General features: G+C 43.4%; 9 protein-coding genes and 1 long non-coding RNA gene across 28 annotated transcripts in view; 6 read left to right on the top strand and 4 right to left on the bottom strand.

Moving 5' to 3' along the window:
- The window catches only part of bhlha15 (basic helix-loop-helix family, member a15), a 12,964-nt gene extending 7,323 nt beyond the window's left edge, over positions 1 to 5,641 (bottom strand). Inside the window, exon 1 of the mRNA XM_077000268.1 lies at positions 5,506 to 5,641. The gene's annotated coding sequence lies outside the window, so the exon portion shown is untranslated. The remainder of the gene's footprint in view (positions 1 to 5,505) is intronic.
- A 3,246-nt stretch (positions 5,642 to 8,887) lies between these two features.
- On the top strand, positions 8,888 to 11,045 carry LOC143510661 (parvalbumin-2). The gene is made up of 5 exons (XM_077000265.1): positions 8,888 to 8,970; positions 9,565 to 9,634; positions 9,863 to 9,995; positions 10,135 to 10,244; positions 10,755 to 11,045. Exons 2-5 carry the CDS (start codon positions 9,574 to 9,576, stop codon positions 10,778 to 10,780), a joined length of 330 nt encoding a protein of 109 aa, XP_076856380.1. The 5' UTR covers positions 8,888 to 8,970; positions 9,565 to 9,573; the 3' UTR covers positions 10,781 to 11,045.
- A 2,392-nt stretch (positions 11,046 to 13,437) lies between these two features.
- Positions 13,438 to 15,843, top strand: LOC143510660 (parvalbumin alpha-like). Its single transcript, XM_077000264.1, has 6 exons — positions 13,438 to 13,581; positions 14,101 to 14,166; positions 14,551 to 14,683; positions 14,816 to 14,925; positions 15,422 to 15,479; positions 15,566 to 15,843. Exons 1-5 carry the CDS (start codon positions 13,455 to 13,457, stop codon positions 15,445 to 15,447), a joined length of 462 nt encoding a protein of 153 aa, XP_076856379.1. The 5' UTR covers positions 13,438 to 13,454; the 3' UTR covers positions 15,448 to 15,479; positions 15,566 to 15,843.
- A 1,511-nt stretch (positions 15,844 to 17,354) lies between these two features.
- On the top strand, positions 17,355 to 20,633 carry pvalb9 (parvalbumin 9). Its single transcript, XM_076998592.1, has 5 exons — positions 17,355 to 17,612; positions 18,165 to 18,232; positions 18,618 to 18,750; positions 19,240 to 19,349; positions 20,368 to 20,633. The coding sequence occupies exons 2-5, from the start codon at positions 18,172 to 18,174 to the stop codon at positions 20,391 to 20,393; spliced, it is 330 nt and encodes a 109-aa protein (XP_076854707.1). The 5' UTR covers positions 17,355 to 17,612; positions 18,165 to 18,171; the 3' UTR covers positions 20,394 to 20,633.
- Positions 20,634 to 41,264: 20,631 nt separating this feature from the next.
- Positions 41,265 to 51,387, top strand: ccz1 (CCZ1 vacuolar protein trafficking and biogenesis associated). Its single transcript, XM_077000263.1, has 17 exons — positions 41,265 to 41,423; positions 42,129 to 42,204; positions 42,307 to 42,403; positions 42,725 to 42,822; positions 43,044 to 43,137; positions 43,277 to 43,357; positions 43,506 to 43,553; positions 43,657 to 43,740; positions 45,552 to 45,727; positions 46,175 to 46,256; positions 46,410 to 46,471; positions 47,341 to 47,452; positions 48,788 to 48,821; positions 48,947 to 49,064; positions 49,841 to 49,999; positions 50,115 to 50,242; positions 50,441 to 51,387. Exons 2-17 carry the CDS (start codon positions 42,191 to 42,193, stop codon positions 50,494 to 50,496), a joined length of 1,443 nt encoding a protein of 480 aa, XP_076856378.1. The 5' UTR covers positions 41,265 to 41,423; positions 42,129 to 42,190; the 3' UTR covers positions 50,497 to 51,387.
- Positions 51,388 to 52,262: 875 nt separating this feature from the next.
- On the top strand, positions 52,263 to 59,129 carry dlgap5 (discs, large (Drosophila) homolog-associated protein 5). 9 transcript variants are annotated; one of them, XM_077000258.1, is made up of 19 exons: positions 52,263 to 52,396; positions 53,472 to 53,698; positions 53,798 to 53,976; positions 54,058 to 54,120; positions 54,210 to 54,240; positions 54,502 to 54,573; positions 54,774 to 54,851; positions 54,935 to 54,969; positions 55,083 to 55,270; positions 55,379 to 55,630; positions 55,764 to 55,852; positions 55,952 to 56,112; positions 56,236 to 56,337; positions 56,463 to 56,700; positions 56,842 to 57,586; positions 58,196 to 58,244; positions 58,355 to 58,529; positions 58,630 to 58,673; positions 58,876 to 59,129. In XM_077000258.1, the coding sequence occupies exons 1-19, from the start codon at positions 52,338 to 52,340 to the stop codon at positions 58,972 to 58,974; spliced, it is 2,886 nt and encodes a 961-aa protein (XP_076856373.1). In that variant the 5' UTR covers positions 52,263 to 52,337; the 3' UTR covers positions 58,975 to 59,129. The 9 variants fall into 9 exon arrangements, with proteins under 9 accessions (XP_076856373.1, XP_076856372.1, XP_076856371.1 ...); XM_077000257.1 differs by having other exon boundaries at positions 55,080 to 55,270; XM_077000256.1 differs by having other exon boundaries at positions 54,932 to 54,969.
- Positions 58,750 to 64,239, bottom strand: rsph10b (radial spoke head 10 homolog B). Of its 2 annotated transcripts, XM_077000260.1 has the most exons (20): positions 63,942 to 64,239; positions 63,793 to 63,868; positions 63,647 to 63,715; positions 63,339 to 63,512; positions 63,176 to 63,261; positions 62,928 to 63,048; positions 62,657 to 62,833; positions 62,423 to 62,567; positions 62,190 to 62,317; positions 61,841 to 62,030; positions 61,567 to 61,675; positions 61,404 to 61,483; positions 60,979 to 61,127; positions 60,785 to 60,892; positions 60,496 to 60,669; positions 60,304 to 60,366; positions 60,172 to 60,232; positions 59,931 to 60,065; positions 59,486 to 59,660; positions 58,750 to 59,292 (listed from the first exon to the last, which is right to left on the bottom strand). In XM_077000260.1, the coding sequence occupies exons 1-20, from the start codon at positions 64,187 to 64,189 to the stop codon at positions 59,175 to 59,177; spliced, it is 2,586 nt and encodes an 861-aa protein (XP_076856375.1). In that variant the 5' UTR covers positions 64,190 to 64,239; the 3' UTR covers positions 58,750 to 59,174. The 2 variants fall into 2 exon arrangements, with proteins under 2 accessions (XP_076856375.1, XP_076856377.1); XM_077000262.1 differs by lacking the exons at positions 58,750 to 59,292; positions 60,172 to 60,232 and having other exon boundaries at positions 59,524 to 59,660.
- Positions 64,240 to 64,333: 94 nt separating this feature from the next.
- On the bottom strand, positions 64,334 to 70,034 carry pms2 (PMS1 homolog 2, mismatch repair system component). Its single transcript, XM_077000246.1, has 15 exons — positions 69,200 to 70,034; positions 68,805 to 68,944; positions 68,620 to 68,706; positions 68,430 to 68,532; positions 68,142 to 68,325; positions 67,864 to 68,031; positions 67,337 to 67,434; positions 66,982 to 67,081; positions 66,804 to 66,888; positions 66,532 to 66,684; positions 65,579 to 66,431; positions 65,298 to 65,465; positions 65,107 to 65,207; positions 64,855 to 65,024; positions 64,334 to 64,752 (listed from the first exon to the last, which is right to left on the bottom strand). Exons 1-15 carry the CDS (start codon positions 69,211 to 69,213, stop codon positions 64,609 to 64,611), a joined length of 2,568 nt encoding a protein of 855 aa, XP_076856361.1. The 5' UTR covers positions 69,214 to 70,034; the 3' UTR covers positions 64,334 to 64,608.
- Positions 70,035 to 70,169: 135 nt separating this feature from the next.
- Positions 70,170 to 77,923, top strand: eif2ak1 (eukaryotic translation initiation factor 2-alpha kinase 1). Of its 3 annotated transcripts, XM_077000249.1 has the most exons (16): positions 70,390 to 70,485; positions 70,892 to 70,992; positions 71,172 to 71,339; positions 71,554 to 71,690; positions 71,769 to 71,812; positions 71,932 to 72,031; positions 72,136 to 72,216; positions 72,301 to 72,397; positions 73,984 to 74,041; positions 74,124 to 74,493; positions 74,590 to 74,701; positions 74,801 to 74,907; positions 76,214 to 76,340; positions 76,519 to 76,598; positions 76,790 to 77,023; positions 77,698 to 77,923. In XM_077000249.1, the coding sequence occupies exons 2-16, from the start codon at positions 70,938 to 70,940 to the stop codon at positions 77,815 to 77,817; spliced, it is 1,890 nt and encodes a 629-aa protein (XP_076856364.1). In that variant the 5' UTR covers positions 70,390 to 70,485; positions 70,892 to 70,937; the 3' UTR covers positions 77,818 to 77,923. The 3 variants fall into 3 exon arrangements, with proteins under 3 accessions (XP_076856362.1, XP_076856364.1, XP_076856363.1); XM_077000247.1 differs by lacking the exon at positions 70,892 to 70,992 and having other exon boundaries at positions 70,170 to 70,485; XM_077000248.1 differs by lacking the exon at positions 70,390 to 70,485 and having other exon boundaries at positions 70,834 to 70,992.
- Positions 77,924 to 89,838: 11,915 nt separating this feature from the next.
- On the bottom strand, positions 89,839 to 112,255 carry LOC143510654 (uncharacterized). Of its 8 annotated transcripts, none has more exons than XR_013130045.1 (3): positions 111,133 to 112,255; positions 107,185 to 110,630; positions 89,839 to 90,674 (listed from the first exon to the last, which is right to left on the bottom strand). It is a non-coding gene; the product is annotated as an uncharacterized LOC143510654 (long non-coding RNA). The 8 variants fall into 8 exon arrangements; XR_013130049.1 differs by lacking the exon at positions 89,839 to 90,674 and having other exon boundaries at positions 107,012 to 107,751; positions 107,824 to 110,630; XR_013130047.1 differs by lacking the exon at positions 89,839 to 90,674 and having other exon boundaries at positions 107,012 to 107,903; positions 107,984 to 110,630.
- Between the last annotated feature and the right edge of the window lie 7,482 nt (positions 112,256 to 119,737).

Raw genomic sequence — 119,737 nt, 5'->3', positions numbered from 1 at the left:
AACTGCACATGTCTAACATTTATACACATTAGAATAAATCTTCACAGTATGATAAGCCTGACTGTCATTTGTTTTTGATCATTATCATTCCACATCTACTGTCTGTCGGGCCCTTGGGTAAATGAGAATGGAGACTAATTCTTAATGAGATAACAAGTCATACCATCTCCACTGACCTATGAGAGCTGCGTTTGCTTCACGAAGTTCACAACAAATGTTTCCCGCTGCACATCCTTGGAAGTGAATCTCAGAACTCCCACACGCCCCAAGCAGACATGCTGTGAGCAACTGCAGCAATCCCAGGAGGCTTTGCGCAAAATGGCGTGACGGCGGGCGAGGCGCTGAAGGGCCCCACCACGACAGTGAATTCGAATCGCTCAGCTACAAAAAGAGGGGAAGCCTCACTAATTTCTTTGTGCTTGTTCTGATGTCTCTATCAAACGATACATTACATGCCTTGGGAAAAAAGCAGAAAGGAAAAAAAAACATGTAGACAGGATGAGAACTATTACAGTGTCTCTTTACACGGGAAGGGCGGAATCATCATATCGCTCCAGCAGATGACACCTAACGATCCGTGAGCGCTGTGTAACTGGATGCCATCTGGCTTATTCCGAGCATGCAAAATAGAGCCAGTGGTGCAGCAAGTCCAGAGCTATGCCGTCCCCTCAACCCCACTCGTCCACTGCCCCTCTGCATTCTGGGTAAGGGACAAAAACGAGACGTCCGCCTCGACCGCCGACACCTTTTTTGGAAACGGCACGAGGGTGCCCTGCACTGCAGTACCGTATTGAGGGCTTGAAGTGGCTTTTGTAAACACAAATATATTTGCCTTCTTTTTCCACACTTAGTACATTTATTACATTTAACACCAATAGCTAAAACCTTTCTAAAAAGGCTCTGTTTACTTGATTTCATTTTTCATTCAATTCGCAATTAAGAGCAACTACTATCAAGTATTTATAAAATGTCAACAGTGAATCTGATCTCAGGGCAGGGCAGCGAATGTGTCTGTGAGCCGGCCGCCTGCCTTTGATGTGCGGCCTCAAACCCCACATGCGCTGGGTGGGAAAGGAGTGCAGGCTGAGCTGGCGCTGGCTCTGCCAATGAACTCCTCAACAGTCTAAATAAGGGGGCTGGCTGTGTCGTAAAACCACCAGGCAAGGCTGCGTCGCTCTGCATGCTCCTCCCCCTCTCCCGGGCACCATGGATCAGGAGACACCCGGCTGGATGTTCATGGTGATAAGAACCGGTTTGACTTTGAGTCATCAGTGATGGCTGATCTTTAAATCTTCAGAGGTTTTTAAGTTTAAGGAACAACAGTGTCTCCCAGACGGAGGCTAGATGGCAGAAGTCCAGCAATGTGGACACTGGTAACTTCATGCCTTTGTACCCACACAAATAAATGTACATTAGTGAGACGGTACTTCATTGACTTAGGTCATGAAGTGTAAAAATGTGTGTAAACAGAAAGAAAAATCTCTTCATACTACCTCAGGAGCATTTTATGTTGGAGAACAAACAAATGGTGTGCACTGAGAACCCTGCAAACCTTGAGAGAGAGAACTACCATGGGAAAGACGGTCCTGGAGAGGATCACCTAGATTAAAGTGTTGACTGCCCACCAGTGGTGGTGTACTGTGGTGATTCCCTCATAATCTTGTACACACTTGTCCTGAAGTGAACACATTCTCTAACACATACACTATACACACCCACACATAAATTAGAGCCTTCCACATGAACGGGTGTGTGTGCTTATCAGTAATTTCCACGCCTGTTCAACAATAAACAATAAGCAACAATCAGCACAACCTGAAACAACACAGCAGAGACACTCATTAGAGAGACGTGCCATTGACATCGACACACATGGAGCGCCTGGCGTGACTAGCTGACACACAGCAGCCTGTTAACCCAGAACTCAGAGGCCCTCCTGTATGGGAAACCACCATGTTCTGGAATTCATTACAAATAAAGCACACAGGATGAATTTAATGAATGGAACTGAATGGAGGAGAGCTCACTTGTGGTTATACTACTTAACTATATTGTTACACATCCATAACTATATTGTTCCAAATCCTGGCAGGTTCTCAGTGGGCATATGATACATACCAGTGTATCATGTAGACTGCACCACTGGTTCCACTAAGGTGAGTACCAGGGCAGCAGGTTCTGAGGATCACAGAAATCACAGGCAGAGAGGCTTTTCACCTCCAAACGGCTAACGTCTTATTTACACCACGCTTAACCTGCAGCACATCGTATGCCACATTTTCCGAAGCCGTCCATGTCTCGCAGTGATGGAGAGTGTGCTACACTCCACCAGTGCATTGCATTACCACAGCGCAAAAATGAGAAAAGTGGGGTCAAGCACTTGCGGTCAAAAGATTCCTGTTATTGTGCTCCAAGCGTGGACGAGGCTTTTCTGAGGATTTCTTGGTCAGCACATGAGGGCAATGCTCATGGCCCTCACATGGTGGCAGCACTTTCTATCACAGGACCCGCAAAGCTCTGTGAGTAGACCTTAAATGGACAAGAATGTTTGATAGATTTCCCTATATGCTGTGTCACTGTAATTTAAAAATAAAGAGCTCAGTCAGGTTGCCTGCCTTAGCACAGCAGTTAGGAATCAGTTTACCTGTATTTATGGTTCAGAAGATTCTGAAGAGCTTTCACATACACTCCCCCTCAAACACACTCCCCCACAAAACCACACAGAGACACACACCCACACAGACACACAGCCATACCCACACACACACACACACACACACACACACACACACACACACACACACACACACACACACACACACACACACTCACACATACCCACACACAGTAACATACCCACACACAGACATACCCTAATGTAGACGCTCACACACTCAAGGATCCAAATGCGTTACTCTGTGAAGAAACAAGTGAGCATACAACTTTATTTTTATTAAATGTTTCTTTTTAATGCATTAAAAATAATTTAAAAAACGTGATATGCCAAATGAGGTCACATGGCATTTTTCCAGAGATGGTGCTACTCTTCTCTCCCCTAGTACAGTGACACCTGTCAACCTGCCTCTCAGATTAATGCATCCTTGGAGATTGTGGTGAGCTGAGTGGCAGGCTGCATGCTGGGATGTTGTGGAGGGGCAGGCCGATGACCTTTGCCCTGTTCTGTGTGAGTGGGCCAGCTGTGAGGCCTGTGCTTCCTCTCCTCCACTGTGTTTACGGAAGGGCTGAGTTCACACGGTCATTAAAGAACAGCCGTTCACCACAAGCCTGGCCCACATCTCACTCACATGCGCAGAGACAGAGCCAAACAAGAGCCACACACTCACGCACTCACGCACACATGCACACATACACACACACACACACACACACACACACACACACACACACACACACACACACACATGCACACACTCACACATGCAAACGCATACACTCATACTGTTTGATGGGAAAGGAGGCGGTGGCAAAGTTGATCTATGATTGATGACTTCATGAACCTTCATGAGCAGAAACATCAAAACAGGGGCGACAGTAATGCAGATTCCGAAGTGACCCGGTGTGACCCGGTGCCAAGTCTGGAGGACTAATGACCCAGTGCATCCAGCCCTCGATGTGATGCTACCACGGCCATAAAACCAGAGACAGACCAGCGGCTGCTCAGGGAAACCCCAGGGAGAGAGATGGAGGAACAGTAGCTTCAGTCTCAGCCAACTGGCACCGACACTGGTGTCCTGCTCCAGTTGCAGCCTCTGTATTTCAGTCCAAAGTGGACTGCGTCAGGTGGGCAGGTTAGTACGCCTGCAGCACCATTAGTATTGCTATTTAATACCCCGCATGCCAAAATTACAGTCATGATTTCAATTAGTCAGAGTTCAGATCTCTTAACAAACTCAAATCCTGTTGACAAGCACAGTGCTCTTATCCTCATATTCAAAACCCAGCTGACTTTAAAAAAAAGGACCCCATTCTGGCTTATATTTCTACTAAAATACTTAAGGATGTTCAGTATACATACCAAATACTTCCATGACTCCTCGAGTTATTGGGTTTATCTGGTGCTTATTTCTCAACCAGTCATAAGGGAAAAGGCCTCTTTTGGAGGCCAGCATGAAGGAGGACGAACTGCTCACAAGGCAGTCCTCTCTATTTTCTGCTTGTGTGATGCGTCCTAGACACCTGCTGGCAGACTGCGTTGCAGAGGTCCAGGAGACGCAATCCACCGGTCTGAGCCGGCCACCTCCGGCCAACCGTGCCATGGATAACAAGAGCGTCTGGGTGACATTACGCAATTGGTCACAGCGTGGAGGAGCACGACTCTCTGGCCCTCTGCCACTGCCACAGGGCCATGAGGGCCCAGTCAATGGGGAGAGGCTTGGCAAGGCCTCCCATGCAGGAAGGAAGAACGCGGCTGGGCTCCTGGTGTGCGATGGCTGGGTTTGGGGTGACAATGAGTGAGTCTGAGGCTGCACCTCTGTATTACGTTAGCAGGGGAGAATGACTGTCTGAACAGCTCCTGAACAATTGCGGCTCTCTTATTAGATTGATGGCTAGTGACACCAATCCAACGAGAGTCACTCCGGGGCAGCGAGACGTTGGACATAAATGCCCTGGCCATGCGAATGCACAAACATCGAAGGTTGAGCAAGACATATCGTTTGGGGGGTGCCGTCTTGGCTAAACCCGAGAGTCTCTCAGGCATGTCTTCCTCACAGCTGGTCAGATAGAAATAGATGCAGGTGTAACTGAGCCCCGGGGACAGGCGAGACAACACGCTTACTGGCCCCAGCAGCAGAGTGGAGCTCTTCCTAATGAGCACGACTCTCTGCGCTAGAGATTCATTCCGTAAACAATAAAGTGGACACGTTTCAGCCTAAAGACCTGATGACAATGTCAGTGACTAATCAAACGCGAGTAAGAATGCCCCGAAGTGCACATGGTGCAGATCCATCAAGAGAAGCTTAGCAGATGGGCTGCTAAAGGTCTTCACACATGTCACTGAGAGCCCGGGAACATTTGCATTCAAAAATAGAACACAGAATGTTCTTGACATGCAATAAACATGTTGGAATTAGAAGATACAGTTATTACAACAGATTGCTCACTTAGCAGTTAATTAATCACCACTTAATATTTTTGATCACTGCAGTCCAAATGAATAAAGTAGCTACATTCACTATATATAGTGGTTGTAAACTTCAAACACTGTCGAGAAAGTACAGAGCCATTACATTTTAGCATAACTAACAGACTTAATATTACAAATCTTGCTGAACTAAAACGTTCATCGGCCTTGACCAAAATGAGACCTAAGCCCACACCAAAAAATCATATTCAGTGATGACTCACCACTGGTCTACCGGTCCACCTTGAGGCTTAAAGCATGCTGGGAAACCATATTTTAATGGCCCAAGGTTAGCCTACTGTACCACAGTCCTGTGCCATATTTCAATCAAATAAAGAGATTTTTTGAATTTGAAAACTCACCGTAATACACGGGCAAGTTGAATAAACCCATTAGACACTCGCATTCAATTGAAGGTCTCTGACGTTTGAGAACTCTGATCACCAGAAAGCATCTGCCTATAACAAGCACATGAAGTGGAGCCTGCAGCCCAAAGCAGCAGACGTGCGGTGGATTGTGTGTGAGAGATTATGGGCTCCAGCCCCCGCCAGATCCCTGTCACACCGGAAATCTAGCCTTCCTGCAAACAACCGAGTGAATATTGGAAGGGGACAAGGCCACAAGGGCAGGTAGCAGGCGGAGAGGATGTTTGTGTCGCTGCTGTGGCCCCCGGCTGCCAGCACACGCCAGCACACAGACGTCCATCCTGAGGAAAAGAACCTGAACAGGAAACTGAGCCCACGTCAGTGCAGTCTCAACCTGCTGCTCATGCACGTGTGTGCATATACATACATGTGCACACACACACACACACACACACGCACACACACACACACACACACACACACACACACATATGTGCAGTATGTTCAGAGTACAGATGTACATAGTGATGAGCACACCTACCTTAGGCACAAAGCCGCCAAGACCAGCAGTGCTGGGAGGAGGAGAAGATAAACAATAAGTGACCTGTGGAGCCTGCTGATCTTTGGAGCTTGCTCCTCCATCTCAATACACCACCAGTACGTGTTCAGGTGGCGTTTCATTTAAAATATGCTGAAGTGTAGAGCAAAAACACAATGTAACAGTCATAAACACTAACTCCCTATTTCTCTTCTCACCTTCTCCATCAGTGCTGACGTTATGTACTCAGGTTGTTGGTTCAGCACTGCAGTTTCTGTTTCAGCGCTGATTGATTGAAGAGTCTGTATGGTCTGCGCCCTGGCTCAAGCTCTCTGAGTCCACTTCCTGCCCCACCAGCATCCTCTCTGTGTGTGATCAGGACTGTAGATTTGTTGGCTAAGGGATAGTCCAGCATAGCACTGTACCCACCACAGCGCACAGCCCATCACACCACACACCAGCACATCGCCCAGAGACCATCCCATACCTCATTTTCCATCACTCTTATATTGCCTTGGCTTTGCATACATAACCATCTAATTTCCTGGTCAAGGCCTGACACCATTCAATGTTCCCTATATTGCATGTCCCCTTGTCTGTTTTTATACCCGCCTGTGACAGTCCTGTGGAGAGTACTCATACGGCATGCATTAGGCCCATTGGCTAGAGAAGATTTGGATCCTTTTGGCCACCATCACTAACCATAAAAATCAACCAAACCTAAAGATGACAAAAAGTCTCACCATGCCTAACAGTCACACACTTTCAGTTCCAGTCACTCTTTTCCATATTTCAGTTAATCATCACCACCCATGGTTGAAGAACACTAAAGCAGATGTGACTCCATCACTACCTGCCAAGTCCCGGTTCTCCTGCTTTCCTACATCCATTACCTGGGATGTCAATAACAGAAGAAAGAAAACCAAGAGTATTCAGATTCAGATTCAGAAAACTTTATTCATCCCCGGAGGGCAATTGAGGCAATTGAGTACCACTCCTAATCCACTCTGTCCTCCTGACAGGCTCTCTGCACCTGCCATCTCTGCTCCACAAAGACTCGTCAGATCCTGACTGGATGGTAATGTTGGCCTTCTGCGTCCAAGCACGCAGCCCTATAGCCCCTGTTCTGTCTGTGCCACCAGCAATGCGCCCTGCTCACTGCCGGCAGCTGCGCTCCCCAGCGTCTCCTCAGCAGCAGCTCCCCCCTCATGACGCCGTCCCTGGTCCAGCTCGAGTGCCGAGGGCCCAGGGGAGGTCTACACCGCCTGTCCCTGCGACCCGGAAGGGGTCCCATGCTGTTCCTGTCCCTGCGACCCGGAAGGGGAAGGGGTCCCTTGCTGTTCCTGTCCCTGCGACCCGGAAGAGGTCTTCACCGCCTGTTCCCGCAACCCCAAATTGTCTTCACCGGCTGTCCCCACGTCCTGCCAGAGGACTGCTCTTGTCCCCGCGGCCCGCCATCAGCCTGCTCCAATCCCTGCGGCCCAACAACGGACTTCTCCTATCTTCACAATCTGCCTGGAGTCCCCAGAGTCGTGACCCATTTTGACCCTGTCCATGTGTCTCATCCCCATATCTTCAATGTTGGCAAGTTCTAGTCTTCCCCAGTGTCCCGTGACCCGCAGCCCTGTACCGTCACCTGGCATCGTGTCCCCGCCTGTCTCCTTACCTGTATGTGTATCTCCCCTCTGTTGTGCCCCTGGTCCCACGTCCCGCCTCTCATACCTTGTTTCCTGGCTCCTCTGTCCCTGAGGGTTCTCCCAGTCCTGTGCCTCCGTTCTATCCTGTTTGGTCCTACCCTGTGTCCACCATCCCTGCCCCTCGCCGCACCCCCTGGATCCCCACTGTGTCCTAGTGCCTTGTTTTCCCCTGGTCTGTCTTCCCTCGTGTCGGTCATTGCATGCCCCAAAGTGGGGGGGGGGGGGGGGGGGGGGGGGGATAATTTGGTTGACTATTCAGTTTTATTTAATAAACTCAACTCTCCAGCAATTGTGTCTCGCCTGCCTAGTCTATATCTTTACACCTGTGATTACACAATGTCAGAGTTGTGCATGGTTTAAACTTCCATGAAGTAATGATTTAACAAAACAAGGATGTTGAATTGAAAAGTATGTGATGTTTTGCTATATCAAGAAATCAAAGATTTGTATAATCAGAACAGGCATAAAAATATCTTTCTTTTTAGTGGGAAAGCAAAGATCTCTGAAATAGAAGCATACTAATCTGGTAAACTATTTTTGTTTATTATCTAACTACAGCTAACATCCCGTGATCATTTTTCCCTGACCTTGGAAGTAGACATCAGTGAGTGAATCAAAACACACACCAAGCAGAGTTGATTACACTGCAACAAATGTTACATATCACATCTCACATCATTCAGACAGATCAATTATTTGTCACCGAATAGTAACAAAGACTGAAAGAGAACATACTTACTACTGAAATATACAGAATCTAATTTCCCGAAGATTGATATATTAAATCCATATGCATATATATGGATGAGCAATTTTTTTCTCAGCTTAACAACTTAAGGCTACTTTATCAAATGATGTGACGCTGTTGCTCTCTGCCAGACCGTGACTGCCTTGGTTCACCATCTTACATATTGCAGCTACAGAAAAAACATAGTTGAGAAAGCAAGAAAACAACCCTGGAAGAATCACATGGCACACCATACATGTGCTGATAGCATGCTAAAGAACACCCTAGATGCCCTCTTGTATTTCGCATAAGGACTTAGAGCTTCCCCATTTTGAAAGGATATTAATAGAGCAATATGACTAGTAGACACATTTTTGCAAAACTATACCCATCCTAAGCATATGGTGTCCATTACAGCTATTGGAACCAGGGTATATATGTAGGAGAAGGGTCTCTTGCTAGAACCATCACACATCTGTTGTACCGTTGCCAACACAGAGGTGAGTTTGAAGAGAGGCTGAATCTCTACCGGCCAACACTTCAGCACTGATGTGCTTCTGGGGCTGTGCTTTCTTGATCACTTTGGAATACATTAAAGAGGAAGAGAAGTCAAAGGAGGATCCAAGCTGATCTACCCGTTTTTCCTGCAGGATTGAGAATATGAACAGCATTTCAGTTACAGGCTCCATACCAAGGATTTTCTTCACACAGAGGATGAGCTCTCGATGATGTGTTGTTTACTAGTCTAAGTTTTGTTATGTTTGCATTCTAAAGCTATATCATGAGATTTAGGATGACGGAGTTAAGTAGCTTATACAGAGGCAGTTAAATGTTCATGGAGATGTAGATACACACCGGTGCTTGGTGATTTTGTTCATATTATTCCTCTTGTTTTTGCATTTTGTTTAGCAGTTGTAAGATTGTGAGATTCAAAGTGGTGCCTCTTGAAAATAACTTCAATAGCACAAATCATTTCTGTAGTTAGTCCAAATTATTAAGCTTACAATGGTTGTGCAGATATTGCTTTAAAACATCAAGCCTAAGCATTTATTTTAATGTGAAATTAAAATTCATTGGTTATCATTGACTTACAGTCATTTAAAATGGCATTCGCTGGAATTCTCAAGGATGAAGATGTGGCCGCAGCCCTGAAGGATTGTTCTGGTAAGTTTCAGCACTCATTCAGTACCTTTGTAGAGATCTGTTGATTCTTTTGATTCTTGTATCATACAAACTAGCAAGCAGTATTCCAAATGTTTGATATTAGAATTTAAGTTCAAAATTTTTATTATATTAGTCTACAAATTCATCATATTGGTAAACCATTGGTGACAATAAAAAGAATGGGGAAAACATTTTTAAAACTTACAGTACAAATTTCTCAATGTTTAGCTGCTGATTCCTTCAACTACAAGACCTTCTTCGCCAAGGTCGGCCTGGCCTCCAAATCTGCTGATGATGTCAAGAAGGCCTTCTTCGTCATTGACCAGGACAAGAGTGGCTTCATTGAGGAGGATGAACTGAAGTAAAAATCTAAGATTCCCAATTAGTTCTCTGCTTTTCCTGAAGTTTCTTACTGTAGCCATTGACGGTTCAGAGCTTTTATTCAGAGCAATTGACAATACTCATCCTCCACGTCTCTCTGCACCCCCTGTCTTTGCCAGGCTGTTCCTGCAGAACTTCTCCGCTGGTGCCAGGGCTCTGACTGATGCTGAGACCAAGGCCTTCCTTGCAGCTGGCGACAGTGATGGCGACGGCAAAATTGGAGTTGATGGTATGGCATTCCTCAAACAGCACTGGAAGATTTATAGTTGAGGAAATCCTAGCAGAGTTTGTAAGCTCAAAATAATTCATCAGGGCAAAGTATTTTTAATATGTATGCAGTTTAATCAGTGTCAAGATTGTTTAATCTTAACATAATGAAGAATACCTATAACAAGATAAATAAATGGGGACATCTCCACTCCAAAACTGATAGCAACATGAAATAATAAAGCCATTTAAAAAATTATGTTTGACAGGAAGCAGTCACAATGACAACTTTTACAAAATTGCTGATGCATTCATTGGGGTCATATTTTAGTTGTAGAATATTTAATAAATTGATAAAAATATTTTGCACATGTTTAGATCTACCCAGAACTGACCAAATAATAATTATTGAATCGCAAGCAATGTTGAAATTTATGTGTTAAAGTTTAAAAACATAAATATAAAACAAATACTTTACTTTTTATACATGCAGTTCAACAGCCATTTTTTTCTGTTTTTGTCTATTTCACAGAGTTCGCTTCCCTTGTGAAGGCTTAAACACTCATGGACCCTATTTCTTTGGAAATAGGTCTCTACTTTTGTAGATTCCTTGGCTCCAATAGTTTAATTGATTTTTTTATATTTATTTATAATTACCCACCACTCCACACCATAAAGAACATTCACTGTTCAATGCTTTCAAAAATCTATTTATTGTTCATGTGGTTAGGTTTTGTAACTATGTAACAGACCTAACTTCTACAATCATCTCATATATTTTGCACTTTGGAAATAGAAATAAATCTGCATTTGGTGTACAATTTCTCCTTTGTTGAATAATTAACTAATTTTGCATGCAGGGACAGCTTGACAACAAATTTTATACAATTATGAAACATATAACACATATCTCCACAACATTACTTAAAGTCTTCTTTCAGTAAAGTGGCAGGACATAAGGGACACCTTGTGGGCATTTTAATTTGGGACAAACTGCGTAACTGAACCAGACAGACAGAAAACCGTTACAGTGACGTTAGGTCCAAGAGGCTCTGGGATCCAGTGGTCTTTTGGCAGTAGCTGATCGAGGGCTTCCAGGTCTGGGGCAGTGGTAGAGGGCGGAGGACCAGGAATGTCCTGATGTTTCAGCACTAGGGATCCACAGAGGATTCCTGAGCTGAGCTCAATATGTGCCATGCTCCTCAGCAGCCACTGAGGCCCAGCACTGAGCACTGGCATCGGTTACACATGGCTAAAATTATACAAGAAGGATCGGTAACACCGGGCACATATGTACTACATACATATGGCCTGTGTTGCTATACTAGGCAAGTCCTACCAGTCTTCTGAGTATTAATTTTACAAGCACAGTGCGCAAAATTTTCTGTCCATGCATTATTTTCTAAAAACAGCACTAATAGTGCAACACCCTGATCGTTTACAAAACTAATTTGGATGTACACGCGTCTTGGATAGTGATCCTGGCAAAGAGGTCCCTACTGTTGCACCTCACTTTGAGCTGAACAAAATTCAACTTAAAATCAGAAAGGTGTGGTTCCTACTGCATGCTCATGTCCTATAATTATCTAGAAAGAGCAAACCCTTCCAATTTCTTCTGTCTCAGCCCAAAATCTGCAGTCTTGCTGGACCTGCAGCTGATTCCAAGCCCAAGGTGTAGCTACTGGTGTGTGTGCATGTGTGTGTGTGTGTGGGGGGGGTTGAAGTTTGACAGCAGAAGAAATAAGTGAAGGGCTGCCCTTAGAGAGGGACTCTAGCAAACACACCCCTCCCTTTAGCTGACTGGGATTTTTCTGAAACAAAAGCTCAGAGCAAGAACAATACTGCCACCTGCAGCTGTACTGCCACTGGTATGCAGACTGCTCAGGAAGTAGCATGCTCATCTGCATACAGGTGTTTGTCTCTGTGATTTAAGATCTGAGCAGATCTTCAAAATCATCACTGCCACGTGCTGCACTATATAACCAAATATTGTATATTTTCTTCCCTCTCTTTCTCTCCCTCTCTTTATCTCTCTCTCTCTCTCTCTCTCTCTCTCTCTCTCACACACACACACACACACACATGCATGCATGCAAGGGCATAGACTGAAGTCCTTGATTGCTGTTTCTTGAATTAAGTGTGCTTGTTCTAATGTAAACAGTTACACTCAGTTTGTGCTTGAACAATTTAATCATGAAGTGGGCACTTGCATTCACATCCTCCAAACACTGGCCACAGTAACACACTGGCGGAGTTGGCGTAATAAAGGTGGACAGTCTAAAAATACAAACCTCCATTTCCCACCAAAATATATAAAATCCAAATTTCAGATACATTACTACTGAGTGGTGTTTCTTCCATCATAACGGTCTAATTATGCCTTAATCAAACGAGTGCAGAGAAACATTCTCACGCATTATGAAATCATTAGTAACGTTGTGTTTTAAATGAGAAATAATGTTTTAAATGAGATTTCAGAATTTTTGTTAGAATTTCAGTCTAAGTTTTAAAAGAGAAGTCTTTGTTCATTTCTCATTCAAAAATTCCAGAGAATAAAATCTGGTCTAGCTATCATAACAAATGTATACAGTTACCTAAGCATAGCTGGACTTCCATGACATATTTTAAAACAACTCCTGTAGCAGAGTAAGGAATGCTGTAATGGTAATCCGGTCGTTTGGTTTCTTTCAAAGCTGTAAACTATTTTACTACTTAAATAAATCAAATCTCTCTGAAAATGCACATGCAACTTCTTATGGATCTAGAATAGTACATAAACTACATTTAATACATAATGACTGACAGAATTGTTTGCCCACTATGAATCTCAATTTATTCTTATTTTTGATAAACATACATTTTAAATAAACTTGTTTTTATTTTAAGTCATAGGGCAAGCAATCGTAAAAACTATTTATATAAAATATTTCTACAACTTTCCTATTCAAATTCATAATCAGCCGAGCTACAGGTCCAGTACAGTGTCTATGAGTTCCCTACTCTCAAAAGCAGGTTACCTTCAGCGTCTTCGGAACTCACATAGCCAAAGTGTGCAGTTCAGTGGCTGTTCCAACCGTATCAGCACCGTGTATTATTAGCCCACGCGGGATATTAAGGACTTTTACATATACGTACATTTTAAGCATCTTCATTTATATGCCTATAAATAGAACAGCCTGACTACTGGATATATTTTTTAACCAACTGCTTTGCATGCGGTGTCCGTTACATTATGCCTCATATTTCGGTTGAGCTGAGAGAGGTATATATAAGCTTGAAGCCACGGACCAGTGATCACTGCAGTTGCCAGTTTCATCTCACAGAATCCACCTACCCCCTAACACCACAGACAACCAGAGGTGAGTGTCTCTACAACTGAGGCAACATTAAAAAGAAACGATTTTAGAGTTTACGGGAAGAGCGAACGGCAAGCGCACTCAAGCTTCAAAGATCTAAATCTCCTTTTGTTTTGGATATAACCGATGGAACTATCCATGAAGTGAAGTCTACCGGCCATGGGAATTGCGGATAGGCCTATAGGATTGGATGTGACGTCATTTTACAAAATGCTGGGATAATGATCTTGATCTTGAAGTGCGAGTGAAGTTTTGGGTTTCATTGAGTGAAAGCGAATGATTTCTCGTAACGCTTACATTGGCATGTTCAGTAACGCAAGAATAACATCTTAAATGAACGGCAACATAAGTATGCAACACAAGGCGGTAATGTTAAAGATAAAATGCTATGTAACAAAACTTACATAGTACAGTTCATCTTGGGGATGTAGCAACATACGCTTACGGTTATTATGCTTGATGTATCACAATTGTAGTTCTAGTTTAACTAATCTCTTTTCAATCATTTTGATTCCTTTTAAGCCAAAATGGCATTTACAGGTATTCTGAATGATGCTGACATCACTGCAGCCCTCCAGGCTTGCCAAGGTACAGTCACAAACTGCCACCCCCTTTGAAACAGAGAAAGAGACAAGAGATTAAACTCTTGATAGTAGTGGAACCATGGAGAACGCTGTAACTTTCATACAGAATCTCTGCTTGGTTGCTCCTAGAATAAACCTACAATTCAACAAAATCAACAATGATAACAGTAAGAAACGATAAGCTAAAGAACCTAAAACAAGAAATACTCCAGATCGAAATCTAAGTCTCATCTAAATCTCTTAATTTTCAGCTCTTACATCTTCGCGGTTCAGCTGACATAGTTTAAGCAAAGATATACTGCATTAGTACACAGCATGCTGTGAATACAATTAAAGCCACGATGAGAATAATAATCATAACAAATTCCCTGTGCTTTTTCTCTACCAGCTGCTGACTCCTTCAAGCACAAGGAATTCTTCACCAAGGTCGGCCTTGCCTCCAAGTCTGCTGATGATGTCAAGAAGGCCTTCGCCGTCATTGACCAGGACAAGAGTGGCTTCATTGAGGAGGATGAACTGAAGTAAGAAACAAGGGCATTTGCACTTAGCGTCTTCCTGGGGGGGGGGGGGGGGGGGGGGGGGGGGGGTTCATAGGTGAAAATAAGCATCTTGACAATACTCATCCTCCTCTCTGCGCCCCCTGTCTTTGCCAGGCTGTTCCTGCAGAACTTCTCCGCTACTGCCAGGGCTCTGACTGATGCTGAGACCAAGGCCTTTCTTGCAGCTGGCGACAGTGACGGTGATGGCAAAATTGGAGTTGATGGTATGGCATTCCTCAAACAGCACTGGAAGATTTATAGTTGAGGAAATCCTAACAGAGGATTGTAAGTTAGAAAAAATCCTCTACCATTTTGCTGAAGGAACAGTTAGTACCAAAACGTATCTGTATCCACCAGAACATAGTTACAGAAAGTTTGTTTAGAATTCTGTTGTTCAAAACACTGCTGTTCAGAACACTTGCTCAGAACACTGTTGTTCAGAACACTTGCTCAGAACACTGTTGTTCAGAACACTTGCTCAGAACTCTGTTGTTCAAAACATTTGCTCAGAACTCTGTTGTTCAAAACATTTGCTCAGAACTCTGTTGTTCAAAACATTTGCTCAGAACTCTGTTGTTCAAAACATTTGCTCAGAACACTGTTGTTCAAAACACTTGCTCAGAACACTTATTCAGAACACTGTTGTTCAGAACACTGTTGTTCAGAACACTTGCTCAGAACAAGACATTAATTTTCTGTTGCTTGTTTTTCCTTCTGCAGAGTTCGCTGCCCTTGTGAAGGCTTAAGTGCCCACTCGCCGTTGTGTTTGGAGTTGATGGTGAGACATTCTCTCCCTTCAGAATTACTGGTTTCCATACCACATTCTTGCTACTCTAGCCTCACTTTTTTTCTTTGCATTTTCAGAGTTTGCTGCTGTGGTACCAGGTTAAATGACAACTGACCAGAACCTCTTGCTGGAAAGGAACAAACAATGCCTGAAACCTCATCTCAGTCAAGCTGATTTTTCTACCCACGAGTTTGACGTGTCTGCACATCGTCCGCTCCCAAGTTGCCCTGTCCAGAACGACTGCAAATGTTACATGGTTGTTTTTCATGTCATAAACATGGATTTGGGGTACTGTACAGTCTGTGATGCACTTTTTGGGAAACGATGGTGAGGAATGAATAAATGTTCTTTTTCATTTTGGTGTCACCTTGTTTTTGTTGTTTTTTGTTTGTTTGTTTTTTAATAGTCAGTTTGAGTATCAGTTGCTTCCTTTAATTCAGAGAACTCACTGTATTGCTGTCATTGTGATGAATCATTGATGATAATTTAAAACCGTGCCAAGGTACATAAAATATCCATGTAACGAGGCCCTACCTAACAAATATGGTTCACACACCTGAAACTTAAGACTGATAGTTTAGCCATGCGGAAAAAAAGATGTGCAAACAATCTATGAAGTCTAATGAGTTTCAAAAAATGCAGTGCCTTAGGTTACCACTAGGTGGTGTTTCAGCATACCATACCATTCCACAACCTGCAGAAAGCCAGAAAAATCAGTTGAGCTGAAACAATTTCCAAATGCTCAGAAAAAAAGTCATTTCCTAATAAAATTTCCTTTTTTCTTTATTGTGACTAGTCATAGTCAGTCTACAACAAAATGCAGTTTCTGTCCACAAATTAGTGGATGTAAAGAGATAGTACACTGCACTGTAATACTACCATTAAGATCCGTGACATTAGAGTCTGTTGGTAAGTCGGTCGGCTGGCTCCAGTGTCAAGTCTCTTTTTCCCTGTGACAGTACACAAGTTAGGTGCATCATGTCAAACTGAGGTTATAGGTCAAGAGCACCTTCATGCATAACCTATTTTTTGTATGGTACTCACACATATGAAACGAGTACAAGATTAAAGGTGTTAAAACTTATGTTGCTTTGGTTTTGCAATACATTTCCATAGGGTTTGCATACCAAATATTAAAGCTACAGTATGCAAACCCTATGAAAGGGTAAGATACACAAGTGTCTCACAACCATTCATTCATTCCTATTAATACATCCTGTCTGTAACCTTTTTAGAAGTACAAAATAAATAAACTACATCCACAGAAGTAGGTCAGAGACTTCCTCAATGAAATAAAGCAGTGATTTGCATTTAAAACTAGGTGTCTTCCCAAATGCACATTTTTCATCCAAGTCTGTCAAAAATATGTAATTCAATACCCGGGGTAGAATTACTTGACAGCCACAGAGTTCATTGGCATTTGACTGGATTTTGATACCTAAAAGCAATGTTTCTATCACTTGATACACTGATATTAAACACCAAGGCATTGTTGTCAATGTTGAATGAACCTTTATACATTTCATCCAGGAGCGGAAACAAATGGACACAGAGGCAATTATGCAAATATGTGGCACAAGTATGTATTTAGTTTGCATCTGATACCATAGATTTTCACAATTCAAATGATGATTAATTGGATATAATCTGGCAATTAATTTAAAACGTCAGTTCAGTCCATGCTGTTGCTGCTGTTGCCTTGTGGTTGCTGCCTTGTGATTATTTGATGCATTTTGAGAATTGTTTTGAAAAAGTGCATGTGCGTGTTAATGTGTGTGTGGTGTGCATGTGTGTGTTGCAGGGGGGCACAGAGAGAGGGAGAAAGATGTGTGTGCATTAAAGAGAGTGAGAGTGAGATTACTTAGTAGTGCAGTATTCAGCTGTGTACCGGTATGTGTATATGTTTTTCCTCACAGCGTGGTGGACGAGCGGATATATACAGTAAAAAGGTTAATTAGCTAGGTAAGAAATTCAAGTAGAACCTTGCAGCAAGAATTTGATCCACAGACAGGTAACCTTATCATCGTACATTGTCTGTGTCATCAGCCGATATATAAGTTCACATTGAGCTGACAGCCACCGCAAAGCCTTACTGTTCCTGTGGACAATCGGAGAACTCCTGCGGTGAGTAGCATGCCAGTTTCACCTCAGATTAAGAGAAGGACTGAGTTTAGCCTCAGGTTAAGAGAAGGACTAGTTTAGCCTCAGGTTAAGAGAAGGACTAGTTTAGCCTCAGGTTAAGAGAAGGACTAGTTTCACCTCAGGTTAAGAGAAGGACTGAGTTTAGCCTCAGGTTAAGAGAAGGACTAGTTTAGCCTCAGATCTGCACTTGGGGTTGTGCTGAAGCTGGGCTGGATGGAGTGTGCCCCCATGTTTTCAGACTTTGCGAACTCAGCTGAGAGTAACTGCTGTAAATCAATATTTTATGACAGTATCAGAAAGGTTATCATAGAAATACTAGACATTCTCGAAATGTTTTGCATATTTAATTACTAATAGATAGCAATTTCATTAAATGTAAATTAATCTTCACTTAAAGGTGCTTTCATTGTTTTATTTGGGAATGCTTATCATAGTTTAATTTCTTTTCTTTTTTTTCATTATTTCTTGAGAAACACATAGCTGCCTTTCCATCCTACAGCAGTGGAAGTAATTTATCATATTGTCCCTTGACAGGATTAATATGTCACTCTGTGGTGTACTCTCTGCCGATGCTATCGAAAATGCCGTCAAAGACTGTCAAGGTATGCACACGCTCAGCAGGGGTAATTGATGGATTTGTGAGTAATTCAAATGAATTAAACAAGAAGTTGAAACAAGACCCGTGTGCATTGTGTCGACGCCTACAATGAGTGGAACTACATGCGGTGACACAATTAACACTGAACTTCAAAGAAAAGATGTGGTGAAAGCTCTGGCTTGAGGAGCTGTCATTATGTTCTCTCAGGGCTTTGTGTGCGTGCGTGTGCATGTGTGTGCGTGTGTGTGTGTGTGTGTGTGTGTGTGTGTGTGGTACGTGAGTGGGTATCTGCTGGTATAATGGGTATATGTCTATATGGTGGTGTGTGTACACCCTCTATGTGGTTTGCGGGTCTGGAGTTTCATCCGTCTCTCTCATTCCTCCCACAGCCCCAGAGTCTTTTAGTTGCAAGAAGTTTTTCCAGCTCTGTGGCCTGAGCCAGAAAAGCCCCAAGGAAGTGAAGGATGTGTTCCGCATCTTAGATGACGACCACAGTGGGTTTATTGAAGAGGCAGAACTTAAGTATGTCACAGCTAATTATTTTTGAAGCTTTTCTGAATTATGTAAGCCAAGAGTCCCAGAGAAACAACAGACATATTATGCAAAAGGATTTAAGAGCTTTTGCTGTTAGGTCATGAGTAAACATAATTTTTGTTTTTAAAAGCATTTTTTTTTTACTATACCTTTTTCTGATATAATCCATGAACATAGCCTTTTTCCCCACCCTAAGCAGTTTTTATGCATTATGTAATACTGTGAGCGGACCTTGAGCCACAAGTGTGAGAAAGGACACACAAAGCAGCCATTCTGAGGCTGACTAGAGTTTCAGCTCTGCTGAAGTTTTTTGTGACCGTGTGATGAAATGAAAAAGGTTAATAAAAAAGCTAATTCAGTAGACTGAACACAACAAGAGCATGGGATGAAATTCAAACAATCTAAAAGTACACTGTGTGTGTTGAATACACTATACACTGATCACTAATCACTAATCCAATTTCTGGTGTGCCTCAGGTTTTTCCTGCAGCGGTTTGTCCCAGGAGCGCGTGTTCTGACGGAGAAGGAGACCAAAACCTTCCTCTCTGCTGCTGATGATGACAACGATGGCAAAATCGGAATAGAAGGTATAAACGTATCTATATAATAATACAATAACATTTTATTCAGAATTGGCCTTTTATTGATTTTGTTACTTTTCTTCATTATACTAATGTTTCAGACATACTTGAAATATTTAAGTGCTGCTGACACCTGAATTAGAAGAAATGTGTTGTGCACCAGAGCTCTTACTTAGCATCAGGTGACCAATGCAATGACCAGGTGCAATGCTATAGCTGACACTATCTGATTTCCCATTGAACCTGCCAATCATGGGATTATTCGGCATTCACTGTACTAAACAGCAACTGGGCCTTCACATGTGCTCCAGCCCATTAGGCATATGAGAATGTTTGTGCATGCTTACAGATTATGCAGATTAAGATATTAAGATTTTTAATGATATTTTATAAGGAGCTGTTTAAGACATTTGAAGGTGTTTTGCCCATGTGTGCAAACATGTTAAAATGACAAATAACTTAAAAGTCCATGCTTCTTTTTGCTTGCAGTAAAGCCAAATAGAGCAGCTACAAAATGAGCAAATATGGTTTTAAAAATAATTTTCATAAATGAATTGCTCTTGCTTGCTGAGCAATTTCATCACTGCTCAGCAAAATGTCAAAATGGACTTTTAGTTCTACTGCACTCGCTGACACTATTTGAGCAAATTAAAGCCAATTGTATTTTATAAAACAGCCTGCAGTGTGCATACAGAAAAAGATTAACAATAGTGCTTCCTACTCCCCAGTGGTAATAGTATCAAATATTGTTTGCTTGCTTCATGCAGTTTAGATAATAATACACTTTTTTGTGTTCATAGAAACATTGGACATGGCATTCTATCATGTTATTTTTGCACCAGTACTACTCAGAAGAACAGGCAACTTTCTTAGGAGCAATAAATTTTTTTAAATCATGACCAATATGTATTTTATTTTTTAACAGCAACTAACAGGATCCTGTAAAACAGCTGATATTTTGATGTCCCATTGTCAAACACTGTAATATTGTACATGCTGTCATGGTTTTCCGTTGCTTCTGCAGAGTTCCAGACGTTGGTCCTGTCCTAAGAGGACGACCCTTTCTCAGGCTTCTACGTGCAGTCATGTCCACTGGGATCTCACCCGCACTGCTGCTTTTGAATCACTGGCATCTGCACGAAGCTAATTTTTAGTTACATGTTAGATAAACTGAATTTAGATTTGATTTTGGTTGGATTTCCTCAATGTTACCCCCCCCTCCCCTTGATCAAGGACAGCACTGATCACGGACATAAATAAAGACACTATAATTGCAGCCTTTGGTGCCTTGTCTTCACACTGCTATCCAGTGCATTAATGTGCAGCTCTCAGAAGACTCTGTTATGAATTGTAGTGAAGTATAAGCAGATTCACACACAAAAAACATTATCAACTTTGTGTATCATTATGTATCTCATTCAATTATAAAGGACATTTTACCATAGCATTTGTCAATGGATTAGCAAAACGTTTTTCCAAATATCAAGAAAAATTGTAGTTGTAGTTTAGATTATGTGACAAACACTTGATTAAAAAAAATAATTAAAGTTTACCTTTACATTTACAACCTTACATACAAGATAATTCAGCGAGTTTAGATAACTCCACCTATAAATATTCTCCATACAGCAAAAACATTTTTTTTTTAACCTAGAATTTATGTAGGTAGCCTAACGTTGTCAGCACCTTTGGTTCATGGGTAAGATCTGGTATAGAGGTAGGAGCAATCACCACAAACATGGGCAGACTAAGTGAACCAGTTTGTCTTTATTAAAGCCTTAAAGTGTAAGAATGGGTTTAAACAAGATAAGCTCCTTATCCACCCAGATAAGCCCAGGGAGCTTACTCCCAGTGAAGCCGTACCAGTGATGGCTTAGTTACCTTGAAAAAGTAACAAGATTTCCGATTACCGATTACTCCATTAAAAAGTAACTTACTTACGTTACTCATTACTTGATTTCTTGAAGTAACTACGTTAGATTACAAGTTGTTACATCCAGCAGCAAACTTACAGGTTTGCCAATACTCATTTTATTGGAAGTGCATTTTTAACGGTAACAATGTATCTCCTGACATGTGTCACGTTACGGTTCCTGAACCCTCCCTTTGGGGCGTGTGTTAACGTTGTCTGCGTCTATTTGTCTGCGTCAGTGTATCTCCGTGGGTGCGGGTGTGTCTTATAATTATCCGTCTCACCTGTGGCTCGTCTCATCATCACGTGGAGTTGATGTGGTCTGTCTATTTAATGTGCATTCGCGCAGTGTCTTGTGCTCGTCGTTGTCTAAAGTCTACACGTTGCGGTGTTTGTTACTTGTTCTTCGTGCGCTATAGGCACTATATGTAATAAAATAAAAGTGACGTCTGTCAATTCAGAGGGATCCGTGTCTCATCCTTCGCTAAGCTCACAGCGTCACAGAACGATGAGCCGACAAGAGACACCAAACCATGCCAGGCTACACCACCCGGCCAAAGAAGGGCAAGAAGCCCAGCAAGCGACGTCATGCCTGCCCAGCACCGCAAGACCACAGTGACCCCTGAGATGATGCAGCAGGACCCTGTCTGTGCGCTCATGCTGCGTCAGGCTCAGGAAACCTCCACCACGGAGATGGCGGAGTATTACCGCGAGACCGCGGAAAGAATGTGGCGAGAGCGACACCCCTCTCCTTCCCGGGACCACTCACCTCTATGGGTAGGTGCTGTAGAGATCTGCGCCACCGAGAAAACCCCGCAGGGCGAGTTCTCAGAAGAGGGCTCGGAAGGCGAGGATGAGGAAGAGGAAGACCAGGCTCACTCAGTTTGTTCCGCCCCCACCGTATACTACGGTGAGGTGAAGAGGGAGAAGAGGAGGCTTATTCCCCCTCCATATGTTCCGAACCCATCATAGACTACGGTGGGGAGGAAGAGCACTACCCTCCATCAGTGTGTTCCGATCCCACCGTAGACTACGGTGACGAGGAGGAAGAGGGGTCCTACACCGAGGAGGAGGAGGGCTCCTACACGGAGGAGGAGACGCCACCCCCTTCGGAGCTCTCTGCCGGGATGGTGAAGAGGAGGAGGAGTGCAGAGGCGGGCTCATCCCCCGAGCGCTCCCAAGTTAGCGAAATGGACTGTTCCCGGGGTGGCAGCTTGGGGCAGCCCATGAGCTGGAACCGTGGCAGTAAGGAGGCGATGGAGGAAGAAGGCACTCCCACTGCCGGGTCCAGAGGGAGATCGCAGGGCGAAGATGGACTCCCGTATGGCACACCGAGGGGAGAGACCAGTCGCGCTGCACCTGGCGCGTCTGCCAGCCGCGCTGCGCCCGGTGGAGGGTTTGCAGCGAGGGCAGGAGGAGCACCGCCCACTGCAGCGCCTGCAGCACCAGCAGCTCCCGCTCTCTCTCCCCTCATCGCTCTCCTCATGGCACGTATCTTGGCGCCTGTTGCATGTGTGTCTGTCCCTGTGTTCGTATGTATTCCCGTATGTCTGCCTAATCTCCTTTTCCCTTTTGTGCCTCTATGTGTTAATGTTCCTGTTTGTGTGTTTGTAAACGTCCCGTTAAATGTGTCTAACGTGTTTTCCCCAGTCTTCCCAGGGAGGGTGTTCTAGGCTGTTCGTGGCGGACTCTCCACCGAGGGCGGTCATCTCCCAGACGCAGGACTGGGCGCTTCGGATCCGTCCATAGACGTGGGTTCGGGGCACTCGGTCCTGTTGGCACCCCGGGACGGGTAGTGCCCTTGGTGGGGGCATCTGTCACGTTACGGTTCCCGAACCCTCCCTTTGGGGCGTGTGTTAACGTTGTCTGCGTCTATTCGTCTGCGTCAGTGTATCTCCGTGGGTGCGGGTGTGTCTTATAATTATCCGTCTCACCTGTGGCTAGTCTCGTCATCACGTGGGGTTGATGTGGTCTGTCTATTTAATGTGCGTTCGTGCAGTGTCTTGTGCTCGTCGTTGTCTAAAGTCTACACGTTGCTGTGTTTGTTACTTGTTCTTCGTGCGCTATATGTAAGTAAAATAAGTGACGTCTGTCAATTCAGAGGGATCCGTGTCTCATCCTTCGCTACGCTCGCAGCGTCACAACATGGCGTTTGTGTCGCTGCGCGGTATTATTTGTAAACATATTTGTAAATGTAATACAAGCGAACAATTCAGTCAGATAGGTATTTGTTGTTAAACGAAATACAGTTACAATTTCAAGTACTTTAGCCAAATTTCCAGTACTTTTCAAACCTGGAATCAGAATCAGAATCAGAATCAGGTTTATTGGCCAAGTGTGTTCGCACACACAAGGAATTTGTTTCCGGCTGTTCGTGTCTCCCGTGTGCTAACAGTTCACAGATATTTTACATATAATTTACAATACACAATAAACAAGATTATACATGGTATATGTAGTCTAAGGACATAACATAACAGTGTGCTTTAAAGTGGTCACATAACAATGTAAAAACAGTATATATAATAACTAATGTAACAAGCAGTGCAAACATGAATAATCATGAATGATCATGGATAAGGTGCAATAGTGCAGTGGTTTTAGAATAAGAGTGCTAATGGTTGTTTATGGTGTATAGGGTCTGGGTGATGGGTGTCTGGTGATCAGTTGTTGATGAAGGTGATGGCCTGTGGGTAGAAGCTGTTCTTGTGTCTGACAGTCTTAGTGGACAGCGTTCTGTAGCGTCTGCCAGATCGGAGGAGCTGAAACATGTGGTGACCTGGATGTGAGGAGTCTGTGATGATTTTCTCTGCCCGTTTCCTGGTTCTTGAGCAGTACAAGTCCTGGATGGAGGGCAGAGAAGCACCGATGACCTTCTCAGCAGTCCGCACTGTTCTCTGCAGTCTGTTCCTATCCTGCTTTGTGGCTGCTCCAAACCACACTGTGATGGACGTGCACAGGATGGACTCAATGACTGCAGAGTAGAACTGGATCAGCAGCTCCTGAGGTAGATCTAACTTCCTCAGCTGGCGTAGGAAGTACATCCTCTGCTGGGCCTTTTTAAGGATAGAGGTGATGTTGGGCTCCCACTTCAGGTCATGTGAGATGGTGGTGCCCAGGAACCTGAAGGTCTCTACAGTAGACACGGGGCTGTTGAAGATAGTGAGGAGCAGCAGTGTTGGGGGGTGTCTCCTGAAGTCCACTCTCATCTCTACAGTCTTGAGTGTGTTCAGCTCCAGGTTGTTCTGACTGCACCAGTACATCAGTCGTTCGACTTCCTGTCTGTATGCAGACTCGTCGTTGTCCTGAATGAGTCCGATGACTGTAGTGTCGTCAGCAAACTTCAGAAGTTTAACAGACGGGTCGTTAGATGTGCAGTCATTGGTGTAGAGAGAGAAGAGAAGTGGGGAGAGCACACATCCCTGAGGAGCACCAGTGCTGGTAGTCTGTGTGGAGGACATGACTTTTCCCAGCTGCACCTGCTGTTTCCTGTCTGTCAGGAAGCTGGTGATCCACTAACACATGGCAGGAGAGACATTGAGCTGGGAGAGCTTGGTGGACAGAATGCCTGGGATGATGGTATTGAACGCCGAGCTGAAATCAAGAAACAGAATTCTTGCGTACGCCCCTGAGCAGTCCAGGTGTTGCAGGATGAAATGCAGACCCATGTTAATTGCATCATCCACTGACCTGTTTGCCCGGTAGGCAAACTGCAGGGGGTCCAGCAGGTGTCCTGTGACATCTTTCAGGTGGGCCAGCACCAGTCGTTCAAAGGACTTCATGACCACAGACGTAAGAGCAACGGGCCTGTAGTCATTCAGTCCTGTGATGGAGGGTTTCTTGGGGACTGGGATGATGGTGGAGTGTTTGAAGCAGGAGGGAACTTCACACAGCTCCAACGATCTATTGAATATCATTGTGAAGATTGGAGCCAATTGTTCAGCACAGATCTTAAGGCAGGAAGGTGAGACACCATCTGGGCCAGGTGCCTTCCTGGTCTTTTGTTTCTGAAACAGTCGGCTCACGTCAGCCTCACATATTGTGAGTACAGCTTGAGTGGTGGTGGGGGGGAGAGATGGAGTATGTATTGTAGGTGGTGGGGTGAATGTAGATGGTGCTGTAGGGGTGTGAAGAGGTGTGAATATGTTCTGCTCAAACCTGCAATAGAAACTGTTAAGGTCGTCAGCCAGGCTTTTGTTTGCGTCTGCAGGGGGGGATGGTCTTCTGTAGTTGGTAATGTGTTGAAGGCCTCTCCACACTGATCCTGGGTCGTTGGCTGAAAGCTGTTTTCTCAGCTTTCCAGAATAGCATTTTTTGGCCACTCTGATCTCCCTGGTCAGTATGTTTCTTGCCTTCTTGTACAGAGCTCTGTCCCCACTTCTGTAAGCCTCTGCCTTAGCCTGACGAAGATGGCTGAGCTTGGTTGTAAACCATGGCTTGTTGTTGCTGAATGTGCGGTAGGTTTTTGTTGGAACACACAGTTCTTCACAAAAACTAATATAGGATGTGACAGTGTCAGTCATTTCATCCAGATTGTCCGTAGCAGTTTCAAAAACACTCCAGTTCGTGCAGTCAAAGCAGTCTTGAAGGTCTTGCTTAGCCTCCCTGGTCCACTTCTTCACTGTTTTCACAACAGGCTTTACAGATTTGAGTTTCTGCCTGTAGGTAGGAATAAGGTGAACCAGACAGTGATCCGAGTGTCCCAGAGCTGCATGGGGCACGGAGCGATAGGCATTTTTCAGAACAGTGTAGCAGTGATCCAGTGTGTTATTATCCCTGGTGGGGCAATTAACATGTTGTTTGTATTTTGGGAGTTCGTGGTTAAGTTTTGCTCTGTTAAAGTCTCCAAGTATGATGAACAATGAATCTGGGTGATTTAATTCCAATCCATTTATTTGCCCTGCCAGGTTTTGCAGTGCGTCGCTCACGCTTGCTTGGGGAGGAATGTAAACGCCGACGAGAATGAATGAAGAAAACTCCCGCGGTGAATAAAAAGGTTTGCAGTTAATAAACAGAGTCTCTAAGTTGGAGCTGCAGTGTATGTTCAGCACCGAGACATCTGAACACCATCTGTCGTTGATATAGAAACATATTCCGCCGCCTCTCGTTTTCCCCGTCAGCTCCGTTATGCGGTCTGCGCGGTGAAGATGAAAGCCGGGCAGATGTAGCGCGCTATCCGGGATGGACTCGTTGAGCCAGGTCTCAGTGAAGCAGAGAGCAGCCGAGCGGGTGAAACATTTGTAGGTCTTGTTGAGGAGAAGCAGTTCGTCCATTTTGTTGGCCAGAGAGCGGAGATTCGCTAGATGAATGGCCGGGAGAGCAGTTCTGAATCCCCGCTGACGGAGCTTCACGTCCGCGCCGGCTCGCGTCCCCCGCCTGCGTCTCCGACGCACTCTCCACAGAGCTGCCGCACCTCCGACTATTAACTCCAGAAAACTTTCCGAGTTATCGAGAACTGGTGAAAAATTTCCAGAAGTGGAATGTCCAATGCTCAGCAGTTGATCTCTGGTGTAGACAAGTGGGTTTGGGCTGCATAAAGCACACAAAACAGACAAAAACACACACAAAACTAGAGAGTGCTGTGACGAGGCAGCCACCCGCGGCGCCATCTTGAGATCTGTATCTCATATAATATATATATTGAATATGTTGAATATAATGCAACATTACAATTCGCCAGGTAAATGTTAATAAATGTTTTTGAGGGGTATTTCTTTACACTACCATACATCGTTACGAAGAACACTATGGAGTCAAAATAGGACCTAATGTTTTGAGAATCAAAAAACAGAATCCATAACCAATGGCATGGGTGGGCGAGGCTTAACTCCATCAGCCAATGACTGTGTAAATCCCGCCCACCCGTAAAAACATGTCCAAAAGTCAAAAGCGAGAAACTTCTGGAGGCGTGAGGGAGACCGAGAGAAGCGCGAACGAGAAAAGGCGCAACGAAAACAGATTCTTCAAGAATATTAAACTCAAAATAGACTATTGAAAACACAAATATTGTGTTTATGTAGTGGTATGGCCAGAACCAAGAAGTAACTCTGACTACGCCACCCCCGGGGGTATGAGCCACCGAGGGAAAGTGAATTTGTTAACACCAATTTCCTTAAATTGATCCCAATTACCAGGGTTTCCACACCATTCAGGTTGTTGCAATTAGACAGAGACAGGGTCAGAATAGAAATGTTTATTTTCAATAATCAATTTTATAAACTATTTAAAAATCACAGTTCGCAACCACACACCTCCTCACTCACACATCGGGTATGGTCATAGTAGACCAACAGAACATAACTACAAAGACTATAAACTAACACTAACTCAACCAGGCAGGGAGGGGCTTACCGAAGGGATGACCGTCGCCACTAAAGTGGATCAGCCGAACCGCAGGAAGAATATGCTGGCTTCGCACCCCAGTGACCCTACCCTACCCAAAGGGTGAACTTGCGAGCGCAACACCCACCACCACCGGCAGCGGCTTCCCTACGGTTTGTCCCTGCTCCTGCCAAAAGAACAAAAGAAATAATCATTGGCCTTGTCCACCACCCTCCCCAAGGAATGGCCGGGCACCCCAGGCCAGTAGCACGACAATCCCCAAAGCACAGTGATCACACACCCAATAAGTTGCACACTTGACTCACTCCTACATCCCAGAGGGCACTGCACACATCACACCCCCCACAAGGGCACCACAACACCCCAACCACCCCCCAGGGGGAACCCAAGGCCTCAAAGAACATAAAGCAAACAAAAACAAAATAATTAACCACTGCACACACAAGGAAATAAACAAACCCAAAAACCGAACTAATAGAAATCAACAAAAAAATATCCGCTTACACACCCACGCACGCACCCACACACACACACTAGTCCTAATTAATGTCCCCACTCTATCATCCGCGAGGACGACACTCGGTCCCTGCTCGCGGCAATACCGCTGATTAACAGGGCCAGCACCACGTGCGCATGTACTATTATAAAACCTAAAATCCAATAACGCAGTAGCAACACACAATAACAGAACAGCGTAAAACTAGCAGAACAGCAGCCGGAGCGAAGCCCAGCACGGCGAAGCTTGTTGTAGGCCCGGTAGAGAGAGAGAGAGGGAAGATGGAAACACCCGGTAACCTATAAACAAATAGATATAATCAGATTAGCCATCCCTTCAATGGTTACTGCTCATAGTAGCGACGATATTAAAACACTACTTACCCACAGTCTAGTAGTACTAGACGCCAGGCCCGAGTACTAATCTCGGAAGAAACAGTCACGAGATATAGAGCCTACATGGAAGGAGGAAACATTAGCCACGACACTAAGAATGTAACGTTAGCGAGTGCGTGACTGAGCAATCACCTGCCAAACCACAGGGAGACCGCAGCTAGATAACCCACTGTAGTGGATTACAAGCGCGTAAGCGCCAAACACAATAACGTTGAGAAGCCACTGTAGAAAGCAAGCCGCCGAGTGAATCCACCTGGACACAATATCACCGCTAACATTAGCCACCGATGACTAACTTACACTCCGATGCCAGAGAAAACAATTTACTTACCTCCAGAAAAGTGTAATTTAAACGAGCCCAACACAGCCTCAGCGGAAGTTGCCCACAGATAACAAACAGCAAACTAATGCCGATGACCGGACAGAACGGCATAGGGCAGCCAGAACGTGCATCTGGCAGTGTCGGCGCCCTGAATTTAAAGCCCAGCCCTACGTAGGATGCCCGAGCAGCGTGATGACGCAACCCATGACGCGGCGTGGCTGCAGCACCCGTAGTGGTGCCGAGGCACCACTACAATCTACCCCCCACATCTTTTATCGTCACCCCGACGATACAACATATATACCACCACGTCCAAAAATGAGTTGCCTTAAACGTCTGGAATTGCCCCCCGGGGCAACCGATAAGGATTGGAATGTTGCCCTGCAGTGGCCCGGGTAGTACGACGCGACGGTTCCTGCACCCGACCCGGACTGCAACCTAGCGGCTGAATGGACGATGGGCCCACCGCAGAACTATTAGAAGGGGCATCCTGAATGCTCAGACCCAACCCTTCGTCACCCCGTGGGGCATGACCTAAAGGTAGGGGAGACTCAGCTGGAATGTATGGGTCAACCTCACCTACCGGCTCCCCCAGGAGGATATCTTCCTCGCTTGACAACTCCCCTTGGTCCGTAGAAGTTGGTTTACCTGGTTGAATCAACCCCTGAGGGTTGTCCAGGGCATAGGGCCCCACCAGCCCTTTCAGCATGCTGCGATGCACATGCCTCACTTTCGTGGGGTCACCAACAGGGGCGATGGCATACACGGCCCCCGTCTCCAAAGGAACCCGCACCACCACATGTACCACGGAGCTCCACTGGTCTTGGATTTTGTTGCGACCCCTCACACCACGATCGCGTACATACACCAGCTGTCCTACTGCTAAAGCCGGGCTCCGCACTCGTGCGTCGTGTTTGTCCTTACGGTACTCCGCTGCTGCGGCCAGACGTTCCCTCGCACCATCAAACACCACTTGAAGCCGGGTCTGGTGTTCCTGTATCCAATCGCACACGGTCCCCGGCACCGACGGCCGGACCCGCCCTAGCAGAAAATCCACTGGCAACTGCGGTTCCTGCCCAAACATCAAGAAGTGTGGCGATTCTCCTGTGGACTGATGCGGGGTGGTGTTATAACAAAAGAGTACATGTGGCAGGCAAGTGACCCAGTCATGCTTACGAGAGGCCGGCAGAGTGCGCAGCAGATTGTGCAACGTACGGTTAAACCGTTCGCATTGCCCATTCCCAGCTGGATGGTACGGGGTGGTCCGCGACTTCCGAATCCCATACATACTGCACAGTTGCTGGATCAGTATGCCCTCAAAACAACGCCCCTGGTCGGAGTGAAGCCGACTAGGGATACCGAACCTATAAAACCACTCGGTAATCAAGACCTGGGCAACAGTTGGAGCCCGCTGATACCGGGTGGGGACTGCTATGGAGTACTTACTAAAAACATCAGTAATCACCAAGACGTTCTCCACCCCCCCGGTCGTAGGCTCCAGAACTGTGAAATCAATAGCAACGGTTTCGTTAGGCCGAGATGCCAACAGATGTCCCATGTACGTGGCGGCCGGCGGGGCCGTCTCTTTGGCTACCTGACATCTAGGGCACTCCTCACACCACTGGCGCACCTCTGCAGACATTCGTGGCCAATAGCACCGCTGCCGGACCAACTCAAGGGTACGGTTGGCCCCTTGGTGGCCATGCTGTTGGTGAAGTTCTTTCAAAACCTCTGCCCGCAACTCAGCTGGTAGGATCAGCTGACGGCACTCCTCACGACCACTGGGGTGCCAAACACGTCGATAAAGCACACCTTTATGTTCAATCAACCGATCCCACTGGCGCAACAGGAGAAGCGCCAAGGGTGAAAGGGTCCCCCTTTCTTCACGAGTGGGCCGCCTTCCTTCCTTCCAGAAGACCAGAACTGACTGAATGATGGGGTCACTGGCCTGTAACGCACACAAATCTGGGGAAGAATGAGATGGCAATACAGAGACCACCAACTGAGAAGCGGTGATGCGATCTTCACTAGCGGCTACCTGTTGCAGCGCCCTAGGGACCGCAATGCCCAAGGCCAGATCACCTACACCCTCCCCCTCAGGTTGGTATTGCCGCGAAAGGGCGTCGGCATTACGGTTGGACCTCCCCGATCGGTACCTCAGTTCGAAATCGAACGATGCTAGCTGCGCAGCCCATCGATGTTCCACGGCCCCTAGCTTTGCCGAGGTGAGATGGCTCAATGGGTTATTGTCGGTGTAAACCAAACACTTCTGTCCCATTAGGTACTCCCTGAACTTCTCTGTAATTGCCCATTTCAGGGCAAGAAACTCCAGCTTCATTGAGCTATAATTGCTCATGTTTCTCTCTGTTGGTCTTAAGGTCCTACTGGCGTATGCCACAGGCCGAACCTTACCTTCCACCTCCTGAGAGAGTACTGCACCCAAGCCACTATAGCTTGCATCTACTTCCAGGATGAAGGGTCGGCTGAAGTCTGCATACGCCAGCACTGGCGCAGTGACCAGCTTGTTTTTAAGCCCTTCAAAGCTGGCTTCACACTCCTCCGACCAGGCCTCCTGAAATGGCTGCCCCACGGCCCGTCGGGATCGGCTCCCACTTAATGCTGCTACCAGACGATGCAATGGCGCTGCCCATTTTGCAAAGCCTTCGACAAACCGGCAAAAACTGGCAAAGCCAAGGAATGAACGTAGCTCAGACACATTGGTGGGTCGCCGCCATTTGGAAACTGCTTCCACCTTGCCAGGTTCAGTAGAGACCCCCTGCTGGGAAATCACATGCCCCAAGTAACAAACCTCTGGTTTGAAGAACGCACACTTCCCTAGCTTGGCCTTCAGTCCCTCGGCCTGTAACCGGGTCAAGACCATCTCCAAACGTTGTAAATGTTGCGCTACCGTGGACGAAAAGATCACAATATCGTCAAGATACAGAAGGACAGATTGACACTGCTGGTCACCGAACATTCGTTGCATCAATCTTTGGAACGTGCTTGGCACATTACAAAGACCAAATGGCATTCTGTTCCATTCGAACAGCCCAAACGGTGTACAAAAGGCCGTCTTGGCCCGGTCACCCTCAGACACCGGAACTTGATTGTACCCGCTGGCTAGATCCATGGTGGAAAACCAGCGGGATCCAGCCAACATGTCCAACGTCTCCTCAATCCGAGGGAGAGGGAAAGCATCCTTCCGAGTCCTCGCATTTAACAGGCGGTAATCCACACAAAGCCGTAAGCTTCCATCCTTTTTCCTTACGAGAACCAAAGGAGAAGCAAAGGGGCTACTGCTCTCTCTGATGACCCTCGCCTGGAGAAGCTGATTGATATGAGTTTTTACAGCCTCATAGTCAGAGGGGGCAATGCGGCGATATCTCTGCCGAACCGGAGTCTGATCTAGCAGTGGGATCTCATGAGAAATTAGGGTAGTACAACCCAGGTCTCCCTCATGGGCGGAGAAAACTGAAGAATACTTCACAAGCAATGCACGAACCTCTGCCTGCTCCTCGGCCGATAGAGGTGACAAATCCACGGCCCCTATTCGTTCTTCCACTGACAGGGCAGGAGAGGGAGAACTCGGGTTCGCAGTAACCGAATGAACCTCCACCACATCCCGTGGCAAACTAACAATGGACACCGTGCTCAGCAGTCCAAGCCTGGTACGGGGATAAAGCACAACATCCGTACAACCAACGTTAACTACGGGGACCTGCACTGACTCACGCATCACTTGCACAAGGGCTGGAGAAATCAACAGCCCCCCTGGCAACCCCTGGTCAGTGGGCTCAAAAAGCGTGCCATGTTCGGAATAATACTCTGGGCAAGTAGCCGAGATCAACTTCATGGTCCCCCCTGGAACCCGCCACGGCCGTCGACCCCCAACCTTCACGGCACCACTGGTCCTGAGCATAGGCTGGGCTTCAGCCTGATGGCAGTGCTGCAGTGCCCTCACCACCGGCTGTGGGGCTGCGGACACAGATGGGAGATCAAACAGCGTAGGACCATGTTGTCCAAACAGTTCCTGATAACATTTACTGATCACATTCATGCCAAGAACCCCTGGGACCTTATTGGCCAGGCCCCCGGGGGGGTCACGAACAACCAGAACCCCACAATCACGCATACTTTTGCCACAGAGCTCGACATCCAGCTCCAAATAGCCCAAATATGGAATCTCTAGGCCGTTGGCAGCTCGAAGTTGTAACCAATGACATGATTGTAAACGCTCCTGCCCCTGAGGTTCAAACTGGGCCGAAAAGAAACTTTCGGTAAGGGTCGATACCATGGACCCGGTGTCAATAAGGCATGGGACCTGAACCCCACCCATCCAAACAAGCAAATGTGGACAGTTGGAAAGTAAGGCGTTGGTAACGGTGAGGGGATCGGGCACAGTACCTGAGCCAAGAAAAGCCCCCTCCGGACTGTGACTCTTCAGTCCAGCGGGCATCAGTTTTCCGACGGTGGGTTCAGGTGAGGAGGCCGACGCTCCAGAGGCCGAGGGCCCCTAGTAGAGGGGGCTGGCCAGGGCCCGACCACTCGCTCCCCGTCGCAGTCCCCAGCATAATGGCCTGGCTGACGGCAACGTCTACAGATGATGGGCCCCTCCCGGGGAGACCGAGTACGCCTCTGTGGCTCCCCCTGAACAGCCGTCCCATAACCAAAACTCTGAAGCTGAGCTTGTTGTTGTTGCACCATTTCCATAAGCTTTGCCATGTCCGCCTGTAATTTCTCCAAGTCAGACCTTGTCGGGGGCCCACCACGAGAATCACTACTCACGGCGCAAGATGTACCGAGAACCCCAAACACTCGATCACTGGTAGGTAACGAGAAACTACGCGGCCGTGGGGGCTCAGCGGAGCCCTCCCGTTCCCAACGAATGGCTTCCTTACGGACCTCGATCAGCGTGGCCAACGGTTTAGCCCGGATAAAACTTTTAAAATCACGGCGCAGAGCACCCTCACTTACCTGTTCTACAAACTGATCACGCAAAAGAACCTCGGCATTAAGAATCCCCTCTGGCGCACTCCGCCGCACTTTATCCATTAAGGTCATTAAAGCAATCGAAAACTCAAGTAGTGACTCCCCCTCTTGTTGTTTTCTAGAGAAAAATGCCTCCTGCAAGGCAACATATGACTGTGGACAACCATAGAGCTCCTGCAAGATATCAAAGATCTTATCCGGATTTTCTTTTTCCTCCCTTGACCTATACCGAATCTCTTCCCGTGCCTCGCCCTCCAAGTGGTCAAAGAGAAAATAGGCTCCGTCAATATTAGAAAGGCGACGAGCCCGCATGCAGGCCTCCGCTTCCTCCTTCCACGCCTCAATACTTATGCCTGTATCTCCCCGAAACAATGGGCACTTCTTTTCCCTAGGGACAAAGACTAAGCGTTCGGTAGTAGGTACGGTCACGACACTAGAGCTGGCTATACTCGCACTTGGGGCTTGGTCTGAATGACCCGACTTTAAGCGCTCGTTTTCTGCTCTCAACTGGGCCAACTGGTCCCTAAGCTGTTGCGTTTCTTCAGACATGTTGTACAGAACACCAAACCAAGTGTTAGTGTTTGAAACTCACAACAAATAACTGGACTCAAGAGGAACTGCAATCTCCCAGCACCGGCTGCTGTTCTGCTACTAAAATGAAATGAAACACACGCTGCTCCCTCTACAGTACCTGTTCATTTACACATTCATCCACATACACTCCTACGTCAACCATATAACCAGTTTATATTACAAAATTGAAACAGATCTAAACAAAACCAATGTCTCTGCTTTCATGCGTATCCTGCCGACTATAGGCCAAATGTAGTGGTATGGCCAGAACCAAGAAGTAACTCTGACTACGCCACCCCCGGGGGTATGAGCCACCGAGGGAAAGTGAATTTGTTAACACCAATTTCCTTAAATTGATCCCAATTACCAGGGTTTCCACACCATTCAGGTTGTTGCAATTAGACAGAGACAGGGTCAGAATAGAAATGTTTATTTTCAATAATCAATTTTATAAACTATTTAAAAATCACAGTTCGCAACCACACACCTCCTCACTCACACATCGGGTATGGTCATAGTAGACCAACAGAACATAACTACAAAGACTATAAACTAACACTAACTCAACCAGGCAGGGAGGGGCTTACCGAAGGGATGACCGTCGCCACTAAAGTGGATCAGCCGAACCGCAGGAAGAATATGCTGGCTTCGCACCCCAGTGACCCTACCCTACCCAAAGGGTGAACTCGCGAGCGCAACACCCACCACCACCGGCAGCGGCTTCCCTACGGTTTGTCCCTGCTCCTGCCAAAAGAACAAAAGAAATAATCATTGGCCTTGTCCACCACCCTCCCCAAGGAATGGCCGGGCGCCCCAGGCCAGTAGCACGACAATCCCCAAAGCACAGTGATCACACACCCAATAAGTTGCACACTTGACTCACTCCTACATCCCAGAGGGCACTGCACACATCACACCCCCCACAAGGGCACCACAACACCCCAACCACCCCCCAGGGGGAACCCAAGGCCTCAAAGAACATAAAGCAAACAAAAACAAAATAATTAACCACTGCACACACAAGGAAATAAACAAACCCAAAAACCGAACTAATCGAAATCAACAAAAAAATACCCGCTTACACACCCACGCACGCACCCACACACACACACACACACTAGTCCTAATTAATGTCCCCACTCTATCATCCGCGAGGACGACACTCGGCCCCTGCTCGCGGCAATACCGCTGATTAACAGGGCCAGCACCACGTGCGCATGTACTATTATAAAACCTAAAATCCAATAACGCAGTAGCAACACACAATAACAGAACAGCGTAAAACTAGCAGAACAGCAGCCGGAGCGAAGCCCAGCACGGCGAAGCTTGTTGTAGGCCCGGTAGAGAGAGAGAGAGGGAAGATGGAAACACCCGGTAACCTATAAACAAATAGATATAATCAGATTAGCCATCCCTTCAATGGTTACTGCTCATAGTAGCGACGATATTAAAACACTACTTACCCACAGTCTAGTAGTACTAGACGCCAGGCCCGAGTACTAATCTCGGAAGAAACAGTCACGAGATATAGAGCCTACATGGAAGGAGGAAACATTAGCCACGACACTAAGAATGTAACGTTAGCGAGTGCGTGACTGAGCAATCACCTGCCAAACCACAGGGAGACCGCAGCTAGATAACCCACTGTAGTGGATTACAAGCGCGTAAGCGCCAAACACAATAACGTTGAGAAGCCACTGTAGAAAGCTAGCCGCCGAGTGAATCCACCTGGACACAATATCACCGCTAACATTAGCCACCGATGACTAACTTACACTCCGATGCCAGAGAAAACAATTTACTTACCTCCAGAAAAGTGTAATTTAAACGAGCCCAACACAGCCTCAGCGGAAGTTGCCCACAGATAACAAACAGCAAACTAATGCCGATGACCGGACAGAACGGCATAGGGCAGCCAGAACGTGCATCTGGCAGTGTCGGCGCCCTGAATTTAAAGCCCAGCCCTACGTAGGATGCCCGAGCAGCGTGATGACGCAACCCATGACGCGGCGTGGCTGCAGCACCCGTAGTGGTGCCGAGGCACCACTACATTTACAAACCAGCTTTTTTAACTCTCAATATTAACGACAGTTTTCTCAATTACAAAACGTAATTTTTTGGTTATGGATTCTGTTTTTTGATTCTCAAAACATTAGGTCCTATTTTGACGCCATAAACACATGTCAAGCCTGCCTCAGGCAGTGCTTCAACGAATCCAACAAATCCATCCTGTAGGTGTAGGACCCATCTCTAAGGTTGGAGGTGCCAAGTATTTTTGAGAAAACTAAAGATCAGTCTGTGTGCAGCCAGAGACAACCCGTCCACTCCTATGGATGGCAGCCAGAAATGGCAGCCACATAGACTTTCACTCTGGATGATGAGTTTCCTTCATCAAAAATGTCCTGGTGAAACCTTAACACCACTGGGATACCACAGCATGTTGGTGATACCCCAAATTCTTGCATCAGCTAGAGAACAATATTCGTCGGTTATCTACAGATGTCTTGTGGACCGTTTACTTTCTCAACAGAATTTTACACTGCAGGTCTCTGTGACAAGGAGTCCCTGTAGAAGTAAGTAAAGTAGATTGAACTATGCACTGGCCGGCCAGTACTTACAGATATTTACACAAACATGGTGGAATTTTTATCAGGAGAGAATCAGGCCAAAAAAAAAAAACAGACGAAACTCGCACTAAAACAAAACACCTAACACCTAAGACAGAAGATAACACCTAACACCTGTCTAAAACTGCCCAAAGAAAGAAACAAACACAGGTATGGAAACATGGAAATAACACAGACTTAATAAAAATGGCAGCCCCTCCCTGGCACCAATATACAAGACCCAAAACACTATGCAAATATACAGTACAATGGCAGCAAGACTTTTGAGTGGGAAAATACTGTTATATACTGGTCCAGAAACAAATCACATAAGCACAATACCAATCCACAGAGCACTATTGTCTTCCTCTCCTTTCTCCTCAGCCTCAGGATGGGGCATTTTATAGGACATCTGGCTAGCCTGTAGATCTGGCGAGGAACAGAGCGGAGTCCTAAGGGTGAAGGGAAAATCTGGTCCATGACTGGCAAAGGCATATACAGTCATAATAAATGGTTTTAGCAGGCCCAGTTGCAGAATATGGGCAGCAGCTCTAAGTATTCCCTTCGTACGCAAGAGCTGGCTGAAGGGGATGTGGTCACCCAAGCTGAATTGTGACACCAGGGTTAAAATAGCCACTATGCACTCTAGTGACATGGCTGCAGTTGTGAACTGAAAATCCAGAACCAATGAACTGCATGATCTGGCTTGGAGTGGGTGAGCTCCTCTCCAGGTTGATGCTCAACCTCAAGCTCCTGATATGGAACTGCAGCACACTGATGTTTGCAAGAGCATGCTCTTGTGTTGGCGATCACACAAGCCACTTGTCCAAATAGAGTAAACTTTCAAGACTCAGAGGGGACAGAGACACTTGCATGCATCTGGAGAAAATTCTTGAAGTTGGAGACAAGGCAATCAGAAGGACTTTGAACTGAAACAGAACCTGAATTGGAAAGCAAATCTTAGGAAATTGTGATTGGTCTGTACAATGAGGGTGTGAAAATAAGCATCTGGTAAATCAAAAGTCATGAACCATTCATTTGGAGTTAACAGTTTAATCTTGAATGGGAAACTTTTGAGATGACAAATTAGTCCCATAGAACAAGAATTGAATGGAAGCAACTGTCCTGAACAAAATCTTTGAAACAGAATATAAATCTTTACCTCTTCGATAGCACTTTTTTCCAAGAAGGAGTTTATCTCTGCTTGTAAGACAGCAGCTGGAACTGAACTTTTTATAGCTGTTGGCCTGAACCCGATACGTAACATTTGCAGCCAGTAACCCCTGACAGTGTTGCAAGAATCTTGTGTTATTGAGGTTCATGTTGGGGTTTTAAATACTGATGGCTCATATCCCTCAGCAAGAGAAGCAGCCAGGTTTTATGTTGGGGGGGGGGGGGGGGGGGGTGTTGAGGCTGGCAGGCCAAGGAACCTTGGGGGTTGTCTGCACAGAGATGGGCATGTCATGAGATGATGAGTGTTCCTGCGCCTGGGATCCTGGGGAGGGTCCCAGGGAGGCTTGACAAATGCTCACCTGCTGCTGATGGGGTGCAATTACAGGGCATCTCTTAGCAGCTGAGGCGAATAGGTGGCCGGGTACCACTGAAACATCTTGCAGTGTAATTCTACAGGTGTCTGGCAAAAAAGTCTGTGAAAGACAGACCTGGCATATTAATGCCGCTAATTCATACGCCATGATTCAAATGATTCTAATACCTGAAACATAATTTGTACAACTGCATGCCTTACTTGGGGACCAGGACCTTAGGGCTTGTTGTGCCGTCTCTTGGCCCAGATGATCCCACTCAGATGGTGACTGGCAAGCATTGTGAGCTACCTGCTGCGCTCTTGCCGATCTCTTCTGGGCCTGTGCAGAGCAGCACGCCCTCCAATGAGGAATCAGGAAGGTGGGCGAGAACCAGCATGAGTGGGAGCATCATTGTTTTTCTCTGAACTGAACAAAGTGAACATCATCATCCACAAGCTCTTCTGGGGAAGAAACATTCAGCATGTGGTGTGCTAACCAAAACTGCAAAAATAAGGCTCTCCTGTGAACTTCAGTCATAGGAAGGTCTTCTTCATGAAGATCAGGTCTTCTTCATATAGCTCAGGTCTAGAATGTGTGCTTGTTCTTTGAGGGGGAGGATATTCTGCAGCAGAGCTATGGGCTGCACACCTCATCGTGCTGTTGGTTGATGCTGTTCCTATCGAAGGAAGCATAGTTTTTTACTATCACAGCACACATCTGGCATTATGGATGGCCAGGGACATGGAAGCACAATGCTTACTTGGGTCCATTAAGGCAGTCTTTCAGTGTGTTCAATTTTCTATTTGGCAAAGTAATACAGGTTGGGGTGTCCATTGCATTGAAGAATTCTACACTGATTTCCAGTATAAAGTGGCTATATAATGTAAATAGTCATACAGGCCCAGGTCCGGCGCCACGGGGGGTGTTGGGTGGGGTGTGGGGGGGCGAAAGGGGGTGTTGCCCCCTCAGGCGAGGTGTCCCGGCCCCTCAATGTAAATAATAAGACCCATTTATTTTATAAGAATCGCTACATGGCGCCCCCTCGCCCATTCAACAATCGTTACATGACCCCCCCCACGCTCAACAACTTACGTTTGCCACCCCAAAATTTTATGACGCCCCCCCCCCCACTTTATAGGCCAATCTCTATATAAGAGGAAAAAAGCAAGCCTGCTTTTTCTCATGCTACATTATCCAGCTAGTTGGACTATGGCAGCTATTGCTCTGTGTCAAACTTTACTATTCACATTTAGTATTTGCTGATGTTCTAGAGGACAAGAAGATACTTCCTGATTCTCAGTTTGATCTGCTTGGCACACTTGATCTGAACATGAGAAGGAAACGTACAAATGATGGGTGACACCTTTCATAGCACTGGTCACATCTCACATTACTACATGCCAGAGGATGGGTCCAAAGGCTAAGCCACTGTCTGGCAGTCAAGATGCATGAAATAGAACTTGCACCTGAAGCACCACCTGGCTGGCTACTGCACTGCTTTGTACGTAGCTTCTGTAAGACGACTGATAAAAGGTATACCTGGCTAACAACAAGGCTGCTGCTGCTTTTGTTTTGTCAACTGCATTTGTAGTTGTAATGCATTTTGAGTACTTGAGTATTTGAGCTGTATTTTGGAATACAAATATTTTTTGGGGTAGGGAAAATGAAAAAGGGTCAATGGTGTGTGTTTACTACATTCAGAAGCTTTATAATTGTGTTCTTTATTTAATTATTTTGCTTCAATCAACTTCATAAATTCAATCAACTTCAACTCTTCGTTTCATAGCGAATTAAATATTTCATGACATGAAATTCATGAAGCTAAGGCTTGTGTTTCAGCTAAGACATAGTTTGAGAAAAAGAGAGTCCAAATTTTACACAAACTTAAAGGACACAAAAGGCCAGGACAGTGAGTGCAGGTGTAAGTTACAGTGAAGAGCGTCTCCTGCAAATCAACCTCACTCAGGTTACTGATGAGAGGAATGGTACTGAACATGCAAGCTCAGCATCAGAGACCTGGAATGCCTTTATAGAGGCAATGTACCCTTCAACAGAGGTTACTCTACATATTTTTATTATTTTTACTTAAAGATGCGTTGTGTTTTGTTGAAGACTATATTCTACTTTTTACTCTATATTTTACTTTTTTACTCTTTGTTTTATCTTACTGCAAAAAAGTGGGTTTGTATGAGTCATTACCAGTTATTGTGTTGCTTTAAAAAAGGTTATATATAACTTAACTCTTGATTACTTCTGTATCAATATATTACTTATGTATCATGTAAGTTCTTAAAACATTTAACTCTGCTTCTCACAAGTGAGGACTGTACTTCACAACATGTGAAATGAATGGCAGCCTGTATTTACCTTTTGTTGTATTGTGTAAATCTAGCTATTCTCACTGGCCCTAATGAAGTTATGAGAATAGCACAACCATTTATGTGGATTTTTGCATAAATGGTGCATTAAAAGTAAGAAATAGCACATGCATCATTTTACACTGTCATTATTTTCTAACAATAATGAAGTAACAGTAAGCAGATGCTACTTGAAGTTTGTGGATCAGGCCCACTCACTGGACCACTCAGTACCTGATTAAACACGGTAAGTCCATACATGCCTGAATGATCAGAGCTAGAGCTACAGAGTCCATGTTATGCGTGACATACATTCAACTGCATTCACCTACAAGTCACCAGAGTACTGTGGAGATTACCTGGAACTTTGTTGACTCTGCATTTATTCTACCCGAACCGTTTCAGTAGCTACACATACTTTCCCGTCAGAAGCAGGAAGTATGTTAGCCAAACACATTCATTGAGCACTGGTCTCTCATGTTTACTCTTTTTCTAAGCTATAGTAAACCTCGAGGTTTGTCTTCTACGTTTGCCATGCTGTAAGAGTTACGCACGTTTCATGGTAAGCAGAACTTGGTGTACATCGTCTTGAAGGCTGGCGTGGCGTGGAAGTCTGTCGGAGTGTCCATGTACTGTGGCTAGCTGGCTAACTAGCGAAACAGCAAACAACATATAGCTACCTACTCGGCTAATTTGTTTAGCTCCCTAGAATTGCTGGTGGCATTTTTTTCTTTCGTGCTCCTGTACGTTTATATGTGTTACACCGATTATGGGTTAATTGTATTGACGTTATTGGGTTAGAACATGATAAATATAGATTAATCTTAAACTAGTAACACGTCAACACGTCTTGGTAAGGTTGTAACGTGATATTGTAGGCTAATATATCTCACAAGTGACGCAAAGACCGAATGCAAATTCCACAACATCTACCTCCGACTACAAGAACGGCGAGGAATTAATAGTGTGATGGGTTAGCGGTTACTTTACTCTTTCCTGTTGAACAGCATTAGCAATGCTGCACACATTTCTTTCGTTGGGTCTTGTCCATGTTACCTGTTTTGAAGCTTGTGATTCTCGAACACGTTTCTAAATAAATGTTTGCGTGTGCTCACACCTAGTCTGTCGTTTTGTCGTGTAACTAGCCGCAGTTTACAAATATGTAAATAAATTGATGGTAAGTCACATTTGTATTTGTACTACGTACAGTATTACATATCTGTTGCTGTTTTAAAGAGACCCCTATTGCCAATCTATGGTTTTGCAGATACAAGGCATGCCCAACAGGCTGCTTGAAAACAGAACGTACTTTAGACCCACACCACTTAAATGCTGATGATCAGGTATTCACACAATGACTTTATGACTGATTATCTTTTAAGTTCGTATTCTCTAATTAATTAATTCAAATTCCTATCTCTAATCTTCCCGTTTTTTTGTTCAAGTCCAAGAATGGCGTCTGGAATGCAGGAAAAACAGTATACTCCATCCTTGCTTAGTTTTTTCATCTATAACCCTAAGTTTGGACCACGTGAGGGGGAGGTATGGACTTTTTTAAAAGCCAAATTGCAGGAATCAGCTCATCACTTCTTGACATAATAATTCTCACACATACACACTTGTATGCAAGTCGTCATCGATGGATTAGAACTATTCAGTTAAGTTGGAAACTACATTTTTGGAATCTTAAGACTTTCCATTTGCCAAAACTTGCATGCTGATACTTTGACTGTGCTTCTGAATTTAACATGTGAATTGTACACATGAATCACCATTAAAGATGCTAGTATTATGTATCAGTGTGAATAGAAGATTGGAACATAGCACAGTCCTTGTGAAATCGGGTGTGTCTGTGTATTTTAGGAGGAAAAAAAAATCTTATTTTATCATCCCAGTGAAGTGGAGAAGAATGAAAAGATACGCAATGTTGGACTCTGTGAGGCCATTGTTCAGTTTACAAGGTGATCATTCTTTGTACTGAATGTATGAAAATAAAAAACAAATTGATTTTTTGCTAATATAATTCAGTTGTTATAGTGTATAATTAGTGAATGAGCACCGAAAGAGAGAATTCCTCTACAAGATTCTGTTGCCTATTAACACAAGTGGTTATTGTAATATTATGTAAACAGATTTATTTATAATTTGCTAATCATGTTGTGCATTACGTTGGTTTTTCTAGGACCTTCTGTCCCACAAAGCCAGCAAAGTCCCTTCACACTCAGAAAAACAGGCAATTCTTCCATGAGCCAGAGGAGAATTTCTGGATGGTTATGGTACACGAGATAGACATTTTTATTGTGTGTGTGTGTTTACAGCATTAGAGAATCATTTTTATACGGTCTTTCCAGTGATAACACTGGAACAAATCCATTTGAAGTGATATCTATAAACCCTCCCATCTTTTTCTTTAAGGTTGTGCGAAATCCAATGATCGAAAAACCCAACAAGGATGGAAAACCACCAACTGTAGAATACCAAGAAGAGGAGCTTCTAGTAAGTATTTTCAGTGAAACTGTATTGGTTGTACGTCTGCCTCAAATGCAGTGATTATCAATCTAAAGACCAGACCTGCTGCAGGTCTCTTGGTCTCAAGTTTGAATCTGAACATGGCAAGTTTCATCCCCCCCCTTCTGTGTTTTAGGACTCTGTTTATGGGGCGGTTTTACAGCAGTGTTACAGCATGTATAAGGTAAACTGGGTTTTCCATGTCCCTGTTTGCGAACCCCCTTGTTTCCTTGTATGTGTTTGCCCACTCCCGGCTCACACCGCACCATCCATGTCCCTGCCCCCAGCTCTTCAACAGCACTTTCAGCAGGGCACTTGAGGCCGGTGGTGTGGAGCTGCTCACCCAAAAGCTTGAAAAGTTCTTCTACAGGGTAAGACATTAATTAAGAACGTTCATTCTGGTCACAAGTTGGTGTGCTTGGGTGGTGTTATGTTCAAGTAGCGTTAACATTTGAACCTTATTTTACATGGTAAATATTTAATATAGGGGTGGGCATAGATAAATTTTTTAAAACTTGATTAATCTCACTGAAATCTTGAAATTAATCTAGATTAAAATGGCTCATTCAGAATATGCGTGCTACCCAAGTAATGACTAAAAGTCAGTTTTTGAGATAGGGTTTCTTAATACAGAGGGTGCATTAGACCAGGGGCTCATCTCCTGTTTCCAAAATGCATCAATGACTGCTCAAGGGTGTTCTACTTTGATACTTGAAGAAAAAAAACATGCTCAATAAAATGTACTCGTGTTCAACGGTTTATTCAGTTAAACATGAAAATAGTACTGTAATGCCCTCAAAGTAATACATACTTTGAGGGCATATTCAGTCAAACATGAATTTGTAAGCCTACATACTGTACATTAAAAAGGGTTGATAACATGTTTATTCAGCTAAACATGAGATTTGAAATGTAAGCCAACATTTAGTACATTTAACCTGTTTTCGGCGGCAGTGACTCTTCCCCTGGGCTGCATCAGTGCTTGACCCAGCGTCAGCATTAGCAAATGGGTGCTTGGCGTTTAAATGGTACTTCAGACTGGTAGAACTCCTACAATAAACTAATTCTGCGTTGCATAAGGTGCAAACAACTTTAGTCTTGTCAATGTCTCCATTAGGAAGCTTCTTAAAAATAAATTTTCCATTAAGCAAACCTGGCGTCTTCGTGGCTGCATCCATGTAAGCACATGTGCGATTTGATATGAGTGGTAATTCACAGGTTTGAAAACTCGTTCTTGCCCCCTACTGTGCAATTTTGTTATGAATACAACCGAGCTAAACTATCAAGGTGAATGTCATCAGTTTGCTTACCTATTTTGACCTAGTTCCCAACCCAACTTTAAGAATAGATTAACGGAGATATTTTTTATATCGCCCGATAAGAGTATCACATTATCGAACACCATTAACGCAGATAACGGCCCACCACTAATTTAATTTAATATTTATCGTTTTTATGGTAAGTAAAAAATTGGAATTTAATTGGTGTCAGACACACCAGTAGGAATATTGTTTTGGTGTAGTGTTTCTCCCACAAAGAATATGATTACCCTTTCAGCCAACCGTAGCTTTAATTTGCTTCCTTCCTATTAGTGTCATGGACCACAATCTCATTTGTGCAGAGCAGTTCATTGGTCATATCAGTCATCAGGGTTCAAATTTCCCTGCCAAAGTAATCACGCTTACCCACCTGTCTGAATAATGGACAAGATCCAGTCAGGGGAAACCCTTTTTGACACTTCCCCTCAAACCTGAGCCCTGAGCCTTGTGCTCTCAGCGAAAGTGTTTCCAAGGTGCAATGTCAGTGGTTCCAGTGCAAAGTCACACCACCCAAGTGTCTCGGTGTGCTCGGTTGTCAAATTACATAACATCAGGCTCACCACGGAAGGCTCAGGTCTGCATCATGTACAAGCGTATCTAATACTTCAAACTGAAAATTATCAATTTTATTATGGTCCTTCAGTTTAAAAAAAACTAATTAGTGCCTCTGCCACTGCTGAAAATGTAGTGTTTTTCAGAGACAACATATCGGTAGGTATGTATTACTATATTTGAATCTAGTGAGATTTATGACATGGTTGTTAATGTTCTCTGTATAAACTGGTTTGTGTCAGTGACCACTACATTATAGGCATACTAAGCACTGCAGTGTGTGTGAACTGCATATCTTGTGGTTCTTCCAGTACCTGCAGACACTTCACCTCCAGTCCTGTGACCTGCTCGATGTGTTTGGGGGAATCAGTTTCTTCCCCCTGGACAAGATGACCTACCTGAAGATTCAGTCATTCGTCAATAAAGTGGAGGAGAGCTTGAACTTGATCAAATACACAGCCTTCCTCTACAATGACCAGCTAATCTGGTATGGCCTTAATTCTGATTAGCATGTGCCCTAATGCATTTATTAGGAAAAAGAGACAAGCAAAAAACCAAAATAAAGTCTTATTTCACTTCTCATTTGAAGTATGAGAAGTGGACAGAAGAGACTGAGAGAGCCTGAATAATGACCTCACTTCCCCAGGTGCCCATCTATGAGTGGGGAGTGAACAAGATCTGATTCTCACCTAGTCATCAGTAGCCTTACTGTCTAGTACCCTACGGCCTGTGTAGAAAACCTTCTGGGTATAAAAAAAGCAGTTGCTGTCACAGCATTTTTTTTATAATATGTATTTGTGTGTCGCAGGTCAGTTAAAAAATGTGTTTGTTCACTTGGGCTGAAGGCAGAATGTACTCCCACAGATCTGTGTAGCTAGATCTAATACTGTTAGAAATAAGCATTTTGAGGTAAAGCTGTTCTGTTGACGTTCAGGAGTGGCCTGGAGCAGGATGACATGCGCATCCTTTACAAGTACCTCACGACATCCCTGTTCCCCCGACACACAGAACCAGAGGTGCAGACTTCCTTTAAACCACTTCCTTTCACTGCGATAGCGCCTTATGTAATGCTGATCTAGTAATTGCAGTGGAATTTATTAGATTTTCTAGAGCATGAATCAACATACGTGTGTGTGTGTGTGTGTGTGTGTGTGTTCGCCCTACGACAGCTCGCAGGCAGGGACTCTCCTCTAAGGCCAGAGGTGACAGGGAATCTGTTGCACTATGGGAGGTAAGTGGAGCGTGGTCTCTCCCGAACTCGGGCTAACCCCCCGCAGCTCCTGCGCCTGTTTGTGTCGGAGGCATCACGGGTGCTTGGCTCCATCGACCAACTCTAGCAGGTTGCCAGCGATCAGGTAGCACAAGAGTAATTGAAGTGCTTCTGACAGCATGCGAGCAATCTGAGCCCGCCACGCTACCCGCTCCCGTCGGCTTCTTTAACAGACGAGGGATCACGAATCGCTGGCCCAGCCTATGTCTGGGTGCATCACTGTGAACACGTGAGGTGATGTGTGGAGCATGTCGAGTGCCGGCTCGCGTTGGCCGTCTGATTAAGGCAGACGGCAAGCTGGCCGATCGCAGCTGTAGCGCTAACAACTACTGCATGAGCACCAAGTCTAGTTGGACCCTGATGCATACCTGAGCTGACTCTGAAACGTCAGGTATGACTGATGACATAGAGGACAGAGGAGCTTGCAGGGACCAGAGCTGACCGAGACGACCCGATCACAGGGCAGTGTAGCATGAGGGGCAAGTGCTGGCATTCTGATTTATGGGATGCACACATCCATGTAAGCAGCCCATAGAACATTTCTTCTATGGGCCTGTGCCTGATCATGATGTAATTACAAGTTATGTGTCGGTTGTGTGTCAGTAGTTTTGTACCGTAGTCTGAGAGACTGAATTAGGTTATTCTGTTTTTGCTGTTGCACATGCATGTAGGAACAAAGTCGGCGCTGTACGCTAATTTCTTCATTGTAATTGCTTAAATAATATTTTTGTACAGTACAGAAAATATAACATGGATTTTGTTTTTGTATTTTCTGTTTATTACAAGATTTCATGCTTTGTTCAAGTTGTCACTTTTTTGTTTGAAATCAGATTTTTAACTGGACCTGCCAGCATAAAAGATCCAGATGCGAAATTCAGATTTCCCAAAATATTCGTTAACACAGAGGACAGGTGTGAGGAGCTCCATTTGATAGTTTACAAGGTGAGAACATGAGAAATTATAAGTGGGGGGGGGGGGGGGGGGGACCTAAAAAAAAAAAGAAATCCAATTCTTGGCATATGATATGAGATGGCACAATACGAGTTTTGCTGTACTGATCCGATACCAAAATTTTTCGTTTGAATATCGCCTAATGTCAATAATGATCTGAGATTTTTCCATTAAAAAACACTGATGTTGTGGTTCAGCTGTTTGGATGACATTTAGATTTACATTTTATGTGAGTATGTGTGTGTTATATGTATTATATATGCTACATTTTTCATCATGCATGCAACAAATATAAATCACATGATAAAACACGGACAAACCTGTTTACAAGACAAAAGCATTTATTTGATTTCTTCCATTACTGTAGTCTATCTCTTAATGAGATGATATTTATTGCCTTGCTCCTCACCTGCTTGGCTTCTCTCTGTTCTGCCCCCTCTCACCTGCTTGGCTTCTCTCTGTTCAGTACGGCTTCCTCACTCACTGTCTCCTGATATTTACTCTATCGTTCATCTGCATTTTTTCTCATGAATGTTACTGTAATTCCACATCCACTTAGTTTTGACCTGATAATTGTTTTTGTGAATTTCTAAAATCACTAAATCCGCTACACACCTCCACACACCAGGGACTGAGCAGAGGGGCTACTGAGAGTCTCACTGTGCATGACCTCTGCTAGCTTCTGGTTGTGATCCGATTCTCCCGATTAGCCACTCCGGCTCTGGCTGTGCACAGTTAAATTCTACTGGTTGGTTTTATCTGCCTGCATCTAGATGGTTCTGTCCTCATACTCATTCAAATTTCCTACATTACATGATTGCAATGCACATCATCACATGTGTGAATTCTTTGATATTTGAATGTAATAGTTTTAATCGTCCCTGCTGTGTATAAACGGTAATCTAATTAACTAGAATGCAATCAGTTGTCCTGCTCCAACTTACCTGGCTGTTATGAGGTGACGTGTGGTGCACTGCTGCGCTATTTTCAGACTGGATTTGTGACCGTATCAGATCAGTGTTTTTAAACTTTTTTTCTGACACTTTTTTTTTTTGAAACATTGACTTAATGCTAATATGTGGTATCAGATCGGTGCCATCTCCAGTTTAAATACACTGTGACCTTTTAAGGGCAAAGTCAGGTTGACCAATGTGCTTAGTGTCTGCTGCAGTAAGCAACTGTAGGAAATGATATAGATATTTTATATGAATATCTGTATATAATATATACACATTATTGTGTGTGATTACATAATGAGGCTCTTTAAGATTGTACAATTCTATTAAAGATCCTTATGCTTGTTTATGTACTTTTTCTTTCTCGTAGGCCATGAGTGCGGCCGTGTGCTTCATGATCAGTGGTGAGTGCCCCTGTGACTCCGAACCTTTTAGTGCATGATGGGAAATGTCTGATGGAGCGCTTAAGCTCCATAAGGGACTCACTTCAAGAGTAGTCATAAACTCTTGCATTTTATTGGGTCCTCAGCATCTGTGGAGCTGACCCGAGGGTTCTGTGAGCAGCTGGATGGTCTGGTCGGTCCCCAGCTCACACTGCTGGCTTCAGACATTTGTGAACAGTACAACATCAACAGGAGAATATCAGGGTCTGTACCAGTCTGCTGCTTCTGCACTGCTGCATTTGTCAAGTTACTACACACACAGAGCTTTCATTTTGTCAGGAAGAGCAAGTTATGGAACACGTTGATATTTGAAGGGAATTGGAATAATTTTAGAAGGCTTTTCAGGAACTTGTGTGTGTACAATTACACTTGAAGATAGCAGAGATGAAGTTACAGCATTAAAGCCTCATGACACATCCTATTGAATTTGACCCCAAAACATACATTGCAGAACTATGGACTTTTAGTATTTTTTTAAATGAACAGTAAACTGAAGAAAGTAAGACTTCCAGTATCTGGAACCCCTGGAGGATGTCCTCTTTTGGTCACATTATCCAAGCATCCTTCACTTACTCTGCAGGGGCCTATGGCCTGACCTGTCCCCCCCCTACTTACTGCATCAATGCCTTGATGCATATTTAACACACATTTGACAGTTTTGTGTTGTATATAAGAATCCTATACTTTTACAGGACACCTTGGAGTACCAGGCTGTGCTTAGAAGCCGTACTCTGGTTCTGGCACTGATAAACTGCTACATTTGCATTTACATTCAGGTCCATTTGGGTAAACCACTGGTCAAGTGATTTGATGAAGAGGCTTACCACATATTTTAGGTCTTGGGAATCATTTTATACATGGCTGCCATTTAAAACCCCAGTTGTAGTAGTGGTGTGACTGGGGAATGACTGGGACTGGTGTTTGTATGCATTTAAAGATGTAGTAATGAAAGCCTTTGTGTTTGGCATGCCCATGCTTAGGCCAGAGAAGGAGCCCCAGTTTAAGTTCATCTACTTCAACCACATGAACCTAGCGGAGAAGAGCACCATCCACATGCGCAGGACAGCCAGTGTGTCCCTCACCTCTGTCCACGCCGACCTCATGAAAATCCTTGGAGACATTAACTGTGATTTTGCACGGTACACACTGTCATCGTTTATTTGCTGAATTGCCATTGATGGTTTCCAAGACAACGAGCTGTATCGTGAGTATTGTAGGTCAATTAAACTGTTTTTGTCTGCTCTTTCCTCTCAGGGTTGATGAGGATGAAGAGATCATTGTAAAGGCAATGACCGACTACTGGGTTGTGGGAAAGAAGTCAGATCAGAGGGAGCTGTATGTTATTCTCAACCAGAAGAATGCTAATTTGATTGAAGTGAATGGTATGTTACTGTGACAAATTATGAATGGATTGTGTTATTTATCAAATCTGTTTGGGCTGCACGAGATACATGGACTTTGTTTCTAACACATTATGGTGCATATATTGATGAACTGATGGTTGTGTTGGTTATTTGTTAGGATGATGTTTTATTGCTATGGTAACAAACATGCTACCTTTTTCTGTTTTTGCATTACAGAAGAGGTGAAAAGACTCTGCGCAACACAGTTCAATAATATTTTCTTCCTGGACTGAGGACCATAGGACAAGGGAGGGATGTCAAGACACTAAAAACTGTCAGCTGTTCATGTTTTAATGACAGCATCAGTGTAATGCAATAATTGCATTGTAAAAACAAAACAAAAAAAATCAATTTTCATATTATGCAATTTTTTAAAGATTTTTATTTAATCTATACAAGGTGACTGTTCCTGTAATTAACTGTAAAATATACAATGATAATATAAATGATATTTATAATGATTATAATATATATATATATAAATATATATATATATATAATTACACTCATTATAAATATAGTGTGTGTGTGTGTGTGTGTGTTTAGCGGTCAGCTCTTGTATTCTCTTGACATTGCCCATTCTGTTCTGCTTTCTTTTATGTTAAAATTAAATTGACATGCATTAACTAAGAAAGAACCTATTGCTCGTTATAAAGGTTATTCACTTTTGTTGAGCATTAACTTGTATAAACAGAAATGAATAAGGACGTTTTCCATTATAGGCCTTCTCCCGTCTGACTGTTCATGTTTCAGCCATCTTTCTACTCTGCTACAGAAAAGCTGCAGGTGGGGCAAAATGTATGATGCTTTCACGTGTTTGTCTCGTATACGAGTAAACCTAAACTATCCATATGAATAATGTGCTTCTTGGGCGATTCAACCTTCGAATATATACATGCCATAACAAAAAGAAATTGCGTAATACCAACGTCTAATTTCATAGTCTATAGCCGTTTACACAGGTCGGTTTTCGTTTCAAAATAAGATGGAAACGGACGACCCGTTTTTCGATTGTTGCTTCCAAAAAAGAATAACCCCCGTTATCCGATTTCCGTTTTTTCATACGAAATTGAAAAACAAAAATCTTATTGTGCGTTTATTTGGGAGAAGGCGCTCCGAAAGTGAATAAAAATATTTTGCGAGTCATGCATTTTGCAGTGGGTTATTACATGTTCACAATAGAACAATTAAATAACAAGATTTATCGGTCGAATACGCAGAATATACCAGTTGCGTTTGGTCTACCCCTCCCCTGCGCACATCTGATCACTGTAGTATTCTAGCTAACGTCACCAGAGCAAATTCGGAAATTACCAAGTAAACGAAATATGTTGTGTGTCCAGCCAATGACTTTTATAGGTGACTGCAACAGTGAAAATCTACATACTGAAATTCTTTGTTTGAATTACAATAAAAATCATTAAGTTTTTACAGTGATCTATTTCTAAAGGATAGGGTGTAGATGTATTTATTTTAATGTATTTTGGCATTTACTTAAGAAAATCAAATTGGACCGTCCTATCTTTCTAATCACCTAATTTAAAGAGCTGGATTTCTTAACGACAGTGACCATTTTATTACTCTGGACATCATAAATCCTGGTCCACCTTTGCCCTTTTACATAGCACACCTGATGCAAGTGTAGAATGGAGACAAATTGACTATTATATCGCTATCGATTCTTAGTCTTGACTTGTAACTCCCGCGGTAGCCCAACTCAAAAGTAGCCCAAAAAACCGTACCCCGCGGCCCCAGAATTTTTACCCGCGGCTGGATTTTCAAACTAGCCCAATTTGGCGTGAAAACCGCGAACCTGGCAACTATGCCTCCTACACGTCCGTGCCGAACCTCGGACGGTTTCTTAATCTTCAGCTCCGAATGGACCGCGGACGAACCTGACCAGTGATTCGTCTGTTCAACCAAAAATAACCAATCAGTGCGTACTTCCGGGTAGCGATCAGCCTATCAGAAAAGAGGGATCAAATTTTTAAACCATACCCGCCATCTTGCCTGACGTAAATGAAGTCTTGAAGATCTCGACGACGTTTGTTTACTAATTGTGTAACTTATTTGTATGCGCAAATTAAACAGTGAGGGGATAATATTAACATATATTCACAGATTCACATACAGGTAAAAACCTTCAACCTACACACCGAGAGAGAATTATAGTTACATGTTTTTTGAAAAGCATTCTCATCCACATAATTTGACATTTTCTAGCGAACTAGCTATCTTCAACGTTCAACAGCGGTAGTTAGCGTTAACTTGTGATGTGCCTTTAATTAATATAAAAACTGTTCTGTCGCTTGCTAATCGTTTTATTAAGTGTTAACATGATGGTTAAAGTCACCGATAACATTTTTCGAATTTGGGTTTTTATTATGCCTTGAAATTGAGGTTGAGGTTCTAATTGCTAGTTAGTTAGCTAACTGTTTTGCTGTGTGTATCTTTCTGTGTAACTGTAACGTTAGGTTTACATAGTAACCTCGCTTGGTAATGTATTTATTAGTTAGGCAGCACGGGGTTCTGTTGGTTAGCTAGCCAGCTGGCTAGCTATAGATTAATCAAAATTAGTAACACTAACATGAAGTAACAGTTCCAGTTTCTTAATCATTAAATTAGAACATGAAATTAGATCATACCCTAGCTGTGTGCTGTTTCGACAGTGTTCGTGTCATGACTTGGTTTTTGGGGCAGTCATGGTCCTGTGGTAGGGAACTGGTCTTGTGACCGGAGGGTCGTGGGTTCGATTCCCAGGCCTGAGGCCATAACTGAGGTGCCCTTGAGCAAGGCACCTAACCCCAACTGCTCGCCGGGCTAGGGCTGCCCACCGCTCTGGGCATGTGATCCACAGCCCCCTAGTAATCACGTGTGTGTGTGTGTGTGTGTGTGTGTGTTCTAACTGCACATATGGGTAAAAAGCAGAGGTCAAATTTCGATTGCGGTGAAAAAATCACAATTGACAAAATATGGCAGTTTTATTTATTTACATTTGTCTTTTCCTTAACCACCTTATTCTTCAAGTATATGCCTACATGTAACATGGCTACTCCTCTAAACCATAGAATCCTTGGTTTGTAAATATCTAAAATGGTATGCCAGACCCAAAAATGGTAGTTTTAGACCATGTGGTCATTTTTTTTTTCTTTAAAATGTATATACTGGGCTCCTATTACTCTTAATGTGCAGTTTTTGCTTTTTGTAGTATGGAGACTCGCTTTGCACATCTCTACAAGCGAGACTTCAGCGTCTCTATGATGCGAGTCAAGATGTCCAGACGGCGCTCTCAATGTCAGAAGGAGAACAGGGAAAGAATGCAGAACCTCCGTCGATGCCTGGATCAGCTTCCAGAGTCTGAACTCTCAATGGATGTGTCAACCCTTGAAAAATCTGTCATCACTGCCCAGGAAATTGCACACAAAACTAAAGCAGGTAAAAGTTTATTAATCTACTCTATCTTACAAATCATGTACAACTGTACAATTGTGTTGATGAAAATGCTGCATGTTTCATATATGGTGTTCTGAGTAGGAAACAGTGCTGCAGAACAGAGGAAAAAGATGCTGGCACATTTCAAAGAGCAAAAAGCACTGCAGAAGGAGAAGGAGAGGCGGGAGAAGGAGAAGAAGGGTGTGTTTAAAGTCGGCCTCTACCGTCCACAGCCCCTGGGCTACGTGACTTCGAATCCTGTTGTACCATTTACAGCCAAGGTAAGTGGATTGAATAATTTCACTTCAACCTGTATTTGGACATGTTATTTGGGGTGTAGTACTCAGTGACATTTATTTCAGGCCACAGTATCTATTCAGTCTACCAGAGTGACTCGTTCCATGAAACAGCAACCACAACAAAAGGTAATATGTCTTTTCTGTACACCCGTCATTTTTGGCATTACGTTTGCATACATGTGCACTTATGCCCTTCTCTATTCTGAACACTGCAGTTAATCGAGAGACAAGTTGTACAGAAGAAAGGTATGAGTGCCCTTTTCCTTGCTTGTCTTAAACATGATATATCTGAACATATTTATGCATATTAACACTATTTATTTAAAAAAGTGTTACAGGAATTGTGCTGTACTTTTTTATGCTTTGTTGCCATACATCTGAGATTGCATACAAGTGCTGTGCTTAAAATTGCTTACAGTATCTACAATGAAGATGATGTAAATAAGCCTCCTTCACCAGGGACTATTTACTCTTTTTATGATATTGGTCTTGTGTGTCTTTGTACAGTTGAACCAGCTGTCAGGGCCCCAGCTGCACGATCAAGCTCTAGATCAATGGCAGCAACTGTGATGGCCAGAGGTGCAGTTAAACATGCTGCAGGTTAACTTGGAACTGTGCTTTCCTCCTCCTCCTCCTCCTCCTCTTTTTTTTTTTTTTTTTTTTTTTTTTTTTTTTTTTTTTTTTTTTTTTTTTTTTTTGCATGTTTCCCACCCATCCCCCACCCCCAGGTAAACATATTTACGTTTCTCTCTCCTGTTTTGTTCTTTACCCACTTGAAGATCTTCAGGGTGTTAAAACGAGATCTGCTAGCAGGCTTCAGGCAGCACCATCTGCAGGCAGAGAGAAAACTATACAAGGTGTTTACATGGAATATAAAGAAGCTGTTTTATAAGTATATGTACAAATATTATTTGTAAACTGGACATTTACTTCTCAGCAGGAAACACGGGAAATGTGCCAGCTGCTAAAAATAAGGTAAGTAGTAATTAGTGGTTTTTAAATGTCTTGTTTTGTTTTGCTGTACATGTTTCGTTCCCGGAGTGGTCTGGTTTGAGATATTGTTGGTAATGTGGTGTGTATTTCAGCAGCCTGCCAAAGAGGAGGTGCCTCCAGTGACTCCCTCCCTTCACGAGGAGGCTAAGATAGTGGAAAAAGGTGAAATGATTGCAGCCTCATTTGCTCCACAAGATTTCGTCTTCCAGGCTCCTGCCGGTCTGAGAGCCTTCCAGCCTGAGCCACTCTCTCCTCGCTCTGCTGACTCCTTCCTCTCACCCAGGTAGGGCTATGTAGTATATACTGTTAGACAATATTATGCTCTTGATATACTACAAGGAATGTGGTACAGTAATTCAGAATGTATTCCTTTTGCTCTTGCCTTCTCTAGCTTGTCCTTTGAACCCAAGTTGGAGCCCACCCTTCCTTCTCCCCTGCCACCTGCATCTCCTACTTCTACTCCTCCCTGTCTTCCACCTGGCTTACCCAGCACTTCTCCAGCTTCTGCCTCATCTCCTGTTGCTTCTGCCCCTCCACCCCCTGCCCCTCAAACTCCACCCCCTGCCCCTCGAACTCCACCCCCTGCCTCCATTTCTCCACCCTCTTCCCCTCTGGAGCCTGAGCATGATGTCTCTTATTTCAGGTGAGAGTAAATTCACTTGTTTTCTCAGCGGATATATAGATGCGCCTCCTGTGTGCAGTATGTACCATATATATATATATATATATATATATATATATATATATATATATATATGCCTACATGTGTCCTGTAGGGCAGTCATGGCCAGCGAGACAGAGCGGTTGACTGGGTTGTCCGAGATTTGGGAGATGCGATTTGAAGATTCCTCCATACCTGACGAGAGTGAGTGTTCAGTCACACGTGCTTCTCACGTGTGCCTGATGTCCACCTTCTTGTGCTCGGTGCACTTTTGAATGTTTTCACTCTTCCCTGGCCGTCCAGTGCGGGACCGGATGCGGACGGCTGTGGGCCAGGCCAGGCTGTTGATGAAGGAGCGTTTTGGCCAGTTTGGAGGCCTGGTGGATGACTGTGACCTGGGCCGCGGGGAGAAAATCACCACCTGCTCAGATCTGCAGGGCTTCTGGGACATGGTGTACTTTCAGGTGATTAAGTGCTGTAGAGTCTTTATTGAATGTTGTTGAACTGTCTGTATATTGAGTATGAAGGTGAAAAGCATGACATAAGCATGTCGACATGAAGCTCTGATCCCTTTTGACTCTTGTAAGGTGGAAGATGTTAATAAGAAGTTCATTGCATTGAAAGAAGCAGAAACTAGAGGATGGCAAGAGGAAACCAAAACTGTCACCAAGCAGAAAAAGGTCCTCAAGGTATATGAAATGACCTGTAACATAATATCTCCCCTGCCAGTTCAAAAATAGATCCTTTCCCTTAATATGGCCTGTGATTGGTCAGTGGATTGCTGATTGCTGCCTGTTTGTGCCTGCTCTTGCAGAAGCCCCCTGTGGCAGGATGTAAGCCTGGGGCAGGCGGGGGATCCAGCGCCGCTGCAAAGAGTCGTCTGGCTGCGGTCAAGGCTGCTATGAAGGCCAAGCAGGCCGCGGCGGTGAAGGCCACCACAGCTTCGGCCACCGTTCTGGATGAGCCTCCTTCTGCCCCGGACGCCCCAGCTGCCCAGACCGTAGTGTTCCATGGAGGTTTCTTCCAGGTGGAGAGTCCAGCCAAAGTTGTTGGTATGACTTCAATACAACCTAGTAGTATCAGTTGGAATTAACAATGGAACTTTTGGTGATCACGGTTCAGAACATTGCTAATGCATGTGGGTTAAACTATGACCCCCCCATCCCCCCCCCCCCCCCCCCCCCCCCCCCCAGGTGCTGTGAGGAGGTCGTCACGACTGAGCGCAGCTCCCTTGCCCCGGTCTTTCCCCTGTGTGTCCAAGCTCAGCACCCCAGGCAGTCTGCATCGATCCTCTGTCATCCCATGTGCTTCTCCTCTTCCACTCATAACTAATGCTACCCCTACCAAAGTAGCTCCTTCCACCGCCACTCCTGCCTGTACTCCTCAACGCCCTGCTGACTCCTTCCCCTGCTCCCCCGACCCACTCCAGATCAGCCCTATGTGCCTCACTCTCTCCCCTGCCGCTTCGCCCCGAGCCTCGCGCACAGAACGCAGCCCACCCGACACTACCCCTCGTTTCCAGTCAGACCTCACAAATGCCCCAGCTGACACTCCGGTGAGTCGGTCAGCAGAGATCCAGCCACGTGACTACCCTCTCCAGACCGAGGCAGAGCTACCTCTCCAAATCCCTGAACACTTGCTTGGCGCACAGCCCAAAAAAGCCGTTCCTGAGTCTGATACTGGGGCAGCATCATCCCATGACCACACTGAAGAGCCCATAGTTCCCGAACTACCAAGGAGCCCTGCAGTCAACCCAGCAGCAGGTGCCTCCCCCGTTAGATCTGGCTCCCTGTCTCTCAGCCATTCTCCTGTGTCCAAGGCTCCTCCGCAAGCAGAAAGTCTGGAGCTCCGTGCTTCTGCCCTTTCCCCTTCTATGATGTTCACCACACCACATGTCCTCTCTCTCTCCGACAGTGCTGGCAGCTCTAACAGTAAAAGGTAAGCATCCCTACACTGTACTATCCTACAATCTACATTTGGAGTGAACTTAATCCATAAATATCACTTGATGGGTTAAATATGCTGTAATTGAAGTCTACATGCTTGGCCTAGCCTTCTATGTACATGCACATGCAAAACGGTTGACAGCCAGGGATGCCCATCTCTTCATACAGATCATTCCTGGTTGGTTATTAGAGCAAAACCACAAGCATTTTTGTTGCTGATTGCAGAGCCGATAATGGAGCGTTTTCTTTCTCAAAACATGTATTCTAAGAATTACTATCAAGGTGTTAAGATGGTTTAGGGTATGTGTTTAAAAATATGATTAGCTTTTAGTTTAGGCAGACATTAAAATATATAATTTTCCTTACATAATTGTTTTACAAAATTTGACACCCACCACCAATAAAATAAAAACCTGTTCCAAGCATGTACTTTCTTGTGATGTGAACTTGCTCCCAATAATACCACCGATTTAAAGGACATTCTAATGTTTGGATGATCTAATACAGACCTCTGCTTTCCATGACTTAAATATTTTGCAACGCAACCTGTCTCAGTTGGGATATTTTAAGAGGATGATCATCCTGATTCTTGTCTTTACAGAACTCCCACCAGTACAAACTTTGAAATGACAGAAAGTCCTGATGCTGAGGTAATCACATGAGCACAATGCATAATCTTTCTGACATGATTATGTGTATCAAGTCAGCCCGGTGAAGTCAGCTACGGTGAACTTTCGGTATCATGCTGTTATTGTCTTAGCATGTTGCAGATTTGGACTTTGAGCGATACCTGCAGCCGACGGACCGCTGTAGCTTAACTCCTGTCCAGGGCCCAGGGGTAGAGAGGTTTTCTCTCGGGGCAGTGGACGTTGAGATGGAGAGCCCTATCTCTCAGGCAGAAGAAAGCACCCAGAGAACACCGATGACATCTACAGGTACTGTTGGGTTTTGCACCATTGGTGGTGATTCTTGGTGTCTCTTTGAGGTCGTCTTGTGCACCTGGTCCTCATATTCTCTTTCTCACCCTGACCTCAGCTCTACCACTGGCACCACTGGTGTTCACTCCTGGGACTGAACAGGTGGATTTTACTTTTCTCTTTATTTCTGGTGCACTTGGACAGTTTCAGACAATAAAATGACTTTGATTCTTTTCCCTTTATTAACATATTACATTTGCTCATTGCATCAAACTGTCAGCTAGACAGTATAGGTTTACACTCTGACACTGTATGGTTGCTACATGATGTATTTGTCCAGTAACACAATGTTATTGTCTTTCAGCTGATGGACAACCAACTGCTGTTCACCCCAGAGCAGAGGAACAGAGTGAGGCAGTCGGTGTGTGATCTCATGATGTTCACACCACCTTCTAGTAAATAGCACACGTGTTCTTGTGTATGGCAACACGTGTATTACCGTGTGAAGATTTTTTTATTATTATTCACAATAGGATTGTTCGTTAACTATTTTAAGGATCTATGTAAATCTTCAAGTAGATAAAGTTTTGATAACCAATAAAAACATTTTTGAACATTTTCAGTCTTTTACTACTACTACTTGTTCCAACTGGGGGTAGTTATTTAAGAGCCAGATGTGGAAGACGTCACAAGGTTCACACAATCAGGGGATGAATGATTCAGATCTTCATCAGGAAGATCATTCCTTTGTCTTTCTCCTTCCTCCTCCCTTGCTCTCAGTCTGGACAAATGGCAGACCAACATACTACACTATAATATTGAGCTCTGATATGGAAGGGAACGTTAGAAGTACACATGCATGCAACATCCTAAAGTAAAAGGGGCCTGTTTAATCCCCAGTAATCTGAACATGCACATTTTCCTAGCATTGCCACAATCACTAAGTTTATTTGCTTATTTAGTTATTGAACTACCTGGCTTTCTGCCTAGCCTTATCTAGAGCCATTTTATAATTTGCAGTCTGTCTTCGGTGTTGCTCCTGCACCTCCTTTTTCAGCTCCAGGTGGTGTTGGTAGGCTGGGAAGAATGCCTGTGTGAAGAACTGCTGGGTCCTGTGGATCCAACACTCTAGATCTCTTTCAGCAGCCTCTGTACAAGGACCCAAGATCACAGTACAAGACACGTGATGCAAACAGACAACATAATGACCCTCTAGTAGAGCTGGGTTGGTAAAGTGTAGCATAGCCCAATGCTGCTCATACACCAAATGACTTCAAACAATTTTGAACTTCCAGTGTTCGGAGTCTTCTCAATAGTTTGGACTGAGGTGGTCAGGATGTCTGATTTAAGTGAAATCTCCTGAAAAGTTACTTGGTGTAAGGGGTTGCATAAAGTAGATAAGATATGACATGTCTGTACCTGTGCTGATAACACAAGATTGTCTGGTTATCTTGGTGTCTATGACCGACACACAGCTTGTAGCTTCTTTGTTTGATTCCATCTCATCACCAGTTGTATTTGACACAGCCACCTTGGAGACTGAATTGGTCTGATCTAGTGAATAATAATAACCACATCAGTAATCTAAGATGCTGTCTTTGATCATATGAACAATGATTTAATTAATGAAACAATGTCAGTCCAATGCATTTGAAAGTACTTTTAAGACTTTGCTCCTCTTCATCTGGGGTTGAATGTCTTGTCGATTTAGTTTTGACAATCTAGGAGTGCAGGAGAGCATGATGGCACATGAGAATGAAATGAAAACGCATTACCTAAGAACAGAACAAACCTCAAAGTCACTGCCAGCACTAGATGAAACAGTGGGGTCTGAAGGCTTTGCTGTTGCTTCATTCTGTAGGAGAACATGGCATTGTTTGTATGTGCACATCCTGAAACACTCATTCAGCCTGGCAAACATTCATATTCCATGTTACGTAGGGCTTTGCAGGAGACATTCTATTTCCTGAACTCGCTTTCACACCTGTGAGTTCCATTGGCTGGGAAGGGAACTGTCTCTCATTTCACCTCTCAATGTTCTCCCAGTCCCTCCCTGCTCACCCAGCTCACACTGGCTGTGCTGAGCAGTTCTGATTCCATGGATTCTCTTCACCACAGCACAACTCAGCAGGGCCTCAAAGAACTCAAGAAAATTAATCTGCAATGGAATTATTCAGTATGATTCAGTCACAACCTATCCAATTTGGCCTTTCAGGTAATTCATATTATATTTATTTCACTAAAATTTAAAGGTCTTCAACAGAAGAACCAACCTCTAAATCTAGGTTGCTGTGAGTGGTGGTGTAGATTGCAGGATTCTCTGCAGAGAGAACCTCCAGGACTTTTGCTGTGGTTAGCTCACTATCAAAGAGTCCAAGATCCTGGCCATGCAAAGGAATGGTCAAGGAGGAATTCAAAACTGCGATGTAATAACAAATAAACCGTACTATTCGCAGAGGTATTCCACCTTAAACATCCAGAGGAAGTGCCTGGCAGTCATGGTGTGGCCAGAGGAGGAAGAAGAGTTGTCTTTACACAAGGCCTGGTATATGTCCCAGCATCTGTCAATATAAGTCATGCCAGTAGCAGCATGGAGAGGCTGGCAGAAAAGAGGCCCTGTATACAGATAAAGCAATTAAGATATTTCATTAGTGAATCTCTTAAAAGTTCAAATGAGTTCAGTGACTCATTTTAAGCCATTCTATCCTAAAAAGAAATCTAGGAAAAGAAGGAAGGAAGAGTTTAACCTGTGCACCAAATAAAACAAATGGGGAGAGAGTAGGGAAGGTGAAGATGTTTTCCTTTATACACCTTTATGCAATGCCACCACCCACTTCCTCAACACAATAAGACACAATACATGTACATATGAATCTATTATCCATTATGGACCTTTAATATTTTTAGCATTGGGAATGATATTCTGCCTCATGAGTCTGGAGAAGCACTCTTCAAGCACATTGACAGAAGACCTGAAACATGAAGAATAATTGAGATTTTAGCCAGAAACCAATATTTAAGGATTAATAAGTTCTCCAATAGACAAGCTACTTACTCAGTGTGTTTGTGGTAAATGTGGTATGCTGCAAAAATTATACAACTAAGATATTTTCTCAGTAACAACGTACTGAAAGGGGAATGAACTTCCTCTGGAGAAATATCCTCTGCATTAATAGAAAAATACCATCAATGGCCATTCCAAATAAAAAAATTTAAACTAATTAATTTATTGTTATATTATAATAATTATATTATTTTTAGACAGTTTTACCAAAGCAAACTGACCAACCCTATAACAAGAAAATCAAAAGACAAGAATTAATAATTACCATCAGTCAAGCGGTCTATCTGTGCTAGGGTTATTCCATGCTGGTGGACGTTGCAGTCCTTAAGAAAACGCCAGAATTGCAGGCGAGTGAGCACAAAAGTGTTGTCTGGTGAGTGGTTGTGCCCAAGGCTGCTGTAGAAACTATATATCTCTCTCAGCAATGTAGTGTGCCTCATTACAGCAAATTCGACCTGAACATATATGCATAGCAGATATCATTATACTGAAATAACCTGTTATATGTTATTGAGGATGGTTTAAGATTCCTAAGACTTAATGGTACTCAAACTGTCTAAATGGAGAAGTATGATTGGTGTCCAGGCAGAATCTCCACAGAGCATCATACAAACCTGTCGGAGCTCTTGGTCTCTTTGTGATTCAGGCATTTGGTTTAATAGTGTCTGTATGTTCAAAACCATGTCAGTCCCAAGCACTGATTTGCTGCCGCTTGACCTTTTGGCTTTGCTGGGCAAGTCACCTGCACACAATCAAATACTGCCATCCCTTAATGCCAGCAAAACAACTTCACATTAATTGTCTAAAACTGTTTGTGCATTTATAAGGACGGACTTCTGAGCCCTACCCCCATCAGAAGTTTGGGAGTGTGTTTTAATTCCACTCAAGTCAGGGGTTAAGGCGCCATCGACTGAGAATACAGGAAATTCAGCCATGCGATCATCAAGGAACTGCCCTTCATATATGCAACCATTCTTGAAAATGAACGTGCCCTGAAAAATGACACATAAAAAAAGTATATATACGCATGTGTGTATGTGTGTGTTCTTGACAAAGAACCAAAAAATTCCAAGTGATTTACCTGACCATGCTTTTTGTTGTCTTTCCAGTCCCCAGAATACTGTGCCCCACTTGAATAGAAGAACGTTCCCTTTCCATGACGCATGCCTTGAACAAACTCTCCTTTGTACTCATTCCTAAGGGGGTACTGAGAACCAGGAATTCGTTTCAGGATCCATGTGTGTGTCCCATGTCCATGCTGCAGGGATAATGGGTATAATTTTACAGCAGGATTGTAAAATAAGCTTCTCCAACCATCTCAATAATTTAAAATGATGAACACACTGACAGACCTGGACACCATTAACCCACTGCCCACTGTACTGCTGGCCCAGATTAATCCATTTCATCCTCCCTTGTCCATGATGAATATTATTTTGCCACTGTCCTTCATATATGTTTCCAGATGGATAACTTTGGAGTGAGAGAGGGCTGCATCAATCGCTTTGAAGTGAGTAATTGTCAAGTGGCGCAAGGTTATGTGCCAGAAGTGGATGCTTTATGGCTCTGAAGTGTAGGACATGTGACCATCGCCACATACCAGCAAACTCCCCAACCTTCTCTTTGGTTGTATAGCCAGTCTCCTTCATACCATGAGGTGACCTCTTGATTGTAATATATTGTACCCTACAACCAAATGGTGTATTCCATTAGGTAAATATCTATTTGCAATGAATTTGTCTTTGATGGACATATTTTCATACCTTCCCATGTCTTTTGCCTTGGTGCCACTGCCCTCTGTACACAGTGGATGTTTTGGTACATTTATAAGCGCCAGCACCATGACGGATGCCACAGCATACCTCTCCCTCATAGGTGCTACCGTCTAGCCACGTGTAAGTTCCGTGTCCCATAGGGATATTTGATGCAAATTCCCCCTGTCAGCAAAGACGACAGCTGATATCATTAACATATAAATGCGTCTGTGGTCGTTTCTGAGTTTTTTTTTTTTTATTGCAACAGAAATGTCGTGAAATAACTGTAAAGTGACAGTTCCTGTAAAGTGACATACCTCATACTTCAAGCCGTCAGCCCACGTGTATTCTCCACGTCCATGCATTAAACCATTCGCAAAGGTTCCCTGGTGAATTAATAGGGTAAAATACTGTACATTTGATCTCACTATAACATTCAGATTGACTATTTTGCAACGCGCACCTTGTAAACATGGCCACCTTGACAGATAGCAACACCTTCTCCGTGAAACACATCTTCACACTTGTCGCCTTCGTACCTGAAAATACGTTAGTTTAATATTTTATCATGTTTCCAGTAATCTCCGGTAATTAACCTGATCATAAACCAACCTCTGAACAATTATCTTCGAAAGAATAGGGATTTTATTTATCTTCGGCTCATGGTTTGTTTCTTGGTCGATTGAAGACTGCGATACAGTAATAGATACTGGGAACTCCACGGGAGCATCGTGCTCCTCATCTGGACTACCGACGTGTTCCGAAACAGCGCTTGAGGAAGAGCAATCCGCTGTTAACTTTACATGTGAGGAATCTGGTGTAGCTCTATCAGACCTTTTCTTTTTCTCTCCCTTTGACATGGTCGGGCAAACTTTACGGCTAGCTTAGCTCAAGGCTTTTGTTGTGCATAGCAACGGGAATCTTGTTACTAAGGTATAATGTACGGCAAGTTAGATGGGTCACACTGAGCACGTGTTTATTTCTAGGGTAAACATTTTATTTGCAACCTTTAAAACATAAAAATACACCTTCGAAGTTTTTCTATTGAAATAATTTGTAAAAAGGTCTAGAAGAACTTTTATTTTCTCATAAAAAAGCACATGTATACATTAAATAATACAGGCAACAGTGAAATGTCGAGACCATAAATGCCATAATTAGATACATGATGAATGTTTGCCTGTTAAAGCAAACAAATATTCTAGGATCTTGAATGAAAGCTTGAATGAGATATACAGATGCATCTGTATTTACAGCAATGAAGATTCACAGATGTGTCTCAGTCTTGAGAAATGATATCTAGGTTGGCGAGGTGCCTCATGGTGGGTCTGCCATGAGGGCAGTTCCAAGGCTGCTCGATCTCCCCCATATGGACCACAAGCTTTTTCATTTCACTGATGTTGAGAGCAGTTCCAATCATTACCTGTAATTTAAAAAGGCAAGTCTTAACAACCGCACAACATAAACTTCAAATCAAAGAGGCCACTGCAGTTAGCCAGGATAGTCTCAAAGAAGCTTCACTCACCGATTTGCGACACGCTCTAGAGGCAAACATCTGCCTGACGCGAGACGGTCTGCACATGACTCCAGGACTGTCGCTAAGCATGAAGATGAGCTCCTCAATGTCACTGGGGCCAAAGGTCCAGTTCTTACTTGTTGGTAAAGACACCAGCTTCACTCTCTCCATGACTGGTGCTGTAAAACACGACATTAACACTTCATTCTTCTGATGGACAAGTTATAATATAAGAATATTTTTTTATTGTTTTGCACCCACCATCCTCATCAATAAGAAATTCGAAGCCATTTTTCTTGAAAATGTCGATGTTTTCAATAAGTATAGTTTCACTCACAGCAGTAAGATTGAGACTCTGCGGACTGAGATCAAAGAACATATGCAGCTGTAGTTCAAAGGAATGCAAATGCAGCTTTTTAAACAGCTCGTTGAGTGTGATCAGCCAGGCTTACGCGATAAGTCTCTGGCCATTTAGGGTGGTGTGTTGCTGCAGCATCTCAAAGTTGTACTTCTCATCAGTGGCGTGCTGGTCGATCATAAAAAGGTCTGACTTTAACTTGGTTATGATGAAACCCAGGTTGAACTGGCCAATAATCTCCATCTGTTTGAACATGTTTTTGCTAAAAAAACAAACAAAAAAAAAAAACAAAAACAGGCTATAAACTGTGGATGCATTAGATCCTGAGCAAACACTCCATTTCGGAGTACTAACGAAGCAGGCTGGATGCCCCACCTTATCTCCTTCTTCAGCTCATTCTCCGCACTCTGGTTGTCGCCAGGGTTAATCTGTGCCCTGAAGCGTCTGTATTTTGGCTCTTGGTCCATCTGCTCTCTTCGCTGGGACTTTAGTATTTCCATCTTACTGGCAAGCAGTGTCATTGAGAACGGCAAAGACACCATCTTTTTCCGCACACTGACGCATCTGTCAAACAACCCTGAGGGAGCGTCTTGAGCCCCGGCACATAGCACCTGCGTCTTCTCCCATCTGCACTTCTTCGCTTCAGGACTGAAGACCCTCTCAGGACTAATAATGGCCTCCATCTCTTGGCCTACAGGTTCTAAACCATCATGCACCTTATTGATGGGTTTATTGTGAGGGTCGTTTGTAACGCTACTCTTGTCTGAAAGGCAGTTTGCAGAGGTGAATTTGGAAGTGGTTTCACAGAGAGACTGTGGGGTTCCTGTGGTGGAGCCATGCTCAGAGAGGCTTGAATCAGTATCGATGACTGGGTTGTGTTTATACTTATTCAGGAGAGATGATTTTGGTGGTGAATTTGCATTTTCAGAAATGCGTGAAAGAAAACTTAAGTGCTTTGTGCTATTAGAACTTTCAGAGCGGTGGAAAAAAGACTGCATCTTTTTCTGAGCTGGATCATGACATACAGCTTTACTGTTAGACGTTTTTGTGCCAATACCAGGAGCCCGCTGGCTTGAGAATGCTGCTTTCAGTCCAGCCAAGTTAATGGGTGTCTTTGGGCTTTGACTCAACGTCTCTGAATCATCATCCTCTTCTGTACTCGCCTCAAATGAGCTAGCTGTTGGGCGGCTTTCTGAATCATCAGCAGAATCAGTGGGTTGACACAATCCTGACAGAGAAACAGTTGGAGCAAGACATTAATAATTTAAAGCTCTGCTATATTAGAACAATTATGAACATAATGGGATGTGGTTAACTGGCATACATACTGCCTGAGAGATGCAGTTTGTGATTAAGAGTGATTTTATTGATGCCAGTCTCGAACATTGTGAGAAGTGAACTCTTCAAAATAGCCAGCAAAAGCTTCTCCTCTTGTAAGAATATCTGCCGCTTGTCAGGGGTCACATTTACATCCACGCACTCTACATGGCATGAACAAAAAAAATTAAAATTTAAAATATTGGGTACATAACACCACATCGGAGTAGTCCGATTACTGCTGTTAACCATGAGCTTCAGGTTTATCACTTTTCTTTCCTACCTGAAGCAACTGAAATGTTCAGAGCAACAAATGGGTATTGGTGGCGGTTGAATGTGTGATAGACCTCATTTACCAGCTTGGAAACCTGCAAGCACACGCAGGCCACAGATGTGTTACTACATGTAGATGAAGAATGTACCTCATTTGAGGGAATAAGGTCAGCAGAGACCGTGAGCACCTTGGATGGGTCACAGGGTCTTTTGTTAATGAAAAAGAACTGCCTGTCAGTGGCGCTTCGACCCACGCCATGATCAGCTTGGGACACATAACCAGAGATTCTGGAATACAAGCAAATACAAATGAGGAAACACTAATGGATTATCAGTCATGAAATATAAATCCAAGTGGATAATAAATCTGCATATACGTTTTAGGTCACAAATATATAGGATGAGGTAAAAACCAATTTCTAAAACATTATCATGGTTTAGATGCATCAGTCAACCAAAGGGTGACATTCTATATGATTTATATGGTACTGACCATACCGATAAGACCCTACTAAGTCATGTTGAGATGAGAGAACCACTCACGTGAAAAGGTCTTGAGGAAGTTCTGCCCCATTTAAACCATAATCCTCTTTAATGATGTCAGTGGGGGAAATTTGCCGAAAGGGAATTAGACTCTGGAGCTGTAAAACACAAAAGAGCAGGTTAAGAACAAGAAATGCACACTAAAATTTACATTTGTGATAAAAGCACTTTGCTGAGATAGATAGATAGGTAGCACCATGTGTCAACAAGATCAACTTATTCCTTTCATGATAATTGTTGTTTCATTCTGTTCTGAGACAAACACCTTTATCTAAATAGAGGAGAAAATAACAGAATACACTACATTTAACATGTGTTCATGGCAGATTAGTCCCCGAGATAACTTTGCTCCGAGCAGTGGAGGAAGAGATGCAGTCTTATGCAGGGTTCATACACCTTTTACGAAGTAAAATTCAAGCACTTTCATGGCCCATTTTCAAGTTTTTTTCCAGAACCTTTCAGCTGTGGTAAAGTAATGATAATAGTGATATCCCAAAACTGCGATTCAAGCAAGGGCTCATCCTCACCTGTTTAGGGCCAAATAGCGCTCCAATGTTGTCCCTCACGCTCGGGCTCCCGCCTGTGCACAGCACGGTGCTACGCTTGCCCTGGCCGATCTGATTGGTGCACGTGATGCGCACCCCGGTGGAGATGATGCAGTAGGACTGCAGGACGTGGATCATCTTTGAATATTCCTGGGAGGGAGAGACGACAAAGTGTCGCCAGTCGATCACTTGCTCACTTACTTATCCACCCACCCACATTTCGAATGTGCCAGTGCAGATCTGCGACGCATCTGCTGAACCTTTTTGATATTGCGCTGGAACTCTTTGTGGCGAACGGGCAGGGTGGAGAACAGATTCTGCAAGGTGACCGTGGTGCCCTGCTGCCGGGGGTGGGGAACCCGCTGGATAAGACGACCGCTGTGGTCAAAGACGAGCCGAGTTCCCACATGGCTGCTCTCATGACAGGTCACCACACTGAGGTCACTGGGGTGAGACACAGGAGCTCATGTTACTGCGGCAGTTATTACCACAGGACAGAGAACTATTAGCTACATCAGAAAAGTTAACCAACAACTAATGAGACTCACCTGAGAGCACATAGTGAGCTGAGAGCTTCACCACGGAAGCCAAACGTCTCAACATGTATTAAGTCAGAAAAATCCCTCAGCTTAGAGGTATGATGTTTTAGGGCTGTGGATTTAAGGAAAATGATAAAATGTGAGTACAAGCTCATGCTTATGGCAGATCCATAACAACTATGTCGCTAATGTAACTTACTCAAACCCTCAAAATTGTCCTCCTCTACACCCCTTCCATTGTCAGAGACTTCCACCAGGTCTACACCATTGTCTTTGAGCCTAATGTCTGATACAACGAACAAAATAGAAATGAAAGCAAGTTACTCAACATCTGAAGCGAGAAGATATTTCAGGCCTCGCCAGACCCACCACCGATGCACTCACCAACGTTTGTAGCACCTGCATCAATGCTGTTCTCCACCAGCTCTTTCACAGCTGTGGCCAAACTCAAAACGACCTGTCCCGAGCAGATCTGATGCACAGAGTGTTTGTCAATTGCCTTTATGGCTCTTGCTGGCTCTGCGCTGCAATGTAAGTGCCTCAAAATGAGTTAACCTCATAAATCATACATGATGTACAAACTCGCTAACGCTGCTTTGTAACATGCAATGCAAAAATCATGCTCTGCTCGGATCTAACTAAACGACAGCTATCTAGCGTTAGTTAATATACATAGAAATAATAGCTAACGTAACACATCCTCCACTTCTAACTATCTCAGCTAGCTAGTATAACCACTTCAAAAATTGAAGTACTCGGATAAATATATGAAAACTCACCGTGCGTCTGTCATTGTTCTTCGGGTATACTAGCGAACTAGCTAACCAACTAGCTTACAGTGGAGAAAGCCCATACACTGTAACTTAGCTCTGCCGGGCTATTCAAGACACTGTTTTTTATTCTTGCTGGTTACATTGTGAGTTGTTTTATTCAGGTTCTCCGTACTTTTGTGCGGTAGTTCAAACGTCGTTTAATTGGAGACACAGCGTTTGTTCCGCCGGTCAGTAATGATGCGTGTGTGTCCCGTCTGTACTGTTGTCCCTAAACCCCACGTGACATCTTCCCGCTAAGAGAGTCCAGGCAGAGTAACTAACCTCATATCATTTAACATGACATGAAAATAGTTTCATTAATCGTTTAATGAATTCTATAATGAATTAGTCACTAGCTGATCATTGGCTTGTTATTAATGAATTTTCGTTGTGTGTTTTAACTATCTCGTGTTTTGTGTTATTGGTGTCTTAATTAATATGTTCTGTATATAATTTCTTGCGCATATGTAAAGATGCAATGCATTTTAATGCAAAGTCGTTTGAAATACGACTTAAATCGTAACACACATTTTGCACATAATACATTCGAAGTGCCATTAACTGTGGGATATAGTAGTTTGTAATAGACGTCAGAACTTTTTTGGACTTCTGGGAATGACACTGTATTTTGAAAGGTTTCATCATCACTCCCGAAGTTGAACAGGCTTTAGGTGTTCGTAAAGTAAGGGACTTGTGCAAATTCAAGATCACACGGCAAAGCGTGAAGAGATACAGGAAAGATAACACGAAAGTGTTTTTGATTTATTTAAGCCGTTGGAAACCGTTTTAAAATCATGTAAAACAAATCAGTATCAGATGTGATTGCACAAATAGCCAAAAGGTTAAATGCATAATTTTATGATTTGTCATGATGTACAATGTGAAACATTTGAGACACTCCCTTACTATTTACAGTTAAAAAAAGATGGCGGATTACTATCGTTTGCCTTTACTTGTATTTTAGTATCTTTGTCAAATACTTATAGGTCCTTCTAAAAGAAAGGGCAACAAACTTAAATCTCTAACATATTGATCTACTTGATGGAAACGTCAAAGGGGATAATACCCGAGCTATTAAAGTTCCAGGTTTTATAAATAAGCAAGACATACTCGTATCATGACAGAAGAAAGTTCTAGTATTTGTCCTAGTGCTAGATTTCTGGTGCGGAGGGACCTCGCCGACCGTGACAGAGCTGGACATAAGCGAGGAACGTTCAGCTGCTCAGAGAATACCGATGACATCCAGTTTGACAGTGAGTCTTTTGTCAAATGTCGCATGTAATTTAAAATTATTTCGGCAATGACCTGGCATACCCGTGCAAGGGCAGCTCAGTGGGAGTTGACACTGCTGGCCAAGCGTGATAGGTGAAATGACATGCTAATAATATATAGCTAGCCTGCTAGTTTAATGTCCTTATCCTCATAAAACGCAAACGGTTACCGATACTGATGTTACTGTTAATGAATTAAAAACTTGAATAACATACAGTAAATAGATTATACGATAGTTTTTTTAACATTCCCACTACATCACAATCTCTTTCTGAAGCAGCCTAGAGGTGGGGTTTAATGTTTTACACAGATAAGAACAGCGTAACTTTTACTTACCCACCCGTAACTGTGCAAACAAGAAGTAACATGGTAAAGATGTGTTTGCAGTGACATAAATTGAATTTTAAAAGAAAAAAGGGGGGGAGAAAGAGAAATGGATTCTGAAAAAAGAGACATTGTTGGTCTGATTGCCAAAGTTATTGCTGAAGGTATGAAATGTTTTTAACCATATCTGTTGTATTAATTTAATTATGTATGCATTTCCTAGTATAGCTTAAATCCAGATGTGAGCAATTTATGTTAAAGGACCTGTATATCAGGTTTGTCATTTATGCTTAAACATGCAGTTTGTAAAATGTTTCCTCTGTTCTTTATTTTGTTAACCTAGCTTCAGACTCGGACAGTAACTGTGAGGTGCTGATGGCAGGGAGACAGTACCCATCCATTCAGGAGTTTGCCTCCGCTATTCCTAACCATTTGCTCTTGGGCTCTCTACTGGAGCACCTTTGCTTTGTTTATGAACGGGACCCTACGCGCTCTCGGATGCTGTTCAAGGGTAAACTGTTGTTTGGTATCAGTCCACATAAGGGCACGTCAGTGTTTTCACAAATACTTATTTCTGTTTGCACACATACTTATTTAGTTTCATTGTTTAAAGTAGTTATTTTCAATGATTAATAAGCATTTGGTCATAAAAACCTTTTATACCTTTGTTCAGTATTGTTGGAGGTCACACGATTTTAGGCAGTGTTCTTCATGTTTTCTTTTAGCGATTGGTCAGCGCCTAGCAGCAATGAACCTCCTTTCTCCCCTGGCTGTCAGTGATGAGTTCAGCACAGTGCGACTGCAACACAGCCTGGCCTTTACCGAGCTCCTGCAGGCAGCCAGCTCTTCCCTCTTCCCTCAGGTAAACACAGTCACCTGCCAAGAACCTGCCTTCCTCTCATTAGAAAGTAGCCAATGTAGTGTGCTTGTCTTTTGACAGGATCATAGGTACTTGAGTGCAGAAGGCCAGAACGCTGTATTAAGGTGAGGAGGTCAGAGCTGGTAGACAACTGTTTGCCGTGCTTTGCTGTTGTTAATTGTTGGACTATCTGTTTGTTTTCTGATATAATTGGTTGAAATGGCAACATTTCGTTTCATCCCAGAGTTAAAGATGGTCTTTTCCAAGCGCAAACATCTCGCTACCTCAGTGAATTTGAAGAAATCTCTGCTTTGGGCAAAGGATCGTATGGTAAAGTATTTAAGGTGTGACAATGAGATCTTCTGATTGTTGTCAGCATAAGATTAATATCAGGTCCTGTATTGTTTAATAGAGCTTAATAACCTGTATTACCCCATGACTTTTATAGGTAAAAAACAAGTTGGATGGTCAGTATTATGCTGTTAAAAAAATTCTCATGAAGAATGTAACAAGGGACGACTGTATAAAGGTAGAGTTTGGTCTCAACCAAGTACAGCAGTTTGTTTATAAAATGCCTAGGATCAACATAAAAAATTCTGCTGATTTGTTATAGGTTCTTAGGGAGGTCAAGGTTCTATCCAGCCTTCAAAATCCAAACATAGTTGGTTATCACACTGCTTGGATGGAGCACGTGCAGCTTGCTGGGAAAAGTGAGTAGCTGATGTACAAAGAATCTGCATTACTGGCATCAATAGCCTGTGCTCATCTATTTAGTTCATAATTACTTTCTTGATCCAAGTTAAATAGCATGTAAGACTATGGGCTAGGGCAGGGGTCGGCAACCCGCGGCTCTAGAGCTGCATGCGGCCCTAGCGGCTCTCTGGAGCTTTTTCAAAAATGTTTGAAAATGTAAAAAGATGGGGGAGATTAATATATTTTTTGTTTTAATATAGTTTTTGTATGAGACAAACATGACACCAACATTCTTAACGTTTTCCAATGCTGTAAGAATGTGTAGAATAAATTAAATTAAATTTCAACATTTACGTCAACGAAGATTTGCGTCGTCGCCTGCGACACACGTTTCTATTAGCAGGGCGAGATGAGGCAGGTGGCTGTTGGAAACACACCGGCGGCGAGCTTGTAGACGTCACTCGCCAGAAAGCTCAACTTGGCCAAAGCCACAAATGGAGCGAAATTGAAAGCCTCCCAACACCCTAGAAACTTGTCTATGACACATGAATGCTCTTCCTGACAATTATAGGAACACGAAGGGATATGCACTTGGGGTATTATCCATCTTTAGATCAACATACCTGTGCGAACAGATATTTTCAAACATGAACTACATCAAGTAAAAATATCGCACCCGCCTGACTGATGAGAGTTTGCAGTCCTGCGTCAAGATTAAAGTTACATCTTACATGCCCGATGTTGAGAAGCTGACCAGTGATGTCCAAAAACAGAAGTCACATTAAACGGGTTGCGGTTTTATTTTTATAAACGGAGCTGCGTTTTATTGCACTTTGTTTAGTGCCCAGATAAGGGGCATGTTATGCACGTTCCATTTTGTTGTTTTGTCGAATCGTAAAAATAAAAATGATATCAAAAATCAGATTTATTTATCAGGGTTGCCAACTCTCACGTATTGAGAGTGAGACACGCATTTGACTGACACGTCACACATCCGATTTCTCACGCCGAAAAAAAATCTAGTTTATTTACCTCTGATCCACATCTATGATTCAATGAGTTACTAGTTCGCTCTGGCGCCAACCACTGGCGATCGATCGATCGCTATATAATACTTAATTTGTGTCCATTGTGCCCGGTAACAATTTACGTTCGCCACCCCCTCCAGGTTCAAATCTCACTCCAAGTGATCTTGAAAAGTTGGCAACCCTGATTTATTGAATTTCTTTAATTTCATCAAATCAATGAAACATAATTCATTAATATTGTAATGAAGTTAAACTTGAGGCGGCATCCTACAACAGAGCAGTCACGTGGTGCGTCGTTCTCTACAGAACACATTGCAGGGAGAATAAACATTTAATCATTAATGCTCATTACGTATTTGTAGCTAACTTAGTTATTTTGAGCGTAGGGTAATATAGATACATACAGCATGTATTGCCTTCATTATAAGGCTTATATAAGGCTTTAAATTTTTTGCGGCTCTAGACATATTTGTTTTTTGTTTTTTTGGTCCAATATGGCTCTTTCAACATTTTGGGTTGCCGACCCCTGGGCTAGGGTAATATAACAAAGTTGTTGTTGTATCCTTTTATTACAGATCCCCAACCAGTCCTTTCAAATGCCATTCCAGCTCTAGGGACATCACAAACAGAAGGGTAAGATAATAGAGTTTTTGTGCTCATATTGAAAACTTTAACGCTGCTACCATAATATGACAGAAGTGCATCTTTCCTTCAGATGTCTCGGGGAAGGCACTGGTAGTACCAGTGGATCGTCCATTGTATTTGAAAGCTCTGACCGTTCAAAAGACATGACAGACCGATCTGCCTGTGCACCGGAAGGCATCTCATTGACATCTACAATGTCACATGAGGAGGAAAGCCAAGCTGTGTGCCCTAAAAATGTTCGCAACCCACAGAACTTTGTCCCATGTGTGTTCCTGGGCAAGCCCAGCTCTACCCCGAACACCTGCCCGGTGCTTAGCTGGGACACCTCAGCCGGGTCCGAGAATGAACCCATCCAGAACAGACTGGAGTTAAAAAACGTTCCCACGTTGTCCCACGTTGATGCGGCATGTCGACAGCGGGCTGAAAAACGTCCAAATGAGGCATGTCGTCTTCAGTCTCCTGAAAACAATTGATACACTGACAAGCAAAATGAGTCCAAAAGTTTAAATTCTTAAATTCTGGTGTTCATCTTGCAGGTTCAGTTTCACTTAATGCTCTACATTCAGATGCAGCTGTGTGAGCGTTCTTTGAAAGACTGGATTCAGGAGAGGAATTGCAGACCTAAGGAAGAACTCACAATGCCAACAGGTCATTACATGCTTGCTTGGCATTACATGATATGGCCATTTCTTTACACTTTCATGCTGGTATAATTACTTTTAATTACTGTTGCATATTCATTTACAGGTCCTTGCCAGTCATTTGACTCTAAACAAGAATCTAATATATTAAAGAAAATTCTTGAAGGAGTAGAGTATATTCACTCCCGTGGAATTATGCACAGAGACCTTAAGGTAGGTTTGCACAGTTTTACTCTGAAGTTTATTTGTTGATGCATATTTTTAAATATCTGCATGACCATTGTAGCACCATGTAGGAGCTGTTTTGAATTTGTGCAGAAAGTTGCTGTCATTGGCGAGGCCAATATTGAAGGTTGGGTGCAGTCGTTAATGGGCTAGATGCCTCTCTTTGATGTGAGTCATTAAATTCCATATCCAGTGGGCAGTGCCCCTGGTGGAGGTTATAAAGCTTTTCAGGCAGCATCTCCTTAAAAAAAGGCTTGTAGCTCTCTTTGTAGTGCCGAACCAGGATGTTTACATATTCCAAGCAGGTCTTGTGGTTGCTGTGATAAGAGCACCAGTTGGGCCTTATGTATAGAGTAGCATTAGTGCTTTTGAGGGGGGGGGGGGGTGCAGATGCAGGGTGTTTCGGCCAATGCAGTCGCTAATGAAAGTTAGGGCACATATGCCAACATGTATTCTGAAGTGTTCATGGTTTAAAGGTATCCAGGCTGTTTGAGAGAGTGCAGAATATGTACCTTAATTTGCACCCTGTAGTGGCGATTTATCTTCAGCCATTATGTGTTTTTCTCTTCAGGAAGTATTCTGCATATAGGATCAGTTTAAAGAAACCTTTTGAGCAAATTTTTACCTTAGAGAATTCAAATTATATGTCTGTTTCTCGACATACAAGTCGAGAATCCTCCAACTTCACAATATTTTCTTTAATTATTGCTTCGTACAGTGTATGATCTAACTCTGAACCAGTTTCAAAAGTGAAAATATTTGAGTCATCCTCATCTTCAGTTTCTTTTTGTTCTCATGATTAACGCCTTAACTTTGTTAAATATGACATCATAATTAACTGATGTATGCAACATTTAAAAGTTCAAAATAAAAAAAAACAGAACTTGAAGCAGATTGCACCACCACCGTGCTCATAGCTTTACTAGAACAACACTAATTCGTCCCTCCCATACTCCTTATCTACAAGCCACAGTTTGGTTTAATCACACAGTAGTGTTCTGACAAACATTTCTGTTGTGATGTTTTTTTTTAATCCTTACAATTCTCTGTTTAAAGTTTAAGGTTCAGACTAAGGAGGATTGTTTTGACGTAATTGTAAATTGTGTGATGTGTGCAGTGTGGGCTGCACCAAGTGTTTCCCATTTCAAGTTAGATACCGTTACTAAGTTTATGTAAAATCCACGAATGAAGTTTTTATTCTTGATCATGACCACACATTGTGCATTAGTGCACTGCAAAATATGTGCTAATACAGTTGGTGTAGACATAATTAAAACCTTGTTTTGTTTTATAGCCAAGGAATATTTTCCTTCATGGGAATGACCATCATGTCAAGATAGGGGACTTTGGATTGGCTTGTGAAGACACTGTAGTGAATGAAAAAGAACAGCTACATTTGAGTTCACACACAGGGAACATGGGTAAGAATAACACACTATATAGTATGTTGTATTATTTGTTACATTATTACCTTTGCAGACATCTTTTGAATTCTCAAGTAGATACCAAGAGATTTTTGTTCAAACTGTAGTATTGTTCAGTTTTGCATCTCACATTCTGTATCTCGGCTTGACTTAAGAATATCTTACTGTTTTATAGAATCTGCTCATACAACTGGAGTGGGCACATTTGTTTACGCTTCCCCAGAGCAACTAGAGGGATCTCATTATGACTTAAAGGTAAATTTAATCAGTCTAACATCATCTATGTGTTGGAGCAATGTTTTACTCGATTAGTAAATTGTTATTGCCGATTGCTCGAGTGCTTTACACAAATATTACAATTACTTAGTGATTCTTACAGAAGATCACTACTGAGAATACACTATTGTTACTAGCATTCGTGTAAGATAATTCTGTCTGTTTTGCAGTCAGATATGTATAGTGTGGGAGTGGTTGCTGTTGAGTTGTTCCAGCCATTTGGTACAGAGATGGAGCGTGTGCACACGCTTGGAGACCTGAGACACGGGGAAGTCCCAAACACATTGTGTGAGGATTGGCCAGTGTTGACCAAGTATGTCAGACTGTTAACCAGCCCTGATCCCTCCCTGAGACCAAGTGCCTCCCATTTACTACAAAGCGACCTTTTCAGTACCAAAGACATGGTATGTGTAAATTGAGTTAACATATCCAAATTCTCTTTTTTAAAACTAAAAGGCCATAAGCTGTTTATTGCTGTTTCCTTGTTTGTTTTACAATTTATTTACCTCATGTCCTATTTAAACCACTATAGTGACATGAAGCACAATGCAGTTTAAGCTTTCCAAATCCTCTGCACAGATTAAAATGTCTGCTCCTACACTGCCCTGTACAGAGTATATTCTGAGTGTACCTGACAACAGGTACACTGAGAATGTACCAATAAAAGTTACTTATATAATATACAGTTGGTTATAGGTGTTCCTATTCCTGGGTTCCATAGAATTCATTTAAATGAATCATTTAGTGACAAGGCAGTTAGTTGAAGTATGGCAATATGATTCATATCTTTAAGCTGCTGGGTTACAAAACAAAAAATCCAGAAATCACAATGTATGATTTTTAAATAATTTATTTGTGTGTTACTATAAGTATTTGAACACTTGCCAATCAGCAAAAATTCTGGCCTGTTAGTCCACCTCTAAAAGGTCCACCTTCACTCCACTTATTATTCTGCTGTATATGATGGAGCATAGATTTATTGGTTACATTTGTTGCATTTACCTACTGCATTGGAAACTGGCTAGAAATTAAAATTCTGAAATAAATGACAACTAAAAATGTATCCTTTCGTTTCTAGGTAATACATAGTTTGCAGAAGAGGATTGATAAACAAGAAGAGGAAATAGATCAACTCAGAAGACAAATAAGTCAACTACAGAGCTCACAAGATACAGCTCATGATCCAGACAAAACATAGCTGCTGATTATCCTCTTCTCTGTGTATACTATAAGATTGTTGTTTTTTTGAGTGGGGTCAGCAAAGTGTTGTATATATTGCCAACATTAAAGTTATAATTATTTTATAGCGTCTTCCTCAAAATCAACACATCAGAAACATTGTATGTCACCACACACACAAAACTGATTTTCACTAGACCTATGATATAATTATCAAAAGTATAATCATTATGATGTCCTTAACTATTTTAGGACTGAGTTTGAACTGAAATCATCCAGTTTACAGAAGTCCTGGTTAACAAATGTTGGTTTTAGTGTCATAAGTGTGAGGGGTTAAGGCCATGATGGTTGAAATGTCCTGAAAAAGGCATGTAAATTAGGAGGGAACCCAAAATAGAACCCTGGGGGACACCATGAGTAACGAGCCGAGGAAGACTTATGGTTGCCAATGGGAACTAAATGCTTTGTGTTAATGCATTAAGTGTTAAACCAGGAGAGAGCGATTCAGTGATATCTATGCTTAAACTGTGTTATGTACATGTTATATGAAACTGTCTAATGTAGTGCTCAGATCAAGAAGCAAAAGAATGAGAAGATATTTTGGAAAAGCACAATAACAAGATAGACGGGTCTTCAGAGGCAGTAGCTCCCATGCGTACATTTGTTTTTTAATGGTGACAAAATGCCTACATTGTGCATGGCTGGTGGCTGCACAAAAGGAGGCAGAGTATCCTGTACTATACATTTTACCTCAGCAAGTTGTCACTACAGGCCAACAAACAACTTTACAGGCCAATTATGGAGTGAATGGAGACAACAACCTACAGCATCTGAGATGGACCATAAGAAGGAGAGGATGGGAGAAGTCTAGTCTCAATGGGTGCATATTTCTCTAGAACTTTAGTGAAGTTATGGTGTAGTTGGGTAAGATGCAGGCTTTAAAATATTTCACCCTTTGAAGAAGGGACCAGAGAGAGAAACTGGCACAGAATGTAATGAAGTGATCTGAAATCCAAGAACATTAACATTTTAAAAATTGAAACAACTGACATTTCAGATTAAAGTGTAAAACTGCAAATTTGATATGCTGAAAAGGGGAGGGGTGAGTAGAGGTCTCCGCGGGACTGCTTAAAAAAATCGTTTGTTTTAATCCCGCCCCCGCCCGCTCCTGCTTGTTTTAGTACTGCTCCCGCCCGCACCGGCCAAAAAATCACTTGTTTTAATCCCGCACCCGCCTGCCACATACACATTTCGGTCGCCCCCGCCCGCAATCCTAATATGAATTGAATTAATTAAATTTAGTATTGTTAATTTTCTTATGTATTTATTAAAACAGCAATATAGCGATGGATCGCGTTGTCCCATTTCTTACCACAGTCCAAACAAATGCCATCAGGTGACGTACACCAACACTTTCTGACATCTATCACAACAAGCAAATGGTAGATGATTTCCATCTCCTTTAATTACAATGGAATATGACCTCCATACATCAGACCTTCCTGTAGTTGGCTTAATTGTGGTGTATTCGCCTGTTTTAATTGAATTTTGCACACACATTCCACCTGGTTGACCGTCTACCGTCTAGTCTCTGCCATTTCAAAATTACAAAATGACACACTTCATGTTCACGTGATCAGTTGCTTAGCCAATATTTTGAATTAGTTTATTGCTTACTTACTGAATGATTCGTTGTTTTCGTCCTATTCCTTATGCATGGAAATCATTGCGTTGTTATTATTATAATTTTCTAGACTATTTATTAATTTGCGGTATTTTTCTACATGTATATGCAGTCCCACTCCCGCATCGCCTGGACTAATTAAACTCCCGCTCCCGCCAATAACAATTAAATTCTGTCCCGCAAGATATTCTGACAGGACCCGAGGGATTACTGCGGGAGTGTAATGTGCTCACCCCTAGAGGTCTCTAGGGGTGAGCACATTTACTTTCAGAAACAATTTTTCATATTTAACTTAAACCGTTATCTGATCAATGCAAAATAAACATTTTTATTTTGAACATGTTCAAATGTTGACTAGCCCATTGGTTACAAGGAACTGTGTCTGCCCTCAAATCACCACCCATTAGAGTCCTGCACGGGTCCGATTTTTGAGACCCGTACCCACCCATATCCGCAGAGTACAGCACCCACCCGCCCGCGAACCCGTGGCTATTTCAAAGTTAAATCCGTACCCGCCCGGACCCGTTAATATTCTACCCGTTACCCACCCGTGCCCGTGAAAAATCACACAAATCGAAAGTATTCCTATAGAGCACTTTATTTTTCAATGCGCCTCTGAAAAAACGTCAGTACAACACAAAATAAAATATAAGGTTGCTGTGCAGGAAGAGTATGGAGAGGGAACAAATGCCAGTTTATTAAAACAACTAAATAAAATCGCATAGGTTCACAAATCTATCCTGGGTGTGCAGGAACAGTATATCGTCCACAGTCCCATGTTTGAGCTGCGTTCTGCGCTCTTGGATCACAAATCCTAAACGCCAAATTTCTCTTTCGTCATTTGTCCTTGTTCTAGCACGGCCACCCATTTGCTTTGTAACCACCAAGCGAGCTACAATAAATGCCCGGTACTGCGTTATAACCAGTGTTGGGAACGTTACTTAAAAAAAGTAATTAGTTATAGTTACTCACTGTACTGTTTCACCCAATGTGACCCCGTGTCCTGTATTGGGATTCGCAGTCAGCTAAACTCTTTCATACACCACTTCCTCCAAGGAACAGACGCGTGTTGTATATGACAGGATTTAATGTAAGAAAGTGTGAAACTGAAACAACAGAAATACAGAAATGCACTCAGCACATAAATCACAATATGGTAATTAACCAGAAACAGAACATTTTAAATTGAATTATATTCACTATATAATCACATACATTAGATATATCCAAATTACTACAATAGACTCACTCGTATTGCCGCTCGGAGGGGTAGAAAGTGGTAGATGGTTTCAGGTTACTATGGTTACTATGCCTAGCTTATCTCACGAACAGTTCTTCCTTGCTACACACAGCGTCAACACAGCGAACTACGCAAACGTGCGCCCTCTATAGGCCTGAAGAAACACTTAAATAATAGACTCTCCATTACACTCCCCGCCTGGCATTATTTTAAGAATGCCACTATGACTTATTTAAACTTTGACTAATCTCTTGAAGCCAAAAGGAGAATACAGTCTGAAATAGGTCTATAGAAGGTCTTGGCAGTCTTGCCATGTGCAACCTTCACTTCCATTTTCCTGACAATTCCGTCTCTGCTCGGAAAGGTCTTCACTACGACTCCCATAGGCCATTGATTTCTTTTTAGTTGTTTGTCCTTTAAAAGAATGATGTCTCCTTCCTTCACTTCAAGTTTGGCTTTCTGTCCTGCCATTTCTGACGAGTCTGAAGCATGTTGAGGTATTCTTTCTGCCATCTAGCCCAGAATGTATCGGCAAGGGCTTGGACTCTCTTCCATTGATGTTTATACATGTCAGCCTTGGTGAAGTCACCAGGTGGAATTGGGATTGAAACAGACTTCTGGGTGAGTAAGGTTGAAGGAGTCAGGATCAAAGGGGCCTCTGGATCTGAGGAAACAGGTACCAAGGGCCTCGCGTTGACAATAGCTGTCACCTCAGCCATTAACGTTGTCAGGACCTCATGAGTTAGAGTAGGGTTCCCTGCTTGTAAGAGCATTGAATCTAGGATGCGTCTTGAAATGCCTATCATACGCTCCCAAGTGCCACCCATGTGAGATGAGTGGGGTGCATTAAACACCCAGGAACACCTCTGCTTGTGTAAGTAGTCCTCTACACTTGTCTCACCAGGCTTTTGAGAATCCATCTTTAATTCCTTGAAGGCTCCCATGAAATTGGTTCCGCAGTCTGATCTCAGCTGTTTAGCAGGACCTCTGATTGCAAAAAATCTACGAAGAGCATTAATGAAACTGGATGAGCTCAGAGTTTCAATCACTTCGATATGGATAGCTCTTGTAGACATGCAAGTAAACAAGACTGCCCATCTCTTACTGTTGGCTTGACCACCTTTAGTGCGGCGTGTCGTAACGTCCCATGGTCCGAATACATCAAGACCAACAAAGGAAAATGGAGGATCACACTGTAAGCGCTCGGCGGGTAAATCTGCCATAATTTGCTGCTCTGTTCTCCCTCGCAGTTTTCTGCAAGTGACACATTTGTGGATTGCACTGCTGATGGATCTCTTGGCACCAACTATCCATAAGCCACTCGCTCTTACAGCCCCTTCAGTAAAGTGTCGTCCTTGGTGCTGTATGGCTTCATGGTGATGTCGAATGAGTAGCATAGCAATATGATGCTTTCCTGGTATTAGAAGAGGTTTGGCTTCCTGATTTGGCAAGTTAGACTCTGCAAGACGTCCTCCTACACGCAGTAGGTTTTCATCATCAATCATTGGATTAAGCTTATGAAGGGAACTATGACGTGGTATGTCTCGTTTTGTTGTGATACATTTTATTTCCTCTGCATATACTTCATGTTGAACACACCTGATGACTGTGTGCTCTGCTTGAGTTAATGCTTCATCTGTGAGACTTGCCTTACAAAGGTGCCAGCCGCTACAACCGCTACCATCTTTTGACTTGAAACTGTGAGAGATGTGGCAAAGGTAGGCCACTGCTTTAATGAGAGCAGTCCATTTTGAAAACCGTTCGAACCGGGAAGAACTTAAGGCGCCTTGAGCAGTCGCGGTCACGAGCGCAGTTACGTTCTGCCGAATTTCAACGTCTAGCTCCGGATCAACAAGTTCAAATGGACCTTTGCCTTGGGAGACAGCCTCTCGGTTGAGAAGAAACGCTGGGCCATCCAGCCATGTGGTACTAGCAAGTTTTTCTGCGGCTACAGACCGAGAGCCGTGATCAGCGGGATTCTGCTGTGTCGGAACATATCTCCATTGATCTGGTGAAGAGGATAGCTTGATTCTCTGTACGCGATTATTCACATATACATGAAATCTTCTAGTTTGATTGCTGATGTATCCTAACACCACTTTGCTGTCAGTGTAGAACGTGGTTCTGTCAATCTCTATTTTCAGTTCTTCCTTGAGAACCTCTGACATCTCAACAGCAAGCACCGCAGCACAGAGCTCTAATCGTGGAATGGTGAGCTCCGGTACTGGAGCTAGTTTAGCCTTACCCATGACGAATCCAACTTCATTGTGACCATCTTCGCGTGTTACCTTCAGGTAAGCTACTGCTGCAATGGCTTTCACAGAGGCATCTGAGAACACACAAAGTTCAATGGAGGTAGCTTGCGAGATGGAGAATGTGACATAGGTACGAGGAATGTGCAGATTTTTGAGACTCTGCAGTGAATCGTGCCATCTTCTCCATTCATCATACATGTCCTGTGGCAAAGGGCTGTCCCACTCAAGGTTGCTACCGGAGAGCTCTCTAAGGAGTAGTCTTCCTTTGATAGTTACAGGTGCAAGCAAGCCAAGAGGATCAAATAAGTTGTTTACTGTTGAGAGTACGCCACGGCGAGTGAAGGGTTTTTGTTCCGGTGGAACTTGGAATGTGAACGTATCTGCTGTGGGATTCCAACACACCCCTAGGCTGCGTTGGACTGGAAACTCATCTGTTGCTAGATCGAGATCTTTGACATCTTTGGCCCTATCTTCAGGGGAAAATGCGTTCATTACTTCCACTTTGTTAGATACAATCTTGTGGAGATGCAGATTTGAGAGAGCGAGCATTTTCTGAGCTCTCTGTAGGACATCAATAGCCTCAGCTTCAGTCAAGAAAGACTTTAACGCGTCGTCGACATAGAAGTCTTCCTCTATGAATTTTCGGACGTCAGTTCCATATTCACTTTCTGCCTCCTTTGCTGCCATCCTCAGCCCATAAATCGCCACAGCCGGAGAGGGACTATTTCCGAAGACATGCACCCTCATTCGATAGTCCACTACATTTTTAGTGAGGTCATTATCTTCATACCACAGGAAGCGGAGATAATCTCTGTGATCTTCCTGCACTACAAAGCAGTAGAACATCTGTTCGATATCAGCTGTGATAGCGACCGGTTCTTTCCTGAAACGAAGTAGCACGCCCAAAAGGGTGTTGTTCAGGTCTGGGCCTGAAAGCAGTACATCGTTGAGGGACACTCCATCAAACTGCGCACTTGAGTCAAACACCACACGTATTTTTCCTGGCTTTTGTGGATGATATACACCAAATATAGGGAGATACCAGTTCTCTTTGTCCTTGTTATAAGGTGGTGCGAGCTCTACATGTCGGTTTTCAAGCATTTTTCTCAAGAATTCAACAAAATGTGCTTTCATTTCTGGTTTCTTCTCGAGCGTACGTCGAAGAGACCTAAGCCGCTGGTAGGCATAAGAACGATTGTCGGGAAGTGTGCGTCTGGGTGTTCGGAATGGAAGTGGTGCGACCCAACTGTTAGTGTCATCTTTGAAGAATTCTTCCATCTTCTTCAGGAAGACCATGTCTTCAACAGAATGAGCGAGCTGGTTGTCTTTATCGGTGCGACAGAAGACAGTCTGGCCTATTTCTATAGTTGTGGACCTTTTGTGTGGGTGAGCAGATGGCAATGCATTAGAAATGGTTTTAACTTGGCTCAAACTGAAGTCTTCTTTCACATTGAAGTGACTTTCACAGGGAGTGAGATAACTTGGCCGGCCATTGTCCAATACATGTGTTTTCAAAGTGTTCACTTCACTTGGCTTGTGAGCTTTGCCAAGACACACCTCACCAACGATGACCCAGCCTAGGTCAAGCCTCTGTGCAAATGGGTCGTTGTGTCTGCCGTTAATTTGCTCCCTCACTTTGTGAACTCTCAAGAGGTTTCGTCCTATCAACAGCAGTATATCTGCACTTGGATCTAGAAGCGGTATTTCCTTGGCTATTGCTTTCAGATGGCGGTGGTAAAAGGCGGCTTCAGCAGTGGGTATCTCTTCCCTGTTGTTGGGAATTGCATTACACTCTATGAGAGTGGGTAGGGGAAAACTCATTTTTCCGTCGAAGGTCTCGACTATGTAGTCACATGCTCGTCTACCTGCCACCTGTGCTATACCGCTGCATGTTTTCAGTGTATATGGTTCTATTGGGCTCTGTATATTAAAGATGTCAAAAAACTCTGTCTTTGCGAGCGACTGGTTACTTTGATCATCAATTATTGCATACATTCTTTTGATGTTGTCGCGCTTACCCTTGGGTAGCAGATCTTAGAACAAGATTTCCCGGTAATTTCGTTTCCACCACATACCTCTGTACATGTGACCGCGACATCTGAGTCCTGTGCGTTGGTTTGCTCCCCGCCATGCTCTCTATGCGGTGAGGGATGCTTGGACCTCTGTAGAGCAGGGCCAGGGTGAAGAGCTGCTAAGTGTCTCTCGCTGTCACATTCTTCACACCTAATCATAACTGTACAGTCTTTAGCTTGATGGCTGGTGGAAGCAAGGCAGCGATAACAGATATTGCTGTCTTTGAGCAACTTTTTCCTTTCTTCAAGCCGCATGGTTCTAAAAACCCTGCATCTTTTAAGTGGGTGGGGCTTATGGTGTATGGGACACTGCTTCGTAATGTCCTCACCTGCTTCTTTTGTCCTGGGTCCCTCTGAAGCTACATCTGTCTTGTGCACTGCAACTGCTAACCTCTGGTTATAGCTGCCTGTTAATTTTCCTTGTCTGTAGTTCAATGCGTGATTGGCATGCGAGGGTGTTGTTGTGTTGAAGGATGTTGCAAAACTTGGGTCATTTCTTGCTTTGGCTTGACCTTTCACAAAATCAACGAAAACTGAGAAGGGTGGGAAGCTGACATTGTGGTCTTCTTTAAACTTTGACCCCACCATCGTCCATTTTTCTTGAAGATGGAAGGGCAGCTTCTCAACGATTGGACCTACTCCCCTAGCTGTGTCAAGATAACTTAACCCAGGTAAATATCCATCTAGCTTTGCAGCTTGCAGTTCACACAGTAGATCTGACAGATCACGAAGCTTGTGTGGTTCCTTAGTGGAGAGCTTTGGAAAGTTTTGTACTCTGGCAAACAGGGAATTTTCTATTGCTTCTGGTGAGCCGTAACATTCCTCTAGTCTTAACCATATCATGTTCAGACCAGTAGATGTATGCCTTATGTTGACTGCTTTTAGTCTCTTGGCATGTTCAGAAGACTCAGGTCCTAGCCACTTAATGAGCAGATTAATTTCTTCACTGGCTGTAAGACCAAGGTCTCTTATGGTACTCTGGAATGTGGCTTTCCAGCTAAGGTAACTCTCCGGCTTATCATCAAATTTAGACAGACCTCCCGTTACTAGCTGACTCTTAGCTAGAAATCTGGCAAGATCGCTCATTGTACTGTCGACATTATTATGTGGGTTTAATCCCTGCTGTGTTTGTAACCTACTGTGGAGGATGTTTGGAATTACATCTCCTTGAAGTGGTGAATTGGCACCACCTTGTGGCGTAAATGGATATTGCCTTGGTCTGTGTTCGGGAATAAGACGTCGTTCATGTTGTTCATTCTGGATTTTGTCATCATCACATTTAAACATATCTCTATTGTCTTGATCTAGGTCACTGGAATTGTGTTTACTTATGTACTCACTCACCTTTTGCTCCGACGTTGCTTGTGGGTTCAAAAAGGTAAATTCTTCCTTTGACTCAACTATGTCGAATTGAGCTGCTGCTGACTCCATCACCTCTGCTTTAGCCATGGCTGCATCGGCTTCTTTATGAAGATTGAGTATATCGAGAGTCGCTTCTAGACGCGCCTTTTCAACTTTAATGCTCATCTCCTTTTCGGCGTAGGCTAATCTAGCCTTTGCTGCCTGAGCTTCTGCTTGTGCTCGCGCTGCTGCCATACTAGCTCGAGTTGACGCAGATGACCTACTTGAACATCCTGCAGATGATCTAACGGTGAGTTTTACTGAAGACTTTGAAGACTTAAGTGAGTGAGTGGACCTTGTTTCTTCATTGTTCTGAACTTCGACATCTGCTTTTTCCATGGCTAAGTTGAACTACTTCTCGTCGTCTGTAGCCGAGTGTTACGATTTCACTCGCTACTCCCTAGCTGAGTGTTACGATTTCACTCGCTACTTCCTTGCTGAGTGTTACGATTTCACTCGCTACTCCCTAGCTGAGTGTTACGATTTCACTCGCTACTTCCTTGCTGAGTGTTACGATTTCACTCGCTACTCCCTAGCTGAGTGTTACGATTTCACTGTACTGTTTCACCCAATGTGACCCCGTGTCCTGTATTGGGATTCGCAGTCAGCTAAACTCTTTCATACACCACTTCCTCCAAGGAACAGACGCGTGTTGTATATGACAGGATTTAATGTAAGAAAGTGTGAAATCGTATTGCCGCTCGGAGGGGTAGAAAGTGGTAGATGGTTTCAGGTTACTATGGTTACTATGCCTAGCTTACCTCACGAACAGTTCTTCCTTGCTACACACAGCGTCAACACAGCGAACTACGCAAACGTGCGCCCTCTATAGGCCTGAAGAAACACTTAAATAATAGACTCTCCATTACACTCACTACTTGTTCAAAAAAGTAACTGAGTTAGTAACTGAATTACTCTATAATAAAAGTAACTCGTTACCAGAGAAAATAACTATTTGCGTTACAGTTAAAAAAAGTTATATGCCAATGAATAAGGATTTTTTTGAAAAAGCAGTTTTTACAGTGAGTTGAAATGAGTAGATCAGAAAGGTGTTTAACTTTTGATATTTATTGCACATCCACAGACCAGTGCAGGATACAATCCTTTAATATCCCAAATCTTTGTAAAAAATAGTAAACAGTTACACTATATAAAGTGCATTTACATCTATCAAATAAAATTAAATTCTCTCAATCTGAGACAACTGTTCACAACAGAAGTAAACTTAACAATACAACCTCTATTCTTAATTTAATAATTCAAATACCCAGTCTGGTAGACAGCCCCGTCGACAGGGGGGGACAACCGGGTCTGTTGTCCCGGGCCCCAGGGCCAGGGGGGCCCATCAAAGAGCCCAGCAATTTATTTTTTATTTAAAGTCTATAATTTTAAATAATCTTGAAATCTTTCATTAATATAAAATTTTGTACTCAAAATAAGCTCAATGGCTAAAATATATGTTTTTTACCTATCTGCATATTTTCCATTAAGTGCATACTCCTCCGCCTCCCACTGAAAAATGGTTTGATCCAGCATCGACCGTAGCTGGCTGGTACCCGCCAAACAGCGGGAAATACAGTGGTGGATAGTTAAAGTAAATACAGAAATCTGGAGCGCAGAAAAGAAAGTCGAATTTTAATGTATTTTAATGCATTGTGTTCCAGGTTTGAAAAGTGCTGGAATTTAGGCTAAAGTACTACTTCGTTTCACAACAAATGTAATTCCAGGATGAAAAATGAGAGAACGTGAAGACGTTAGGATTGGGCGTTTTGAAAATAAACAACCATTAAATAATGTAAATAAAAAGCAAATTATTTCGAGTATATGTATAAATATTTAACTTAATTAGTTTAGCGTTCAGGGAAATATTGAAATGGACCTTTAAAGTGACGTACAAGTGCTTTAATTCCACCTTATAAAGGTGTATGAACCCTGCAAACGTGACTTTGTTCATTGCGCTGAAGCGCGGCGCGCGCGAAGTTACAAAATTCGAGAGGTGCACGACCTCGCGAATCGAATCGAGACCCTCGCGCACGTTCGGTGCCACTGCGATTACGTCATTTTCGCCGCGCGGACCCTCGCGCCGCTCGCGACAAGTCAAGTATAAACCAGTCAGCTGTCAGAAACAGCTTTGATGTGTGGCTATATTATATACTATATGACCTAAGTCAAGGATTGTCTGCTACAGAGAAAATTCAAATGACGTAAGCCGGGGAAGGGGGGGGGGGGGGGGCACATGAAACTTTCTTGTCCCGGGCCCCAGCAAGACTGTCAACGGGCCTGCTGGTAGACATTCAGGAACTTCAAGTATTTTCTTAAATGTTTATATCGCCACCTTGAAAATGATAATTTTTCTTCGTCTTGCTCCTGACTCGCCATTTCTGTCTCTTCTCCGTTTGTGTCGTGTTCTTCGGCACGTGTGTAAAAACACTGGCTCTGATTGGCTACCATAACGCTGCCTTAGACAATCGCTTACTGACTTGTTAAGTTAAACAGGTGTTACACCGAGAACCGTGATCTATCCAGATCTGTTACTTCTCACTAGTCTGGGCAGCGGTCCGCTCGCATTACTGTTAGTATATCAATATATAGTAACGCACCGCTTTTAATGACCAGTAACGTCAACGGCGTAACGACAGGAAAAGTAATTAGCCTAATTATATTATCCCGTTACTAACAAAATGACGCCGTTACCTAACGCCGTTATTTTTAACGCCGTTATTCGCAACTCTGGTTATAACCAGCCTCTGCTCATGTTTCTGCTGGAAAAGAATCGAAGTTTGGGTATTACCAGTGGTGTAGTCCTAAAAAAAATAAGTGGGGGGGTCGTTTTTGGTTTGGCGGTGTAGCGATTCTAAATTGTTAAGGGGGGGGGGGCACGCGATCGTAAGTTGTTGAGCGGGGGGGGATCGATCACTAACGCATCATGTATAAACCTAGCATTTGACGTAACAGTCTCTCAACATCCAGTTAAAATAAGTGGGGGGTCGCTGTTCCCCCGCTACACACTCCCACTACACCAATGGGGGGGGGGGGGGGGGGGGGGAGAGATGCATCCCCCCTGTTAAAATAAGTGGGGGGTCGGCGTCCCCCCGCGACCCCCCCCCCCCCCCCCACTACACCCCTGGGTATTACCCCAGAACAGGTGAAGAGTAAAGTTCAGCCCGCTCTGGCCAACGGAGCTACGGTATAAGTAAGCTCCCCTGAGCTTCGCTACCACCATCGGGAGGCGCTAATCAGGCAAAATGTAACACTATGTTCATTACGTAGCAAATAAAAGCCTACTAAAAATGACCACTTACTTAACTTACCCACCCGCATACCCACCGGTATTTTAACTTACCCGCCCGCATACCCACCCGTAAAATTTCGGTATGTGTAAAACCCACCCGTTTCAGCATCTATTTGCCCGTACCCGTGGGTACCCGCGGGTACCCGACCCGGTGCAGGACTCTACCACCCATATCGTTAGTGGTAAGATAGCAAATTTTTGTCGGGCCAGATATGGCCCACATACGCCACATTCTTCTGGCCCAGTTGCGGTTTGGAATTCCGCAATTCTGGCCCAACTAACATCTGCCATTATCTAGCCAAAGGTCACCCAGAATATGGCCAAAATAAGCCCTAAAATCAGCCAACATTACCAGAAATCAGCTGGATTAGAACCATTTGGCCCATTAATGGCCCAGATGAAAACTATTTGCACTAGTATTATAAATACACTTAAATAACATTTTAAGCTGTAACAATTTAAGTGCAGTTCATTTTAAGTATTTCACTGTGTAAATAACAGATGTACTGAATCATTTAAAATAACTGAAAAACAAGAATTTTTATTTCATATTTTTATTCTAATGTGTACACATTTGAATGAAAATGAAGAACTGTCAAAAATTACATAAGAGTTATAATAAAAATCTTAAATAAAATGATAATGATAGATATATAATAAATAAAATGCAATATAGGAATTTAAAAAATGCATTCAGTTAAACTTGCTAATGTATAAAACTGTATTGATAAGAGTATATAAATATCTTAGGTTAGTGCTTATTTGTTCATTAAAACTATATACAAATCATATATGTGTTGATTCATAGTGTATTTTTAAAACATTTTAAACATTTGTAAACATTCATAAACAACATAACTCCTAAGTAGTGGGTTTACCGGTGTCACTCTTCATGTTCTCTCATTGGTTCTTTCACTGGATCTAAAAACAAACTGAGAAAAAATGAGAAATTAATTCAACAAAGAAGCATAGAACATGGTTCATTAGACACACCTAAGAAGAAAATAATTTCTGGGGTCCTTATCCATAATATGCAACCTAACAATACAACTTTAAAGTCACATTGAGTATGATGTGACAGTAATCAATTTAAATTGTAACTTCTGTTTTATGGACTTTTATTCTTGCCTGACAAGATAAACTGGAAGTAATGCACAACTGACATCTGTGTACCTTGTAACGTGATTAGGAGTCGGGGTTGGACACAAACGCGATAAAGGGCTGACACCTACTTTAACGGAGCTAGTCTCCTCTAAGTGAACCACGCCCATACGGAGAGTGCGCGACTTATGAGGCATACCAAGAACACACTTCAGAAATACTCACAAAGGAATATAAGGGACCACAGCAATTATGAAAGGAAACTAGAAAGACAAAGTTTGTGAACAAATTTTATGTTGGCTTGACAAAGCAGCTAAAAGGCTGTTTTGAATGTTGATGACCTAATGTTAAAGGTTGTTTTAATGTCATTACTGTTAAAATGATGTTAAAGGTTGTTTAAATGTTGATAACCTGCTAAATGATGTTAAAGGTTGTTTTAATGTTATCACTGTTAAATGATATTCAGTGTAGTGCTAGGGATAAGCTATTGAGACATTTCACCAAGTCTGGCTGCCCCATCTGCCCCTCTGCTCCATCTACCCCTCTGCTCTATCTTCCCCATCTGCCCCTCTGCTCCATCTTCCCCATCTGCCCCTCTGCTCCATCTACTTAATCTGCCCCTCTGCTCCATCTACTTAATCTACCCCTCTGCTCTATCTTCCCCATCTGCCCCTCTGCTCCATCTTCCCCATCTGCCCCTCTGCTCCATCTACTTCATCTGCCCCTCTGCTCCATCTACTTCATCTGCCCCTCTGCTCCATCTACTTCATCTGCCCCTCTGCTCCATCTACTTCATCTGCCCCTCTGCTCTATCTTCCCCATCTTCCCCTCTGCTCCATCTTCCCCATCTTCCCCTCTGCTCCATCTTCCCCATCTGCCCCTCTGCTCTATCTTCCCCATCTGCCCCTCTGCTCTATCTTCCCCATCTGCCCCTCTGCTTCATCTACTTAATCTGCCCCTCTGCTCTATCTTCCCCATCTACCCCTCTGCTCCATCTGCCCCATCTGCCACTCTGCCCCATCTGCACCTCTGCTCCATCTACTTCATCTGCCCAATCTGCTCTATCTGCCCCTCTGCTCCATCTTCCCCTCTGCTCAGGGCCGGCCCTTCCATTAGGCGATATAGGCAAATGCTAGGGGCGCCGGCTGTCCAGGGGGGCGCTCGCGTGCATGCGGTTTTTTTTATTTTTATTTTTTTTAACAAATGAACAATTAATAAATGTGAAAACAAGCAAAGTCCACATAATCATAATTTCATTGTTTAATAATATAAGTCAAATTAATAATTCTTATAATAACAACACACGACACCTATCACCCGCGCACCAACCTGGCCAACCCGCCCTCCCCCGCGCGCTCTGCGCACCTCGTTACTGTTTCTCTGTACTCCACAGAGTGTGTGACATCTCCCTGTAAAGACGTCAAAAAGGCAGAAGTCCTCTGGTGCCCAGGGTAGAAAAATGAGAAACGTGTACGAGGAAAGGCGGCAAAAAACAGGTAATATAATGGTAATATGTGGTGAATTAACACTATACCATTGGCGAAGCGTCAGGGACTTCAACGCCTTCTCTGAAGGTTAATTGATCTTAAAAAGGATGCTTTATCTATTATATGTAATATATGTTAATAACGCTTCACCAATAATTTGTATTTTTCCTATAAATCGGCTTTCAAATCCACTTTTCGTACTTGTGCTTGAAAAAAACCTCAGCGGTGAAATAAAAAATCAACCAATCAGAATATTTCACACCGTTGTTTCTAGGTAAAAGAGAGAAAGGCCCTTTTACTTGGAGAGCTTTTATTATAGATTGGCAGTTTTATCAACCAATCATATTATCGAATTAGAATCGTGGGGGCGTGCTCCAATTGTCTCATTTTTATTTGAAACAAATCCAAAATGTTGCCAATCTGTAGCTGTTGTGTTTTTCTTTGAAACCAGCTCGCTTGACTCACAACTAACACTCAATCGTCATTGTGGCTTTTTCCCCTCTGTATGATCTTAGTGAAAACCGCCACTGTCATCATACTGCCCAATCCTAGGTGCTATGATTAGCTTAGCTTAAAATAAATATATACTACTCCTCTGTTCATTGCGGATGCACATTTGAAATAATAATGTTGCAGTAGGGAAATTGCCCTGATTTGCACTGGTGGTAGTTGTTGTTGTTAAAATATTTTTTGTGCAACACCTTTATATTTATTGCTTGTTATATGGTAATATTTAAGTCATTTGCTTTTTATTTGTTTCTTTAATAGTGACACAATCAACCCGATGATTGATGATACAGGGGGCACCAACCAAAATCTCGCCTAGGGCACCACATTGGTCAGAGCCGGCTCTGCCTCTGCTCCATCTACTTCATCTGCTCCATCTACTTCATCTGCCCTCTGCTCCATCTTCCTCATCTGCCCCTCTACTCCATCTGCCCCTCTGCTCCATCTACTGCATCTGCCCCTCTGCTCCATCTACTTCATCTGCTCCATCTACTTCATCTGCCCCATCTGCCCTCTGCTCCATCTTCCTCATCTGCCCCTCTGCTCCATCTGCCCCTCTGCTCCATCTACTGCATCTGCCCCTCTGCTCCATCTACTGCATCTGCCCCTCTGCTCCATCTACTTCATCTGCCCCTCTGCTCCATCTACTTCATCTGCCCCTCTGCTCCATCTGCCCCATCTGCCCCATCTGCCCCTCTGCTCCATCTGCCCCTTACCCCACCACAGGTAAATACCCCCTCAACAACAGATGGAGTAATTACTGTTGAGGGGCTATTGCCATTGGGGTAGTTAATGCTGATGTATTTGATGTTGCTGAAGACTTTTAGTTTAATGGTGTTGTTGCAGTTAAGAGATAGTTTAGCTGTTTGGAGTAATTACTGCTGAGGGGTAATTGGCTGTGGGGTAGTTGATATTGAGGGGTTATTGACCTGTTGGGGTAATTGTTGTTGATAGCTATTAAGATTTCTGTGTAGTTCGTTAAAAGCTTGTTTAGATGTGGATTTTTTTGTTGAGGGGTAATTGCCTGTGGTGGGGTAATTACTGTTGATGGTAGGGATGCAAATTATCGATTCATTCATTAATCGTTAGTTGACTGATCTTATAGATCGACTTTCGATTAATCGATAAGCGGCGTTTTTCACCTGAATTTCAGTGTTTCAATAGGGCTTTTAAAAATATCAGCTAAATATACTGCTCAAAAAAATTAAGGGAACACTAAAATAACACATCCTAGATCTCAATTAATAAAAATCTTTGAAATCAGTTGAAAATCTCTCATTTCTACCTGTTGTCTGTTCCATTTGCACAAGAGCAGTTGAAATTGATTCACAATCAGTGTTGCTTCCTATCTGAACACGAAGTGTGGATGACTTGTAGTTACATTGTGTTGTTTAAGTGTTCCCTTTATTTTTTTGAGCAGTGTAGTTAAAACACTTTGTTCAAAAAGTATATATTATATTATGATAATTATATTGTATTATATTATATATTGCTCAAGTAATTATGCATGAGGAAATTTTTATGGTATAACAAAATACATTCTTTCATTTTAAAAAAGGAATAAATTAAGGACTGGCTCAGTTCAATTCGAAACATTAGACATTAAAAAAATGTTTTAAAAAAAGAAGAAATTAAATAGAGAGCCAAACAGAATATTATTGAGCCCATGTTTGGACAATGTTTCTAGCTTTGTAGTGAACACATGCTGTAACGCGACCAGAGAGTGCCCAAGTTTCCACAACATCATTGAGTTAGTCAGTTAAACTGTCAGCGGTGTGTCTATCCGACATGTTCGTCGTAATCAGCACTGCAGATTTTAGCTGCCAGTTCTCGTCAGTGTAGTGGCACGTCACAGTAATGTAACTTTCTGTTGTTAGAGCCGTCCAACAATCTGTTGTAAGGGCTACAGTAGTAGCAGTAGATAGCTTTGTTTTTAGCTCACTCGTATTTTTTTGTAGCGAGCTTCGAAAACTCTCGCCTTCCCAGTGTAGCTGTGATTTTAGGTTGACCAGGTGCACTGGTGATATGCAGGACAGCTGCATGCATGGTGTTCAAATGATAATTGAGTGAGCTAGTGGAACTGTTGTACTTCAATACCGCATTACTCACAGAACATTTGACTTCTTTGCCTAAATTAACAATGTTGAAATTGTAGCGACTACTACTCCTCGCAGCGAATTCCCTAACAGACAGGCACTTGGCCCTTTAAGTGACACTGGGAGAGCGGCGCCTGCGCGCGCCAGGGGAGGGAGAGAGAACAGTGCTATTGTTTGAGTTGCGTGGAAAATAAAGTTTCCCTCCTTGGGATTTTCTGGATTACGCAGTTTCTGCCTCGTTTCCCGAACACGCTTCAAAATGGTCCCACACCGCACGTCTTTTTGCCCGCTTCATTTTGTTTTCCACTCTGGTCTTTCGCGACACGTGTTCACCTCTCGTTCTTACGCTCTGTTCAAGTTAATACAGGAGCGCTCTCTAATGATTAATCGTGATTAATACATTTTGATCGAGTAACGTCTTAATCGACAATTAATCGAAAGTCGATTAATCATTTGCATCCCTAGTCCCAACCTATAAAGCCGGATGGGAGTCCAGTAGAACCTGTGTGTCACGTAAGGCTGGGCGATATGGAGCAAAAATAATATCTCGATATTTTTTAGCTGAATGGCGATATACGATATATATCTCGATATTTTTTCTTCCCAAAAGGTAATAACAAAGAGGCAGTAATAAGTCAAATCTACGTCCCAAATGAGTTACATTTACATTACATTTAAGGCATCTGGCAGACGCCCTTATCCAGAGCGACTTACATTTTTATCTCATTTTTATACAAGTGAGCAATTGAGGGTTAGGGCCTTGCTCAGGGGCACCTCAGTCATGGCCTCAGGTCTGGGAATCGAACCTGCGACCCTCCGGTCACAAGACGGGTTCCCTAACCGCTAGGCCATGACTGGCCATGAGTTGCACGAAGAAGAGAGGCAGTACAGGGCGGAAGTTGTTAAAAGACAAACTCAAGTAAATTCACTATTCACAGTGTTGTGCATGACCGAGTTCAAAAGAACGCGTTCATTGAACACGCTCATTTTTTCGTGAACGTTGAACTGAACGAAACACATTTTTTAATAACTTAAACGTGAATTAGTTCACATTATGTGTCATGAATGGTAGACATCACTGTAAATGAACGTTGGAATTTGTTTGATTCCAAGTCAAATTTCGTTTGACATCTGTTTTCTCTTTTGAAACGCAACGAGAGAAATTTCCTCCCTCCTGTATTCTCGCTGGTGCCGCTTAAATCATGCATCACCAGACAGAAATGGTTTTGACGGTGTGTGCGCAATGCATTGTGGGCAACGTAGTGTCCGCATGAGAATAGTTAACATACTGGCTAGTTAATAACATACTGGCTTCCGCACGACGTTACCCGTGATGAATTGCAGCAGAGCAGGGTAGGCATAGCACTTATAAGAACATATAGTGATTTCTAGCTTGTAGTTGTCACGTCTGGCTCCGCCCCCTTCTAGTCTCGTCGTTTTTATGTTTTCCTTGTTCTTGTTACGCCCCTCTGTTTCAGCTGTTCCGTGTTAGCTCGTCTTAGTTTTACAAGTGTGTGTGTGTGTATTGCCTATGTCCAGACTATACCTTGAGGGATCATTGTCGTTTCTTTAGCTCCTAGTTGGTGTGTATGTATCCAGACTATACCTTCAGGGATCATTGTCGTTTCTTTAGCACCTAGTTGGTGTGTATATGTCCAGACTATACCTTCAGGGATCATTGTCGTTTCTTTATCTCCTAGTTGGTGTGTATATATAGCCTATGTCCAGACTATACCTTCTGGGATCATTGTCGTTTCTTTATTTCCTAGTTGGGTGTGCACGGTATTCACGCCTTATCTGTGATTCGTGGTTTTGATTAGCTTCGTGTTTGTGTATGGTTAAAGTCTCTGTTCCATTTTCAGGTTCGTAGTGTTTTAGGTTTTCAGTTCATGTTTGGTCTCCGTGTTCTCTAACGTGATATCGTGCCTGGCAATACATGTATGTTCTGTTAGACTTCATGTTCATGTATGGCCGTTACTTGCTTCCCGTGTGTTTGTTCATGTCAGTGTATGTAACAATTAGTTGCACTCTTGTTTGGTCTAGTTTTGTGCCCTTGTCATTTCCGCTGCCTTTTAGTGTATTAAGCGTTAGTTCTCTATTTATCATGCCACGTCATTCGCGGTCCACTCGCGTGTCATGATGTGAAATAAAATCTAATGAGATTGTACTATCTACTTCGCATTTGTGTCCGCCCCTTGATTGCGCAACAGCCAAATCGTGAAAAAAGTATTTGAATATCTCACGAAAAAAAGTAAAATGAACTAAACTTTGAACGTGAACTGTTCATGAAATACTTCCACACTACTGATGTAGCTCCTTGTTTAGGAACTAAATCATTCACAGTGTGAGCACTGCTGCTCTCTCCGCTGTTGGCCATGTTTATTTTGCGCGCTGCACGCACAACTTGCGTCCTTGCGTCATAATGTCGCGATATAGCGAAATCCTATCGAATAAAGAAATGTACCGTATTTTTGTGAACGATATTATATCGCCCACCCCTAGTGTCACGTATGACCATGCCCCCCTCCCGTAGCTGTCACTCCGAACTCCCCCATGTCTGTGTTCCGTGTCTGTTCATCCCGCCCAGCTCGTTTGTCTTCGTGATTCCTCGTTTGTTACCACGCCCCTGTATTATCATTCACACCTGTCCCTTGTTTTCAGTCCCATGTATATAAGCCCCTGAGTCTCCCTTGTCCTTTGTCTGGTATTTTGATTGATTTGGATGTTTGACTGTTTGCTGTTTCATCGTTATACCTGGCCATAGTGTGTTCTTGTTTTTTGATTCTTTGTCTGTACTGTCGTTCAGACGTTACATAATACCAGACCTCCCAAGGACACAGCGAGAGAGCGAGACTCCGGTGAGTTCGTTCACTGTAACGAGATGTTGGCTGGTTTAATTCGGTTCGACTCTCCGGTGTTACAGCTCGAACAACCCAGAGACAGGAATACCCCAGGCGCTGTGGGGACAAGGAGGTCTCGTCGCAAGACTCCTATTGAGCGCTATGTGTCTGCCCGGCTTGAACACTACGAGGAGGAACAACCTGTATTACAAGTCGCGGGCAGACGGTTAGAACACACAGACGAGCGTTTACTTAACCCTCGGTTGGCTCTCCATGACAACTGCGAGCTCCCGACGCCTCGAGGGAGGCGGAGCCGTCGCAGGGAGAGCAACCGAGGAGCTTGTGTGTCTGTGTGTTCTGCCAGGCTCGACCCGGACCCTGTGGAAGAGGACCTCCCTCTGCTGATCCCAGAAGCCGCTCCCCGAAGGCCCCCCAAAAATTTTTTTGGGGGGACGCTGTAGCCACGCACCCCAGGAGTGGCTGACTCGGACCCGGGATGACGTCAGCGCAGCGGACACGCCTCCCGAGGACGTCAGCATGGCGGACACGCCCCCGATGACGTCAGCGTGGCGGACACGCCCCCCCCCCACAAAGGCCCCCCCCCCCCGAGGACGTCAGCGTGGCGGAAACGCCCCCCAAGGACGTCAGCCCGGTGGTTCCGCCCCCCGAGGACGTCAGCCCGGTGGTTCCGCCCCCCGAGGACGTCAGCCCGGTGGTTCCGCCCCCCAGGACGTCAGCCCGGTGATTCCGCCCCCCGAGGACGTCAGCCCGGTGGTTCTGCCCCCCGAGGACGTCAGCCCGGTGGTTCCGCCCCCCGAGGACATCAGCCCGGTGGTTCCGCCCCCCGAGGACGTCAGCCCGGTGGTTCCGCCCCCCGAGGACGTCAGCCCGGTGGTTCCGCCCCCCGAGGACGTCTCGTCCACGCCTGTGCCTGTCCCCGCGACCCAGGACGTCCCGTCCACGCCTGTGCCTGTTCCCGCGACCCAGGAGAGGTCGTTCACGCCGGCCGCTGTTCCCGCGACCCAGGAGAGGTCGTTCACGCTGGCGCCCAGTCCTGCGACCCAGGGGGGGTCGTCCACACCTGCGCCTGTTCCCGCGACCCAGGAGAGGTCGTCCACGTCGGCTCCCGTCCCCGCTGCCCGCCAGCGGACCCCGCCTGTTCCCGCTGCCCGCCAGCGGACCCCGCCTGTTCCCGCTGCCCGCCAGCGGACCCCGCCTGTTCCCTCTGAGACTGTGCTGCCCTCTATTGGGCATGGACTTTGTGTGCCCCCTGCTCCTCCCCATGCCTCTTATGTTTCGTTGCCCGTGTTCCCCTTGCTCCCTGGTCCTATCCCTGGTTTTGTTTTGGTCCCTGTCCCCATGGTTGTGTCTGTCAAGGTCTGTGTTCCTGTTCCCGTGACAGTTTCCTGTGGTGTCATCTCTGTCCCCGTCCCCATGTCTGTTCCCCAAGTCGTCACTCATCTTGTTCCTGTCCCTGTCTCAGTCATCCAAGCCATGTTTGCCTCTGTGTTTTCCTCCACCCTGTTCCCTGGCCCCACTCCCATGTCTGCTCCCGGTCCTGTCCTGTCCGGCCCTGCCCCCGTGCCTCGCCCGGTCCCTGCCTGTGTTGCCATGCCCAGCTCCTGGCCAGTCTCTGTTTCCCCTGTCCCTGCCGTGCCCCGGTCTCCGTGCCCTGCTTTCCCCTGGTCTGTTCCTCCTGTCTGTCCTGTGTCCCGTGATTCCCTGCCGTGTCTGCCCTTGCGTGCCCCGGAGTGGCACGCCTTGAGGGGGAGTAATGTCACGTATGACCATGCCCCCCTCCCGTAGCTGTCACTCCGAACTCCCCCATGTCTGTGTTCTGTGTCTGTTCATCCCGCCCAGCTCGTTTGTCTTCGTGATTCCTCGTTTGTTACCACGCCCCTGTATTATCATTCACACCTGTCCCTTGTTTTCAGTCCCATGTATATAAGCCCCCGAGTCTCCCTTGTCTTTTGTCTGGTATTTTGATTGATTTGGATGTTTGACTGTTTGCTGTTTCATCGTTATACCTGGCCATAGTGTGTTCTTGTTTTTTGATTCTTTGTCCCCTGTCGTTGTTATGCCAGTGTTTGCTTGCTTTTCGGACTGCCCTCCCGTTATGGACCCTGACTGGTTTTCGGATGACGATTATGGTATTCCCTCGAATAAATCTCGCTCTTCTCAGCGATTGTGTCCGTCCTCTTGCTCCGCTGCGCGAGCAGCGTTACACTGTGCAAGATCTTGAATTGAATAAGCCGTGTTTTAATGTCTCTAGACATCTGTTTAGAATTGCCTACTATCTTTGCCCAGTTATCTTCTACAAATGAGTGGCCCAAATCCTCCTCCCAAATTGCCTTCAAAGCAGATATAATCTTACTGCCTGTAAAATTTATCAACAGAGAGTAGTATTTAGATGCCTTCTGACCAGATCCAAAAATATTTTAAATAAAATCGTTTTGAAGGGATCTATGCTTTGGAGACAAGGAGGAGTGCCAAACACGCTTGTAAGCAAATGTCTTAGTTGGAGATATCGCCAAAACTGATTGTCGGACAAGTCAAATTTATTTTTCAATAACTCAAATGAAAGAAGTGTGTTACCCACAAATAAGTCACCTAAGAATAAAATTCCTTTGTTTACCCACTTCTTCCATAATATAGGTGACTTGTCTATCTGTAACTTTGGATTACACAACAAACTAGCCGACCCATTTAAGAATGGGTCAACACCCAAAATGCGTGCAACCTTCTTCCAAACTCCCTGAAGATGAGTAATGATAGGATGTGTTTGTAATAGAGGTGTATTCAACTAAGGATTTTCATAGTCGAATCTGATTCGTCAGATTTTCCCTTTAGTCGACTAATAGTCGAATCAGGGTTTTTGTTTTTTTCTTTTATCTAGAGCACCTTAAATGGGATTCCGTTCTCATTCAGGATTTTTTTCCACTTCAAAGTAAAAACCTAAAACACTCAGATAAATGAATAAACATGGTAGGTTGGCTTTATTCAGCTTTTATTTACTTATTTATTTTTTAATGAAACGTTAGAGAACATTAACCGTCAGTGCGCAGATCGAACTGACCAACAGGCACTGTGCAAAATGTCAAAAATATTTAAAATAAAATATGCCCGTCAGAAAATATTTTAAAAATTGCCACACAACAGCAAAAAAATATATAAGGAAAGGTTCAGGTAACGGGGTTTAAAAAGCAAACAACAACAAAAAATGTTTATAGGCCTACTTGCCGAGACGCACCGCGACGAGACGACACGACCGAAACAACAACAAACGGCTGAACTGTTTTTTTTTCGTCTTACGCATTTTAAATGATATGCCATGTTGGTTGTTGTCGTGCAAATTGAAAGACGTTGATGACCTAACTTGCACTTTACTTTGTTTGATTCATCTTTATCTTTTTCAAAATACTTTTGTTAGCAGCATCCTTGGGCATCCCCATGCAGTTAGAATGGTACATTTGACTATGATGTTCATAGTCGACTAGGGGGTATAGTCGACTATAGTCGAATCAGCGACTATTGCAGGTCACCCCTAGTTTGTAATAAAGAAGACAACCTGGAAGTCAGAAGTGCTATTAGAGGCAGAGTTGAGCAGAGTGACTGCTCAATGTCCAGCCAAGGGGGAGCCCTTTTGGGGGGCAGCAGCCATTGACCGACATGTCTGAGACTGTAGGCGTAATAGAACAATGTCAGATTAGGCAGACCTAGGGGTGGGCGATATGGGAAAAAAATTTAGCACGTTTTTTTTTGCATAAAATCACGATTTCGATTTTTTTATCACAATATTCCATCCAAAAAAAGGGGGGTGGGGGGCTACAATGCTTTCTTTCTAAGCAGATTTTAATGAGTGACACTGATAAAGTGCACTATTGCACTAAATATACAATATTTCCCAGCACGTTAAACTTAATTAAATTAAATATTTATACATATAATCGAAATGATTTGAAAAAATTCGCTTTTTTAATGAAATTATTTATTTTCAAAACGCCCAATCTTAACGTCTTCACGTTCTCTCATGTTTCGTCCTGGAATTACAAGAGGCTCGTATTTGGTAATGTAATACAAGAGAACTGTTCAGTCAGACAGTTGTGAAACGAAGTAGATACAATTTCAAGCATTTTCAAGTACTTAGCCTAAATTCCAGCACTTTTCAAACCGGTAAATTTGGTAAAAGGTAAATGTTCCTTCCTGTTTTCGAGGGATGTTTCTTTATACTACCACATATCGTTTCGGACAACACTGCAAAGAATGCGGAGTGATGCGGCAAGTTTAAGTACCTGTATAAATGCTTCCGCCGTTCGCGCAGGTTCGCATGAGGTGTGCGGAGTCGCGCGCTACAGTCACTCGCGAAAGTATAAACCACTGAGGCCGCAGCTTGTGAGGTGGCTGCCCCTGCTGCCTGCAGTTTCACTTTCGGCATATTCCTTGGGATGCCTACATCTCAAGTGATTTAATAAATTTGTTGTACTGGCATCGGACATTTTTACATGTTCTTTGCACACCTTACATATCGCCGAAGTTTGGTCTTCGAAGAAAATCTGAACCAATTCCATATTACAGAGGTAAATTTCCTCTTCGTTACCAGCTCCTCGGTTTGGCTTTCAGCCATGGTTGTTCACTTTTAGTTTTTACAAACACAACATGGAGGCGTGGAAGACGCACAGTTTGCTGTGATTGGTCAGTCCTACGCCCTACGTCGGCCGCATCGGCGGGAACCAGCATTAAAAAAAGTCATTGCGCTGATTGGTAAAGGCGATCTATACGATTTCTCTAATTTGCTAGATCGCCTGCGATTCTCCACTCGTCATCGCCATTCATATTCGCCATTTATATCGTCATATCGCACACCCCTAGGCAGACCTAAACCACCCTTATCAACTGGTTGTTGGAGTTTCCCAAGCCGCATCCGTGGCTTTTTTCCATTCCACAAAAATGCATTACAAATTCTCTCAAAACGTTTGAAATAGCTTGGGTGGACAAAAACTGGTAGAGAACTGAGAAGATAGTTGATCTTAGGAATACAGTTCATTTTAAACACATTTACTTTGCCCCAGAGTGAAAGACAGAGGGAAGACCATGATAAACCATGAGATGTTATCCAACAGGGGATCAAAGTTAACTTTAACTATGTCACTAATTTGCTGGGGAAAAATAATTTACAGGTAACGAATACCTCTTTCAGGCCATCGAAAAAAGTCGGCCTGGAATAGTGATTGTGGACAGAATGTTGTCAAAGGGAGAGCCTCTGATTTTGACCAGTTTATCTTATACCCTGAGAATTTAGAGAAAGACTGAATTGTATTCAATAGGGCTGGGATAGAATTAGCTGGATCAGTGACAAATAATAATATGTCATCTGCAAAAAGTATCAGCTTGTGAGCTGAGCCTCCCACAACGACTCCAGGTAAACTAGGATTTTTACGTAATGCTACAGCTAAGGGTTCTAAGGCCAAGCAGAACATTGCCAGGGACAGAGGACAACCTTGACTTGTACCACGCCCAAGCCTGAAATATGGGGAAATCAGCCCATTTGTTTGGATTGCAGCCTCTGGATGCTTATATAGTAACTTAACCCAGTTTGGACTAAAACCAAACGCCTCCAGGACTAAGAACAAATAGGACCATTCAACGGAATCAAATGCTTTTTCAGCGTCTAGTGAAATAGCGGCTGTTGGAGTAGCATTGTTTCTCACCGTCCACATAATATTAATTATTGTCAATACTAATATTGTCTGTAGAATATCTACCATGAATAAAACCCACTTGGGCAGGATGAATAAGGGTGGTAATAACCCCCTGCAGGCGACTAGCAAGGATTTTAGAAAGTATCTTTACATCAACAGAAATAAGGGAAATAGGACGATAACTATTTGTCCTTGTCCTTTTTTAATATCAAAGAGATTAAGCCTTTAAAGCTTCTCAAACCACACCCGCTGAAGGCGCAGATGGCACATTGATTTCAATGTAAGTATTGATATGGCTTTTCACCATGTCTTTAAATGCCTGGTCTTGCAAGAGTGAAGAATTAAGTCTCAATCTGCGTTCTTTTTACATTCCCAGTAGGGGCCAGCTTTAAAGATGGTCCGAGAGCAATAAATTTCCTATGGTACATGTCAGTGTGGTTGGGACAAGGCTTTTGGATAGAAAAATGTAATCTATGCGAGATAACATTTTGTGGTGGTGAAAAAAATGTATAGTCTGTGGGGTTCAACAGCCTCCAGGCATCTACGAGACATAGCAAATCACATATGCTTTTTAAAGTATTAACTGACTTTGGGACTCTAGAGCTACCAGGGCGACTACGATCCAAAACTCTATCCATTACAACATTCATATCGCCTGCCCATACAATAGGGTAATCCCCCAGATCATTTAGAATACATTCTACAGGCATGATAATCTGTCACCTTTCGGCGAAATTCGCCGTTTTGAAGTTGAAAAGGGTGACCTACGTGAATCGTGTAGATCCGATGAGTTTTTTGTTTTTTTTTTTTTTGGGGGGGGGGGGGGGGGGGGGTCGGGAGGTTATATGTATATATTTTAATTATCATATTGACTTAATAAGCAAACAAAGCACTTCCGAAATCGGCAATTTCAATGACACAGTGGCCAGCAGTTTCCGCCCAGAACCTTCATAGAGGCCAAATAGCGTTTCAATCATACGAACGTTCTTCATTCATGTTATTCATTTACTGCTAAGCGGGACGAGAAGCAGGACCTAGTGCTACACCGCGGACAAGTCAGAAGAGCGAACATTTACCACTACATTTACCAGATCGTACATTTACCACTACATTTACCAGATCATACATTTACCACTACATTTACCAGATCGTACATTTACCAGTGGATTTAATTGGGTTATTAATGGTTTCAATCGTTTTCATATTTTGCGGTAAAACACTGTCAGATCTAGCCACAAGCTCTTGTGATAAATAGGTAGATAGATAGAACTCTATTAAGTTCGCGTCAACCCCGTGTAGTTAACGGTGACATAAAATAAGAAACGAGATTTTTTTTCTAGTGTCTGTAATTGTAACTGGTGAATCCAGGGACGGGTGAGGATAACATTCGCGACAGGGCTGAAAACGTTGAAGATGAAGTTGTAAACGCTTGTCGTTTGAGTCTACTCTGTGCTTTAGCCCATGTTAGAAAATAAAAACACGTGAACCTGGTATTTTTACACTCATTTTCGCCGCTGATGTATTTATTGTTTCATTAAGTCGTAATGGTTTTGACTGAGCCATCTGGAATGGCGAAAGCCGCTTCTCGCGTTTAAGGATCTGGCTTCATACATTGAATCCATTGACAAGACAGTCAAAAAAAAAAAATTTAATAGATTTTACTATATTTTATGGAGCCCGTAAGGTGACATCATGTAAAAAAATAATAACGCGTGGCCACGACTTATTAACGCGTGGGAGATACTAATGTCGCCTTTCACACGCGGCAACAAAGTTTATTTTTTCACAGCAAAGCAAGCAGATCCCAGGGATGTTCGCGAACTGACTGCCCAAGGAAGGTAAACCTGGCTTTATATAAAGTAATACTTAATTATCTTGTTCGCACGCGTTAGTAAGTCGTGGCCACTCGTTATTATATTTTTTACATGATGTCACCTTACGGGCTCCGTAATATTTGGCATCACCTGTGCTGTATCCCCGTACACCAACAGCCCCCCCCCCCCGTCGCCGTCGCCGTATACCCATGACGTCACATGTCAACGCCCCGTCGCCGTATACCCATGACGTCACATGCCCCGCCCCCTGGTCTTCTCACCTTTTTAACCCCTGACCCATTTTCATGCCTGATTCTAGTTGCCTAAAAAACTCAGGACTATCAACATTTGGTGAATATGTGTTAGCTAAAATAAGGGCTTGTCCGTAGACTTCAGCGAGCACTACCATTATTCTACCGTCAGCATCTCTCACTTCCTTAACATTCCATGTGGTGAGGCACAGCTTATTGCTATGAGCAGACTAGGGCTGAACAATTAATCGTTTTTTAATCAAAATCGCGATTTGTATGGATACGATTTTCCAATCGCAAGAGCTGCGATTTGAATTAGCCGATAGCCTGCAAGTAGGACCAGGGAAAAATCAACCCAACAACAGCCAAAAAAAAAACAAAAAACACGTGACGGCCTGCTGTTGACCAATCAGAAGCCGCTAGTTGTGCACATCCCTAAGGCAGAACCGAAAGCTAAAAACAAGCAGCACTGCGCTCGACGTCTGGAAAAAGATTAACCTTTTATCTGAGCAACCGTGCGAGGCCCAAAGTCCAGTGGACGAGTTGGTACCAAAGAAAAATGGCACATCGTGTGTGGGTGCTTTTTGGTTTCAGGAGAACTGGCATTGGCCAAAAACAGGTGTGTGGAGTATTAAAATTGGTCAGGTAAATGTTCCTTCCCCTGTTTTTGAGGGGTGTTTCTTTATACTACCACGTATCGTTTCGGACAACACTGCAAAGAAAGTGTATTCCGCCACTCGCGCAGGTTCGCGCGAGGTGTGCGAAGTCGCATGCTACGGTCACTCGCTAAAGTATAAACCAGGCTTTACGCAACAACGACAGATATGTGGTCGAGCCAAACCGCTGAACTTTACCAAAGCCTCACTGTTCACTTCATAAATTTCATTTTTAATTGAAATACATTTTTAATTAAAGAGCCGTTGTCTACAGACGTCGTACTTTCCTCTTGACCATACCGGAGAGAACATCGTGAATGGATTAAAAGACGCGTTGGCCAACTGGGACAAGTGTGCATAACCACAGATAATGCATGATAACATGATAAAGGCAGCCGAAATAAACCAGTGCACCAGGCTACAGTGTTTTGGCCGCAGGCTCCATCTTGCGATCAGTAAGTGTCACATTTAATAAAGATCTCTCTCTCTCTTTAAAATAACGATCTCTATGCAATCTTGATTATCCCATAAAGACAAAAATAATGTTAGTTTACTCTGAAAAAATGTCTTAATATGTGTTTTATCATTTAGGTCTGTCCAGTAATAAATTAAAGCTGTTACACTTTGATAAATGTGATTTGAAGAGATTATATATATGTGGCGAGCAGAACTAACAAAAACCCAAAAAGAAGATGCACGACTACGCCACCTAGGGGAATTTCACCCCAAGGAATTATACTGGGGCAAATGAAAGCCTCAGCACAAACTAAAACCATTAACGAAAAGGACACAAGTTCAAGACCACTGGACCAGAGAGGTAGTTTCAATAATTTCTTTAATATAAAAATATACTTCGACCACTTTATGGATCGTATATAAAAATATATAATTTGCACAGACTCACAATGACAAGTAAAACAAGAGGGAACAGGGCTGCGGCCTTGGTAATTAAGATGAGAGCTATGAGATCACCTCTATACTGTACGCTCACCGTGACCACACTTCACACTCAATACTCTTCACTCACTACCACACCCGTGCACGAGATTCCACCACCTGGGACATCTGCCTCTGTCCGGCCTGCAGCTCCTGCCCTGCACAAACAATCAAATAATTAAACAAAACCCGGACAATAAGAAGACCAATAAGTCACAAACACAACCCAAAAAAACCAAACGCTTTGCAGCGCAGTTTGGCACCAACACTATTTAAAGAAACCACGAAACAAATCACACCACCAAATCACTGCAAACGAAAAAGGGATAAAGAAATAAAAACCAGACACTCAACCAAATCAAACATGTAAAACTAAGAAGGTCGCCGCCAAACTGAGCCTAAACACGTAACAGGGAAAACAAATAGAAAACACGAAACACACGATCACTCGAACGACGTGAATCACGAACGGCCCAAACAAAACAGCAGCACTGCCGGCTACTGGAACCACGCGCAAACTTTATTTTTGGGTGAAAGTTGCTGTTGTATTCTCTCCCCTTTATGACTGGAATCCGCTGGTTGCTCCAACAGCCACGGCGAATTCTTCACAACAGCGCGATGACTAAACAAAGGAAAATGAATTAAAAACAAATCCCTTTATTAAAAGTGCCAATAATCAGCAATCCCACCTTACCTAACCAGGTTGTTCTCAAATAGCAACTGCCCACCCGTGGTAGATATCAGCACAGTAATTCTCTTGACGCGCCCACCGAACTGCGACGAAACAGCAGAGCATGTCAATTCTCCGCGCACAGCACTTACTGATAATCAGACGCCCAAAAGAAGCGCCATACCTCGACGGTATTAAGCTGGTCCAACAATGATGACTCGCCACCATTAGAGGTGCTGGAAAAACCTGATGACAGCAGGGGATCTGCCCACATAACCACACCCCTGCTATTTATAACCCCAGGATACACCTACCCCGCGACTCACACGGCTCCACCACAATTTGTAATTAGGGAGGGAATTAGTGAGATTACCCCCAAAAATCTCACTCTGCCACATTCTACCCCCACATTTAATATCGTCGCCCCGACGATGAACCCATGTAGAAACCACTAGTGCCATGGTCCAAACACGGCCAACTGTACATTTGACACAGAGCTGTGTGGCTCGTCTGCCTCACAAACCCCACCGACCGCACGCATCCTTGCAGGTCTTGCTATTAAGCAACCGATAGTCTACACACATGTGCAAACTCCCATACTTCCCCGTCACCAACACGACAGGAGAGGCACATACACTACTACTCCCTCTCACTACCCGAGACTCGAGAAGCTGATCGATATGAGCCTTTACGACATCATACTCGGATGGAGGAATGTGTCTATACCTCTGCCACACTGGTGCCCTATCCAACAAAGGAATTTCAGGTGCTATAAGGTTGGTGCAACCCAGATCACCCATGGGCTAACAACTGAATTGTAATCCTGTAGAAGAAACTTCACTTCACTCGGTTCCTGGTCTGTCAGTGCCGATCAGTCCACAGCCTCTATTCCAGGCTGCACAGCAGTAGCTGCTACGAAGGTTCGCATTGCAGCAGTGGTGGACCTAACATCCATAACCCCAGTAGGAAGGCTAACAACCTGAACACTGCTTAAAAACCCAAGGTGTGTTTGTTCCTTCATTGACGACAGGAACATACACTGTACCCTTATCCACCGGAACTAGGCAGGAAGAGGCCGATAGCCCGGCTGGCAACCCAGCCTCAGGAGGTTCAAAAAGAGCAGAGCGACCAAAAGGTAACTCCGCACAAGTGCTGGCCACTAACTTCATCATACCACCAGGGATTCGCAATGCTCGACCACCTCGGGCTCGCACAATACCCCTAGAGCCTCTAGGCACCTGCAACTCAGACTGATGACACCGCTGCAATGCCTCAATGACTGGGCTAGGAGCTTGCGCCACTACCGGCAAATTGAAAAAGGCTGGACCATGTAAGCCAAACAACTCCTGATAACACTTACTAATAACATTCATCCCCAAAACCCCAGGGACTATGGAGGAAACACCAGGAGGATCCTTCACTACCAGGATGCCACAACCAGGAATCACTTTGCCACACAGTGCCACATCCAACTCCAGATAACCGATATATGGGATATCAAGCCCATTAGCCGCCCGTAGTTGTAGCCAATGACAGGCCTGGAGACGGTCCTGACCCCAAGGTTCAAACTGCTGCAAAAAGAAACTCTCGGTGACAGTAGACACCATAGAACCCGTGTCCAACAGACAAGAGACTGAAACGCCCCCAATTACAATATCAATGACTGGGCAAGATGACATTAGCCTAGAAACAGTACCTGCCTCAGAGCCCAAAGATACCCCTTCTGAACTGTGGCTCTGCAGCTCAGTGGGCATTAGTTTTCCGACTGCTGATGGTGAGCGGACTCTGCTGCCCTTAAGGGTGGGCCCCGATTGGAGTGCAACACCCGTTCCCCATCACACTCTCTTGCAAAATGACCAGGCCGCTGGCATCGGCGACAAATGACACGCCCTTGTTGAAAGGGACGATTACGTTCTGAGGACGTCTGCAAAGAAGCAACAGTTTGAGTTAACTTATCAAGTTGAGCTTGCTGACGCTTCATCAACTCTTTCAACTCTTGCAACTCAGATGACCTTGACGCACTGGGTGAAACTGAACAGGGACTCCCCTGCACACCATACTGTAAGCCATATGCAGATGGTAGGGAGAGACAACGTCCCCTGGCACCCCCTGGCAATCCTTCCCTCTCCCATCGAATGGCCTCTCCACGCACCTCTAACAATGTGGCAGTGGGCTGCTGCCGAACAAACTGCTTCAACTCTCTACGGAGAGCACCGTCTAAAACATGTTCTACAAACTGATCCCGAAGTAAAACCTGCGCGTTTAACATTCCCTCTGGGGCCTGTTGCTTTACCGGTTCCATCAACGCCATCAATGCTAATGAGAACTCCTGTAATGTTTCCCCTTCCTGCTGTTTTCTTGAGAAAAAGGCCTGCTGTAATGTTACATAAGATTGTGAGCACTCGTAAAGATCTTTTAAAATGGTAAAAATGCTAGCTGGATCCCCCCTCTCTATATTAGAGCGGTACTTTATTTCTTCCCTTGCCTCCCCTTCCAAATGGTCAAAAATAAAGAAAGCCTGATCGGATACCGAGAGATGGCGGGCTCGCATACAAGCTTTAACTTCTTCTATCCATTCCACTATACCGATCCCAGTCTTACCATTAAAAAACGAACATTTACGATCGCGAGGGACAACCACCAAACGCTCCGTAACACTAGCACCCGTTGAAGGGGCATTACTTACACCAACAGGAACAGCTGGGGTAACTACACTAGCACCAGTTGGTACAGTAGCCCTTTCCTGGAGTAATCGCTCATTATCAGCCTTAAGCTGCATGACTAGGTCTCGAAGCTGCTGTATCTCTTCCTCCATTTTAATAGCAGGTGTGCTATAACACAAAAACAACCCAGTCAAACTACCAGTCCCTCAAACAAATGCTGCTGTTTTGTATCAAAAAAAAAAAAGAGAAAAAAAAAATAATCAATCCCCAAAACATACAAACTAATACACTCTACGTCTCTGGTACTCAGTGGATCCTGCCGACTACTGCCAAAATGTGGCGAGCAGAACTAACAAAAACCCAAAAAGAAGATGCACGACTACGCCACCTAGGGGAATTTCACCCCAAGGAATTATACTGGGGCAAATGAAAGCCTCAGCACAAACTAAAACCATTAACGAAAAGGACACAAGTTCAAGACCACTGGACCAGAGAGGTAGTTTCAATAATTTCTTTAATATAAAAATATACTTCGACCACTTTATGGATCGTATATAAAAATATATAATTTGCACAGACTCACAATGACAAGTAAAACAAGAGGGAACAGGGCTGCGGCCTTGGTAATTAAGATGAGAGCTATGAGATCACCTCTATACTGTACGCTCACCGTGACCACACTTCACACTCAATACTCTTCACTCACTACCACACCCGTGCACGAGATTCCACCACCTGGGACATCTGCCTCTGTCCGGCCTGCAGCTCCTGCCCTGCACAAACAATCAAATAATTAAACAAAACCCGGACAATAAGAAGACCAATAAGTCACAAACACAACCCAAAAAAACCAAACGCTTTGCAGCGCAGTTTGGCACCAACACTATTTAAAGAAACCACGAAACAAATCACACCACCAAATCACTGCAAACGAAAAAGGGATAAAGAAATAAAAACCAGACACTCAACCAAATCAAACATGTAAAACTAAGAAGGTCGCCGCCAAACTGAGCCTAAACACGTAACAGGGAAAACAAATAGAAAACACGAAACACACGATCACTCGAACGACGTGAATCACGAACGGCCCAAACAAAACAGCAGCACTGCCGGCTACTGGAACCACGCGCAAACTTTATTTTTGGGTGAAAGTTGCTGTTGTATTCTCTCCCCTTTATGACTGGAATCCGCTGGTTGCTCCAACAGCCACGGCGAATTCTTCACAACAGCGCGATGACTAAACAAAGGAAAATGAATTAAAAACAAATCCCTTTATTAAAAGTGCCAATAATCAGCAATCCCACCTTACCTAACCAGGTTGTTCTCAAATAGCAACTGCCCACCCGTGGTAGATATCAGCACAGTAATTCTCTTGACGCGCCCACCGAACTGCGACGAAACAGCAGAGCATGTCAATTCTCCGCGCACAGCACTTACTGATAATCAGACGCCCAAAAGAAGCGCCATACCTCGACGGTATTAAGCTGGTCCAACAATGATGACTCGCCACCATTAGAGGTGCTGGAAAAACCTGATGACAGCAGGGGATCTGCCCACATAACCACACCCCTGCTATTTATAACCCCAGGATACACCTACCCCGCGACTCACACGGCTCCACCACAATTTGTAATTAGGGAGGGAATTAGTGAGATTACCCCCAAAAATCTCACTCTGCCACATATATATATATTTTTTTTTTTTCATTCACATAAATAACAGTAATCAAAACAGATTACACTTTTTACTTTTTGTTTGCTTTTATTATAGATTACATTTTAGTATTTTTCAAATAATTTTTCCCCCTTAACTACTATTTTTCAGAAAATGCACTTAAAAGATGACAGAGTTGACCGAGGAGTTGGTGTTTGTAAAGCCCCCCGCACACAGCGAGCAACTAGCTGAGCAAACGGTCACGCGTGCCCGTTTGCTCAGCTAGTTGCTCGCCGTGTGCGGACGCTTGAGACAGAATTCTCTGCCTCTTGAGCCTGTGAGACATTTATCTAACGTGTTTGATATTTTCAGGCACGCGTGCCCGAAATCTCACCGTGTGCGCTCGGCTGAGCAATTTGGCTCAGCAACTTTTCGTCACCAGCCAATTGGAAGCTCGCTTGGCGTCACATGACACTTCGGCATCACTAAAGCCTGGTTCACACTACACGACTTTTCAGTCGTCAGGTTTTTGTGCCGTTCGCACTACACGACTGGTCGTGCTGTAATCGCGAGTCTTTCAGTTGTTGTGGCGTTCACACTACGACTGATCGGCGACGCGGGCTCACGAATTACACGACTGGGGAATCGCCGACTAATCTGGCTGCCGTCCAAAAACACGAGAACACGAAAACGAAACTCTCCCAGAACCAGCAACACCACGTAGAAGAAAAAAACAATGTACATGTACTCCACATTTTCGTTATTGTTATTTATTTTTTTTTACCGTTTATACACTCCATAGTCCCAAGTTGCCAGAATTATTTCATCTCTCCGTTGCAGTGAACATATAATCAATCGCACTATTTCTCCAGTGCTGTCACAATAACTTAAACACAGTGTTGTAGTAAAGTTGTAAGAAAGGTGATGATTTTGTGTGTTTGCTGGGTTACTGTTTTGAAAGCATTCTTGAAAGTTTTTTACATTCTTCAGAGATATCTTCAGCGGTGCCGCGGTTCTCTCTCCGCGTTCCCATTGGCTGTAGCTAGACGCTGCTGCCGACTCGCAGTCGCCGACTGCTAGATATTAAACATGCTAGATATCTGCCAGTCGTCTGCGACCAGTCGGCGACGGCTCGGCGAGCGTCTTTCAGCAGTTCACACTACACGACTGAGCGAGCGACGAGTGATCGCCGATTCGCCTCCGACCACAGTTTTTGTCGGCGATCAGTCGGCGACTGAAAAACCAGCCTAAAATCGTGTAGTGTGAACCAGGCTTAATCAAAAGTAAAGAAATAAGTTGAACAAATAATAACAACCATGAAATTTAAGATAACATGGCTTATTACATCGAATTTGGCGATAGAACAAGAAAATAATCATTTAATCAATTCGGTGTCGTGAAACATGTCTTTATGAAACATAGCAGCATTTTTATTTGGTTGAGACGCCATATACTGACGACACCGAATTAGGGTTGCCTGTCTGACAAAAAACAAGGACACTGTCATACTGACACGGTGGTGGGTGGCGAGTGTAAATTGTTGACGGGGGGGGGGGGGTGGCGTAAAATGTTACCGGGGGTGTCAAATGGACACAGCGAGAAAAAAAGACAGATTTAAAGTGTGCAGAAACAGTCTAAATAGTCGTTTGAACTAACCTAGTGAAAACCAGGACATTAAATGAATTTTTTGCCGGGACCTAATATTACAAAGAAGAAAAACCGGGACAGGTGGCAACCCTACACCGAATTGATTAAATTATTATTTTTTTATTCTATCGCCAAATTCGATGTAATAAGCCATGTTAACTATCTTATATCTCATGGTTGTTGTCTCATCTTATATCTCATTTATTATCTGTTCAACTTCTTTCTTTACTTTTGATTAGTGATGGCCGTTAACGGCGTAAACGCCGAAGTGTCATGTGACGCCAAGCGAGCTTCCAATTGGCTGGTGACGAAAAGTTGCTGAGCCAAATTGCTCAGCCGAGCGCACACGGTGAGATTTCGGGCACGCGTGCCTGAAAATATCAAACACGTTAGATAAATGTCTCACAGGCTCAAGAGGCAGAGAATTCTGTCTCAAGCGTCCGCACACGGCGAGCAACTAGCTGAGCAAACGGGCACGCGTGACCGTTTGCTCAGCTAGTTGCTTGCTGTGTGCGGGGGGCTTAAGAAGCTGGTGGGACATTTCTCTGCCAGCTGGAAGAAGTCGGCTCTGACAGCAGCTCAGAAAGAATTCAACCTTCCTGAACATTCACTAATTACTAGTCAGTTACTGATGCTGCAGTTAAACCTTTATGTGAATTTCTCTCATTTATTTTGTTGTTCTTTAAAGGTATTGAGTTTTTAAAATAAAACTGATAACTGCATTTAATCCGACAACCCTGGGAATGGAGAAGTTTATACTTATATTTGATAGATATTTGAAACACGAATACAGGTTTAGGATTTAATGGATTAAAAATAATCACAATTTAAATCGCAATTGCAATATTCTGTGAAAAAATCGCAATTAGATATTTTGCCCAAATCGTGCAGCCCTAGAGCAGACATAAGCAAATATGTTTGTTTGTGAATGGGTCCTTTGGAATTCAAAACAGGAGTTTAAAAAAACAATTTGTACACATATAAAGTTACAAAAAAACTGAAATCGCAATAAGAACTAAAAAAAACATTAACTATCCACACTAAACCGAAACTGCAGTCCATGACCAGCGTTGAGTGCAGCAATCTAAGCAGTCTCTGCCCGCGGCATTATAATACTCATGGTCAATACACATATATGGCAGATGGTGTTAGATACTCAGCAGCATTGTGAGCACTATTTCGCGGCAAAAACGAGAAAGGCGTAAGGTGGCTGAGAATACTACTTTAACACAGTAGCATTAATTACAAAAAGAGACAAACTCAAATAACCAACAACAAAAAACATTTTCAAAGAATCAAAGAAATAACTTTTTTTTACGTTAACCTCCACACTCGGTCAGCCACCGCCATAATATCAATAATATACTAAGCGACCTCGAGAGTGTCTTACTATTTAATAGAAACCCTGTCATCCTGCTCACTACCCTCCGGAATCCCGATAAAGCGAAGGTTGTTGCGCCTTTGTCTGTCCTCCATATCCACCATTTTTTCTCGCAGCTCTTCCAGCTTGTTTCGGCGCACCGGCGGGTTAGCCTGGAGTTTATTGTCGCTCTCCTCCAGAAATCCCAGCCTCCCTTCAATATCACTGATTATATCCATTAGAGCTGAGAGTTTCCCCTCCATGGAAGTAGTAGCCTTGCGAATCTCTTCCAGACTCTGCAGTTTGCACGATATTTGCTTCAAAACTGAAAAATTGCTAGCAATATCCTTAGCCACATTACCAGTCTTTTCAGTGTGAGGGCTTCTCATCAACAACCTCGTCATTGTGGGTAGAGTCCCCAGACCGCAGGCCCATTTTTAAGGCCGACTATGCCGTATTTTTCTGTCTGGCTGAGATTTTTAGATTCCGTCTCGATAGCACCACTGTCTAGTAGCAACGAAATAAGCGTTTGACCACTTAGAATAAATGAAAAAAAGAAGTTAAACTAGCGCCGCTGCGAGCAGTTAACAACTAAGCTGCCATCTTCCCCAGCGCGTCACGTGACACCTTAATGACGTATTTTGAAATCTAGACACTTGAACCACACACAAATGTAAAGAGAAATGTCCTGTCTAAGAACAAGGTAAGAGATCTATTTCTATTTTTTAAGACTAGGAACATCTTGAACACAAACTTGAGAAAGAGAATTCTACTGCTACTGCTATTGAAAGGGTGCTTTAGTCAACTAGAAAATACTGTATTTTTACCACAAAAGAAGTTAAGGGTTTTTTTTTCCCCTCTTTTTTCTTTTAGATTTTTTTTTTACCATACTGTACAGCTAGACTTTCAGCTCAATGAAAATGTAGACAGTATACATTTAATATATACATAAAAAAGAAGAAGCCTGGAGCATTAACATCAGAATTACTGCTCAGCCATAGGCTCAGGACTTTCTCACTTGTGAAGATGAGACAATTTCTCCCTTTACGGACACCTCCTTGAGAGCGAGAGGAAAACTCAACTAACATGCTGCATAAGAGGAGAAAGACTGCACCGTCTCCTGGCTATGAGCTATGATGTCACCATACTCACATATCTGTTCAGAACTATAGGCTGAAGCAGCCGCGCTCACTCCGTCTGAACCTCCACCACCGTTAACCTGGACACACTTGATTCTTTCACATTGCTTCATCTTCCCCACCAAGATCCCTGTCATTTTCTTTCACTTCTATCAAGCTTGAGACTATCCAGCATCGTGGCATTCGTTTTCTGTTTTTTTCCAGTTTTGTTCAAAGTGAAATATATATATATATATATATATATATATATATATATATATATATATATAAAAAACCATTGCATTATATTGTGTGGCTGTGGATTATGTTGTGTGGGTGGGTGGGTTTTGGTTTTTTTTTTTTATTATTTTATTTTTTTATATAAATCATATTGTCAAAAATACTGTGAATTTAAGTTCAACTATCAGTTATTTGTTTGCGTTCCTGTATCAGGAGTTCAGTATAGACACTTCTTTCAGTAAAACCACTCAGCATAATGTAGGCCAGGGGTGCCCATTACAAGTGGATGAATGACAGGCTATCGTCCATCTGCACTGACGGTTGTATTTTGATTGACATACATGGTAGCCAATCTGACGTCTAGAGTTTTGCCCTACTTCTCCTGCACACTCAGTAAATTCTCAGGTCTGATACACTGGAACCCATGCTCCTAGCCAGTGTTACATTCCAGTTCTTTTAAATAGCCGGTGGCATGGCTCCCAGAATCAAAATAAAAATGTAGTCAGAAAAAATCATAGTAGTACAAAACATTGTAACAAAAAAAATTTGATCCCAGTGAAATGCACAAGTGATGTAAGCTATGCTGATCAAACACATCAAGTCTTCAAAGTCTCCTTACTAAATGTCCGTTCACTCACAAACAAGTATTTTATAATAGCTAAATTAATTGAAGATTATTGTCTGGACTTTCTTTTTCTAACAGAGACTTGGCTTAATAGCAATGGAGCAATAGTGCTAAATGAAGCTTCGCCCGACTTTAACCGACTTTAACTATTTTAATGTCTCTAGAGTAAATAAGAGAGGTGGTGGTGTTGCATGTTTTTACCAAAAAGCATTCCACTGTAAGCAGTAGGGGTGCAGGAAAAAATCGATTCGAGCTCGAATCGCGTTTTTAACATTGAACGATTCAGAATCGATTCTCATTTTCAAAAAATCGATTTTTTTTCCGGGTGTGTGTGTGCCTTCTCAGCCACCGTAGTGCTAGGCAAAACAAGGAAACAGCTTTGACTATGTGCAGGCATGCTAGTAAAGCTACTGCGGGTTGTGTAGTGTACGGTATTTGTTGTTGTGCCGCTAAAGTATGAAGTCCAAACGGCTCCGCGGTCTTTGAAAGCAACCATTTGAAAACACTTTAGATTTTACCGTCAACCCGGCCCCGGTAAGAATGGGCTTGATCGTTTGCACACGCATAAAGACGCTACAGATGATATTCGGGAGTTACAGTGATTATAACTCCTGGTAAAATAAAGTTAAAATAAAAATAGCTTAGTTCATTGAGCACTCTAGTTTTGTTCTAACTAGATATTAAGACATAATACTGCTGTAATACTGCAAAGTCGTGGTCAGAGCTGAACTTCATTATAGCCAGTGTGTATTTTATTTAAAATAATTAACCCCCTTGAGCCAGTGTGTCTTTGGACATAGATAATCCCGTGCCGTTTGCTGTGATGGATAATTAAAGTCTTATTTATGCATAGAAGCGTAAATCGACAATATCATCTGTAGCGTCTTTATGCGAATAAACGAGGCTAGACGGAATTCGCCACAACACCGGCTGAAATCCAAATCTGTCGCACATGAAATGCTACAGGCACCGTTCAGAAACAGTTCAGTAGATATATGCGGCTTTTAGAAAATACGGTATATATATATATATATATATATATATATATATATATATATATATATATATATATATATATATATATATATATATATAGATAAAAAACAGATAGATAAAAAATATATATATATATATTATATATATTTTTTTTTTATCTGTGAAGTGGAAGTTCTGGAAGCTAACGTAAGCCTACCCATTTTATTAATGTTACAGCACTTTTATTTTTGGAAGCACTTTCATATACTTTTTATTTTTGTGATTTGTTAAGGAAAAAGGTGTAATTTTATTTCTGGAAGTGGCATGTTCTCAGAAATAGGCAGCTAGCCTAAGCCTAATTCTTGTACGAAGCAATTTGTTGTTTTTACAGAAAGAGCAGTATTTTTGTATAATAAAATGTTTGAGTAGTGGCCAGTTCTGGCAGCTAGCCTAAGCCTACCAATTTTATTTGTTTTACTACAGTTTTATTAGTTTAATGTAGTGTTCTGAGTGTCGGCCTCAAACAGACATGTTGTCTTGGATTTACCTTTGTGTGTTTACATTATTGCAATATGTTGATAAAACCTTTACAATTATAATATCTTTATAAAGGTACTCTGCTTTCATGCCAGCAGACCGGAGTAGCTCATTTTGAATAGAGAATTGTTTTTGAATCGGAAAATAATCGTTTTTGAATCGAATCGTTGGGATCTGAAAGAATCGGGAAAAAATCTAATCGTGACCCCAAGAATCGATTCTGAATCGAATCGTGGGATTCCCAAAGATTCGCAGCCCTAGTAAGCAGATCTCATTAGGGGAACATCCTACATTTGAATATCCGGCAGTACAACTCAACAACTTATTCCAACTTACAACTTATTCAGTTCTTTTGATTGTTATCCATCATCCTCCCAGATTACATACAGCTTTTCTTGAAGATTTTGCAGAAATGCTTTATAGGATTTAATTGATTTTGATTATGTTTTAATTGCTGGGGATTTTAATATTCACATGGATATATCCACAAATCCAATCACTTCAGAATTTATGAGGATGCTTAACTCTTTTGATCTCATGTATCAGGCCCAACTCATAAGCACGGCCACATTTTAGATTTGATCATTTCTGAACGCATAGAGGTTAATAATACTGAAATTACTGATGTTGCAATCTCTGATAATTTTGGTGTATTTTTCAATATGTCATTATCTACTAGAACTCTCAGTGAAAAGCGCACAATAACCAAGCGTTATCTCAGTGCTGGCAGTGCCGTGGCCTTCACAGACATGATACAGTCCCTCCCTCCTTTCTCAGAAAATGGGAATGAGTTAGTTGAAACATTCATACACAGAGTTAGGAACTGTATTGATGCTGTGGCACCAAAGGTAACAAAGATAATAATTATTATTAATAAACCGTTAATAAACGTTTTTATTTTGAACGTGTTAAAATGTTGATTAGCCCATCGGTTACAAGGAACTGTGTCTGCCCTCAAATCACCACCCATCGTTAGTGGTACATTTCTGACCACAGGGTCGCTGCTGGACAGTCATGATAATGCGGATTATACTTGTAGATCTGGCGGTACTTGTCACGCGTTACTTACTACTGGGTTCAGAGTGGCCCAACACCAAGATAATAGTGATCCTGTAGCCTG

The sequence above is a fragment of the Brachyhypopomus gauderio genome, chromosome 3 (genome assembly GCF_052324685.1).
Source record: "Brachyhypopomus gauderio isolate BG-103 chromosome 3, BGAUD_0.2, whole genome shotgun sequence".
Taxonomy (NCBI): domain Eukaryota; kingdom Metazoa; phylum Chordata; class Actinopteri; order Gymnotiformes; family Hypopomidae; genus Brachyhypopomus; species Brachyhypopomus gauderio.
The sequence above is the reverse complement of the archived record's forward strand: the minus strand, read 5'-3'. Positions and strand labels throughout refer to the sequence as shown.

What these genes read in the sequence shown, in the direction of transcription:
- eif2ak1 (XM_077000247.1), top strand. Translation starts at nt 70,350, where the DNA reads ATGACAGAAGAAAGTTCTAGTATTTGTCCTAGTGCTAGATTTCTGGTG. An exon ending in GGCCAGAACGCTGTATTAAG is followed by an intron (nt 71,813 to 71,931) that starts GTGAGGAGGTCA and finishes GTTTCATCCCAG; the next exon opens with AGTTAAAGATGGTCTTTTCC. An exon ending in CTGAAAAACGTCCAAATGAG is followed by an intron (nt 74,494 to 74,589) that starts GCATGTCGTCTT and finishes TTCATCTTGCAG; the next exon opens with GTTCAGTTTCACTTAATGCT.
- pvalb9 (XM_076998592.1), top strand. Translation starts at nt 18,172, where the DNA reads ATGTCACTCTGTGGTGTACTCTCTGCCGATGCTATCGAAAATGCCGTC. An exon ending in TGCCGTCAAAGACTGTCAAG is followed by an intron (nt 18,233 to 18,617) that starts GTATGCACACGC and finishes TTCCTCCCACAG; the next exon opens with CCCCAGAGTCTTTTAGTTGC. An exon ending in ATTGAAGAGGCAGAACTTAA is followed by an intron (nt 18,751 to 19,239) that starts GTATGTCACAGC and finishes GGTGTGCCTCAG; the next exon opens with GTTTTTCCTGCAGCGGTTTG.
- rsph10b (XM_077000260.1), bottom strand. Translation starts at nt 64,189, where the DNA reads ATGTCAAAGGGAGAGAAAAAGAAAAGGTCTGATAGAGCTACACCAGAT. An exon ending in TCGAAGATAATTGTTCAGAG is followed by an intron (nt 63,869 to 63,941) that starts GTTGGTTTATGA and finishes ACGTATTTTCAG; the next exon opens with GTACGAAGGCGACAAGTGTG. An exon ending in AGAGGAGCAAAGTCTTAAAA is followed by an intron (nt 60,066 to 60,171) that starts GTACTTTCAAAT and finishes ATTATTCACTAG; the next exon opens with ATCAGACCAATTCAGTCTCC.
- LOC143510660 (XM_077000264.1), top strand. Translation starts at nt 13,455, where the DNA reads ATGCCTCATATTTCGGTTGAGCTGAGAGAGGTATATATAAGCTTGAAG. An exon ending in AGCCCTCCAGGCTTGCCAAG is followed by an intron (nt 14,167 to 14,550) that starts GTACAGTCACAA and finishes TTTCTCTACCAG; the next exon opens with CTGCTGACTCCTTCAAGCAC. An exon ending in ATTGAGGAGGATGAACTGAA is followed by an intron (nt 14,684 to 14,815) that starts GTAAGAAACAAG and finishes TGTCTTTGCCAG; the next exon opens with GCTGTTCCTGCAGAACTTCT.
- pms2 (XM_077000246.1), bottom strand. An exon ending in GGACAATTTTGAGGGTTTGA is followed by an intron (nt 68,533 to 68,619) that starts GTAAGTTACATT and finishes TTAAATCCACAG; the next exon opens with CCCTAAAACATCATACCTCT. An exon ending in AGCTCACTATGTGCTCTCAG is followed by an intron (nt 68,326 to 68,429) that starts GTGAGTCTCATT and finishes GTCTCACCCCAG; the next exon opens with TGACCTCAGTGTGGTGACCT.
- dlgap5 (XM_077000250.1), top strand. Translation starts at nt 52,338, where the DNA reads ATGCGCAAATTAAACAGTGAGGGGATAATATTAACATATATTCACAGA. An exon ending in TTGTACCATTTACAGCCAAG is followed by an intron (nt 53,977 to 54,057) that starts GTAAGTGGATTG and finishes CATTTATTTCAG; the next exon opens with GCCACAGTATCTATTCAGTC. An exon ending in GAGTCCAGCCAAAGTTGTTG is followed by an intron (nt 56,701 to 56,841) that starts GTATGACTTCAA and finishes CCCCCCCCCCAG; the next exon opens with GTGCTGTGAGGAGGTCGTCA.
- ccz1 (XM_077000263.1), top strand. An exon ending in ATCAACAGGAGAATATCAGG is followed by an intron (nt 49,065 to 49,840) that starts GTCTGTACCAGT and finishes GCCCATGCTTAG; the next exon opens with GCCAGAGAAGGAGCCCCAGT. An exon ending in TAATTTGATTGAAGTGAATG is followed by an intron (nt 50,243 to 50,440) that starts GTATGTTACTGT and finishes TTTGCATTACAG; the next exon opens with AAGAGGTGAAAAGACTCTGC.
- LOC143510661 (XM_077000265.1), top strand. Translation starts at nt 9,574, where the DNA reads ATGGCATTCGCTGGAATTCTCAAGGATGAAGATGTGGCCGCAGCCCTG. An exon ending in AGCCCTGAAGGATTGTTCTG is followed by an intron (nt 9,635 to 9,862) that starts GTAAGTTTCAGC and finishes CTCAATGTTTAG; the next exon opens with CTGCTGATTCCTTCAACTAC. An exon ending in ATTGAGGAGGATGAACTGAA is followed by an intron (nt 9,996 to 10,134) that starts GTAAAAATCTAA and finishes TGTCTTTGCCAG; the next exon opens with GCTGTTCCTGCAGAACTTCT.